Below are 116,495 nucleotides of genomic sequence, written 5' to 3' on the forward strand. Positions count from 1 at the left end.
CTATCTATCTATCTATCTATCTATCTATCTATCATCTATCTATCTATCTATCTATCTATCTATCTATCTATCTCCTATCTATCTATCTATCTATCTATCTCATATCTATCTATCTATCTATCTATCTATCTATCTATCTATCTCATATCTATCTATCTATCTATCTATCTATCTATCTATCTATCTATCTATCTATCCCCTATCTATCTATCTATCTATCTCCTATCTATCTATCTATCTATCTATCTATCTATCTATCTATCTCCTATCTATCTATCTATCTATCTATCTCATATCTATCTATCTATCTATCTATCTATCCCCTATCTATCTATCTATCTATCTATCTCCTATCTATCTATCTATCTATCTATCTCCTATCTATCTATCTATCTATCTATCTATCTATCTATCTATCTCATATCTATCTATCTATCTATCTATCTATCTATCTATCTATCTATCTATCCCCTATCTATCTATCTATCTATCTATCTATCTCCTATCTATCTATCTATCTATCTATCTATCTATCTCCTATCTATCTATCTATCTATCTATCTATCTCATATCTATCTATCTATCTATCTATCTATCTATCTATCTATCTATCTATCTATCTATCTATCATTAGTGCTTAGTGTTAATGGACATCACCGGACGCCCCGGCACATGTATATATCATACACGGTATACTGTCACACCGCTCCTCACTGGACTGTATACATATATACATGGTTCATTAGATTCCATTTCCAGCAGGAACATTCAGTGACAACCCCTGTGGTGGTAATAGTACTGGCGGCCATATTAGTTGTCACTTCCACAATGCCATATAACTAGGACAGGTGTGAGCGCTGCTCTTACTACCTGCGGAGCTCTGGACGCCATCACCTTATCTATTGCTAGGATGTAGCCTGTGCTTGTGTGCTGTATACTTGTCTATATCCCGCTGCCTGCTGGGATATGGCCTCTGTTAGATATTGTTCTGTCTATGGGCTCAGATAAGCCGAGTGTAATACAGGCCGGGGCACAATTATCAGACTGCCCCTCTAAATGTGGATTAGCGGGGTGCCCGGCGGTGCCATTGTCTGTCATCTGTAACACCCTGATAGGAAGAAAGTGAATCCGGTGACTGACAAGTAGTCAATAGGCTTAGGAGGAGCTGTCCGGAGCGCGGTGCTGAAACCTTAAAGGGGAAGTCCTGCCTTAATACTTGTATATATGGACACTGCAGAGTATGGGATCTCAGGTGAAAAGAGATCCCAATGTTCTACACCATGGCCCATAAGCATCTGATATCTGACATCACCAAGCATAGGGCATAATTAGACAGCGTTGCTGTTCAGGAGTGTAGGAAAGCGGTGTGAAAAGAACACAATGAGAAAAGATGGAGATTCACTTTAAGGAGGGATTCACATTGCTACATCATGTAAAATCCCATTCACACAATGGGGTCCGGACATGAGGATACAGCGGTCAGTCAGAAGGGTCACTGCATTGGTGGGCTATAGTATGGGCAGGGACCCAGAGCCTGAGGCTTCCGGGTGAACCACGGACACTCAAATGATTTTGCAAAAAAAAAAGGCAAAACTGCTTTGTGCAGTAATTTGCAGAAAGTGCGAAAGGAGTGGCAGGTATAAGGTCACATGACTATATGTGTGCAGGTTCTATTACTGTTAAAGGACCTGCACTAATAAGACCAATGACTATATGTGCAGGTCCTTTTACTCTTGAATTACCTGCACAGATAAGGTCACATGACTATATGTGTGCAGGTTCTATTACTGTTAAAGCACCCGCACCAATGAGACCAATGACTATATGTGTGCAGGTTCTATTACTGTTAAAGGACCTGCACCAATAAGACCAATGACTATATGTGTGCAGGTTCTATTACTGTTAAAGGACCTGCACCAATAAGACCAATAACTATATGTGTGCAGGTTCTATTACTGTTAAAGGACCTGCACCAATAAGACCAATGACTATATGTGTGCAGGTTCTATTACTGTTAAAGCACCTGCACCAATGAGACCAATGACTATATGTGTGCAGGTCCTTTTACTCTTGAATTACCTGCACAGATAAGGTCACATGACTATATGTGTGTAGGTTTTATTACTGTTAATGGACCTGCACCAATAAGACCAATGACTATATGTGTGCAGGTCCTTTTACTCTTGAATTACCTGCACAGATAAGACCAATGACTATATGTGTGTAGGTTTTATTACTGTTAATGGACCTGCACCAATGAAACCGATGACTATATGTGTGCAGGTTCTATTACTGTTAAAGGACCTGCACTAATAAGACCAATGACTATGTGTGCAGGTCCTTTAACTCTTGAATCACCTGCACAGATAAGGTCACATGACTATATGTGTGCAGGTTCTATTACTGTTAAAGGACCTGCACCAATAAGACCAATGACTATATGTGTGTAGGTTTTATTATTGTTAAAGGACCTGCACCAATGAGACCAATGACTTTGTGTGCAGGTCCTTTTACTCTTGAATTACCTGCACAGATAAGGTCACATAACCATATGTGTGCAGGTCCTAAAATCCTTAGAGTATGAGCCGCTGTGTAAATGTACGGGTCAGTCCTGCAGTCAGTAAAGGAGGGGGAGAGACAAGTTTTGAGAACAGCCCAGGGCCTATAGCCTGCTTAATCCGCCACTCTTCCCCATCCACGCGGCACTGTGCGTCCTAATAACATTGTAATCTGTCTCATCCGTCAGCCGTACATTCTTCTATTGTGCGTCCTTCATTCTGCGCCTTCCCGTGCGGCCTCCTGCTGATCGCTGACCCCGTATGGCCGGAGGTAATTTTAATGACAATCTAGAAAAAACACTTATCAGAATAAGCAAATAACCTTAGCTGGAAAAAGACAGCGGCGCACGCTGATAAGAAATCTTCTGCGCACGGCGGCCATCTGGAATCATCATCTGTTCTAATCACCTCCTCACATGTTACAAATATAGATTGATTTTAGAACGCCGATGGGAAGACGCGCTGATAAAGCAATGACCGCGGGAAGAAACGTATTGACTGTGCAAATACGTCACACAGTGCTGCTGATGGATACGGCTCTGTAATCGCCGTTACGCCAATTATTACCCGGACGCAGGACGCAGAGCTGGGCTTCCAAACCAGTTTGTCCTGGTTTCCACCCTTTAATAATCCCACCCTCTTCCTTCTCCATAGACTTCTATGTAATTCGATCTGTGTGTGAAGCCTATGGAGAGGAAAGCAGCCTGATAAATGGAGAAAGAAGCATTTTTCTTGAATAAGATATATTACAAAGTTTCTTGTATTCACCTGTACTGTTGTCTTATACCTGGTTCAAGGCCCCGATCCATCACGAGCCTGTTGTATGAAGATGAATTTTTCCTGGGGGTGTCAGTCTGTCCTCCGTGCCCAGATAAGTTGCGTGCAGGTAGAAGAATCCGCCAGTTTGACTTTAATATCATCCTTCCCTTCCATCTCTCTCGCCGTCCGTACGCACCGGTCACCGTGTAGCAGCCGCTATTTCATACAGAAAATTGATGTTACAGCACTCTATGGGAAATGTTGTTCCCGGGCCACATGGGAATCCTTCCATTATAGAGCGCGCGCCTGCACGAGATTTATCACATTGTCACGCGGCGGGGAGAACATTACTTGTTAGGTAGGGCTATTCATCAGCGCAATCGCTTTTTATACCAGAGCACAAGCCTTAAAAACCGGGCCCATAGATTTTCCTTCAAGCATCTCGCTCCTGAGAATACTATTCAGCGCCGAGGCTCAGAACACAAATTCCGCAATCTATTTAGGGTTGGGAAATTTACCGTATTGTTGAGCGTGTGAGGAGCAGGGGAACCTGACACAGGGCTCCGAAAATAGAGCTGGCAGGATCTATAGGAGAACAATGGACAGTATATTATAATATACTAGCTGTACCCGTGAACCCCCCATCCTTGCGCGAACTCTGTGCAGCGCGGTCCGTTGGCCCCCACGCCCCTTTTCTTGTGGCCGTGGCGGGTCCCTCCCACATCCTTGTGTGGCGGGAGCCCACAGCCCCGCTGCTGTGGCCCTGGATCCCCCCTAGCACCCACCCACGCCCCCGGCTCTCCCCTTACCTCCCACCTGTGCCCCCCCTTTAGAGCCTACAGTGACCTTCCACATCTCTCCCCTGCCCCCACCACCACCACCCACCCATGACCCCAGTCACCCTCCCACCTCTCCCTTCAACCTGTGTAATCGGCCTCGCTCCTACTCACCCGAGGCCCTCTGGTCCCAACCCCCCCTCCACCAAACAACCCCCCCAGGCCCCCTCGCTAACCCCCAGCACCAGCACCTCCTCCAAACCACCAACCCCCCCATCTGCCCCCTACCCACCACGTCTACCCCCCAGCCCCCTACACACCAACTCTTGTAAACCCCCCCCACTAAGGAAACTGGCGATCACGGAACCCCCCAGCACTCACCTTGTATATGCTGGGGAGGTCTGTGTGTAGTGACCGCGACATGAGTGCTGTCTGTTCCCGGCCACACAGTACGCTGGTACAGGCGGCTGTGCGGTTGCGGCCTGCTTGCGCTGCTGCATGTAATGCCACCATTAGGCAATGTGTGGGCAGCCGCCATGTTCAGGCAAGTGTCCTCCCATGCTGGCCACGCCCACATTTTGGCGATAACCTATGGGTCTGCTGTGCTGTCTTCCTATCCTGCCCCCACACCGCCATGCACCAATCGGAGCTGCGCATCACTACCTGCACTGACGTCATGGCAGGACCGACAGCGGAGCGGGAGCCAACTTTTGAGGGTCGCAGTGTCGATTTGGGGTGAGTGAAACACTTTCAAAGTAGCCTATGTATCCTTCCTGGCCAATATGTAGGTGTGTGCGAAATTTCAAAGGAATCCATTCAGCCGTTCGGGTGTGATTGAGGAACAAACATCCAAACACACAGATTGTGCACAAACTCCTATCACATCTCCTGCTGATGATCAGATCGGCGGCTGCCACACAATTATAATGGAGAGGGCGGTGGCTTGGCCTCCTGACTGTATTCATATGACCTCTAGATTATTTAGGATACCTAGACTGTCCTCCCAGCAGGCAGGGATGGCACTAACCCTAGCTGGTCATGTGAGGCTGTGCTTCTATTTTGGAGATGTTTCACTGTATATAAATGAGGTTCACTGTGTGATATATGTAGTCAGATGGGAGGGGCACAGGGATGACTAGTTATGTTTCAACTGGAGGTCTTCTTTCCAGACTAGGTCATCAATAGAGATGAGCGAACACTGTTCGGAACAGCCGTTCCGAACAGCACGCTCCCATAGAAATGAATGGACGTAGCCGGCATGCGGGGGGTTAAGCGACCGGTCGCCGGTAAAGTGTACGTGCCAGCTGCTTCCATTCATTTCTATGGGAGCGTGCTGTTCGGAACGGCTGATCCGAACAGTGTTCGCTCATCTCTAGTCATCGATATTACGTGGAACCCCCAAAGATCAGCTGATTGAAGTGGCTGCAGCATTTGGACAAGGGCTGTGGCGTCTTTACTATTTACCAAGCACAGCGCTGTACATTGGAGAGTGGCTGTGCCTGGTATTGCAGTTCAGCTCCATTCATTTGGTCAATGGCCTGAGAAGTGGTGTTCACTCTATGTAAACTCCTGAAACAGTTGATCAGCAACGGTCCCGGGTTTCAGACTTTACAGATCTAATATTATGGTCTTTCCTACAAGTAAGTCATCGATACCATAGTCCTGGGAAAGCCCCTTTACGGTTAATGTATATATAGTATGCAGTCAATTCTTGAGCACCCCCTAGTGGTGGCTCCAATCTGAATCATTATCATGTAGTTATATGCCTTCTTACTAATACAGTGTACAGGGCCTGACTGCAAGTGTACCTTCATATAATGCATGAGAGTTGCCATTCAGGAGCCTGGGAGAGCAGGATGCCCCTGGTGGTTGCTCCTCGCTGCAGGATGTTCTTGCCGCTACGTAGCAGATTATCTAAATTGAAAAGTATTTCTCGTAACGCCTCGACTCCTGCGTTACACCAGCTCCTGGCGCTCCCGGCGATCCGGGATAATCCATCATTTGCAACACATAAACCTGTATTTTTAATTGAAAAACAAATTGTTAGGAGTCGCCTCGTCCCATGTGACCGAAAGAGAGCAAGAAAGGAGACGTGCGGAGGAAGAAGAGCGCGCCGACTATAATGAACCGGTAATACCCAACCAAATAAAGCAGCTCCGGGGGGACGGCGATGTCTCCTCAGCAGCTGCCGCACAAACCTGGCAAATCTGATGAAGAAATAATTCTTGTCTGGGACTCGAGGACTAATCTAATGCCAAGTGCCGGGCCGGGGTGAGGAGAGGCGCTGGTAAGAACGTGCTGCTTGGGCTCTGTTCACACTTGGAATCAGACAGAGCCTCCAACGCTCATGTGAACAGAATTAGGGAATGTTGGGCTGTCTGAATATTTTGGGGTCCCAGCTGTCGAACAGTTGTGCCCTATTCTGTGTCTTTCCTTTAAAATAGCGCCCCTCTTGTCCACAGCCTGTTTGTGGTATTGCAGTTCAAATCTATTCAACACCAGACACAACCCATGGACAGGGGAGGACATCAGCCATGTTTTTCTAACCCCCTTCTGGGTTCGGGGGTGTAATGGTGCGCCTTGTAGCGGCTCTTTGTCTCTGTAAGGCTTTGCAGAGGAGAACTCGTGTAAGTCTTGTAAGACATGAGACGTCTTCTAGCTCCTGACTGTAGTATGATGAGGCCTAAAGGACAATCGTCACGTCATGCACATTTAGCACTTGCCATTTGAGCAAACGGCCGGAGGACACAAAGTGCCGGTGCAGTCAGCAGATCTGAGGAGGACTGGAGCTCCGAGCCGCAGCCAGGCAGCCGAGGTGACAGCGGGGACTGTGAGGATGACCCTGGAGCCGGGGACATGCACCGAATAGTCACAGCAGGGTGGAATATAATGGAAGACAGGCCAGGGCTAGACGTAGCACAAGGGACATCTGCACCGGGGCCCAGGAGCTGCAAGTTACCCCTCTGTCTCTGTACACACATGGCAGATTTATTAGCATAGGAAGTGATTGGTAGATAGGTTAGTGTCACCAGAACCAGCATATCACCCCAGCTCTGCAGATAGATAGGTTAGTGTCACCAGACCCAGCACATCACCCCAGCCCTGCAGATAGATAGGTTACTGTCACCAGAACCAGCATATCACCCCAGTCCTGCAGATAGATAGGTTACTGTCACCAGAACCAGCATATCACCCCAGCCCTGCAGATAGATAGGTTACTGTCACCAGAACCAGCATATCACCCCAGTCCTGCAGATAGATAGGTTACTGTCACCAGAACCAGCATATCACCCCAGCCCTGCAGATAGATAGGTTAGTGTCACCAGAACCAGCATATCACCCCAGCCCTGCAGATAGATAGGTTATCACTAGAGATGAGCGAACACTAAAATGTTCGAGGTTCGAAATTCGATTCGAACAGCCGCTCAATGTTCGTGTGTTCGAACGGGTTTCGAACCCCATTATAGTCTATGGGGAACAGATACTCGTTAAGGGGGAAACCCAAATCCGTGTCTGGAGGGTCACCAAGTCCACTATGACACCCCAGGAAATGATGCCAACACCTCTGGAATGACACTGGGACAGCAGGGGAAGCATGTCTGGGGGCATCTAACACACCAAAGACCCTCTATTACCCCAACATCACAGCCTAACAACTACACACTTTACACACTCAATACCACCTCTCTGACAGTAGGAAAACACCTTGAAACATGTGTATTTGGCACTTGCAGTGAGGAGAGCTTGTCACCAGCAGTGAATTTGGCCCTTGTAGTAAGTTGAGGTTGGCACCAACATTTGTTTTGAAAATCAGGGTGGATTGAGCCTCTAACCAGCAGAGTTTGGGCAAATTCATGGTGGAGGGAGCCTCTAAACACCCCAGTTTGGGCAAATTCATGGTGGAGGGAGCCTCTAAAAACCCCAGTTTGGACCAATTCATGGTGGAGGGAGCCTCTAACCAGCCCAGTTTGGGCAAATTCATGGTGGAGGGAGCCTCTAAAAAACCCAGTTTGGACCAATTCATGGTGGAGGGAGCCTCTAACCAGCCCAGTTTGGGCAAATTCATGGTGGAGGGAGCCTCTAACCAGCCCAGTTTGGACCAATTAATGGTGGAGGGAGCCTCTAACCAGCCCAGTTTGGACCAATTAATGGTGGAGGGAGCCTCTAACCAGCCCAGTTTGAACCAATTCATGGTGGAGGGAGCCTCTAAACAGCCCAGTTTGGGCAAATTCATGGTGGAGGGAGCCTCTAAAAAACCCAGTTTGGACCAATTCATGGTGGAGGGAGCCTCTAACCAGCCCAGTTTGGACCAATTAATGGTGGAGGGAGCCTCTAACCAGCCCAGTTTGGACCAATTCATGGTGGAGGGAGCCTCTAAACAGCCAAGTTTTGGGAAATTCATGGTGGAGGGAGCCTCTAACCAGCCCAGTTTGGACCAATTCATGGTGGAGGGAGCCTCTAAACAGCCAAGTTTTGGGAAATTCATGGTGGAGGGAGCCTCTAACCAGCCCAGTTTGGACCAATTCATGGTGGAGGGAGCCTCTAAAAAACCCAGTTTGGACCAATTCATGGTGGAGGGAGCCTCTAAACAGCCCAGTTTGGGCAAATTCATGGTGGAGGGAGCCTCTAACCAGCCCAGTTTGGACCAATTAATGGTGGAGGGAGCCTCTAAACAGCCCAGTTTGGGCAAATTCATGGTGGAGGGAGCCTCTAACCAGCCCAGTTTGGACCAATTCATGGTGGAGGGAGCCTCTAACCAGCCCAGTTTGGGCAAATTCATGGTGGAGGGAGCCTCTAAAAAACCCAGTTTGGACCAATTCATGGTGGAGGGAGCCTCTAACCAGCCCAGTTTGGGCAAATTCATGGTGGAGGGAGCCTCTAACCAGCCCAGTTTGGACCAATTAATGGTGGAGGGAGCCTCTAACCAGCCCAGTTTGGACCAATTCATGGTGGAGGGAGCCTCTAACCAGCCCAGTTTGGACCAATTAATGGTGGAGGGAGCCTCTAAACAGCCAAGTTTTGGGAAATTCATGGTGGAGGGAGCCTCTAACCAGCCCAGTTTGGACCAATTCATGGTGGAGGGAGCCTCTAAACAGCCCAGTTTGGGCAAATTCATGGTGGAGGGAGCCTCTAAAAAACCCAGTTTGGACCAATTCATGGTGGAGGGAGCCTCTAATTAGCCCAGTTTGGACCAATTAATTGTGGAGGGAGCCTCTAACCAGCCCAGTTTGGACCAATTAATGGTGGAGGGAGCCTCTAAACAGCCCAGTTTGGGCAAATTCATGGTGGAGGGAGCCTCTAACCAGCCCAGTTTGGACCAATTAATGGTGGAGGGAGCCTCTAACCAGCCCAGTTTGGACCAATTAATGGTGGAGGGAGCCTCTAACCACCCCAGTTTGGACCAATTCATGGTGGAGGGAGCCTCTAACCAGCCCAGTTTGGACCAATTCATGGTGGAGGGAGCCTCTAAAAAACCCAGTTTGGACCAATTCATGGTGGAGGGAGCCTCTAAACAGCCCAGTTTGGGCAAATTCATGGTGGAGGGAGCCTCTAAAAAACCCAGTTTGGGCAAATTCATGGTGGAGGGAGCCTCTAACCAGCCCAGTTTGGACCAATTAATGGTGGAGGGAGCCTCTAAACAGCCAAGTTTGGACCAATTCATGGTGGAGGGAGCCTCTAAAAACCCCAGTTTGGACCAATTCATGGTGGAGGGAGCCTCTAACCAGCCCAGTTTGGACCAATTAATGGTGGAGGGAGCCTCTAACCAGCCCAGTTTGGACCAATTAATGGTGGAGGGAGCCTCTAACCACCCCAGTTTGGACCAATTCATGGTGGAGGGAGCCTCTAAACAGCCAAGTTTGGACCAATTCATGGTGAAGGGAGCCTCTAAAAACCCGTTTGGACCAATTCATGGTGGAGGGAGCCTCTAACCAGCCCAGTTTGGGCAAATTCATGGTGGAGGGAGCCTCTAAACAGCCCAGTTTGGGCAAATTCATGGTGGAGGGAGCCTCTAACCAGCCCAGTTTGGACCAATTAATGGTGGAGGGAGCCTCTAACCAGCCCAGTTTGGACCAATTAATGGTGGAGGGAGCCTCTAACCACCCCAGTTTGGACCAATTCATGGTGGAGGGAGCCTCTAAACAGCCAAGTTTGGACCAATTCATGGTGGAGGGAGCCTCTAAAAACCCCAGTTTGGACCAATTCATGGTGGAGGGAGCCTCTAACCAGCCCAGTTTGGACCAATTAATGGTGGAGGGAGCCTCTAAACAGCCAAGTTTTGGGAAATTCATGGTGGAGGGAGCCTCTAACCAGCCCAGTTTGGACCAATTCATGGTGGAGGGAGCCTCTAAAAAACCCAGTTTGGACCAATTCATGGTGGAGGGAGCCTCTAACCAGCCCAGTTTGGACCAATTCATGGTGGAGGGAGCCTCTAAACAGCCCAGTTTGGGCAAATTCATGGTGGAGGGAGCCTCTAAAAAACCCAGTTTGGACCAATTCATGGTGGAGGGAGCCTCTAATTAGCCCAGTTTGGACCAATTAATTGTGGAGGGAGCCTCTAACCAGCCCAGTTTGGACCAATTAATGGTGGAGGGAGCCTCTAAACAGCCCAGTTTGGGCAAATTCATGGTGGAGGGAGCCTCTAACCAGCCCAGTTTGGACCAATTAATGGTGGAGGGAGCCTCTAACCAGCCCAGTTTGGACCAATTAATGGTGGAGGGAGCCTCTAACCACCCCAGTTTGGACCAATTCATGGTGGAGGGAGCCTCTAACCAGCCCAGTTTGGACCAATTCATGGTGGAGGGAGCCTCTAAAAAACCCAGTTTGGACCAATTCATGGTGGAGGGAGCCTCTAAACAGCCCAGTTTGGGCAAATTCATGGTGGAGGGAGCCTCTAAAAAACCCAGTTTGGACCAATTCATGGTGGAGGGAGCCTCTAACCAGCCCAGTTTGGACCAATTAATGGTGGAGGGAGCCTCTAAACAGCCAAGTTTGGACCAATTCATGGTGGAGGGAGCCTCTAAAAACCCCAGTTTGGACCAATTCATGGTGGAGGGAGCCTCTAACCAGCCCAGTTTGGACCAATTAATGGTGGAGGGAGCCTCTAACCAGCCCAGTTTGGACCAATTAATGGTGGAGGGAGCCTCTAACCAGCCCAGTTTGGACCAATTCATGGTGGAGGGAGCCTCTAACCAGCCCAGTTTGGACCAATTAATGGTGGAGGGAGCCTATAAACAGCCAAGTTTTGGGAAATTCATGGTGGAGGGAGCCTCTAACCAGCCCAGTTTGGACCAATTCATGGTGGAGGGAGCCTCTAAACAGCCCAGTTTGGGCAAATTCATGGTGGAGGGAGCCTCTAAAAAACCCAGTTTGGACCAATTCATGGTGGAGGGAGCCTCTAATTAGCCCAGTTTGGACCAATTAATTGTGGAGGGAGCCTCTAACCAGCCCAGTTTGGACCAATTAATGGTGGAGGGAGCCTCTAAACAGCCCAGTTTGGGCAAATTCATGGTGGAGGGAGCCTCTAACCAGCCCAGTTTGGACCAATTAATGGTGGAGGGAGCCTCTAACCAGCCCAGTTTGGACCAATTAATGGTGGAGGGAGCCTCTAACCACCCCAGTTTGGACCAATTCATGGTGGAGGGAGCCTCTAACCAGCCCAGTTTGGACCAATTCATGGTGGAGGGAGCCTCTAACCAGCCCAGTTTGGACCAATTAATGGTGGAGGGAGCCTCTAACCACCCCAGTTTGGACCAATTCATGGTGGAGGGAGCCTCTAAAAAACCCAGTTTGGACCAATTCATGGTGGAGGGAGCCTCTAAACAGCCCAGTTTGGGCAAATTCATGGTGGAGGGAGCCTCTAAACAGCCCAGTTTGGGCAAATTCATGGTGGAGGGAGCCTCTAACCAGCCCAGTTTGGACCAATTAATGGTGGAGGGAGCCTCTAACCAGCCCAGTTTGGACCAATTCATGGTGGAGGGAGCCTCTAACCACCCCAGTTTGGACCAATTCATGGTGGAGGGAGCCTCTAAACAGCCAAGTTTGGACCAATTCATGGTGGAGGGAGCCTCTAAAAACCCCAGTTTGGACCAATTCATGGTGGAGGGAGCCTCTAACCAGCCCAGTTTGGACCAATTAATGGTGGAGGGAGCCTCTAAACAGCCAAGTTTTGGGAAATTCATGGTGGAGGGAGCCTCTAACCAGCCCAGTTTGGACCAATTCATGGTGGAGGGAGCCTCTAAAAAACCCAGTTTGGACCAATTCATGGTGGAGGGAGCCTCTAACCAGCCCAGTTTGGACCAATTCATGGTGGAGGGAGCCTCTAAACAGCCCAGTTTGGGCAAATTCATGGTGGAGGGAGCCTCTAAAAAACCCAGTTTGGACCAATTCATGGTGGAGGGAGCCTCTAATTAGCCCAGTTTGGACCAATTAATTGTGGAGGGAGCCTCTAACCAGCCCAGTTTGGACCAATTAATGGTGGAGGGAGCCTCTAAACAGCCCAGTTTGGGCAAATTCATGGTGGAGGGAGCCTCTAACCAGCCCAGTTTGGACCAATTAATGGTGGAGGGAGCCTCTAACCAGCCCAGTTTGGACCAATTAATGGTGGAGGGAGCCTCTAACCACCCCAGTTTGGACCAATTCATGGTGGAGGGAGCCTCTAACCAGCCCAGTTTGGACCAATTCATGGTGGAGGGAGCCTCTAAAAAACCCAGTTTGGACCAATTCATGGTGGAGGGAGCCTCTAAACAGCCCAGTTTGGGCAAATTCATGGTGGAGGGAGCCTCTAAAAAACCCAGTTTGGACCAATTCATGGTGGAGGGAGCCTCTAACCAGCCCAGTTTGGACCAATTAATGGTGGAGGGAGCCTCTAAACAGCCAAGTTTGGACCAATTCATGGTGGAGGGAGCCTCTAAAAACCCCAGTTTGGACCAATTCATGGTGGAGGGAGCCTCTAACCAGCCCAGTTTGGACCAATTAATGGTGGAGGGAGCCTCTAACCAGCCCAGTTTGGACCAATTAATGGTGGAGGGAGCCTCTAACCAGCCCAGTTTGGACCAATTCATGGTGGAGGGAGCCTCTAACCAGCCCAGTTTGGACCAATTAATGGTGGAGGGAGCCTATAAACAGCCAAGTTTTGGGAAATTCATGGTGGAGGGAGCCTCTAACCAGCCCAGTTTGGACCAATTCATGGTGGAGGGAGCCTCTAAACAGCCCAGTTTGGGCAAATTCATGGTGGAGGGAGCCTCTAAAAAACCCAGTTTGGACCAATTCATGGTGGAGGGAGCCTCTAATTAGCCCAGTTTGGACCAATTAATTGTGGAGGGAGCCTCTAACCAGCCCAGTTTGGACCAATTAATGGTGGAGGGAGCCTCTAAACAGCCCAGTTTGGGCAAATTCATGGTGGAGGGAGCCTCTAACCAGCCCAGTTTGGACCAATTAATGGTGGAGGGAGCCTCTAACCAGCCCAGTTTGGACCAATTAATGGTGGAGGGAGCCTCTAACCACCCCAGTTTGGACCAATTCATGGTGGAGGGAGCCTCTAACCAGCCCAGTTTGGACCAATTCATGGTGGAGGGAGCCTCTAACCAGCCCAGTTTGGACCAATTAATGGTGGAGGGAGCCTCTAACCACCCCAGTTTGGACCAATTCATGGTGGAGGGAGCCTCTAAAAAACCCAGTTTGGACCAATTCATGGTGGAGGGAGCCTCTAAACAGCCCAGTTTGGGCAAATTCATGGTGGAGGGAGCCTCTAAACAGCCCAGTTTGGGCAAATTCATGGTGGAGGGAGCCTCTAACCAGCCCAGTTTGGACCAATTAATGGTGGAGGGAGCCTCTAACCAGCCCAGTTTGGACCAATTCATGGTGGAGGGAGCCTCTAAACAGCCCAGTTTGGGCAAATTCATGGTGGAAGGAGCCTCTAACCAGCAGAGTTGTGGGAAAGCAGGGTGGAGGGAGCCTCTAACCAGCAGAGTTGGTGGAAATCAGGGTGGAGGGAGCCTCTAACCAGCAGAGTTGGGGGAAATCATGTTGGAGGGAGCCTAGTATTAGCAGAATTGTGCAACGCTTATGGTGGATGAGTATGAGGATGCGGAGGAATTGGAGAGGTTGAGTACAGACATGGAGTTTCATGTTGGGGTGCTTTACACAGGTGGGCACAAAAATGAAGGCTCTATCCAGTGGTGGTTCATTTTTATCAAAGTGAGCCGGTCGGCACTCTCAGCTGACAGACGGGTGCGCTTGTCAGTGATGATGCCACCGGCTGCACTGAACACCCTCTCAGATAGGACGCTGGCGGCAGGACAGGACAGCACCTCCAAGGCATATAGGGCAAGTTCAAGCCACAGGTCCAACTTCGACACCCAATACGTGTAGGGCGCAGAGGGGTCGGAGAGGACAGGGCTGTGGTCGGAAAGGTATTCCCGCAACATGCGCCTATACTTCTCACGCCTGGTGACACTAGGACCCTCCGTGGCGGCACTTTGGCGAGGGGGTGCCATCAAGGTGTCCCAGACCTTAGACAGTGTGCCCCTCGTTTGTGTGGACCGGTGAGAACTTGGTTGCCTACTGGAGGAACTGCCCTCCCTGCCGCCACTGTCACATGCTGGAAACATCTCCATCATATTCTGCACCAATTGCCTGTGGCAAGCATTGATGCGATTGGCCCTCCCCTCTACCGGAATAAAAGACGAGATGTTGTTTTTATACCGGGGGTCAAGGATAGCAAAGATCCAGTACTGGTTGTCCTCCATGATTTTGACAATACGCTTGTCGGTTGTAAAGCACCCCAACATGAACTCAGCCATGTCTGCCACAGTGTTAGTTGGCATGACTCCTCTGGCCCCACCGGAAAGTTCAATCTCCATTTCCTCCTCATCCTCCATGTCTACCCATCCGCGCTGCAACAATGGGACGATTCGAAGTTGCCCGGAAGCCTCCTGTATCACCATCACATCATCGGACAACTCTTCTTCCTCCTCCTCCTCCTCCTCCTCCTCCTCCATTAAACGCAGTGAAGCGGACAGATGTGTGGACCTACTCTCCAGCTGTGACGGATCGGATGCTATCCCTAACTCCTCTGTGTGATCTGAGTTATCCCTGATGTCAATCAGGGATTCTCTCAGAACACACAAGAGCGGGATTGTAAGGCTCACCATCGCATCCTCAGAGCTCACCCTCCTTGTGGACTCCTCAAAGACCCGTAGGATGTCACAAAGGTCTCTCATCCATGGCCACTCATGGATGTGAAACTGAGGCAGCTGACTTTGTGGCACCCTAGGGTTTTGTAGCTGGTATTCCATCAAAGGTCTCTGCTGCTCAACCACTCTATTCAACATCTGAAACGTTGAGTTCCAGCGTGTGGGGACGTCGCACAAAAGCCGGTGTTGTGGCACATGCAGGCGTTGCTGGAGAGATTTTAAGCTAGCAGCGGCTACTGTCGACTTGCGAAAGTGGGCGCACATGCGCCGCACTTTCACCAGTAGCTCTGGAACATTGGGGTAGCTCTTTAGGAAACGTTGCACCACTAGGTTGAAGACGTGGGCCAGGCATGGAACATGTTGGAGTCCGGCAAGCTCCAGAGCTGCTACCAGGTTCCGGCCGTTATCACAAACGACCATGCCTGGGCCCAGGTGCAGCGGCTCAAACCATATTGCCGTCTCATCGAGGAGGGCATCCCTCACCTCGGAGGCAGTGTGCTGTCTGTCCCCCAAGCTGATCAGCTTCAGCACAGCCTGCTGACGTCTACCAACGCCAGTGCTGCAACGTTTCCAACTCGTAGCTGGGGTCAATCTAACAGCGGAGGAGGAGGCGGTGGCGGAGGAGGAGGCGGAGGAGGAGGCGGTAGAGGAGGAGGAGGAGGGGGGTGTTCTTCTCGTGTCCCTGCCAGGAATGTTAGGCGGGGAGACGAGGTACACCGGGCCAGTTTGGGAAGCAGTCCCAGCCTCAACTACATTTACCCAGTGTGCCGTCAGTGAAATGTAGCGTCCCTGTCCGCATGCACTTGTCCACGCGTCGGTGGTCAAGTGGACCTTTGTGCAAAGCGCGGAACTAAGGGCCCGCCTGATGTTGAGTGACACGTGCTGGTGCAAGGCGGGGACGGCACACCGGGAGAAGTAGTGACGGCTAGGGACGGCATAGCGAGGTGCCGCAGTTGCCATCAGGTCCAGGAAGGCGGGAGTTTCAACAAGCCGGAACGCCAACATCTCCTGGGCCAGCAGTTTAGCGATGTTGGCGTTCAAGGCTTGCGCGTGTGGGTGGTTAGCAGTGTATTTCTGCCGCCGCTCCAATGTCTGAGAGATGGTGGGTTGTTGTAAAGAAACGCCTGATGGTGCCTTTGATGGTGCAGGAGAAGGAGATAAGACAGGACCAGGGGAGGATGAGGTAGAAGTCAACAAAGTGGCGGAGGCAGATGAAGTGGTGTCCTGGCTCGTCCTCTGGAGTGCATCGCCAGCACAGTCAGCAGTGGCAGTGGCAGAGGCAGAGGCAGTGGCAGTGGCGTGAACGGCAGGCGGCCTTTGTCCTGCCGTTGCTGCCTGCCACTGATTCCAGTGCTTGGATTCCAAATGACGGCGCATTGAAGTGGTGGACAGGTTGCTCTTCTCAGAGCCCCTAATCAATTTCGAGAGGCAAATTGTGCAGACAACACTATATCTGTCCTCGGCGCATTCCTTGAAAAAACTCCACACCTTCGAGAAACGTGCCCTCGAGGTGGGAGTTTTTCGGGGCTGGGTACGAACTGGAACATCTTGGGAGATTCCGGGTGTGGCCTGGCTTCGCCTAAGCTGCTGACCTCTGCCTCTGCCTCTAGCTACCCTTTTTGGTGCTGCACCTGCCTCAACATCCACACTACTTTCCCCGCTTGACATCCCCCCTGTCCAGGTCGGGTCAGTGTCCTCATCATCCACCACTTCCTCTTCCAACTCCTGTCTCATCTCCTCCTCCCGCACAATGCGCCGGTCAACTGGATGCCCTGACGGCAACTGCGTCACATCATCGTCGATGAGGGTGGGTTGCTGGTCATCCACCACCAAATCGAACGGAGATGGAGGAGACTCTAGTGTTTGAGCATCTGGACACAGATGCTCCTCTGTTAGGTTCGTGGAATCGTGACGTGGAGAGGCAGGTTGAGGGACAATGAAAGGAGCGGAGAACAGCTCTGGGGAGCAGGGACAGTTTGGGTTATTGTTCTGTAAAGCTTCGGAATTTTGGGAGGAAGGAAGACAAGACTGTTGGGTAATAGGAGGAGAGGAGGCAGAGTCTGACTGGCTGCTGGACAATGTGCTGTAAGCGTTCTCTGACAGCCATTGCAAGACCTGTTCCTGGTTCTCGGGCCTACTAAGGTTTGTACCCTGCAGTTTAGTTAATGTGGCAAGCAACCCTGGCACTGTGGAGTGGCGCAATGCTTGCTGCCCCACAGGAGTAGGCACGGGACGCCCTGTGGCTTCACTGCTACCTTGCTCCCCAGAACCATTCCCCCGACCTCGCCCACGGCCTCGTCCACGTCCCTTTCCGGGAGCCTTGCGCATTTTGAATTCCTAGTTAGAAATTGGCACTGTATACCAGTAGTAAAAATTGTGGGTGCACGTAACCCCAATATATTCTTTGAATTCCCAGTCAGACACTGGCACTATATGGCAGTAGCAAGAAATGAGGGTATTTGTATTCCCAATATACTCTTTGAATTCCCAGTCAGACAATGGCACTGTATACCAGTAGTAAAAATTGTGGGTGCACGTAACCCCAATATATTCTTTGAATTACCAGTCAGAAACTGGCACTATATGGCAGTAGCAAAAAATGAGGGTATTTATAACCCCAATATATTCTTTGAATTCCCAGTCAGACAATGGCACTGTATACCAGTAGTAAAAATTGTGGGTGCACGTAACCCCAATATATTCTTTGAATTCCCAGTCAGAAACTGGCACTATATGGCAGTAGCAAGAAATGAGGGTATTTGTATTCCCAATATACTCTTTGAATTCCCAGTCAGACAATGGCACTGTATACCAGTAGTAAAAATTGTGGGTGCACGTAACCCCAATATATTCTTTGAATTACCAGTCAGAAACTGGCACTATATGGCAGTAGCAAGAAATGAGGGTATTTATAACCCCAATATATTCTTTGAATTCCCAGTCAGACAATGGCACTGTATACCAGTAGTAAAAATTGTGGGTGCACGTAACCCCAATATATTCTTTGAATTCCCAGTCAGACACTGGCACTATATGGCAGTAGCAAGAAATGAGGGTATTTGTATTCCCAATATACTCTTTGAATTCCCAGTCAGACAATGGCACTGTATACCAGTAGTAAAAATTGTGGGTGCACGTAACCCCAATATATTCTTTGAATTACCAGTCAGAAACTGGCACTATATGGCAGTAGCAAGAAATGAGGGTATTTATAACCCCAATATATTCTTTGAATTCCCAGTCAGACAATGGCACTGTATACCAGTAGTAAAAATTGTGGGTGCACGTAACCCCAATATATTCTTTGAATTACCAGTCAGAAACTGGCACTATATGGCAGTAGCAAGAAATGAGGGTATTTGTATTCCCAATATACTCTTTGAATTCCCAGTCAGACAATGGCACTGTATACCAGTAGTAAAAATTGTGGGTGCACGTAACCCCAATATATTCTTTGAATTACCAGTCAGAAACTGGCACTATATGGCAGTAGCAAGAAATGAGGGTATTTATAACCCCAATATATTCTTTGAATTCCCAGTCAGACAATGGCACTGTATACCAGTAGTAAAAATTGTGGGTGCACGTAACCCCAATATATTCTTTGAATTCCCAGTCAGAAACTGGCACTATATGGCAGTAGCAAGAAATGAGGGTATTTGTATTCCCAATATACTCTTTGAATTCCCAGTCAGACAATGGCACTGTATACCAGTAGTAAAAATTGTGGGTGCACGTAACCCCAATATATTCTTTGAATTACCAGTCAGAAACTGGCACTATATGGCAGTAGCAAGAAATGAGGGTATTTGTATTCCCAATATATTCTTTGAATTCCCAGTCAGACAATGGCACTGTATACCAGTAGTAAAAATTGTGGGTGTATATAGCCCCAATTCTATTGCTAGGGGACTTGCAGGGTATTTCTGGGGTGAAGGTGGGGGGGCACACCGTTGGAACGGGTATCGGGGTATATATCGGGTATACGGGAATACACTGACAGTGTATTCCATTCAGGATCCTGGGAAAGCTGGGTTGCGGCGATTGAGCCCGTCAGTGCCACGTTACACTGACAAGCTTCTCCCTGGAATTTAGCTCTTACAAGAGCTGTTGGTTGTCTTCTCCTTCCTATCCTAGCCTGTCCCTGCCTACCCAGAATCTAAGCCCTAGCTAGCTGGACGGAAACCTCCGTCCTCGGTGAATTGCAAGCTCAGAATGACGCGAAGCTGGGCGGCGCTGTTCTTTTAAATTAGAGGTCACATGTTTTCGGCAGCCAATGGGTTTTGCCTACTTTTTTCAACGTCACCGGTGTCGTAGTTCCTGTCCCACCTACCCTGCGCTGTTATTGGAGCAAAAAAGGCGCCAGGGAAGGTGGGAGGGGAATCGAGTAATGGCGCACTTTACCACGCGGTGTTCGATTCGATTCGAACATGCCGAACAGCCTAATATCCGATCGAACATGAGTTCGATAGAACACTGTTCGCTCATCTCTAGTTATCACCAGATCCAGCATATCACCCCAGTCCTGCAGATAGATAGGTTAGTGTCACCAGAACCAGCATATCACCCCAGCCCTGCAGATAGATAGGTTACTGTCACCAGACCCAGCATATCACCCCAGGCCTGTCACTTTTTGGTGAAGTTTTCCCTTGTAAACTTAGAACTGCACCAAAAATGCTGCATTGACGATTGTAGTTCAAACTGCGCCGTGTGAACACAACCTGATACTGTGGTGCCAACTCTGGTGCATTCAGCTTAGTAAATCTGTCCCATAGTCTTCGGTTTCCACCCCCGGGCTCGCAATGGACGTCACTTTGTGGGCTGTGGATTATGATACTTAGCGCAGACTGATGTTGGGGGCGCAGTGTCGCCCCCCGCAGCACTGACTATACATCTATATGTAATAGCAGATTAATTCTTTGCATAGTCGGGAACGTTGCGATGGCGGGTTCACCGGGAAACATAAACACAGCTGTATTGTGGGTTAATGGCGGCGTCTGCTTTATGTTTCCTGCGCTAATCCAGTAATGTTGTCGTAGCAACAATCAGGTAGGTTTTAGGTACGGCACGGGACTTAAACGCTTTATATGCAGATCTTTTTTTTTTTTTTTTGTATCCAGGCAACAAAAATAAATTGCATAGCCATTCACCTCGAGAAAATAGAACGGCGCTATACGAGACGATGCCGCCAAATATCGCCATTTACAGTCCTTTAATTGCAATCTGTTTGTGCGAACACACGAGATATAAAAAAGCAGCAACGAGGCCTTAAAGGGGCATTAACGCTTTATATGCTGGAGGGAACACTGCCAAACCTTGCCACAATGGTGCAGGAAGGATTGCGTTATGACTAGAGGGGTAGAGACCGCGATTTTATCACTCCCATGTGCAAAATTTTTTTAAAAAATGAAGCGACGTTGCAAATAGATTTGATCGATAATCTCCCGTTTTGCGTTCGCAGCTCAGAGGCAGAGCCATGTCTTGTAAAGGAGATGACAATGCGCACAAGATGTGGTGGAAGGTTATGTACCTGCAACACTAACCCACTGCCCCCTTGTAGTGGCCACTGCTGGTGACATGTGGTATTGCATGATGACCACTCAGGTGACCTTGTAACCCAATGATGAATCAGGGTGCTCATGACCGCTGTATACCTGATGGGGCACCCCTCTAATTCCAATGTCCCACCCCTGTTCCTGTCCTTCATTTGCATCATGTAAAGCTGTAGAAATAAATGATGTATACATGAAATACGGCCCCGAATCTCTGCTGCCGAGGATCTTTACTCCTCCGATCTATCCTTCATCTTCTCAGCAATAAAACCCAGATCAGTGTCTTCAGTAAATCAATATCAATTCCTCAGCTCAACTGCAGCCATCTATCCAGGGTGTAAATGACCGAAATTCCCTGAGCAACACAATGCGGCCCCTCCGCGCTGACCGGGGGCCAAAAACCTCAAATATTTATCTGCCGGCATCAGCGTCACAGATATGGCTAAGTACTGAGGGCTGACGGCTTGTTATATAGAAATCTAGATAATATGTAAGCCTAGGTATTGTGTATATTATGTATATACTCTCCATCTATTGTGTGTGTATATATTTACAGTATAACTATAGTATATGGATTGTGTATGTAACATATACAGCTAGTCCTGCTCTCAGCTGATACATTGTATCCAGTCTAGACAATGCTCTGTGAGCTCAGCAGCCTGGACTCCACACTGATACATTGTATCCAGCCTAGACAATGCTCTGTGAGCTCAACAGCCTGGACTCCAGACTAATACATTGTATCCAGTCTAGACAATGCTCTGTGATCTCAACAGCCTGGACTCCACACTGATACATTGTATCCAGTCTAGACAATGCTCTGTGATCTCAACAGCCTGGACTCCACACTGATACATTGTATCTAGTCTAGACAATGCTCTGTGAGCTCAACAGCCTGGACTCCAAACTGATACATTGTATCCAGTCTAGACAATGCTCTGTGAGCTCAGCAGCCTGGACTGCACACTGATACATTGTATCCAGTCTAGACAATGCTCTGTGAGCTCAACAGCCTGGACTCTGGACTGACACATTGTAGCAAACTAGCAGGTAGGTTTCCGTTCGGTTTTCCGCTCTTCAGGTCCCCTTCAGGTGTAACCCCCCTTTATATCAATACAACATACAGCAATATCCTTGAACTAGAGAAACATTTCTTCAGACTCTTCCAAACTTTTCTCCTTTGGCTCTGACAGGGCGGGGGATTCTGCTGGAGATAAGATAATCTCTCTATAAATGGCTTCCTCGCATAATGTGAAATGTTTCTAACTTTTCTTGAGACACGATAAGTGACTGCAAATGGCAAAAATGAATAAGTAATGACAGCGGCATCAATAAATGATTCCCTCATTCACATTCTGGCAACGCACGGAGGTCTATGGATGTCAGGATAATGGGAGGGGGCCATGGCATGTGTCAGGGGGGCATCGCAGACAGGGATAGCTGTGATACTGACACCATGTTCACACAGGGCCACTTTTACCACACAAAACTTCAGTCTTTCGAACAACTCTAAACAATTTGCCACATGGTTGCCATTACCATTTACCATTTTTGACCATTATTGGGCCTGGTCTGTTCTTAGGCCCGGTCTGTTCTTAGGCCTGGTCTGTTCTTAGGCCTGGTCTGTTCTTGAGCCTGGTTGTTGCATCTTGTAGGGATTGTGGATTGGTCTTTGTGTTTCTGGCCTTTGCAGCAGCCATCTCCCTCAGCCTGGTCTGCCGTCATCTAAGGTTTGCGGGGAGGGAGACTCCCTCTCCTCCCATTCTTCTTCAGTTGTTCTGCACCTGTCACAGTTATTGCCGCTCTCCATCTTGTTCCTTGCTCACTCCTGGCCAGGGATTGCTCATCATACTCCCCATAATGCACCAGGCTTAGGCTAATTTCAGGGGGCACCTGCATGTGAACCCCCAGAATCCAGTCCAGTTATGACATCCAGTACGAATATTTCAGTATTGATCGCAGTCTTCGTATAATCCCGTCCATCACCGCACACAGGGTTCTTTGCAGTAATAATTCAGGATCTTATTGACGGATGGTCCGGACGCTCGGTGACTCGCTCTGCGTTTAGTGTCTGCTGGAAATAATCACATGCACAGGACACCGCGATTCATCTAAATCAAGGCAAAATGGATCTATGTGGAAAAATAAATCACCCCGTCCCCTGGAGCATCTGCCGGAGATGGAGGACGTCTGATTATAGGAACATTTACTAGAATGATGATGTACAAGGTGATCTCCAGACAGCAGAGCCATGATGAACGACGCCTCCTGCGCTGTAACTAAGACGTAGACCAAGAACGAACGTCCGTCCTGGCCCCTGTGGTCACACACCGGCCACCATTACTTCTATAACAATGATGTTAGGAATGAGATTCAACTTACCATCTATACAAAACTGGCGTAACTGGAAGCTCCTATAGTATGGCAGCAAGCAGAGATCTTGACAAATGGAGATTAATAGGTACGTTGGTTTTACCGGTACTCGGAGGCGGCACGCCCGCTGTCTTGAGGTCACCTTTGACTCGCACCTTGACATCACCCCCCAATATTCAGTCACCTACAGCTCAAAATCATCTCCAGAATCCAAACTCTTATTGTCACTCTGATTCGTTCTTGTCTTGACTACTGACAGACTATTCTATCGATTCTAGCCTGAGGCCTACAAGACACCGAGGTGTAATCCAGTCATGTGTCTGCTTGTTTCAGGACCAATGCGGGGATAGAACCGCTCTGCTTGATGGGGGAACTGGCGTAGGTGAGTTGTTTTTTTGTTTTGTTTTTCATTGTTGGGACCACAGTGGTATAATATAGTATAATATAGTGTAGTGTAATATAATATCGTGTAATAAAATATAATATAATATAGTGTAATATAATATAGTATGACAGCAAGCAGAGACATCCTGAGAAATGTGCACCAATATATGTGTGGTCCTACTCTGAGGCATCGCACCATTGTTACATTTGACTCTTCATCCCCTGTATTCAGTAACTTGCATGTATGTAAGGTATAGCTATAGGTATGTCACCTATGTCACCTATATCTGAGAAACATTTCCAGAATCCATCACATCACAAACCCTTATTGTCGCCTGATTTATTCTCGTCTTGACTACTATAACTCCTCCTAATCCGTCTTCCCCGCACTAATCTCTTCTAGAGACAATCTACCCAAAATACGGCAGCCAGGCTCATCTATCAGTCTAAACGCTGCACTAATACCTCCGGTCTGTACCAGTCACTACAGCGATTCCTCCGGTCTGTACCAGTCACTACAGCGATACCTCTTCTCTGTGCCAGTCACTACAGCGATACCTCCGGTCTGTGCCAGTCACTACAGCGATACCTCCTGTGTGCCAGTCACTACAGCGATACCTCCCATGTGCCAGTCACTACAGCGATACCTCTGGTCTGTACCAGTCACTACAGTGATATCTCTGGTCTGTGCCAGTCACTACAGCGATACCTCCTGTGTGCCAGTCACTACAGCGATACCTCCCATGTGCCAGTCACTACAGCGATACCTCTTCTCTGTGCCAGTCACTACAGCGATACCTCCGGTCTGTGCCAGTCACTACAGCGATACCTCCTGTGTGCCAGTCACTACAGCGATACCTCCCATGTGCCAGTCACTACAGCGATACCTCCTGTGTGCCAGTCACTACAGCGATACCTCCCATGTACCAGTCACTACAGCGATACCTCTGGTCTGTACCAGTCACTACAGTGATATCTCTGGTCTGTGCCAGTCACTACAGCGATACCTCCTGTGTGCCAGTCACTACAGCGATACCTCCCGTGTGCCAGTCACTACAGCGATACCTCTGGTCTGTGCCAGTCACTACAGCGATCCCTCCAGTCTGTGCCAGTCACTACAGCGATACCTCCCGTGTGCCAGTCACTACAGCGATACCTCTGGTCTGTGCCAGTCACTACAGCGATCCCTCTGCTCTGTGCCAGTCACTACAGCGATACCTCCCGTGTGCCAGTCACTAACAGCGATACCTCCCATGTGCCAGTCACTACAGCGATCCCTCTGCTCTGTGCCAGTCACTACACTTTAGAATACAATATAAACTTCTCTCTCATCTACAAAGTTCTTCTTCCTCTCCTCTCTCACCTCTGTCCACCACCCTACCGGTGCTCTCTGTTCTTCCAGTGATCTAAGACTAACATCCTCCATAATCCAAACTATCTTCAAGGCTTCTCCCTGGCTGCACCAGTTCTCTGGAATATTCTATCCTAGACAATCATATTAATACCCACTTTCCATAATCCCAAACAAACATGCCCTAAATCCTCATCTCTTCAGGCGGGCCTATCATGTGTCCTCATCTGACTCTTTCACCCTTGCTGTACATTATTCCATAGACCCTAATGCCATCATCTCAGTAACCCGCCATGCCTACACACTTTGTAGCAGTACATAGCGGCTGGTGACCGTCTCATGTAGCCATATTTGTGTTACCCAGATGGACAAACCATTGTACAAGCTCTTTTACTTCTTCTGTCCCCTCTTCTTTCTTATAGACTGTAAGCTCTTGTGAACAAGTTCCTCACTCTGATTGTATAAAATAATGCTTAAACCTCGCGACACAATTAGGTTAACCCCGTAGGGGCAAGATTTGGTGTAAGGAGCTACCGTGCCTTTGAATACTAAGGCCTATATCCCATATCAGCGCACTAGAGTGTTCTATGGTACGAATGATCGGAATATATGGCTTAAGTGAGGGCCGTAGCTAAAAGAAGTGGGCGCAGGCCCGGCATGACTAGGATTGCCGAGTCCTGCAGGTGCCCAGCTCTGCAGCACTGCAAGGGTTAACCCCTTGTTAGTGCTGTTTACAGTTCATGGCCCTGTCTACGGGTTGTGACCAGGCCATGACCCTCTCTGGGTGTTATATATATTCCCTAATTTGTTTATCTAGAAGGACGTAGGAATATCCCAGTCATGTGACAAGGGTCCAGCGGGACTGAGACGTTGCACCGTCTCCTGGGCGTGTAAACTTTGATGATTATTTTGTGTATATTAAATATCTCCCCCGGTTGTCGCTGGTGGGTGCCGCTCATCGGCAGGCGATCTACACGCTACAGAATTATTTCAGCAGCTCGGATGGTGTTGCTGTCTGACCCCAGCAGACGTCGGCACTTTCGCACTCACCGCGGGTCTCTTCATCCGATTCCATTAGCTCTTTATGTCAAGGGTTTCATTACCCAGAGGCCTTTGCACTACAATGCCGAGGGAAGAAGAGAAACTTGCTCCTGTCCTTGGGCTCGGCAGGATTTCTTGGGAGGGCTGAGGTTTCTTTGCACAGAGCCCGGGATCCAGCTGTGCCCCTTTTTCCTCTTCCCTTTGCTATTTGCATTACAAAGAGGCATTATTCCCGGAATATCCTGCAGACCGAGCCGGGGAAAGTTTGGCTGCCAAGAAAGCCTTGTGTTAAATCAAGTACCAATTCAGCCGCTCGAAAGGCTTTACTGTGATCACTGCTGCATTGTCACTTCTCCAACCTATCCAGCTTTTCCTGTCCTGAATGGCACCCAGCAACAGGGACTTAGTGACAGAGTAGTTGGTACCGGGCCTTGGACCCCAAGTCGGACATCCCAACAGTCCTGGATTCCGGAGATAGTTGCGTTTCCTCATCAATCTACAAACATGAGGGTAAAGCTGGCCGGTTTTAATGTTGTGGCTTTTCTATAAAATAGAACGCAGGAACAGATAAAGAACTAATTCATTAACTCCGATAATGAGAGGTAGAAGGAAGGACGTCCCGAGGAGAGGAGGAGAGTGATTTTTTTATCTTCTGAAACCAGAGCATTAGGACAACAGGACTTAGAAGTGCGCGGTGCGCGCCATCCGCTTATCTGCTGCAACGTGGAGATATCAATTAATGAGCCGGGTAAAAATAGGAAGAAGGAACACAAAGGAAATGGCATCGGCATGTGACCGGCCCCAGAAATGTGCGGGAACCAAGGAGACGGCGAGGACAGGGCCGGGATCAGGACTTACGTGTGTTCTTAAAGGGAATGTACCATGTGTCCTTAATTAGAGTTCAGTCTGTAGAAGATTAAAATATATTCTGGTTTTTATACTTTCCTGACTGTATTGTCTGTATAGGGGCAGCCATATTGTAGACACGCACTTCCTTCCTGTAAAGTGGGCGGCCATATTGTAGACATGCACTTCCTTCCTGTATAGGGGCGGCCATATTGGATACACACACTTCCTTCCTGTATTGTATGTATAGAGGCGGCCATATTGTAGACACACACTTCCTTCCTGTATTGTCTGTATAGGGGCGGCCATATTGTAGACACACACTTCCTTCTTGTATTGTCTGTATACAGAGGCCATATTGTAGACACGCACTTCCTTCCTGTATTGTATGTATAGAGGCGGCCATATTGTAGACACACACTTTCTTCCTGTATTGTCTGTATAGGGGCGGCCATATTGTAGACACACACTTCCTTCTTGTATTGTCTGTATACAGAGGCCATATTGCAGACACACACTTCCTTCCTGTAATGTCTGTATAGGGGCGGCCATATTGTAGACACACACTTCCTTCCTGTATTGTCTGTATAGGGGCGGCCATATTGTAGACACACACTTCCTTCCTGTATTGTCTGTATAGGGGCGGCCATATTGTAGACACACACTTCCTTCCTGTATTGTCTGTATAGGGGCGGCCATATTGTAGACACACACTTCCTTCCTGTATTGTCTGTATAGGGGCGGCCATATTGTAGACACACACTTCCTTCTTGTATTGTCTGTATACAGAGGCCATATTGCAGACACACACTTCCTTCCTGTAATGTCTGTATAGGGGTGGCCATATTGGAGACACACACTTCCTTCCTGTATTGTCTGTATAGGGGCGGCCATATTGTAGACACACACTTCCTTCCTGTATTATTTGTATAGAGGCGGCCATATTGTAGACACACACTTCCTTCCTGTGTCGTCTGTATAGGGGCGGCCATATTGTAGACATACACTTCCTTCTTGTATTGTCTGTATACAGCGGCCATATTGCAGACACACACTTCCTTCCTGTATCGGGGCAGCCATATTGTAGACACACACTTCCTTTCTGTACTGTCTGTATAGAGGCGGCCATATTGGAGACACACACTTCCTTCCTGTAAAGTGGGCGGCCATATTGTAGACACGCACTTCCTTCCTGTATTGTCTGTATAGAGGCGGCCATATTGTAGACACACACTTCCTTCTTGTATTGTCTGTATAAAGTGGCCATATTGCAGACACACACTTCCTTTCTGTATCGGGGCAGCCATATTGTAGACACACACTTCCTTCCTGTGTCAGCTGTATAGGGGCGGCCATATTGTAGACATACACTTCCTTCCTGTAAAGTGGGCGGCCATATTGTAGACACACACTTCCTTTCTGTACTGTCTGTATAGAGGCGACCATATTGTAGACACACACTTCCTTCCTGTACTGTCTATAGAAGAGTGGCTTTAGTTCCCCAAAAGCCTCCTTGTACATGGAGCCCTGGCATTCTTGCATGACTTCCACTCTATTCCCTATTACGGAGTTGCCAGGACTATAACCGCAGTCCCATAGCAGTAAATGGAGTGTAAGTCATTCTCCTGATTGCTGGGGGACCATGTGGTTGACCCCTAGTGATTTGATAGGATCTTTGGATTGAGGATTAGTGTCCTTTAATGACACAACCCCTTTAATGTTACACAGGTTCTGATCACAGGGGGTTCATCTCCTAGGACCCCCAGCCATCAGCTTTTATCTGGGGAAACCTGGCAGCAACTGTTTAATTTACCTGCAGCGCCTCCGCAGGAGACAATAAGCATTACACAAGTCTCAAATTAAGAGGTAATGATCAGTAGGTGTTGAACCTATTGTGTCACTTTTGGATTTAGGCTAGTCCTTGGTGTGTTGTCTAAGTGGACCCCTGGTATCTGGACATTGCAGACCATTAGACCTCCCTCTCTAGGAATAGTCCTAGCTGAACCAGATGAGTTAGAAGACACCAATACTTAGCATTAAGGGAGAGGCAGGAGTATAGTCTGGGTGCGAGCCAAGGTCTGGTCTGGTGGAGTAAGTTCATTATCTGAGATCCAGGTAACAGGTCGGGACAGGCATTTCTAGTTTATAGATTACCAGAACTGAATTTTTCTAGCCCCCACCAATCCTGAGTATTCAGTACAGAGAAGGTGAAAGGGACCCTTTAAGAAAAAAAAACACTGCAGTCAATGGCATAAACTGGGAGGACGAGGTGATAAATAATGTTGTGTGTTTTCTCGCCAACGAGAATTGACCCTTTGGGCCGTGACGTATTCGATTGGAGCAATTTCCTAATGACGCAAATGTGCAACAATGTAACCATAAACATCAAAGTGTTGAGTAGAATCACGGAAATAAGACGCAGGATGTAACATCTGAGGGATCAGTCACTCCAGAGCGTGATCGGAGTCACGTGCCCACATGGCAGCTGTCTGCAGACACATTGATTTATTCCTGATGGACGCTGCTGAAGGTTGAAGCTTTATGCGGCAGATCAATGACATCCTAAATTAAACCATAAAGTTACCGGCGGCAGCGGCCTCTGATTTGTCACCTATCTCCACATTATTTATCTGTCACACGCAGGCTCCGGCGTAAGTGCTGACAGGCGCAGCTACATTCAATGATAATAACGCTGAGGAGGCAGGACGGAGAAAGTTGGCGACTCCGACTTTAACTGAAACAACCTTTTTTTTCTGCTTGATCTTCTTTGGTGCATTGATTCAGCTCCAGCAATCGTTACTTGTATCAGCAAAACAGGGGTCAAACTTCTAAAGCCCAACTCTGAGAAGTAACACCAAAGACACAGCAAGAAGTAAGTCATGTAGGAAGCTGCGCAAAAAGATGCCCCGCCCATCGATATACTAATACAGACACTGGACCCCCAAAATACACACCTTACCCCGAAACTAATACAGGTACCGGACCTGACCCCCTGAATGAATACAGACCTACAATCAGTAAACTAGAACAGATCTCAGATCTGTATTTGTTTAGAGACCCTCTAAACAAATACAGCCCAGACCACTGAAATAAAGACCCATTGAGGGGTGCAGTACTGTCTGTTCCTTTATATGTGGCTACAAAGACATGGTGGCAGTACTATCTGTACCTTTATTAATTACTTGGAGAGAGGTAGTGCTATCTGTACCTACATTTACCGAAAAAGCAGGAAGACAGTACTATCTGTACCTACATCTTTTACAAAAAGAGACAGGGAGACAGTACTATCTGTACCTACATCATTTACAGAAAAAGACAGGGAGGCAGTACTATCTGTACCTACATTTACCGAAAAAGCAGGAAGACAGTACTATCTGTACCTACATCTTTTACAAAAAGAGACAGGGAGACAGTACTATCTGTACCTACATAATTTACAGAAAAAGACAGGGAGGCAGTACTATCTGTACCTACCTCATTTACAGAAAAAGACAGGGAGACAGTACTATCTGTGCCTACCTCATTTGCAGAAAAAGACAGGGAGGCAGTACTATCTGTACCTACCTCATTTACAGAAAAAGACAGGGAGACAGTACTATCTGTACCTACCTCATTTACAGAAAAAGACAGCGAGACAGTACTGTCTGTACCTACCTCATTTACAGAAAAAGACAGGGAGGCAGTACTATCTGTACCTACCTCATTTACAGAAAAAGACAGGGAGGCAGTACTATCTGTACCTACCTCATTTACAGAAAAAGACAGCGAGACAGTACTGTCTGTACCTACCTCATTTACAGAAAAAGACAGGGAGGCAGTACTATCTGTACCTACCTCATTTACAGAAAAAGACAGGGAGGCAGTACTATCTGTACTTACCTCATTTACAGAAAAAGACAGGGAGGCAGTACTATCTGTACCTACCTCATTTACAGAAAAAGACAGGGAGGCAGTACTATCTGTACCTACATTTTCAGAGAAAGCAGGAAGGCAGTACTATCTGTACCTACATCTTTTACAAAAAGAGACAAGGAGGCAGTACTATCTACAGCTATGTTATTTTCAGAAAGAGACTGAGAGGCAGTACTATATTTATCTACATCATTTAGGGGTCCATATTATCTGTCCCTACGTCATTTATTGGTTAAAAAAAAATGGATAGCAGTATTGCCTTTTCTTAGCCTACATAATTTAAAGGGAGAGACAGGGAGGCAGTAGTATCTGTTCCTACTTATTTTACAGGGAGAGTTAGGAAGGCAGTACTTTCTATATCTATACTTACATCATTTACAAAGAGAGGCATAAAAGCAGTAATATCTGTACCTACATCATTTACATAGAGAGACATGGAGGCAGTACTATCTGTACCTACATCATTTACATAGAGAGACATGGAGGCAGTACTATCTGTACCTACATCATTTACATAGAGAGACATGGAGGCAGTACTATCTGTACCTACATCATTTACATAGAGAGACATGGAGGCAGTACTATCTGTACCTATATCATTTACATAGAGAGACATGGAGGTAGTACTATCTGTACTTATATCATTTACGTAGAGAGACATGGAGGCAGTAATATCTGTACCTACAAAGAAATGGTGGCAGTACTATCTGTATCTACTTCATTTACATAGATAGACATGGAGGTAGTACTATCTGTACCTATATCAATTACTTAGAGAAACATGGAGGCAGTACTATCTGTACCTAGATAATTTACCAAGAAAGACATGAAGGCAGTACTATCTGTACTTATATCATTTACCTAGAGAGACATGGAGACAGTACTATCTGTACCTACAAAGAAATGGTGACAGTACTATCTGTACCTACATCATTTACATAGAGAGACATGGAGGCAGTACTTTCTGTACTAACATTTAACCTCAATAGAGACACAGAGGTAAACCTGGAGCATATATACATACATATGGCCACACCCTACATTACTCCTGACCAGGAAACCTAATCTTTCCTGACATCGCATTGAGATCTAGATATCGGACTATAAACTTTCTGAAGTTGTGAATCCGTCTGGGTGCTGAAGACTCTACAGATGTAATAACCAGTCACCGTACATGATGATTCTGACTCACCCGCGCACACAGCGCGCCATGATGCTTCTAATGGATGTGAAGTTACTGCCTCGTTTTATGGCTGACGCTGAGCGGATTATTGCAGCAATTATACACAGATCCATCTGCAGAGGCGTCTCATCCCCTGATGCTTTTACTCCCAGAAATAATACTATTAGGACACAACACGACTTCAGGAGCAAGAAGGGAGCACCAGGGAGGAAAGTTTCCATGTCACTGCGGCAGGTACCGACTCTCTCTCCCAGTGTGGATCCATCTCGTGTTCTGTGTGCAAACAGTATGGAAGCCTGCACGATTCTGGAGGGAGATGGGAAGTTACAAGCGTCTGTCATCTCCTAGACCGTAATATTGGTGGCCGTCCTTAGGACTGACCGCCATGGATTAGCACAGAGAAGGGGATACACTACTCAGTTGATATGCTATATATCCGATACTGTAACTCTGCATGGAATTTGTGTGATCTACTCTTAAAATCATGGAAGTACAGGAGGCCAGGTGATTATTGGGTTGGGGTCCAACACCCAACGATCTGCACCGGTCTCCTGTTTGGGTTGCCAGAAGACTGCAAGTAGCTCTGCTCCTAATGACGTAAACGAAGGGTATGGAGCAAGAATCTGCATATAGTGTATGGATGTATGGAGACATACACTGACGCGATAGCTCTACCCCATCCACTTCTGGTTGCCGGCCGTATACCTTGTATATGGCTTCCTTGTAGAGTTAAACAGTTGCAAAGTAAACAAGTGGTTAAATGGAACCCGTCAGAGTGATTTGGGACACTAAACCACCCATGTCCATGATAAAAATAAAAAAAAACCTTTATATGTACCCAGCTCCTGTATTCGCAGTTCATCATTGAACCCTTGAATCTTGGCGCATGCGCAGTGACTCCAGGGTGTACATGTACTGAAGAACTGTGTGGGCACCAGAGATGAGTCTGAGGAGTTACATCAGATATAGGTAAGTATAAAGCATTGTCTAATGTGGGCATGGATGGCGTTGCTACAGGTCTGTAAGGGAGTTCAGTCCTTAAGGACCTCTGGGTGGTTCCCAATATTGACCTGACATGGTCTTTTTAAGGTGTACCAGTCAAACTCTAGCTGGGTCTGCTTAGACATTTAGAGTCTTAGATGAAGAATCAATCAGGGCTCTAGTTCTGTATCCAGCCAAGGGCTGAGTCGGGGGCTTCTAACCTGACACTGACATTGTTTGTTGCCTGTGATTGCGTCTTTTATCATGGCTCTATGTGTTCTCTGAAATCAATCCCAGCGCCTTGGCCTGTTCTCTGTGGAGTCCCTGGTTTACTGATTTTGGTTCATTCTACTCTTGCTAATTTGGCTTTATCGGTGACCGCCTGGACTTGACCACAGCCTGATATTCATTTTGGCCATTTCTGTACTCTCCTGGTTTTTGCACTGGCTATTGCCTGCTTTGGTCCTTAGCCTACAAGTGCCCCTGTTTTCGGACTCTGACTCTGCAAAATACCTTGAATAGCCGTAGACTCTTCTGCCCAGTGCGGTATTACATTACAGCTAGCTTATTTGCTTGCAGTCTTTTCAGACAGTTTCCGCCTCCTTATTTGAGGAAATGCCAAAATGGTAATTTCATAACTTATGTAGCAATTCCTGAAATGCCGGATGATCCCATGCATGATCTGCACATTACAGGGTTAAGGTAGCAATCCCTGGCCGACCGATCCTATGATGCGGAGGAGAAGGTAAGATTACGGCGCTTTCCCATCCATCCAGACATCATTTCTATGTTTCCTGAAGTGACGTCTGCAGATTCCTCCCTGTGATGTATTCTCTACTAAGAATAAACAGGAACATTGAGAAGACACAGATCCCATAAAACAGCTAATAAAATATTAATAGAGAATAACATGAAGATCTGAGAAAGAAACCCCACAACGTCTCAGGTTCCTCCTGCGGAGCCATTCTCATTACCCCCCATGGCTGCTCATGATAACATCTGTAACGCCACCATATACAATTTAGAAATGCTAATAGTGCCGCTATATGGCCGCCATAATGGCAGCGCTAATTTCCTCCTGGTATAATTCCTACACGTGCTTATGGGATTATTTGCAGCTGCCGACCCCCCCCCCGGATGCGGGATGTGAATTTGCCATATTATATCAGACCCCATTCATTTATACCCGGGATCCCACGTGGATTTCAGGGGTTTATGTAACAGGATAGGAATGTTACTCGCTGGGGATGAATCTATAGATAAATCCGGCTTCACTCGTCTCCTTGGTGTAAGATGAATTATTACTATAGGTGTACTGTATAGGTAGATCGAACCACCAGCCACTCCCGCCTAGGACCACCATCAGGGGCATACAGGGAGTCCTACGGCTGTCAGGAGTCCAGGAAAGCAAGGAAATCAAGTGGATTTTGGATGACTAACTTTCTCCTGTCACCTTGCTTGTTGTATCCAACCAAGGGCTCAGTTGGGGGCTTTTAACCTGACACTGACATTGTTTGTTGCCTGTGATTGCGTCTTTTATCATGGCTCTATGTGTTCTCTGAAATCAACCCAGCACCTTGGTCTGTTTCTCCTGTCACCTTGCTGTCTACCTGCCATCCATCTTCTGCCCACCTGCTAACCAGTTGCTATCTACCTACTATCAGCTTGTCATCCATATGTTATCAACCTATTGTCCACCTGCTATGTCCTTGCTATCCAGTGTCCACTTTCTATCTATCTTGATATCCACCTGCTTTCCATCTTCTGTCCACCTGCAACCTTCCATTCTCTTGCTATCTACATGCTATCCATCTGCTGTAGACCTGATAACAATATGCCATCTACCTACCATTCACCTGTTATCTGCCTACTGTCTATCTCCTCTTGCTATCTCCCTGCTAACCATCTGCTGTCCATCTATCCACCTGCTCTCCACCTGCTGTCCATCTATCTACCTGCTCTCCACCTACTGTCCATCTATCTACCTGCTCTCCACCTACTGTCCTTCTATCTACCTGCTCTCCACCTGCTGTCCATCTATCTACCTGCTCTCCACCTGCTGTCCATCTATCTACCTGCTCTCCACCTACTGTCCATCTATCTACCTGCTCTCCACCTACTGTCCATCTATCTACCTGCTCTCCACCTGCTGTCCATCTATCTACCTGCTCTCCACCTACTGTCCTTCTATCTACCTGCTCTCCACCTGCTGTCCATCTATCTACCTGCTCTCCATTTGCTGTCCTTCTATCTACCTGCTCTCCACCTACTGTCCATCTATCTACCTGCTCTCCACCTGCTGTCCATCTATCTACCTGCTCTCCACCTGCTGTCCTTCTATCTACCTGCTCTCCACCTACTGTCCATCTACCTGCTCTCCACCTGCTGTCCATCTATCTACCTGCTCTCCACCTGCTGTCCATCTATCTACCTGCTCTCCACCTGCTGTCCTTCTATCTACCTGCTCTCCACCTACTGTCCATCTACCTGCTCTCCACCTGCTGTCCATCTATCTACCTGCTCTCCACCTGCTGTCCATCTATCTACCTGCTCTCCACCTACTGTCCATCTACCTGCTCTCCACTTGCTGTCCATCTATCTACCTGCTCTCCATCTACTGTCCATCTATCTACCTGCTCTACACCTACTGTCCATCTATCTACCTGCTCTACACCTACTGTCCATCTATCTACCTGCTCTCCACCTACTGTCCATCTATCTACCTGCTCTCCACCTACTGTCCATCTATCTACCTGCTCTGCACCTACTGTCCATCTATCTACCTGCTCTCCACCTACTGTCCATCTATCTACCTGCTCTCCATCTGCTGTCCTTCTATCTACCTGCTCTGCACCTGCTGTCCATCTATCTACCTGCTCTGCACCTACTGTCCATCTATCTACCTGCTCTCCATCTACTGTCCATCTATCTACCTGCTCTACACCTACTGTCCATCTATCTACCTGCTCTCCACCTACTGTCCATCTATCTACCTGCTCTGCACCTGCTGTCCATCTATCTACCTGCTCTCCACCTACTGTCCATCTATCTACCTGCTCTGCACCTACTGTCTATCTATCTACCCGCTCTCCACCTACTGTCCATCTATCTACCTGCTCTGCACCTACTGTCCATCTATCTACCTGCTCTGCACCTACTGTCCATCTATCTACCTGCTCTCCATCTATCTACCTGCTCTACACCTACTGTCCATCTATCTACCTGCTCTACACCTACTGTCCATCTATCTACCTGCTCTCCACCTACTGTCCATCTATCTACCTGCTCTCCACCTACTGTCCATCTATCTACCTGCTCTGCACCTACTGTCCATCTATCTACCTGCTCTCCACCTGCTGTCCATCTATCTACCTGCTCTCCACCTGCTGTCCATCTATCTACCTGCTCTCCATCTGCTGTCCTTCTATCTACCTGCTCTCCACCTACTGTCCATCTATCTACCTGCTCTGCACCTACTGTCTATCTATCTACCTGCTCTGCACCTACTGTCCATCTATCTACCTGCTCTCCATCTACTGTCCATCTATCTACCTGCTCTGCACCTACTGTCCATCTATCTACCTGCTCTCCACCTGCTGTCCATCTATCTACCTGCTCTCCACCTACTGTCCATCTATCTACCTGCTCTCCACCTGCTGTCCATCTATCTACCTGCTCTCCATCTGCTGTCCTTCTATCTACCTGCTCTCCACCTACTGTCCATCTATCTACCTGCTCTCCACCTGCTGTCCATCTATCTACCTGCTCTCCACCTACTGTCCATCTATCTACCTGCTCTCCACCTACTGTCCATCTATCTACCTGCTCTCCACCTACTGTCCATCTATCTACCTGCTCTCCACCTACTGTCCTTCTATCTACCTGCTCTCCACCTGCTGTCCATCTATCTACCTGCTCTCCATCTGCTGTCCTTCTATCTACCTGCTCTCCACCTACTGTCCATCTATCTACCTGCTCTCCACCTGCTGTCCATCTATCTACCTGCTCTCCACCTACTGTCCATCTATCTACCTGCTCTCCACCTGCTGTCCATCTATCTACCCGCTCTCCACCTACTGTCCTTCTATCTACCCGCTCTCCACCTGCTGTCCATCTATCTACCTGCTCTCCATCTGCTGTCCTTCTATCTACCTGCTCTCCACCTACTGTCCATCTATCTACCTGCTCTGCACCTACTGTCTATCTATCTACCCGCTCTCCACCTACTGTCCATCTATCTACCTGCTCTGCACCTACTGTCCATCTATCTACCTGCTCTCCATCTACTGTCCATCTATCTACCTGCTCTCCACCTACTGTCCATCTATCTACCTGCTCTGCACCTACTGTCCTTCTATCTACCTGCTCTCCACCTGCTGTCCATCTATCTACCTGCTCTCCATCTGCTGTCCTTCTATCTACCTGCTCTCCACCTACTGTCCATCTATCTACCTGCTCTCCACCTGCTGTCCATCTATCTACCTGCTCTCCACCTACTGTCCATCTATCTACCTGCTCTCCACCTGCTGTCCATCTATCTACCCGCTCTCCACCTACTGTCCTTCTATCTACCTGCTCTGCACCTACTGTCTATCTATCTACCCGCTCTCCACCTACTGTCCTTCTATCTACCTGCTCTGCACCTACTGTCCATCTATCTACCTGCTCTCCATCTACTGTCCATCTATCTACCCGCTCTCCACCTACTGTCCATCTATCTACCTGCTCTGCACCTACTGTCCTTCTGTCTACCTGCTCTCCACCTGCTGTCCATCTATCTACCTGCTCTCCATCTGCTGTCCTTCTATCTACCTGCTCTCCACCTACTGTCCATCTATCTATCTGCTCTCCACCTGCTGTCCATCTATCTACCTGCTCTCCACCTACTGTCCATCTATCTACCTGCTCTCCACCTGCTGTCCATCTATCTACCCGCTCTCCACCTACTGTCCTTCTATCTACCCGCTCTCCACCTGCTGTCCATCTATCTACCTGCTCTCCATCTGCTGTCCTTCTATCTACCTGCTCTCCACCTACTGTCCATCTATCTACCTGCTCTGCACCTACTGTCTATCTATCTACCCGCTCTCCACCTACTGTCCATCTATCTACCTGCTCTGCACCTACTGTCCATCTACCTGCTCTCCATCTACCGTCCATCTATCTACCTGCTCTACACCTACTGTCCATCTATCTACCTGCTCTGCACCTACTGTCCATCTATCTACCTGCTCTACACCTACTGTCCATCTATCTACCTGCTCTCCACCTACTGTCCATCTATCTACCTGCTCTCCACCTACTGTCCATCTATCTACCTGCTCTGCACCTACTGTCCATCTATCTACCTGCTCTCCACCTACTGTCCATCTATCTACCTGCTCTCCACCTATTGTCCATCTATCTACCTGCTCTGCACCTACTGTCCATCTATCTACCTGCTCTCCACCTGCTGTCCATCTATCTACCTGCTCTCCATCTGCTGTCCTTCTATCCACCTGCTCTCCACCTACTGTCCATCTATCTACCTGCTCTGCACCTACTGTCTATCTATCTACCTGCTCTGCACCTACTGTCCATCTATCTACCTGCTCTCCATCTACTGTCCATCTATCTACCTGCTCTGCACCTACTGTCCATCTATCTACCTGCTCTCCACCTACTGTCCATCTATCTACCTGCTCTCCACCTGCTGTCCATCTATCTACCTGCTCTCCACCTACTGTCCATCTATCTACCTGCTCTCCACCTACTGTCCATCTATCTACCTGCTCTCCACCTACTGTCCATCTATCTACCTGCTCTCCACCTACTGTCCATCCCCTGTTCACCTACGGTCCATTTGCTCCCCACCTTCTATATACCTACTGTCCAGCGTCTATTCACCCATTATCCACCTCCTCTTCATAGACAGTCTACTTGCCATCCTCTTGCTGTCTCCCTGCTATTCACCTGTCATCTACCTCCCATACACTTACTATCTACCTTGCTATTGGGGTTGAGTCGATCTTGAGATTTCAGGATCGTTTTTAAAATCCGACTTTCGATCATTTTCCAGCCGATCCCGATCGTGAAATTTGTTTGATCCGATCTTTCCCGAACGCTCAACCCTATTCATGATATATACATGAATAGGGTTGAGCTGATCTTGAGATAACCTCCGACCTCAATCCCACCGGAAAAGATCAGGATCGGAATTCTGATCGCAAAATTTACTCGATCGCCGATTGGAACCTGATCTTTTCCGATCCTGATTGCTCAACCCTACTTGCAATCCATCCATTCATGTCACCGGCTATCCATCTGCTATCTACCATGTGTGTTACAAACCATCACCTATAATATAAAAGGTCATTAATGGACAATAAGGGACAAAGCTTTACCCCAATGTGGTGCCCGTCCTATAGCAGTACACAGGTATAAATGAGTATTCTGCTTGCCCCCATAGACCCCCCTATATAAATACTATTACTCAGTGGTCCCTACACTTGGAAGAAGCACCAACCTCATCCTCACCTGATAAACACCAGGGTACAAGAAGGGGGTGTCCGACATAATAGGGAGTTTAGAGGGGTCATTATCCAAGGGGTCCTACATTCACTTAGTTTTGGGCTGCTCCCCCATTATTACTCCCCCTGCTGACTACAGATGCGCTGATTTCAGTGTCTCTCTTCCACAAGGTCTTCTCGAAGCCTTGACGTGCGGCAGCCATCCCTCGCCCAGGGGATTGCAGCTTTTTGTGGTTTCGTTGGCTCATAACATCCAATTCTCTGAAGCTCGGAGGACGGTTCGGCTAAATGGAGGTAATTGCAGATTTGGTGTCTATTAGTTGCCTTGGTCGTCGTATCCCACACCTGATGCTGCCGTCTCATCATTTCACATGTAATTAGCTAATGTCTCTTCCCCGGCCGCCTGCGCTAGAGGACGATGGAAATATCTCGCCATAAGGACGCACAATGCTCGCCTTTATTTTGGCATATTCTGAACAGGCGTCAGATGTTTCATTCTAACAATATTCTGGATGACAGAGGATTTCACAAAGCCAACACCTCCCGACTGACTGATAAGACCTGCTCAGTCTGCACATGGTCTGAATACTGCAGATGTCTACAAGCCGCTCCAGCGCCCCGTCAAGGTCACTTTACAGAAACAATGATGTGTCTTAAAGGGCACTGCCCCCAAAATCCTACCCCTGTCACAAGTCATGAACAGATCAGGGGAAGGATATGCTGCAAGGAGTTTTTATTATAAAAAAATTCCCGTGCTGTGCAATATTGTCCCAGCTCAGTGATACAGATGAAGATTTGTTTCATTCCGTGTTCGGACAAAGCGATCGTCTGGTTTGGTCCGAACTTGTTCGGATAGAGCAGTAAGTGAAATTATTATACTCTCGGGTCTCTTCAGAGTTATGATGTCATCAGCACGTCCATGTCATTGTTGTGGTCCAATCACAGGCCTCAGTTGTGACCCTGGATTAATGACATCATAAGAGAGCACTGGAGACCATGAGGAGGCAGAGACAAAGCCCCCACTGATGTCAATGGGTACTGTGTAATACCCTCTAGCTCCTGTGGGGGAGCTGCAGGGAAATTCAACACTTACTGCTAGAGGTTGCCACTAGAGATGAGCGAACACCGATTGAATATCAGGCCGTTCGAGGTATTCGATCAGGCTCGGACTGGCCCACCAGTGTACCGGGGAATCCCCTGGTGGGCCCCCGAGCCCTGACTTAAAGTTTTGATTTTTACCAATGCAGATGCATTGGTCGGGGCCCGATCGGGATGGCCAGGGGCCCCAACCGGGCACCTGGCCAATGCATCTGCCTCCACACACAGGGGCCCCCATTAGCTGATGCTGAAGAAGTACACATCGGAGGACAACGTGTCTTTCTTCAGCATCAGCTAATGGCCTCTCCCTTCACTTACCTGCAGCTGCTTTGCTTCTCTCCTGTGAGGTCTCCCCCTGCTGTCCGCACGCACTTCCTCTCTCCCCCTCCCCCCTCCTCCTCACACTGAGTCCTCTTACATCGCAGCGTGTGGGGAGGACAGGAGCCGACTGCTGCTGGAATAGGTGAGTAAACTCTTTTTGTAAAATCTGTATTTTTAATATGTATATATGTGTACATTTGTGTAAAGTATGTGACTTGTATACTGTGTGAGTACTGTATGTTTGTATACAGGTATGTGTGAGTATATACAGTATGCTATAATAATGTGTATGTATATATATGTGTGTGTATATATATAGTATTCATACAAATATATATATGACTTATATGGTATATGAATGTATATAAATGTATATGTGCTATAGTATTGTATGTGTATATTGTATATTGTATTGTATATATGGTATATGTATAAGGCCTGGTTCACATCTGCGTTCGGTGATCTGTTTGGGGAGTCTGCATGGGAACCCCCTCCCCCTTCCCCCCGAAGGGATTACCAAACGCATTAGCAAGCGGTGTGCAGTGAAAGTACGCGGACCCCATAGACTATAATAGGGTCCGTGTGCTTTCCACGCGGTGTCCGCATGAGTCATGTGGACAAGAAAGTAGATTGTAAAGTACTTTTCTGTCCGCATGTTCTATGCGGACACCGCACGGAAAGCACATGGACCCCATTATAGTCTATGTGTGCTTTCACTGCACACCGTCTGCTAATGTGTTCGGTAGTCTGTTTGGGAGGGTCCCCATGCGGACTCCCCGAATACATTACTGAACGCAGTGAGTGCAATCCCATCCACACATTGCAGAAAAACACACACGGCGGACACACTGCAATTTCCAAAACTGTTGCGGTTTTGGAAATTGCAGCATGTCACTTATATCGGTACTATTCCGTTATCGGGCCAGCAGCAGCGCAGTTCAGCAGCAGCTTTCGGGACAGCAGTTCAGCAGCGGGAATTACAATGACATCCGAGGACTGCTGGCCCGATGCTTGTGCCCAGTAACCAGTACATCGATGACCCCCCTCCCCCATCCTTCTCCTCCTGCCAGTGCTGCCCCCCAGCTCTCCTTACATCTTCCCCGTACCCTCTCCCCGCCACACGACTAGGCCTCACCTCAGCGCTAGTACCGAGACCGAAAGGAAAGACACCGGGGCTCAATCCAGGCCCTGACAAGAAACACGCCGACTATAGGAACGGTGAGCTACAGCGAGCCGGAGGGACAAACTTTCTGCAGCGTCCGGCGGCTATCTAGTAGCATTCATTGCTCAAGATTTACGGTGAGGCCTATTACAGGGAGAGGGTACGGGGCAGATGTAAGAAGAGCTGGGGGGCAGCACTGGAAGGAAGAGGAGGATGAGGGCATCGATCGATGTACTGCCTACTACACACAAGCACGGCCTCTATCATCGGGCCAGCATCGGCTTAGTCATGTGGCGGGGAGAGGGTACGGGGTAGATGTAAGGAGAGCTGGGGGGCAGCACTGGAAGGAGGAGGAGATGGAGGGGGGGTCATTGATGTACTGGCTACTGGGCACAAGCATCGGGCCAGCAGTCCTCGGATGTCATTGTAATTCCCGCTGCTGAACTGAACTGCTGTCCCGAAAGCTGGTGCTGAAATGCGCTGCTGCTGGCCCGATAACGGAATAGTACCCTTATATCTACAGAAACACCTGCAGTTTCCCTATAGGTATAAGGCTAAGTTCACACGGGGTTTTTTGGTCCGGAACCTGAGGCGGAGGCCGCCTCAGGTTCCGGACCAAAAATCGGGTAGCCGCGACTGAATGCCGGTGCACTGCACCGGCCTCCAGTCACGCGCTCTGCTCCAGATTAGGCCCAATAAATGGGCCTAGATGGGAGGAGGGAGTGTCTTCAGGCTGAATCGCGAGGCGAAACGACCTGAAGAATGAGCACCTCGCTTCTTTTTCTGGGAGTTGGAACAAACCGGCTCCCGGAAAAAAAAGAACTGACCGGCTCCCGGAAAAAAAAGAACTGACCGGCTCCCATTGATTTCAAAGGGAGCCATCTTTTTGGTCAGGATTTTGAGGCAGGCCTAAAAATCCTGACCAAAAATCCCCGCGTGAACTTACCCTAAAGGAAACAAAGTCCTCAGAGGAAACCTCTGCGGAGTTTCTGTAATAAGCGCTGCAGGAAAAACTGATGTGTTGCCGCCGGGGTTTTTCCCGCAGCGCTTTTTGCTTTGTCTTGCTACATGGGGCTTTAGGCTGACGCTAGGTTCACACTAGCGTTCGGCAGTCCGTTCTCAGCTTTCCGTCTTCTGCATGTAGAAGACAGAAAGCTGTCAGACCGGGTGCGGCGGTGAACGTTTTATGCTCTCCGCCGCAAAACCGTTTTTTTTTTAAATCGGACACAGAGTACTGTGTGTTCGACTCTGTGTCCGATTTTAAAAAATCGGTTTAATGGCGGAGAGCATAAAACGCTCACCACCGCTCACGGCCGGACATCTTTCTCACCCATTCAAATGAAAGAGTCCTGCAGGTTTCCGTCTCCTGCCTCTGTTTTGTGCAGGAAATGGAAACCTGCAGAACGGAGAGCAGGCGCAGATGTGAACGAGCCCTAAGGCTGAGTTCACACGGAGTTGTTTGGTCAGGAATCCACCTCAAAATCAGCCTCCAAAAAAGCCTCCCAATAGAACTCTAACCCAATAGAACCAAATTCCTGACCAGAAAACTCTGTGTGAACTCAGCCTTATAGTATGATGCTCAGTATATTGAGATAATAAGGATGAGGCCCAACAGTGAGACGCAGCTAAAAAAATAGCTGTGGAAAAAAATAGCGGCGAATCTCAATGTATTTTTTCCACAGTGTTTTTTTCCCCGCACTTTCTCCCAATTGCGCAGCTGAAAGTAACCGGCCATGTTTTTAGAAGCGCTCGCGTTTTAGAGTTTGTGGCTGTTCCACATCTTTTTTCCTGCAGTGTGCGGATGAGGTAAATTTGATTATATTTCATTCACTTTGCTGGTTTTTTCTGTAGTAGCCGCAGACGTTGTGTTTCTGCAATGTGAGGTTTGAGGTATTTATGGCCTATCCAGAGTATAGGCCATAAAAAAAGTTTAACCCTGGAAACCCCTTTAATATGCCCCACACATTTTAACATCCCCCTTCTGCACAATATGTTAGCCCCATCACTTCTCCCACACAGTATAATGGCCCCATCACTGTATCCCATACATTATGGGGGACCAGTGAAGTGGCCATAAAATATTTGGCCCAGACAACCCCTTAAAACAGGTTGTCTATAAACTGGAGCGATCACTGTGGTAGCTGCCAGGGAGGTGTATACTCACCTGTCCCCCGCACCCCGCTGTCCCCGCCTGTGTCTGTTTGGTCTCATGGCCTCATTTCTGGTGATCTTGTACCTAATTGGTCTCAGCGATCACATGAGGTGCAGGACTCCCAGCAAGTAGTGCCAGTACGAGACTGAATGGACACTGGCGGCAGACAACGGAGCGCCAAGGACAGATGAGTATTAGTGCGTTAGTAGCATGGCTCCCAACATGTTATTACCTTTAACCGCCCTGTCTCGGTACCGCTGATCTGCAGGGTCCTGGCGGTGGGCCCCTAGAAACAATTCCACTGGTGGGCCCTAGACATCCCAGTCCGACCCTGTATTCGATTACAATCGAATACCACGAGGCAAACGCAGTAAAAATTTGTATCCCCTCCCACCTTCCCTGGCGCGTTTTTTGCACCAATAACTGCAGGGGAGGTGGGACAGGAACTACGACAACTGAGGCATTGAAAAAAAATCGGAAAAAGGAATTGGCACACTCAGCTCTGCTGCATCGGACTGCTACATCGGCCAGCTCTGCTACATCTGCTAGTTCTGCTACATCAGGCCGTGCGCTCAGCTCAACTCTCAGCTCAACTACTCCGGAGATGCAGCCAAGCAGAGTGCACACCCAGCTCTGCTTCATCTCTGATGTACAGTACTGTGTCAGCACTGCTATATCTGAGATCGGACCACAATGGAAACTGCTGTGGACGGATCTTAGACTCCGCCTCCTCCAGCAGAACCAGCGTTGATTGGCCAGATGCTGTACACTGGCCAATCAACGCTGGTCAATGCATTCCTATGGGAAAAAGTCAGCTCACACATATCACAAGCTGACAGGGATCCCGACATAATACAGTGACTTGGGCATGTTAGATGCCCCCAGACATGCTTCCCCTGCTGTCCCAGTTGCTTTCCAGGGTGTTGGCATCATTTCCTGAGGTGTCATAGTGGACTTGGTGACCCTCCTGAGTTGAATGGTGGGATCCGCTGAAACGAAGCATTTTCCCCCCATAGACTATAATGGGGTTCAATATTCGTTCCAATAGTCGAATATTGAGCGGCTATTCGAAACGAATATCGAATATCGAACATTTTACTGTTCGCTCATCTCTAGTTGCCACAGATGACAGCTGAATGATAGAGGTCTTAATGCAATCAATTTATGGTTAATGGTCCCTTTGTTATGAAATCGCCACTTAAGCAATTCCCAAAAAGTAAATAAATTGATATTTAAGCAATTTCTTAACACTCGGCTAGAAACTGACAAGACCAGCAGATAGCAAGTGAATACCGATAATCCTACACAAGTCTAAGCTCTTCCCGAGGTTCTCACCAGAGCCCACAACAAAATGGAATCAGGTGCTCGGGACCCAGGGTGCCTGCACACAACATGGCGCCAGAAAACAAGGGCCAAATACACAAAGCCAACCCAAAGTCAAAAACCAAGAGAGTATGAGAATAAAAATATCAGAAGTCCAGGCTATGGTGGAGTCCAGGAGGTCATAGATAAAATCAAATCAGCCTGAGAAGGGTAAAAGAGGAGAGTAAGCCAAAATCACTAACCAGGGAATCAGCAGAATACAGGGAAAGGTAGTGGGAGTGAAATTTTAGAACATAGAGCTTGTAAACTAAGGCAATCACAGGTATGCAAGCAAGGAAAGTATCTGGTTTCAATGCTCAGCCTCAGCCCTTTATTGGATGTTGCAGTACTTCTCTGATGTCAAGACCCAGCCAAGGTTTGACTGGCAGGAATAGTGACCTTAAAGGGACAGCCATGGGGCAAATGCAGATTTCATACAGAATGACAACTACTGGGCAGAGAAGTAATGGCGTGGATGTAGCGTGGAGTAAGTAGGGACTGTCCGTACTGGGGAATCCTTTAAAGTAATGGGGATAACGGAACTTATCTGGTGGATTTTGCACAGTTGGCACAACACTAGGTTAAGCGATGGATGCATACAGAAAAAGTTTAAGACATCCATATAGAATACTAAAAAGGGAAGGATAAAAGGAAGGCCACAACTTGAATCCCAATGAGGTCCCAACTTCATGCTCAGCTTTGTTACTGACAACTTAAGAACTCATCTTACATCATCCTCCTTTATATGTCCCCCGTAATAGGACTAAACGCGCTCCGTGAGGAATCGCCGTAGTCATAAATCGCCAACGACACTCATAAAAGAGCCTGAACTTTGCTCATTGTTCTCATTGAATCCCCATTGACTTCAGTTTGTGTCATTTGTCATGGTCGGCTTTATCATACACAGATCTGGTGTCAAGTACAAAGCGGGAAGGAGAATCCACAATAAGACCATAAAGAACAATAAAGCCCGAGTGTCGAGACTGCTGGGATTCTCCATTCAGTGCATCAGATACTGCACAAATCAGGAGATCTGGCCCATTGTTTTCAGAGTCGGCCATTGCTATTTCCAGCCATAATTCAATTATTTTGGAGCTTTCGTTGATTTGCATATTTATTTGTATCATAAGTGAATGAAAATCGCCCGGAGATTAAATGGCACTGAAATGAAATTATTTGTATGCTTAGTGATGAAAGAAATGAGAACACAATTGGAAACTCGATAGTCTCACAGTTCTCTATTAAATTAAATAATCACTTTATTTCCTTTTTACCCTTTAGATAAAATACACGAATATCCCAGGAGACGTACGCCTTGTCACCCCCGGAGAAAGCACAAGAAATCATGGAAATGGAGTACGATTCCAGAGCTGCCAAAAGAGATTAAGCAGGGGCGGAGCCAATGGTTTGTCTTCTGTGATACATAACACATAAGAAATAATGTAATTCCAGAACTGCCATAATATGTGACTAAGAGATTAAGCAGGGGCGGAGCCAAAGGTTTCTCATCTGTGATACATAACACAGAAGAATAATGTTATTCCAGAACTGCCATAATATGTAACTAAGAGATTAAGCAGGGGTGGAGCCTAAGGTTTTTCATCTGTGATACATAACACATAAGAAATAATGTAAATCCAGAACTGCCATAATATGTAACTAAGAGATTAAGCAGGGGTGTGGTCTAAGGTTTTTCATCTGTGATACAGAGCACATAGAAATAATGTAATTCTAGTATAATTCTAGAGCGGTTGTAATATGTAACTGTGGGTTTAAGCAGGGGGTGTGGTTTAAGGTTTTTCATCTGTGATACAGAGCACATAAAAAGTAATGTAATTATGGATCCAGGGATGTCATAATATATGACTAACAGTTTAAGCAGGGGTGGAGTCTGAGGTCTTTCATTGATGACACATACAGAGCACATAACAAAATAATTAGATTCCAGTAGGTTACCAGCGGTGTCATAACATGTGACTAAGGGTTTAAGCAGGGGCAGAGTCTAAGGTTTTTCATCTGTGACACACAGAGTGTGATTCCAAGTGGTGCTGCCATGAAATATGACTAAAGATTTAAGCAGGGGTGGAGTCTAATATAGACAAGTATTACTTGTTGCTCATTATAAAGTAACACACACACAAGCCAGATCCTCCAGCACAGACACTCACGGTAGGTGTTTCCTCTTTCAGCTAAGAATCTAAGTAAAGTCCCTCTTATCATCTGCGTTGCGATTCTTCCTTATTGGACTTTTCTCCTTGTACACAGCCTCAGTTGCTTTATTCAATGTTGCTGAACCACAGAAAACTGTAGATGACTGACACCCCTGACAACCCTGACACCTCTGCAATCATCGCTCGCTGCAATCACGCAGAAATGTTTCCCGTAGAACTGGCACAAGGCTGCAATTATTTATAAGAACATTTCTTGGGGATTTTTGCACTTGTGTCAAAATACATCTTGTATTTTCCAAAACATCAGCACTATGTAAATCCTGTACGGGAAGCAAATTATAGCGGAGACTCCACAGGTAAACCCGGGCACTGGGAGCCGGGGATCGTACAGGTAAACCCGGGCACTGGGAGCGGGGGATCGTACAGGTAAACCCGAGTGCTGGGAGCGGGGGATCGTACAGGTAAACCCGAGCACTGGGAGCGGGGGATCGTACAGGTAAACCCGGGCACTGGGAGCGGGGGATCGTACAGGTAAACCTGTGTACTGGGAGCAGGGGATCGTACAGGTAAACCCGGGCACTGGGAGCGGGGGATCGTACAGGTAAACCTGTGCACTGGGAGCGGGGGATCGTACAGGTAAACCTGTGCACTGGGAGCGGGGGATCGTACAGGTAAACCCGAGCGCTGGGAGAAGGGGATCGTACAGGTAAACCCGAGTGCTGGGAGCGGGGGATCGTACAGGTAAACCCGGGCACTGGGAGCGGGGGATCGTACAGGTAAACCCGGGCACTGGGAGCGGGGGATCGTACAGGTAAACCCGGGCACTGGGAGCGGGGGATCGTACAGGTAAACCTGTGCACTGGGAGCGGGGGATCGTACAGGTAAACCTGTGCACTGGGAGCGGGGGATCGTACAGGTAAACCCGAGCGCTGGGAGAAGGGGATCGTACAGGTAAACCCGAGTGCTGGGAGCGGGGGATCGTACAGGTAAACCCGGGCACTGGGAGCGGGGGATCGTACAGGTAAACCCGAGCACTGGGAGCGGGGGATCGTACAGGTAAACCTGTGCACTGGGAGCGGGGGATCGTACAGGTAAACCCGAGCACTGGGAGCGGGGGATCGTACAGGTAAACCTGTGCACTGGGAGCGGGGGATCGTACAGGTAAACCCGGGCACTGGGAGCGGGGGATCGTACAGGTAAACCTGTGCACTGGGAGCGGGGGATCGTACAGGTAAACCCGGGCACTGGGAGCGGGGGATCGTACAGGTAAACCCGGGCACTGGGAGCGGGGGATCGTACAGGTAAACCTGTGCACTGGGAGCGGGGGATCGTACAGGTAAACCTGTGCACTGGGAGCGGGGGAACGTACAGGTAAACCCGAGTGCTGGGAGCGAGGGATCGTACAGGTAAACCCATACCTCCCAACCGTCCCGATTTCCGCGGGACAGTCCCAATTTGGGTGACATGTCCCTTGGTCCCGGTTGGAGGGAGGTATGTCCCGATTTCAACGCAGATCTGAGTTGAACACACATGCGGCTGAAGGAAGGAGCTGACACAGGTCAGCTCCTCGCTTCGCCGCTGCCCGCCTCTCTCCCTGACACACGCGGCTGAAGCTGCTCACGTGCTCGCTTCGCCGCTGCGTCTCTCTCTCGCTGACACATGCGGCTGAAGCGAGGAGCTGACCTGTGTCAGCTCCTCGCTTCGCTGCTGCCGCCGGCTCCTGGCTTGTACATCGCGTCTACAAGCCAGGAGCCGGCGGCGAAGCGAGGAGCTGACATAGGTCAGCTCCTCGCTTCAGCCGCATGTGTCAGCGAGAGAGAGACGCAGCGGCGAAGCGAGCATGCGAGCAGCTTCAGCCGCGTGTGTCAGGGAGAGAGGCGGGCAGCGGCGAAGCGAGGAGCTGACCTGTGTCAGCTCCTTCCTTCAGCCGCATGTGTCAGCGAGAGAGGCGGCGAGGGAGCGGAGGAGAAGGTAAGTTTAATGTGGAGGTGGAACGTGAATCTGGGGGCAGATGAAGGAGAGGACGGCATGACATTGGGGCAGAGATGTGGGGACATGAATCTGGGGGCAGAGATGGAGAGGATATGAATCTGAGGGCAGAGATGGGGGACATGAATCTGGGGACAGAGATGGGGGACATGAATCTGGGGGCAGAGATGGAGAGGACATGAATTTGGGGGCAGAGATGGAGGGACATGAATCTGGGGGCAGAGATGGAGGGACATGAATCTGCCTGCAGAGATGTGGGACATGAATCTTGGGGCAGAGATGTGGGACATGAATCTGGGGGCAGAGATGGGGGGACATGAATCTGGGGGCAGAGATGGAGAGGACATGAATCTGGGGGCAGAGATGGAGGGACATGAATCTGGGGGCAGAGATGGGGGACATGAATCTGGGGGCAGAGATGGAGGGACATAAATCTGGGGGCAGAGATGTGGGACATGAATCTGGAGGCAGAGATGTGGGGACATGAATCTGGGGGCAGAGATGTGGGACATGAATCTGGGGGCAGAGATGGAGGGGACATGAATCTGGGGGCAGAGATGGAGGGACATGAATCTGGGGGCAGAGATGGAGAGGACATGAATCTGAGGGCAGAGATGTGGGGACATGAATCTGGGGGCAGAGATGGAGAGGACATGAATTTGGGGGCAGAGATGGAGGGACATGAATCTGGGGGCAGAGATGGAGGGACATGAATCTGGCTGCAGAGATGTGGGACATGAATCTTGGGGCAGAGATGTGGGACATGAATCTGGGGGCAGAGATGGGGGGACATGAATCTGGGGGCAGAGATGGAGGGACATGAATCTGGGGGCAGAGATGGGGGACATGAATCTGGGGGCAGAGATGGAAGGACATAAATCTGGGGGCAGAGATGTGGGACATGAATCTGGGGGCAGAGATGTGGGACATGAATCTGGGGGCAGAGATGGAGGGGACATGAATCTGGGGGCAGAGATGGAGGGATATGAATCTGGGGGCAGAGATGGAGGGACAGGAATCTGGGGGCAGAGATGTGGGACATGAATCTGGGGGCAGAGATGGAGGGGACATGAATCTGGGGGCAGAGATGTGGGACATGAATCTTGGGGCAGAGATGTGGGAACATGAATCTGGGGGCAGAGATGGAGAGGACATGAATCTGGGGGCAGAGATGGAGGGGACATGAATCTGGGGGCAGAGATGGAGGGACATGAATCTGGGGGCAGAGATGGAGGGACATGAATCTGGGGGCAGAGATGTGGGACATGAATCTGGGGGCAGAGATGTGGGGACATGAATCTGGGGGCAGAGATGTGGGACATGAATCTGGGGGCAGAGATGTGGGGACATGAATCTGGGGGCAGAGATGTGGGGACATGAATCTGGGGGCAGAGATGGAAGAGGGACATGAAACTGGGGGCAGATGAAGGGTGTATATGAAACTGGGGGAGAGACAGAGGGGGGACATATAATTTACGGGTGACTGTAGGAGGATTATACTGTGTGCGGGCACATGAAAAATTAACGAGTGGGCGGAGTCAACACAAAAGCCGCACATTTTGTCCCTCTTTCGGTTCTTCAAAAGTTGGGAGGTATGTAAACCCGAGCGCTGGGAGCGGGGGATCGTACAGGTAAACCCGAGCACTGGGAGCGGGGGATCGTACAGGTAAACCCGAGCACTGGGAGCAGGGGATCGTACAGGTAAAACCCGAGCGCTGGGAGCGGGGGATCGTACAGGTAAAACCCGAGCGCTGGGAGCGGGGGATCGTACAGGTAAACCCGAGCACTGGGAGCGGGGGATCGTACAGGTAAACCCGAGCACTGGGAGCGGGGGATCGTACAGGTAAACCCGAGCACTGGGAGCGGGGGATCGTACAGGTAAACCCGAGCACTGGGAGCAGGGGATCGTACAGGTAAAACCCGAGCGCTGGGAGCGGGGGATCGTACAGGTAAACCCGAGCGCTGGGAGCGGGGGATCGTACAGGTAAACCCGAGCACTGGGAGCGGGGGATCGTACAGGTAAACCCGAGCACTGGGAGGAATCTGCATTAATTTCTTTTCAGGATCTTCATCTCTCCTTCCATTTTTCCACCTGAGACACCAAATAAGTCATTTCAATTCTTTATTCAGATCTTCATTTCTGCTTTATTTGTTAGCTCTGTGGTACGGGCCGAACACTTAGACATATGGTATGTACACACTCCTACCACTGGGGGGCAGTCCTTTATGATGAGAAGACCACAAAATAAAGGTCAATTTTGCCCCACATTTAGTGTATTTAGTGTCCCTTGTTTCTGTATTCCTGGCGACGCAACGTAATGAACCTTTAATTAGTGCGATGACGGCCCCGATCCGTCCCTGTGGTATATTTTCTATGCGGAGGCAGCAGATGCCCATAAATATGTAATTCTGTCGCGAAAGGAAATCAGAAGTTTCATTTGCTTTATCTAAAGTTGTCGAACATCTTGTGTTTGTCAGTTCAGCAGCAAATAAGAACTTACAACATCCAATCTGTCGCCTCTGCTGGCGCGGACAGCGACGCGAAACAAGATGATATCTGCCATCTGCAACTTGTGGGCTGAATATTTTATAATATTTGTGTTACTGTAATGACCATGGAAGTCTAATGCATGTCCTGGGAGTGGGAACGTGAAGGCCCACAGGGGCCCTAGCATGTGCAATATAGGAACATCAGTGTAACTATATTGATCCTAGTGGGGCCCAGAAGTCAGGGGGGCCCACACGTCCTCCTCACCATACCAGGGCTGGATCAACTTCTTTGATCTCCTTCCTGATTTCATTTGATGGCTGGCAGATAGACATTGTAAATTTATTCCCCCTGCCCTCTGGTGGATGGAGAAGATTCAGGATACAGTCTTCCACTGTCAGAAAGGAATGATACAGTCTTCCACTGTCAGAAAGGAATGATACAGTCTTCCACTGTCAGAAAGGAGAACATAAATCCTTTTATGAGTATGTATATAGTGAAGAAGGGATTCCGTTGTGGAGGTTGTGCCCCAAAGGGGGGATGGGAATGATAGGCAGCTTGTGTACACCGTTATGGTGTGAAGAAGTTGTCATGATGGTCTGGGCCGGATAGCGAAGAAAAGGGAATACTGCCATACAGATGGGGCATGACTGATGGTTGTGAGAAGAACTGAGATTTTTGTATCAGGGTTTGTGAGACTTAAAAGGGGTTGTCCATGTAGTGAAGACTGCAGGACCTGTCTCCTGCTCCACCATCAACTTGAGGTCCTGGAGTCTTCACTTCATTGGACAAACCCTTTAGTTATATCCCTGTTCATGGCAGCTTTGGCTTGAGTTATAATAAATTTATCAGGGCAAGGCGCCCTTGCCCCAGCCTCTTGTGCATAAAGTGGTAAGCAGGAATGGGCCACATGCCAAAGATGCCCCACAATTACACCGACACACTCCCTATGCTATCAAATTTTAGGTGTGGACTGGAAGGTATGTGGTGTTTGCTAACTACAAAGTTTTGTGTTTCAAAGCCGGGGCCACAAAGCAGCTCTCTCTCCCTCTCACAGCAGAAAGTCACAGCATCACCACAAACTGTTGTGTTTTACCTCCAGGGCTGAGGTAAGTGCCAAAATAGGTCATTATAATGTACCCTCTAAGGGAAAAGTTCACATATAGACACATTGATCGATACAATGTAGCTCACTGTCCCTTTAAATCCAAAAATCCGAAAGTTTTACGAATCTCCTGTAAATAAATCCATAAACCAAAGACTCCTGGGAGGTATAAATAAATATCGGGCCATCTGCAATAATGAGGACAATCATTGTACATAGATTTCCCAAATGTGTAGCCTTCAGCTGTCATTTCCCGGACGTGGCGCGGGCATACATCGGGCGCCTGTCAGTGTTACCCGTCCAGGAGATTATAATGAGCGGCGCAGAATAAGAAGATTTACAGACAATTTCTGACCCAGTTTAAATGTCAGTTCCTGTCAGTGATGGAAATAGATACGGGGAATGAGAGGCTCAGGACGCGGCGGGACGGTCACCGATACCGTACACTTATAGCGCTGACTGACAATGAGGAAATTTTAGATTCTGTTCTAGTTGGTGAAATGTTATAATTAGAGACACAGGTTACTTAAAGGGGAAGTCCATCTTTTACAATTTGTTAAATTTAGCAATTCATTCCTTTTATTTGGGTGACGACGACCAATATGGCCGCCATAATAGATCAGACACGGCTTTTATAGGGTCTTTGTTGGTTATCCTGGTGCAATATGTGAAGAAATCTGGGAGTTATTGTTCAATGTCCCTGAGAATTGTATATATGATAGGCAGGGGCATAACTAAAGTCTTCTGGGCCCCGGGGGAATCTTTTGTCCGGGACCCCCTACCTCATCCCCATGTGAATTCTTGATAGTGATGGTTATGGGAGTGAAGGAGTTTAATCCACCTTAGTGTGGTTAGGGGTAATCTGGGGGTCTCGTTTTATGGGCCAGATGGAAGCTGCAATCTCAGTACTGATGCCAGTGCTTATGGGCCCCGGTGTGATTGCACCCCTCAAGTTACACCACTAATTAAGACAGTCTATATTAGTTTAGCGGTCTGGTCTGGGGTCTGTATTAGTTTAGAGGTCTGGTCTGGGGTCTGTATTAGTTTAGAGGTCTGGTCTGGGGTCTGTATTAGTTTAGAGGTCAGGTCTGGGGTCTGTATTAGTTTAGGGGTCTGATCTGGGGTCTGTATTAGTTTAGGAGTCTGGTCTGGGGTCTGTATTAGTTTAGGAGTCTGGTCTGGGGTCTGTATTAGTTTAGAGGTCAGGTCTGGGGTCTGTATTAGTTTAGAGGTCTGGTCTGGGGTCTGTATTAGTTTAGGGGTCTGGTCTGGGGTCTATATTAGTTTAGGGCTCTGGGGTCTGTATTAGTTTAGGGCTCTGGGGTCTGTATTAGTTTAGGGGTCTGGTCTGGGGTCTGTATTAGTTTAGGGCTCTGTATTAGTTTAGGGGTCTGGTCTGGGGTCTGTATTAGTTTAGGGGTCTGGTCTGGGGTCTGTATTAGTATAGGGGTTTGATCTGGGGTCTGTATTAGTTTAGAGGTCTGGTCTGGGGTCTGTATTAGTTTAGAGGTCTGGTCTGGGGTCTGTATTAGTTTAGAGGTCTGGTCTGGGGTCTGTATTAGTTTAGGGGTCTGGTCTGGGGTCTGTATTAGTTTAGGGGTCTGGTCTGGGGTCTGTATTAGTTTAGGGGTCTGGTCTGGGGTCTGTATTAGTTTAGGGGTCTGGTCTGGGGTCTGTATTAGTTTAGGGGTCTGGTCTGGGGTCTGTATTAGTTTAGGGGTCTGGTCTGGGGTCTGTATTAGTTTAGGGGTCTGGTCTGGGGTCTGTATTAGTTTAGAGGTCTGGTCTGGGGTCTGTATTAGTTTAGGGGTCTGGTCTGGGGTCTGTATTAGTTTAGGGGTCTGGTCTGGGGTCTGTATTAGTTTAGGGGTCTGGTCTGGGGTCTGTATTAGTTTAGGGGTCTGGTCTGGGGTCTGTATTAGTTTAGGGGTCTGGTCTGGGGTCTGTATTAGTTTAGGGGTCTGGTCTGGGGTCTGTATTAGTTTAGGGGTCTGGTCTGGGGTCTGTATTAGTTTAGGGGTCTGGTCTGGGGTCTGTATTAGTTTAGAGGTCTGGTCTGGGGTCTGTATTAGTTTAGAGGTCTGGTCTGGGGTCTGTATTAGTTTAGAGGTCTGGGGTCTGTATTAGTTTAGGGGTCTGGTCTGGGGTCTGTATTAGTTTAGGGCTCTGGGGTCTGTATTAGTTTAGGGGTCTGGTCTAGGGGGGTCTGTATTAGTTTAGGGGGTATGGTCTGGGGTCTGTATTAGTTTAGGGGTCTGGTCTGGGGTCTGTATTAGTTTAGGGCTCTGGGGTCTGTATTAGTTTAGGGGTCTGGTCTGGGGTCTGTATTAGTTTAGGGGTCTGGTCTGGGGTCTGTATTAGTTTAGAGGTCTGGGGTCTGTATTAGTTTAGGGGTCTGGTCTGGGGTCTGTATTAGTTTAGAGGTCTGGGGTCTGTATTAGTTTAGGGGTCTGGTCTGGGGTCTGTATTAGTTTAGGGGTCTGGTCTGAGGTCTGTATTAGTTTAGGGGTCTGGGGTCTGTATTAGTTTAGAGGTCTGGGGTCTGTATTAGTTTAGGGGTCTGGTCTGGGGTCTGTATTAGTTTAGGGGTCTGGTTTGGGGTCTGTATTAGTTTAGGGGTCTGGTCTGAGGTCTGTATTAGTTTAGGGGGTCTGGTCTGGGGTCTGTATTAGTTTAGGGGTCTGGTCTGGGGTCTGTATTAGTTTAGGGGTCTGGTCTGGGGTCTGTATTAGTTTAGGGGTCTGGTCTGGGGTCTGTATTAGTTTAGGGGTCTGGTCTGGGGTCTGTATTAGTTTAGAGGTCTGGTCTGGGGTCTGTATTAGTTTAGGGGTCTGGTTTGGGGTCTGTATTAGTTTAGGGGTCTGGTCTGAGGTCTGTATTAGTTTAGGGGTCTGGGGTCTGTATTAGTTTAGAGGTCTGGGGTCTGTATTAGTTTAGGGGTCTGGTCTGGGGTCTGTATTAGTTTAGGGGGTCTGGTCTGAGGTCTGTATTAGTTTAGGGGTCTGGTTTGGGGTCTGTATTAGTTTAGAGGTCTGGTCTGGGGTCTGTATTAGTTTAGAGGTCTGGGGTCTGTATTAGTTTAGGGGTCTGGTCTGGGGTCTGTATTAGTTTAGAGGTCTGGTCTGAGGTCTGTATTAGTTTAGGGGTCTGTATTAGTTTAGGGGTCTGTATTAGTTTAGGGGTCTGGTCTGGGGTCTGTATTAGTTTAGGGGTCTGTATTAGTTTATGGGTCTGGGGTCTGTATTAGTTTAGGGGTCTGGTCTGGGGTCTGTATTAGTTTAGGGGTCTGGTCTGGGGTCTGTATTAGTTTAGGGGTCTGTATTAGTTTAGGGGTCTGGTCTGGGATCTGTATTAGTTTAGAGGTCTGGTCTGGGGTCTGTATTAGTTTAGGGGTCTGGTCTGGGGTCTGTATTAGTTTAGGGGTCTGGGGTCTGTATTAGTTTAGGGGTCTGGTCTGGGGTCTGTATTAGTATAGGGGTCTGTATTAGTTTAGAGGTCTGGTCTGAGGTCTGTATTAGTTTAGAGGTCTGGTCTGGGGTCTGTATTAGTTTAGGGGTCTGGTTTGGGGTCTGTATTAGTTTAGGGGTCTGGTCTGGGGTCTGTATTAGTATAGGGGTCTGTATTAGTTTAGAGGTCTGGTCTGAGGTCTGTATTAGTTTAGAGGTCTGGTCTGGGGTCTGTATTAGTTTAGGGGTCTGGTTTGGGGTCTGTATTAGTTTAGGGGTCTGGTCTGGGGTCTGTATTAGTTTAGAGGTCTGGTCTGGGGTCTGTATTAGTTTAGGGGTCTGGTCTGGGGTCTGTATTAGTTTAGGGGTCTGGTCTGGGGTCTGTATTAGTTTAGGGGTCTGGTCTGGGGTCTGTATTAGTTTGGGCGTCTGGTCTGGGGTCTGTATTAGTTTAGGGGTCTGGTCTGGGGTCTGTATTAGTTTAGGGGTCTGGTCTGGGGTCTGTATTAGTTTAGGGGTCTGGTGTCTGTATTAGTTTAGGGGTCTGGTGTCTGTATTAGTTTAGGGGTCTGGGGTCTGTGTATATTCCGCGGTGCTATAATACATATGTACCAGCTGTGCCTGGTATAAGTCGCACGTTGCTTCGCGCACCACTTTCTTCGGTCGCTTGTTGTGTATCTGACCTCTATCATCCCACATCCGTTTCGCTCCTAGAGCAGTATTCAGTGCTGTGGTGTCAGTATATGGCGGTATTATGGCCTCATAGGGTCCCTGTATAGCAGATTCCCATACTGTACCCACAAGGCAGGATCCGTCTGCGACTCCTTCTCCATGCTCTGTAACTCCTGACCTCCGCACATTTCTCCGGATATTTTATAATTCTACATAATTACATTTTTTCCTTCTTTTATCATCAATATTAATAAATCTCACCCACCGTCTCCCAATCGCAGACTCGCATCGCGTTCCCACAACCTTCGGCTGACGTCTGCAGCTTCCGCACGCCTTGCAGAATATAGAACATTATCTGGTCTTAATACAAGAATGACAGCGTCTTCACCCTGCGAAGAGACGGGAGCGTTGCGAGGCGGTTTATTTTAATGTCTCCGCTCCCCATCATGCGGTCACCTGCTGCCTTCTATTTACGGCTCACCTTGTCCTATAGATTACCGCTCTCCACTCAGGAACTAAAGGCGGAGAAGGGGGAAGGTGACCTTACGTGACATTGACGGCTCTGATCTTAAGGATATTTCACTATCCGAGCCTCGCAGCTGCGAGTGTAAACACTGTGGTCTGTGCGACTGAGCGCTCGATGACAGCAGTCTGGTGACGTACACCCGCAATAATAACCAAAGGCAACGTCGCACTAACACAGCAGAGATGACGCAGTCACCAGACACTTTATTCTGTGCAAAAAAAACAGGGTAATACAATGTACTGAGCAAGCGCCGCTCCAATACATCACAACACAAGGGATGCTTACAATGATTTCCCCTAAGGTCTAGTCTACACGTTGCACATTTGATGCAGTTTTTCAACAAATGCAACAAACTGGAAAAACACAATAGGACTGGGGTGTAATACCAAGCACAGCCACTATACAATGTACGGCGCTGTACTTGGTAAGTAGCAATTAAAGGGGTATTTTTGATAGTGATGACCGACCCACGGGATAGAAGATCAGTATCGGACCCCGCACAGAGAGAGCGCCCTACTCCTACACAAGCACAGAGCTGCAGACTCGTCCACTCGGTGGCGCTATAGTACTGCAGCAGCTTCAGATCAGCAGAACTGTGTAGGGTGAGGGTGTTGGACCCCCAAAGATACTGATCACCTATCCTGTGTGGACAGGTCATTAGCATCTAGAGTGCATTTGCAAACCCCTTTAATATCATAGTCCCAAACAACCCGTTTAAAGGTTATCATTAAAAAGCAATTTTTTGTGACTAACACGTAGGAATAGCCTTAAGAAAGGCTATTCTTCTCCTACTGTTAGATGTTTTCTCCGCGCCGCCGTTTGGTATAAATCCTGGTTTCCATCTGTATGCAAATGAGTTCTCTTGCAGCACTGGGGGCGTCCCCAATGCTGCGAGAGAACTCTCCATCTTCTTCAAGAACGGGCTCTTCACACGTCTTCGTCCGGCACTGGGGGTCAAACCTCGCGCTGACTGCACATGCCCACAGGCCACAAGAAAATGGCCACTTACTTACTGTGTAAGTGGCCATTTTTCTTGTGGCCTGTGGGTATGCGCAGTCGGCTGCCCGAGGCCTAGAAATTTGGCCCCAGCACCGGAAGAAGACGCGCAGAGAGGCTGTTCCTGAAGAAGATGGAGGCGCCGCTGGAGATTTCTGGAGACGCCCCCATTGCTGTTTGAGCGCTGGGGCCCGCCCCCAGTGCTGCGAGAGAACTCATTTGCATACCGACGAAAACCAGGCTTTCTACCGAACGGCGGCGCGGAGAAAACATCTAAAGGTAGGAGAAGAATAGCCTTTCTTAAGGCTATTCCTACGTGGTAGTCACAAAAAAATTGCTTTTTTATGATAAGATCCCTTTAACCATGTGATTGACAGATGATGACAATCCATGACCAGTGGACAGGACAGACCATATAGCGAAATTCTTCAAGTTATTCTGTTTTTGGTGAACACCTTTGCTAATGTAGTAGAGCTAAAGGGCGACACTGCATCCAGGACCCTTTATTGGTCCTCTATAGGCTATGGTCATGAGCTGAGGAAGTTTAGATGTACAGCGTCTTAGTCCAGATTCGCTCAGGTTCTGGATCAACTACTGGCAAATTATAACCAAGCAAAAATAATCTACAGTGAACAGAAGCGTCAGAGATGTTCTTTATTCTGATCAGATTTTTCTCGGCTCCGCGTCAGGACAACACAAAGAAAACCCACGAGTAGGGATTCTTCATCAGCCGTCTCCTGGGAGGATATTGGACAGCGAGTATAGAATATTAGTTTTCTGGAAAGGAGGACTAAGATTTATTGTTTTCTTAGTCCATATTGCTAAAGGGTGACACTGCATCCAGGACACGAGCTGAGGGAGATTTAGCAAAACTTGGAAGGTTACCATTCTACACTATGTGATCGAAAGTGGCTGAAAATGACTTACAAGTTCGTGGCGCCCTCCGTCAGTAATGGAGGGGGCTTGCACCCCTTGTTGTTCTGCGTGGCACTATGACAGCACAGGCCTACATTGATGTATTAAACACCTTCTTGCTTCCCACTTTTGAAGAGCAATTCGGGGATGGCGATTGCATCTTACAACACGATGGAGCCCCTGTACATACTGCACGGCCTGTGGCGGAGTGGTTACACCACAATAACATCTCTGGAATGGACTGGCCTGCACACAGTCCTGACTTGAATCCTATAGAACACCTTTGGGATGTTTTGGAACGCCGACTTGGTGCCAGGCCTCACCCACCTACATCGATACCTCTCCTCAGTGAAGCACTCCGTGAAGAATGGGCCGCCATTCCCCAAGAAACCTTCCAGCACCTGATTGAACGTCTGCCTGCAAGAGCGGAAGCGTCATCAAGGCTAAGGGTGGGCCAACACCATATTTTCTCATATCAGGTCTTGGCTGAACGACTCTACACCAATATTTGGCACCAAGGGCACGTCTGATGACCCCTTAGCCTCACCTTCTTTTACAGACACTTCTCACATAATACCTTGCACGTTATTCACCATTATGGTCTCTAAAAGACGTGTAGAATGCAACATTTCTCCAGGCAAATGTCCCAAGCTTGTGAAGGCCCAAGTCCTGCTAGGAGTATACCTGTATACTGTGCCGACGTATTGAGAGCCCCTTGGCTCTGGTGCGGAGGGGCCAAAAGACCCAGCCATCACCAACACTAGTATTAATGATGGCAGATTTGGATTGGATTTAACATAAGGGCCCAAGGACTTTAAAGGGGACCTTTCACCAACACCAAGTCAATAGGCATCACTCTACTGATTCCGGCTCAGTTACAATTTTTTCTCTAGCCCCCACCGTTCCTGAGCAATTGCTGCAATTAGTTTCAGTATCCAACATGCTTATTAGGTTCTTTACTCTCAGGTGGGCGGTCTTGTACCGGAGCAAATAGTCTGGCACACGCCCACCTCAAAGTCGGGAACATGATAGCTCAGGAATGGTGGGGGCTAGAGAAAAAATTCCAGCGAATCGGCGCCTATTCACACAGTCTATAGAATTGGAGTTGTTGCAGGTGGGTCCGCTGCTCCTGTCTGATCGGATTTTTCTGTCGGTTCTGCGATTGACCTACCTGATAAATGTAAATGACCTCGATAAAGAAACTCAAAGCAGAGAGTTCAGGAAAGACACAGCACTACAAGAGTTAATCAAAACTAGTTATTATTAAGTCCCACATCTCCCCCGGCCCCATGTAACAAGTCACCAGCCATGATAGAAAAGAGCTCACTGTCGGTAGAGCGCCATCTCTGGAGGCGTCGCCAAATATACAATATTCACAAAGCTTTAGTTGCTGATCTGCTGCAGAGGCTTCAAGTCGGGTGAAACCTGCGAATAAATAGAGCCAGTGAGATGTCAGCCATGTGTAGCGGCTTCTTCGGATTTGTTCACACATGTGTTAAGAGACGACATTACCCGCTCTAGTTTGCGTTGATTCTCTTGCTACCAAAAATACCAGAATGGACAACAATCCCCAATAAAAGGAGGTCTGGTTTACAGAATTCTTATTATTTTATCTAGAAAATAAGAAATTCTAGAACTTTCCAATAGACTTTGTTTCTTTTCTTCACCATGTACTCTGCAAGCTGTGACCAAGAGATGCCATACTCTGTACATAGCGAGTCCTGTTCTCAGCTGATACATTGTATCCAGTGTAGACAATGCTCTGTGAGCTCAACAGCCCAGACTCCACACTGATACATTGTATCCAGTGTAGACAATGCTCTGTGAGCTCAACAGCCTGGACTACACACTGATACATTGTATCCAATCTAGACAACGCTCTGTGAGCTCAACAGCCTGGACTCCACACTGATACATTGTATCCAGTCTAGACAACGCTCTGTGAGCTCAACAGCCTGGACTCCACACTGATACATTGTATCCAGTCTAGACAACGCTCTGTGAGCTCAACAGCCTGGACTCCACACTGATACATTGTATCCAGTCTAGACAATGCTCTGTGAGCTCAACAGCCCCGGACTCCAGACTGATACATTGTAGCAAACTAGCAGAGAGATTTGTGCAGCTGCTGCTGATTTATCCAATCTAGACAATGCTCTGTGAGCTCAGCACGTCAGCAGCTGCACATGTCTCTAATAACATTCTACAGGTGTTGAGCTCACAGAGCATTGTCTAGATTGGATACATCAGCAAGTTCTCTGCTAGTTTGCTACCATGTATCAGTCTGGAGTCCGGGGCTGTTGAGCTCACAGAGCATTATCTGGACTGTAACAAACTAGCAAGAGAGTTGTGTGCAGCTGCTGCTCATGTATCCAATGTATCAGTGTGGAGTCCAGGCTGTTGAGCTCACAGAGCATTGTCTAGACTGGATACAATGTATCAGCTGAGAGTAGCACTAGCTATGTATCCAGTCTAGACAATGCAAAGGTCCCCATTATCAGGATTAGTGTGGTCCAGTGGTTACAACCCCCCTATAGTCACGCCTGCAGTATCACCTAATATATCTGACAAAGAGGCGTGGCTTAACAGGAAGGGCGTAGTGTAAAGTAACCCCACTAATAGATGAAGCATCTTTACAATGTCTAGTCTTCCCGTATCAGCCAGCACAATAAATCTGGACCATTTCTAGACAACCAAGCCCAGGCTTACACAGTAACTAAGACGGGATTAGTAGATGTGCCCCTTTATTTAGGCGACACACGAGGCGGCCATTGTAACCAAGAACAGATGCAGAGCTCAGGCGGAGCTGGCAGACTACCAGCAGCTGACAGCCATATCAAGTGCAACCCTGGGGAGCAGATGCAGCACTAGACTGAAGGTGTGACCGGGCGAACCACAGATAGAAAGGATGGAGAGCGGACTGTCCGCACACTTACTAATCTGTGTAATACAACACTGTATAATAAAAATGTACTGCAGCTCCCATACAGATCTATGTGTCTTCATGGTAACAGACAACAAACATGCCCGGTGTAGTCTCATCCTGCAGCCAGTTGTTCTCTCCTTTAGTTCTTGCTAGTATAAGAGTATAACACAACTACAGGATCAGACTACACAGTCACACAAATTAAAACACAATAATAAGTTAAGAAACGCTGTCACAATGTCGGACACTCACCGCGAAGTCAGTGCCTGTACATTCCTTGATGTCGTCTACAGAAAGTCCTTCCGCTATCTCGATCAGAGTCAGTCCCGTCTTCTTGTCCACATCAAAGACCGCCTATAATACAGATATAGAAGTTGTTATCGGAATCGCGTATATACTGTATAGACATGTAAAGGAAGGTCAGGAGCGCGAGCGCCATTATACGCCCGCCCAGCCCCCGATCCAACAAGATAATGATCTCCTCATCCTCAACTACCGGGCTGAAGAGCCGAGAAACGAAGCCATTAGCATGCGGCATATGGCCCGTCCTCCGCCACGCGCTCCGAAGCAATATCCACACACTGCGCGCCGCACAACTTCAAAGCGGGAGACTTATTTAGGCTTTTAGCGGGTCCGCTTCCAGGCAATTTAATGCTTAAGAGTCTCAAAATAAATGTAAGGAGGTAAAAACACAACGATGTGCAGAAGACGTCTCCCGCCAAGGCGCAGATTAAACTGTTTGGATTTTTTTTAATAAACGATGCATTAGATCTGGAAATGAGGTGTCCTCCGCCTAATAGACTCGTATCTGGGACTCTGACATCACATTATGAGGGGGGGTCTTAATAAAGTCCCTGAATGGCAAGAGGTACGCCTGAATTATCACGAACTTCAACGTGCAAGAGCGGAGAGCTGCAACACATAGGAATGGGCGCAGATTTAGGGTATAAGGTCGAACTATTGTAAATTTGATGGACTGAGGTGTCCCTGCTCCAAACCTCCCTAGGGCAGTGATTTTCAACCAGTGTGCCGCGACACATGGTCGGGTGTGCCGCGGGGAAAGTTCTCCAATTACACTTACCTTTCTCCTCGTTCCCTTCGTTCTTCTCGCCGCTCTCTCTCTCTCTCCGTAGTCTGGCTACGTCATCACATCGCGTCTCTAACTGTTAGCAAGACCGCGGAGAGAGAGAGCAGCGAGGGAACGAGGAGAAAGGTAAGTGTAATGTGTACACTGTCTGCACAGATGGAGGAGACATGAATCTGGGGACAGACATGGAGAGGACATGAATCTGGGGGCAGAGATGGAGAGGACATGAATCTGGGGGCAAAGATGTGGGACATGAATCTGGGGGCAGAGATGGAGGGGACATGAATCTGGGGGCAGAGATGGAGGGACATGAATCTGGGGGCAGAGATGGAGGGACATGAATCTGGGGGCAGAGATGTGGGGACATGAATCTGGGGGCAGAGATGGAGGGGACATAAATCTGGGGGCAGAGATGTGGGGACATGAATCTGGGGGCAGAGATGTGGGGACATGAATCTGGGGGCAGAGATGGAGGGGACATGAATCTGGGGGCAGAGATGGAGGGACATGAATCTGGGGGCAGAGATGGAGGGACATGAATCTGGGGGCAGAGATGGAGGGACATGAATCTGGGGGCAGAGATGTGGGGACATGAATCTGGGGGCAGAGATGGAGGGGACATGAATCTGGGGGCAGAGATGGAGGGACATGAATCTGGGGGCAGAGATGGAGGGACATGAATCTGGGGGCAGAGATGGAGGGACATGAATCTGGGGGCAGAGATGGAGGGGACATGAATCTGGGGGCAGAGATGGAGGGGACATGAATCTGGGGGCAGAGATGGAGGGGACATGAATCTGGGGGCAGAGATGGAGGGGACATGAATCTGGGGGCAGAGATGGAGGGGACATGAATCTGGGGGCAGAGATGGAGGGGACATGAATCTGGGGGCAGAGATGGAGGGGACATGAATCTGGGGGCAGAGATGGAGGGGACATGAATCTGGGGGCAGAGATGGAGGGGACATGAATCTGGGGGCAGAGATGGAGGGGACATGAATCTGGGGGCAGAGATGGAGGGGACATGAATCTGGGGGCAGAGATGGAGGGATAATGAATGAATGATAATGAAATTTTGTGTTCATCGAAACAGGCCCAGGTTTCACACTGAGTGAGTATAAATACATTTAGAATCTATATTATTAACTATATGTATAATATGTACTGTTTTAGTGTCATTTTGTGCCATTTTGGTTGGAGGTGTGCCCCGGGATTTTTTAAGTGTAAAAAGTGTGCGGCTCAAAAAAGGTTGAAAATCACTGCCCTAGGGTATGTCCCGTCTACTTTTATAAAGAGCGGAGAGCAAACGCAGAAGGAACAACATGGCGCATCCTTGGCGCAATTTACACCCGTCTACGCCAGAAAACTGGGCACGTGGACTAGTAAATTTCCTCCATTGTGTTCATGCTCAGTGTCAAGAGGCAGCCAATAAAGCCGGCCGTAATCTAGCCGCACGCATTACATACAAGTCAATTAAACCCAAAGATTTTGGCAGGGTCAGCCAACCGCCAAATTCAGAGGGGATCTTTAGACTCGGAGGACCGGGCATGTTGGATTTCACCATGTCCCATCCTTTGACAAAGAACAGGCAGACGCTATGTTACCCCGCGCTGCAGGTTCAGGGCGCACGCTCCTTGCAAATACTTTTCCACCCAGTTATTGAATAAATTACAGCACAGCCCCCATAATGCACCGCACCAAATGCAAATCATGTGAAGTTGACCCCTCCCACTTAAAGGAACAGTCACATCTCTAGCACTCGCATGCAGTACATAGCGGGGCGCCCGCCATATTGGTACCGATTACATATCCAGGGGAGATCAGGGTATACATCAGTAGGACGCGACGCGTTTTACCTTCTCGGTGATGATCCGATCCACGCACTGCGTCCCAGTAAGCGGTAAGTTGCATTGCTCCAGAATCTTGTGCTTTCCTCCCTATAATGAAGCACAAGAGCGAACGTTAATATTATATGGCTTCCCGTGTTGGAGAAACCTGTAGGTCTAGCTACCCGAACCTCTTTAAATCAGCTATAGGAGGGGACCCCTGCCCCGAATAAGGGGCTCAGCCATCTGTAATCCTTCTTAAAGGGCCAGAAACCATAAAAACCCCTCATCGGTACGTAGCGGGCTCACACAGGCCGTAAAGATGGGGTTAGAACGGTAGCCATATTTACAATCACCCAGCTTTCCCAGAAGACGATAACTAAGTAATGACTGAACGTTTATGACGTCACCTGTCATGGCGGCTTACTGTGCTTTTAATAAATCTGCCCCAATGGCGGCCATCTTGTGGCCCTGTTACAGTCCATAGCTATAGGTGGATCCTGTACTAAGACGCCGATACGCGCGACCTTCATGACAATGTCACCATTTACTGCGCTCCTGACCGGTCAGTTATTTGCCATATGATATATGTAGATATGGCGGTATCTTGGCCTAAGCAGTAATACACACGAGGGCCATTCCAGGACATTAGCGAGCGGCGTACAGTCACCGATTTACCTCACGTGTAATAGATGGCTGCAATTAGCCATAAAGCGTCAATCAATATCTGTAATCCGCCGTGTCCTGACCAATTACTGGACATCAATCTCAGGACACAGCGTACGCCGTATATCACGTATGTCTATCGGTAATCTATATGAAGAGGACAGGCCAGCTGGAGGGGGCACTAGGTGGCGGATTTACTTTAGGAAATGGGTGGTAACGGCAAAAATGGCGATTCTCATCAGTAAAATCCAAGCTATGGCCCAGTACGTGACACGTGCACCCTCCTGGCCCAGTATGCGACACGTGCACAATCCTGACCCAGTGCACCCTCCTGGCCCAATGTGCGACACGCGCACCCTCCTGAACCCAATGTGCGACAGGTGCACAATCCTGGCCCAGTATACATCACGCGCACCCTCCTGGCCCAGTATGAGAGACGTGCACAGTCTTGGCCCAGTGCACCCTCCTGGCCCAATGCGGGCACGTGCACAATCCTGGCCCAGTATGCGACACGTGCACAATCCTGGCCCAGTATGCGATACGCACACACTCCTAGCCCAGTATGCGACACGTGCACATGCCTGAACCCAATGTGCGACAGGTGCACAATCCTGGCCCAGTATACGTCACGCGCACCCTCCTGGCCCAGTATGAGACACGTGCAAAGTCCTGGCCCAATGTGTGACACGTGCACAATCCTGGCCCAGTGAACACTCCTGGCCCAGTATGTGACACGCGCACCCTCCTTGTCCAATGTGTGACACGTGCACAATCCTGGCCCAATGTGCGACACGTGCACAATCCGGGCCCAGTATGCGACACGTGCACACACCTGGCCCATTATGCGACATGTGCACATGCCTGGGCCGGTATAGGACACGTGCACTGTATAATATATATTTATATTTATACATAATATAATACAAATTCTATTTACACCCCTGTGGTCCAGTATACTATATCATATTATATCTATAATCCTGGCCCAGTATGTTCTAGGTTTATACAAGGCGCAGTATAGAATATGCAGTATATTTATGTATAATAATATCATAATCAATTCAACCTCCGAGTGCAGTATACTGTATAATAGCTATATAATAGCTGGTGTGGTATACACTCACATCATATTATATCTACCCTACTAGTCCAGTACACTATATGCGGTATATGTATACTCCCTGTGCAGTGTATTATATCCACCCTCCTGGTGCAGTATGTAATATACATATACGTACACTACTGGTATAGTATTATTATATGCATACTCTGGAATCATATTCCATGCAGTATATTGAAATGTTTACATCTATTGCAGTATATTGTACGTATACACCTAGTGTACTACATGAGTATTTTATATAATATGCAGTGTACTCCTGGTATAATATTATTATATGTATACTACTGGCACTGTATATGATATGCAGTATATTTTATGTATACCTCTATTGCAGTATGTTATATGTATACACTTTGTGCAGTGATGTGGACTTAAAGGAACAGGAGCAGTCCTGATTTATTCCAGCTGATAATAACCAGTCCTGGTCCTGTGATGGACACACAGATGCCCTGCTCGTCCTACACACTGCCGGGCCCTGTGACTGTGACGAGCCGTGCATCCATCACATGACCAGGCCGGATTATTAACCCCTGGATATACACACTGACGGTGCCTTTCATACGACAACAAGCAGAGATCCTGAAAACACAGAACGCACCCTGGGAAGTTCTACAACTTATCATAGAAGTGACCTGGAATACCGAACGGATCCTCTACCCGGCCGACAACAGCCGAGACACTTTATATTACCGACAACCTTCTCATGTCAGGGGTAATGCTACTCCGTGTCGATTATAAGAAGACGTTCCCGCTTGTCCTGTGCCGGCTCAGTGGCGTCCCTGCTTACCCAGCAGAATGCGAGGCGAGGCGAGGCCGGGCCCCCCCCCCACCCCCGAGCCCTCCAGCGCTTAAGTTAAATATGGAACAGACCAGAAAAGAAGCCGACGAGCACAATGACTCTGCTACACCGGGCTCTTGTCACATATCGCCTTAAACCAGATTATGGCAGGCAGAGAGACAAGACAGGCATCCGCAAAATGAGCCGTCTCCATGGAAACCGCCGCGACTCTGCCGAAATCACAAATCCAGCTCGGTTTAGCTATGTAAGCGTTATCCATTAAAGCCGCACATATGTGCCGAGACCGCGGGTTATAGATATATACTAATCCGGAGCATGGACAGGCAGCCATGATTGCATTCACTGCCAGCAAGCAGATATATGGGGATGAGGAGGGATATTACAGCCCCCCCGGCAGTCTGTGCATTGTAAATGTATTCCCCCTGCCCTCTGGTGCACTGGACGGAGAATATTTAGGATACACAGCCTTCCACTGTCAGAAAGTAACAATGCCAGAGACTAGCAGTGCCAGAAGTATCTATAGTGGAGTTCTGCGGAGGCGGCTGTGGTACAAGAGGGACACTAGTAGTATTTAGGGACACCAACAGGGGATGGGAATGATGGGACGCGTGTCTTCATGGCGGTCTGGATACCGATATTCGCTTTCCCTCACTTCTCTTGCAGTATCCAATGTTCCATCACCGTTATCATCTGGGCCGCATGATGACATCACAGGCCCCGCGGGACTACCGAGACCTGATTGGTCATGTGGGACTCAATGATATCATGCGGCATTACTGTGGCCCAATCACAGGCCTCAACAATCCTCCCAGGTCCTGTGACATCACCCAGAAGAGGCAGACAACCGCCATGATGGCGCACTGGACCCCGCGGGGAGAGGAAGAGTATCAATGTTTATTTTTTGGGGCCTCCGCACCCAAATCGCACGAATAGTCGCGGTGTGACTACAGCGGTGGCAAACAGACAATCCGAGGCGTTGTAGATGGCTGTATAATGAAGGCCAGCTCTGGAGAGCCAAGAGTCCATAATACAACCCCCGACTTGGACATCATGCAGCTTCTTACCTTGGCCGAATGTTCCATCGTCACAACGACTTTTGTTCCGGAGCTAGAAACCAAGTCCATGGCACCGCCCATTCCCTTCACCATCTTGCCCTGAAAAAAATAAAATAAAATTATATATAAAAATAATACCACAACTGCGATGAAAGCTTCATGGCATTCCTTGGCCTTGACACTAATGTGAACATAATCCTATCCCTTCATAGGTCACTGGGGAAATCCAAAGAATATTCTACAAGGCTATAATCAGATTTTCTGATGGTACATCTGAAGAAAACACAGAAAATCAGATCCAGGGAGAGACGACCCCTGTCCTTGACCACAATGCTCTGCAGGGACATCGACCGCAGTAAACAATCTTCCTAATGCAATCCTTCTCCAAGAACAAGGCCCAAGTGCCGCGGCTACGACTACAGGTCAGACATCTCACAAACAATACAACACAATCCAGGAGCCATAAGAGGGCCAGCGAGGATGTCGGCTGCCCCTGCACAATGATAGCTGTCAGCATCAGCCATCAAAGCCGGACAGACTCTACAGAGGAGGATTCAGAAATACCGCCGGCCGCGCACAACAAAGGCAAAGTCATCTCAGTGCCGAGATAATGTGCACATAATACCGGGAAGACAATTCCCTGAGCCCCGGGGTCACGTCCTCCTGCGGGGCCACAGACCAGGAGACAAGCAAAGGATGAAAATAGCCAAGATCACAGAAAGGACACGGCTAATGGAGCCCTATTATACACAATGACCGCCAGATGTGGAGAAGCGATATCACCGCTATACGGTCATTATCATATGACCTCCAGACAATGCATGCTGAGAGTTGTAGTTCTGCCGCAGATTCCAGTAAATTATCAGTGAAAATAAAAGATTGACTATAATTTATATAATTTATAAAATATAGAAATAATCTACATACAATTATGTATCCAAAAAAATGAGTTACATCCTGTATTATACTCCAGAGCTGCGCTCACTATTCTGCTGGTACAGTCACTGTGTACATACATTACATTACTTATCCTGAATTATACTCCAGAGCTGCGCTCACTATTCTGCTGGTACAGTCACTGTGTACATACATTACATTACTTATCCTGTATTATACTCCAGAGCTGCGCTCACTATTCTGCTGGTACAGTCACTGTGTGCATACATTACATTACTTATCCTGTATTATACTCCAGAGCTGCACTCACTATTCTGCTGGTGCAGTCACTGTGTACATACATTACATTACTTATCCTGTATTATACTCCAGAGCTGCGCTCACTATTCTGCTGGTACAGTCACTGTGTGCATACATTACATTACTTATCCTGTATTATACTCCAGAGCTGCGCTCACTATTCTGCTGGTGCAGTCACTGTGTACATACATTACATTACTTATCCTGTATTATACTCCAGAGCTGCGCTCACTATTCTGCTGGTACAGTCACTGTGTGCATACATTACATTACTTATCCTGTATTATACTCCAGAGCTGCACTCACTATTCTGCTGGTGCAGTCACTGTGTACATACATTACATTACTTATCCTGTATTATACTCCAGAGCTGCGCTCACTATTCTGCTGGTACAGTCACTGTGTACATACATTACATTACTTCTCCTGTATTATACTCCAGAGCTGCGCTCACTATTCTGCTGGTACAGTCACTGTGTACATACATTACTTATCCTGTATTATACTCCAGAGCTGCGCTCACTATTCTGCTGGTCCAGTCACTGTGTACATACATTAAATTACTTATCCTGTATTATACTCCAGAGCTGCGCTCACTATTCTGCTGGTCCAGTCACTGTGTACATACATTACATTACTTATCCTGTATTATACTCCAGAGCTGCACTCACTATTCTGCTGGTACAGTCACTGTGTACATACATTACATTACTTATCCTGTATTATACTCCAGAGCTGCACTCACTATTCTGCTGGTACAGTCACTGTGTACATACATTACATTACTTATCCTGTATTATACTCCAGAGCTGCACTCACTATTCTGCTGGTACAGTCACTGTGTACATACATTACTTATCCTGTATTATACTCCAGAGCTGCGCTCACTATTCTGCTGGTCCAGTCACTGTGTACATACATTAAATTACTTATCCTGTATTATACTCCAGAGCTGCACTCACTATTCTGCTGGTACAGTCACTGTGTACATACATTACATTACTTATCCTGTATTATACTCCAGAGCTGCGCTCACTATTCTGCTGGTACAGTCACTGTGTACATACATTACATTACTTATCCTGTATTATACTCCAGAGCTGCGCTCACTATTCTGCTGGTACAATCACTGTGTACATACATTACATTACTTATCCTGTATTATACTCCAGAGCTGCGCTCACTATTCTGCTGGTGCAGTCACTGTGTACATACATTACATTACTTATCCTGTATTATACTCCAGAGCTGCGCTCACTATTCTGCTGGTGCAGTCACTGTGTACATACATTACATTACTTATCCTGTATTATACTCCAGAGCTGCGCTCATTATTCTACTGGTGCAGTCACTGTGTACATACATTACATTACTTATCCTGTATTATACTCCAGAGCTGCGCTCACTATTCTGCTGGTACAGTCACTGTGTACATACATTACATTACTTATCCTGTATTATACTCCAGAGCTGCGCTCACTATTCTGCTGGTACAGGCACTGTGTACATACATTACATTACTTATCCTGTATTATACTCCAGAGCTGCGCTCACTATTCTGCTGGTACAATCACTGTGTACATACATTACATTACTTATCCTGTATTATACTCCAGAGCTGCGCTCACTATTCTGCTGGGGCAGTCACTGTGTACATACATTACATTACTTATCCTGTATTATACTCCAGAGCTGCTCTCACTATTCTGCTGGTACAGTCACTGTGTACATACATTACATTACTTATCCTGTATTATACTCCAGAGCTGCTCTCACTATTCTGCTGGTACAGTCACTGTGTACATACATTACATTACTTATCCTGTATTATACTCCAGAGCTGCGCTCACTATTCTGCTGGTACAATCACTGTGTACATACATTACATTACTTATCCTGTATTATACTCCAGAGCTGCGCTCACTATTCTGCTGGGGCAGTCACTGTGTACATACATTACATTACTTATCCTGTATTATACTCCAGAGCTGCGCTCACTATTCTGCTGGGGCAGTCACTGTGTACATACATTACATTACATATCCTGTATTATACTCCAGAGCTGCGCTCACTATTCTGCTGGGGCAGTCACTGTGTACATACATTACATTACTTATCCTGTATTATACTCCAGAGCTGCGCTCGCTATTCTGCTGGGGCAGTCACTGTGTACATACATTACACCACACTGAATAGTCACTCCATGACACCATAAGTCAGTATCAGGGTCTGGCAATAACCTCCGCTCTTCCCCCCTCCCCCAGTATAGACCGATCAGGCCCTTTACATTGTATATAGATTGGGATTTTCAGCTAACAAGCTTTGAAGGTCACGACATAATATTTCACCCTGGGCTTTCACAGATTTGTCCACTTCTCCCCATACCGGATTTCTCGCCTTTTTCGCACCGTTGCTATGCAACTCTCCCCCCATTAATTTCCCCTATGTGTCTTCCATCAAACACCGTGACATGATGTGACACGGAATGAGAATGATCGGCTTCCCCCGCCCGGCCGATCGTGGATTCTTCACTGCGGCTCCTGGTGAGCACATCAAACATCAGGAAATGACTAAACCACTCATTCTATAGGAAGTCTCCACAGCTGCGCTCACAATTCTGCACATTTCTGAGATCACATCCAGCAATCTTTGTGCGTTCATTGTAAAATCTCCCATTTTCAGCATCACCTCGGCAGTGACCCGTGTCTGTAGGTCTGTAGTGTCATTTAATGGAGGTTGCTCATAGGTCGGCCTCACACGGCCCTGCATTAGTCTCTGCAAATCCTAAAGCGACGTTACTAATGTGAACACTGACCAGCAGTGAACTCTGCAGCCTCATGGGGCGATTTATATTGTGGCCGGAAAATTATTTTTTATGATCATAGTGAAACTGAACTGCAATACAATTCATGTACAGGTGTGGCGCTGTTCCAGAGAAAAAAAAAACCTGCAATGTTTTCTATTCCTGTGCCACCCCTTTAATGAAGCAGCCAGGGGCCCCATAGATGTGGAGGGCGCCATCTTTTCTAATTGCCTCCCCATTATCCGCAGATTATTTGACTCTTGCCAGGCAGATATCTAATGTGCCTTTAATTGCGCCTTTGCCGATGCAGCAGAGCCGGGCGCGAGAAGTGTTTGTAATTAGCGTGTTGTACTAATATTACAGGAATAAATACTACGCACCGGTAAATGTCAGCACCATTATATCCTGTATTCTAGCCGCAGAGGCTTTGTAAATGTCATTGACTAGAACAGAGCGGTGTACGAGGGCGCCCGAGCAGCAGAGGTCACCGGTAAAGGGTATACAGTCTGGAATTACAGCAAGTGGCTTTATTAAGATATGAAAGTGTGCAATAAAGGAGACCCCCACCCAAAATAGACAACTGGTCAGATATCAGGAGGAAATCCTAGGATCAGACCACGGCTACTGGTTTGCTACAAAAGATCTGTCAGCACAGCACTAGTATATAGAGGACCTGTCCTGTGTGGTGTAGTATATAGAGGACCTGTCCTGTGTGGTGTAGTATATAGAGGATCTGTCCTGTGTGGTGTAGTATATAGAGGATCTGTCCTGTGTGGTGTTGTATATAGAGGATCTGTCCTGTGTGGTGTAGTATATAGAGGACCTGTCCTGTGTGGTGTAGTATATAGAGGATCTGTCCTGTGTGGTGTAGTATATAGAGGACCTGTCCTGTGTGGTGTAGTATATAGATGATCTCTCCTGTGTGGTGTAGTATACAGAGGACCTGTCCTGTGTGGTGTAGTATACAGAGGACCTGTCCTGTGTGGTGTAGTATATAGAGGATCTGTCCTGTGTGGTGTAGTATATAGAGGATCTGTCCTGTGTGGTGTAGTATATAGAGGATCTGTCCTGTGTGGTGTTGTATATAGAGGATCTGTCCTGTGTGGTGTAGTATATAGAGGATCTGTCCTGTGTGGTGTAGTATATAGAGGATCTGTCCTGTGCGGTGTAGTATATAGAGGATCTGTCCTGTGCGGTGTAGTATATAGAGGATCTGTCCTGTGCGGTGTAGTATATAGAGGATCTGTCCTGTGTGGTGTAGTATATAGAGGATCTCTCCTGTGTGGTGTAGTATATAGAGGATCTCTCCTGTGTGGTGTAGTATATAGAGGATCTCTCCTGTGTGGTGTAGTATATAGAGGATCTCTCCTGTGTGGTGTAGTATATAGAGGATCTGTCCTGTGTGGTGTAGTATATAGAGGACCTGTCCTGTGTGGTGTAGTATATAGATGATCTCTCCTGTGTGGTGTAGTATACAGAGGACCTTTCCTGTGTGGTGTAGTATATAGAGGATCTGTCCTGTGTGGTGTAGTATATAGATGATCTCTCCTGTGTGGTGTAGTATACAGAGGACCTGTCCTGTGTGGTGTAGTATATAGAGGACCTGTCCTGTGTGGTGTAGTATATAGATGATCTCTCCTGTGTGGTGTAGTATACAGAGGACCTGTCCTGTGTGGTGTAGTATATAGAGGACCTGTCCTGTGTGGTGTAGTATATAGATGATCTCTCCTGTGTGGTGTAGTATACAGAGGACCTGTCCTGTGTGGTGTAGTATATAGAGGACCTGTCCTGTGTGGTGTAGTATATAGAGGATCTGTCCTGTGTGGTGTAGTATATAGAGGACCTGTCCTGTGTGGTGTAGTATATAGAGGATCTGTCCTGTGTGGTGTAGTATATAGAGGATCTGTCCTGTGTGGTGTAGTATATAGAGGACCTGTCCTGTGTGGTGTAGTATATAGAGGACCTGTCCTGTGTGGTGTAGTATATAGAGGATCTGTCCTGTGTGGTGTAGTATATAGAGGACCTGTCCTGTGTGGTGTAGTATATAGAGGATCTCTCCTGTGTGGTGTAGTATATAGAGGACCTGTCCTGTGTGGTGTAGTATATAGAGGATCTCTCCTGTGTGGTGTAGTATACAGAGGACCTGTCCTGTGTGGTGTAGTATATAGAGGACCTGTCCTGTGTGGTGTAGTATATAGAGGATCTGTCCTGTGTGGTGTAGTATATAGAGGATCTGTCCTGTGTGGTGTAGTATATACAGTAGAGGACCTGTCCTGTGTGGTGTAGTATATAGAGGACCTGTCCTGTGTGGTGTAGTATATAGAGGATCTGTCCTGTGTGGTGTAGTATATAGAGGATCTGTCCTGTGTGGTGTAGTATATAGAGGATCTGCCCTGTGTGGTGTAGTATATAGAGGACCTGTCCTGTGTGGTGTAGTATATAGAGGACCTGTCCTCTGTGGTGTAGTATATAGAGGACCTGTCCTGTGTGGTGTAGTATATAGAGGATCTGTCCTGTGTGGTGTAGTATATAGAGGATCTGTCCTGTGTGGTGTAGTATATAGAGGACCTGTCCTCTGTGGTGTAGTATATAGAGGACCTGTCCTGTGTGGTGTAGTATATAGAGGATCTGTCCTGTGTGGTGTAGTATATAGAGGATTTGGTGCACTACAATACCACGCCCCCTGACTATTACCGTCGTGGCCGCGGTCACTTTATAGGTGATTACTTTTATATTACTAGAATAAGACACTCGCCGGCCCCCCCAGCCTCGGGCGACACGTACCGCGTCATCTCGCTCGCAGCATCACTTAGCGGGGAATTAACCTTTTTATCTTTCATGCAGTTTTGAGCTTTGGCTGGTAATGAGGCGTCTCCGAGCGCGTCCTAATGGAGCCTCTTCAACTAAGAAGCAGAACGTAATAGGATTATTAAAGGTTACGGCGCAGGAATTTATACGTTTCTGCTATATTAACCTAAAGACCTGCTGACTACATGTGCTACATGATCTACCACAGTACCACACACGACCTGTGGACAGGGGGGGCGCTGTAGAGCGCAGTCATATTTTTCAAATCATTTACGGTTCAGAAAACTCTCCACTCTGGCCACTAAGCCTAACAGAATTGTGTCACTTACCAGTTCTGTAAGGGGCTCAGAATCCAGTAATGGAAATGGGTTTTACCACTGGACATCCCCTTTAAGGGTTAAGCGTATGAAGCTATTCATCATTATAGATATTATACTGGTGGCGTTATTCACTTCTAGGGCTTTTACCGCCAGCTGGTGACATCCTACGATACGTGATCATCGCCATTTACCCCAGAACGGCGTTTTTTCCACCTCTGGTGATGGCGGTATTTTTTTTAGTTCTCGGATGACTTCTTTGCTTGCAGGGATTCATTCATCACTTATTGCATGAGCAGACCCTTCTTTACAGCAGTGACCTATATCTGACATGCGAGCAGTCGGAGGTTATAAGTGAACTCTGGGACTCCGGGGCGCGTCAGCCTTCCAGGGCGACAAGTCAAATTGTGCAAGAGGATTGGAAAATTTCGTTTAATTGCTCCGATGGATTCGAGTGGAAAAATAAAGCGACTTTACTAAACAGCTGTGGTCATAAAACCTCCCACCAGGAAGGGTCTGCGGCTCCTGCTCAGAAGGAAGGGGGAGATTTAAGGAACAGTGTAAAAAAATACCGTACTGCGGTGTATTATACGTATAAGCAATCCTTATAGGCTCTGCTTCGGCAGGACCTAAGTGGTGTATAGCACATGAGGGCACCCAAGACTACATTGTCCACTTACATGCCATTTATGGGGTCAAATCACCCCGATCTGAGATCTTTTTGGCCCTGATTGTTGTAATACGGGGTACGGTATACATCATGCACATGACAGAGCAGCGTGACTACCTTCTGGGCTTGCCTGCCCTTCCGTTTCGAGATTTTTGACCCAGATGACAGCACGCTTCTACGAGTCAATCATCATAAACCCCTATAAGTTCTATCAATAGAGGATGAGGCCCCGATCCTGCGCCGTCACGACACATCACTGTCAGGTCCGCCAACACAACGCCGCCATATTATGTGAGGAAATGTCAAGCGATTGTGTCTTCTATGAAGCTATTTCAGATTTCTCTCTCATTCGCTTTAGGGCTTCGCTGTCACCGATCCGATGATTTATTCGCTCCGGTATCCTATCAGCGCCGTCGCCCGAGCCATAAATATTAATGACGCCCCGGGAGACATCGTTTATCATATTTATCACTTTTAATCTTTTTAGGCTTTTCTAAGGCTCCAATTAAGGTGCCAGAAACGCGTCCAGCGGCACCCTATGCATCATTAGTCAGAGGAGCGGTATTTATAGGCGATGGATGGATTCCGGCAATTTCCATACGAGCAAAGCAACTAATTATACCGAGTGGAAGAGAATTAGAAGTCAGGCGTACGGGAGAGCTCAGGTGAGCGCAGCACGGGGCCGGTGAGCAGGTAGAAATGCGTGGAGGCGCTCGCTGACATTAACCGTTTTTCTGTCCGAGCACACACGGACCCCTTATAGTGATTGGAGCCACGGACCGAGAAAGCAAAAACGTGGTGTGCACAAATCTTCTCTATTCTCGGGCGTCATCCACGTTTCACATATTCATTGTTAGGTGATGCTGAAGAATAAAGGCCGCAATTTTGTGGGGGGGGGGGGGGGGCATCTTTTTTAGGCCGTATTCACGTTTGTGCTGCTGCTGATACATTGTATCCAGTCTAGACAATGCTCTGTGAGCTCAACAGCCTGGAATCCACACTGATACATTGTATCTAGTCTAGACAATGCTCTGTGAGCTCAACAGCCTGGACTCCAAACTGATACATTGTATCCAGTTTAGACAATGCTCTGTGAGCTCAACAGCCTGGACTCCAGACTGATACATTGTATCCAGTCTAGACAATGCTCTGTGAGCTCAGACTGACTCAGGGCTCCTTTTCATTACCTTGTGCGTCTCTGCCAAATTTGGGCATACATACAATAAAAGGGCAAAGTTCTATATGACGGATAGTAAGTTGGGGCCCCTCCATACACCACGTTATCACTCTGCCTTGTAAATTGGAGGTATCGGATGAGATATTTTGGAGCTTTTCTCTGCGTCTAAACCACAATCTCAGCTTATAGAAAGGCGGCAGCTCCCACGGAGAAATGTTTTACAGGGAAAGTCAGTCCGCGGGGTAAGAGCATTAAGATTTTCAATATGAAATTAAAAAAAAAAAATTCAAAAACAGCAAAGCAAATGATTATAATAGAACAAAATGCAGAAGCTCTGCAAGAGGCGAGAGCCTGGCCCCGCTGATAGCTACAGCCGCTTATCTACACATATGTAAAGAAACGTTATCTCCATATACCAGACAACCAAAGTCACTAAATGTCCTCAAATCCATTATTTACAGAAGTTCTCCCACATTATATCTCTGCATCGTTTTTTTTCTCCATCCATTAATACCAACTGCCATAAAGTGCACATATTCTGCTGTACTTGCTATATGCAAGTATGTGTCTCCAATATGGCCGCTGTACACAGACAATACAGGAAGGAAGTGTGTGTCTACAATATGGCCGCCTCTATACAGACAATACAGGAAGGCAGTGTGTGTCTACAATATGGCCGCCCCTATACAGACAATACAGGAAGGAAGTGTGTGTCTACAACATGGCCGCCCCTATACAGACAATACAGGAAGGAAGTGTGTCTCCAATATGGCCGCCCCTATACAGACAATACAGGAAGGAAGTGTGTGTCTACAACATGGCCGCCCCTATACAGACAATACAGGAAGGAAGTGTGTGTCTACAATATGGCCGACTCTATACAGACAATACAGGAAGGAAGTGTGTGTCTACAATATGGCCGACTCTATACAGACAATACAGGAAGGAAGTGTGTGTCTACAATATGGCCACCCCTATACATACAATACAGGAAGGAAGTGTGTGTCTACAATATGGCCACCCCTATACATACAATACAGGAAGGAAGTGTGTGTCTACAATATGGTCGCCTCTATACAGACAATACAGGAAGGAAGGGTGTGTCTCCAATATGGCCGACCATATACAGACAATACAGGAAGGAAGTGTGTGTCTACAATATGGCCGCCTCTATACAGACAATACAGGAAGGAAGTGTGTGTATCCAATATGGCCGCCCTATATAGACAATACAGGAAGGAAGTGTGTGTCTCCAATATGGCTGCCCTATACAGACAATACAGGAAGGAAGTGTGTGTCTCCAATATGGCCACCCCTATACATACAATACAGGAAGGAAGTGTGTCTCCCCAATATGGCCGCCTCTATACATACAATACAGGAAGGAAGTGTGTGTCTACAATATGGTGCCCGTATACAGACAATACAGGAAGGAAGTGTGTGTCTACAATATGGCCACCCCTATACAGATAATACAGGAAGGAAGTGTGTGTCTACAATATGGCCGCCCCTATACAGACAGTACAGGAAGGAAGTGTGTGTCTACAATATGGCCGCCCCTATACAGACAATACAGGAAGGAAGTGTGTGTCTCCAATATGGCCGCCCCTATACAGACAATACAGGAAGGAAGTGTGTGTCTACAATATGGCCGCCCCTATACAGACAGTACAGGAAGGAAGTGTGTGTCTACAATATGGCCGCCCCTATACAGACAATACAGGAAGGAAGTGTGTGTCTCCAATATGGCCGCCCCTATACAGACAATACAAGAAGGAAGTGTGTGTCTCCAATATGGCCGCCCCTATACAGACAATACAGGAAGGAAGTGTGTGTCTACAATATGGCCGCCCTTATACAGACAATGTGTGTTAAAAATAAATAAAATACTGGCATGCAAAATGAGATCTTGCTTCTCCTAATATAAGGATCAGGGGGGAGGGGGGGATGAGTCGGCCTTACAAGCCTCCCCCGCCCCAGTGTGCCCTGTAGTCCGCAGCCTATGACAGACCCTCTGTAATCTGCCGCAGCTCTGGCGGATCCGTTCCCCTCACTACATGACCTTCTCTGAAGGAGTCACCGATATCTCCCTCGTGGCTCCGGCTAGATGAACGCCGATAACTGCAGCCAACACAAGTACTTAACCACCTGCGCTCCGATATCAGCCTTCACTCCAACCACCAGAGACCGGCTCACACTATCCTACATCACTCTTCACTCCCCAAGCAAGATGAGGGAGAAGATTACAGAACAGACACACTGCTCATAGGCATGATAATCTGAGCGTATCCATCATGGCCGCCATTTTTATATACATAATCCTAGTTTAGGTTGGGGCAGTTTCTTATTGAAGAGACGTTGTGCAGGAAATGCACCAGGGGGCGAACATAAATGTATAGAAAACATAAAAACTTACAGTCAAGATGTCAAAAACTACACAAATATTTAGGAAATTATGAAGGTCTCACATATATAAAACCTAGTACAGACAAGTGGAACAGATGCCCCCTAGAGCCCTCTGAAAATGCCCTACTACAATCCTAAAGTCTCAGTTTTGGGAATTGGTGTGTGGACCGCTCATATAAGAAACATAACAGTCTGCAAAATCTGGTGGAACACTTCATTAACACAAAACAGTGTATGAAGGCCAGAGAGAGAACCCCAAGTAGATTTGGAGAGGACCTGTCACCATCTCCCGTATCCATGAACCCTTAATAGGCAATGCTCCTCTGATTCCTGTGCACTTGGAATTTTTTTTCTAGCCCCCACCATTCCTGAGAAATCAGGGTATTTAGTTTTAGGTGGGCAGTCCTTTGCTGGGGCAGATAGTCTAGGATCCGCCCACCTAACTGTAGGAGGCAGAATTAGATTGGGTGCTGAGATTACTACAAGGATTGCTCAGGAATGGTGGGAGCTAGAGAAAAAATTCCAACTGTGCAGGAATCAGCAGAGCGGTGCCTAATATAAGGGGCAAAGAGTTGGAGTTGATGGAGATGGTGAAAATTCCCCTTTAATATGGTCCATATATAAATGTGTAAGGCAATACTCACAGGAATCATCCAGTTTGCCAGATCTCCATATTTAGACACTTGCATGGCGCCCAACATGGTCAGATCCACATGTCCTCTGCCAGAAACAAGAAGAGAAATTGAGACAGACATCAGTGACAATTGTCGTATACAAGGTATATCACTTCCACAGTCTTATCAGAAGTTTAACCCTTCACCCACACAATATTCTGGCAGCAGAACTTCCATGGGGGTTTTCATCCAGCTTTTCTAGACGCCTGAATAGTAGAAACCTACTGAGTGTTACCTAGTTCCACAAAGGACCTTAACTGAAGTGAACAACTCCAGAATATACATTTAGGTTCAGCCCCACATACCCTTTCTACAATGAGTGGAGTAGGAGATGAGGGGTATGGAGTACTCACCCTCTGATCATGGCGAAGGAGTCGTCACTAGAGAAAAACGCTGCTCCGGGAAGGATTGTGACTGTTTCTTTACCTAACAGAAGAGCCAGAATTTATTATATGAATCATAGAAGTCACCACAATGTACAGATTGGATAGATGTGCAGAGACTGGTGGTACATAGAGATGAGCAAGTAGTATTTGAAACGGCAGTTTCGAATAGCACGCACCCATAGGAATGAATGGAGCCAGCCGGCGTCCTGCCGCTTAACCCCCTGCGTGCCACTTGCGTCCATTCATTCCTATGGGTGCGCGCTATTCAAAACTGCCGTTTCGAATACTACTCGCTCATCTCTAGTGGTACATAGTATCCAAGGGAAGCATATACACATGTACAAGTGTTCTACTAATACCTCTAGCCTGTTATAGCTATTACATCTTGCATTATACTCCAGAGCTGCGCTCACTATTCTGCTGGTACAGTCATTGTGTACATACATTACATTACTTATCCTGTATTATACTCCAGAGCTGCGCTCACTATTCTGCTGGTGCAGTCACTGTGTACATACATTACATTACTTATCCTGTATTATACTCCAGAGCTGCGCTCACTATTCTGCTGTTGCAGTCACTGTGTACATACATTACATTACTTATCCTGTATTATACTCCAGAGCTGCGCTCACTATTCTGCTGGTACAGTCACTGTGTACATACATTACATTACTTATCCTGTATTATACTCCAGAGCTGCGCTCACTATTCTGCTGTTGCAGTCACTGTGTACATACATTACATTTCTTATCCTGTACTGATCCTGAGTTACATCCTGTATTATACTCCAGAGCTGCGCTCACTATTCTGCTGGTACAGTCACTGTGTACATACATTACATAACTTATCCTGTATTATACTCCAGAGCTGCGCTCACTATTCTGCTGGTACAGTCACTGTGTACATACATTACATTACTTATCCTGTATTATACTCCAGAGCTGCGCTCACTATTCTGCTGGTGCAGTCACTGTGTACATACATTACATTACTTATCCTGTATTATACTCCAGAGCTGCGCTCACTATTCTGCTGGTGCAGTCACTGTGTACATACATTACATTACTTATCCTGTATTATACTCCAGAGCTGCGCTCACTATTCTGCTGGTGCAGTCACTGTGTACATACATTACATTACTTATCCTGTATTATACTCCAGAGCTGCGCTCACTATTCTGCTGGTGCAGTCACTGTGTACATACATTACATTACTTATCCTGTATTATACTCCAGAGCTGCGCTCACTTTTTTGCTGGTACAGTCACTGTGTACATACATTACATTACTTATCCTGAGTTACATCCTGTATTATACTCCAGAGCTGCGCTCACTATTCTGCTGGTACAGTAAGGAGCAGCATGACAATAGAATATAGCATAGGCCTCACTCTGGATAAGTTACATGCAGAGTTACAGAGATTTTGCATGTAGGGGCAGATTCCTATACACTGTACCTGCATTGATGAGATCTGGGTCTACTTCACTTTCTGTGGGGTACGGACCCTGGAGAAGACAGAACATGAGCACATTTATACAGCTTGTCCCATTAGTGAGACTTCTCGTGCCCCTGCACAGTATTATATGACAGCCATTCACTTGGTGACCAGGTTGGGTCAGACGTAGTAAATTGAAAGTGATATCAATATTCAGCAGAGTGTGTTTTGTGGGAACACAGCTTGGTATTATTTATAAAGGTGAACTGTGGGGTGGGGGCCATCGGGAGCATTATACTGTGGAGCGGGAGCCCACTGTGGTGTATTATAATGTTGATCGGGAGCCCACTGGGGTGTATTATACTATGGAGGGGGAGCCCACTGGGGCACATTATACTGTTAAGAGGGGACCACTGGGGCGCATTATATTGTGGAGCGGGAACCCACTGGGGTGTATTATAATGTTGAGCGGAAGCCCACTGGGGCGCATTATACTGTTAAGGGGCGACCACTGGGGCGCATTATATTGTGGAGCGGGAGCCCACTGGCTGTATTATACTATGGAGGGGGAGCCGACTGGGGCACATTATACTGTGGAGGGGGGGACCACTGGGCTAAAAATTAGTTTGGGCTCCTACAGTTTTCTGTAGGTTTTTGTTTATTCTGGATACATGTCAGTTCTTCTACACATTATAGTATAGTCAGCAGGACCAGCAGTAGGCTACACATTATAATATCCACGTACCAGGCCGAGGACGCCATTTTCACTCTGTAGGTGCACAGTGATATCTTTCTTTATGAAGTTACTCGCCAGCATAGGAATGCCGATACCCAGATTTGCTGAAATTTAGGCATGTTAAGGTAAAATAGATGAGACTGACATTGACCCACAACGCTACCATGAAATGTCAAGACCTGGCAATGGAATTTTCTCTACTAGGAGCCACCACCAGGGGGAGCTAAGGAGCTCACTGTATACTGTGCTACTATAGAGTACAATGTATAAACAGTATGCTGTAAGATCCTGAGCTCCCCCTAGTGGTGGCTGAAGACTACAGCACTGCAGGGCCAGGTACTTTGATAGGGCTCATGGACTTTTATAACCATGAAGTGAACAAATCTGCGATCGGCCTACCTTGGGATAAACCATTATGGAAAACGGGGGTGGCCTTTAGCACACGAACCCCCACACATGAAGGATACCGTACATCCCATCCTGGAACTCCAGGGCGGCTCGCCGGATGATGCGCTCTCTTACCAGGTCGGACTCTTTCTTCGGTTTCGGCTTGGAGTTTTCATCTTTCCTTATTGTGAGCCTCTAATAAGACACAATGGTGTATGAGGATATTCCCAAAAACTGCGGCACAGAATAGATGGACAGTACACACAACGACTAGAACAAGCGGTCAGTGCACGACGAGGTCACGGAGACGAGAGACTGAAAATAATGAGCCCCGAGACTTCCACAATGATCAAGAGACTGGAAGAGCCAGAAGAAAGTGACGAGACGGACTGCGGGATGGCGGGTGGACCATTAGATATCAGTCCGTCTGGATATAATGAGCCGGGGGTCAGTGGCGTAACTACCGTGGTAGCAGCTGCTACGGGGCCCGGGACATTAGGGGCCAGGGACAATTAGGGGCCGGGGACAGCCGCTACGTTTTTTTTTTTTTCTAATAGGCCGTTACAGGCTGGAGTTACTTCATCCCTATATACTTACCGATCCTGGCAGGGCCCGGGATCGGTAAGTGATGGAGCGGGCCCCACAAGCCCTATTATACTCGGGGGTCTTTTCGGACCCCCGAATATAACGATCGGAGGCCCGGGAGAGGTAAGATAACATAAAAAACTGTGTTACTTACCACTCCAGGCAGGCTTCGGCCTACTTGCGTGATGTCATATGACCCGCGACGCAGGGCCCCGGTCAGTTGGTCGAGGGGGGAGGGCCCCATGTGAAAAGTTTGCCACGGGGCCCCGCCATTCATAGTTATGCCACTGCCGGGGGCACAGGACGGGCAGGGGGTCACACGACAAGATCATACCTCGATCTTCTTCTGATAGCCCTCGCCCTTAATGATCCGATCGACATAGATGCTGGGAATGTGGATGTCTTCTGGGGCAAAGCTTCCCGTGTCCACAAGCTCCTCCACCTGCAAACACACAGATAAAAGTCACAAGAGGTTCCAAACTTGGCTACTATGAAGATCTGTGTCGTCATCGCAACAGACTACAAGCAAAACCTGTGTCGTCAGATCCTGCAGTCAATAGAAATTTGTTTCAAAATGAGGAGTAGCCCGATTTACGAGAACCGAAAAGAAGAAAAACTTTTGTTAAAGGGATTCTACCATTAAAACACAATTTTTTTTATCATTGACACGTAGGAATAGCCTTAAGAAAGGCAATTCGTCTCCTACCTTTAGAAGTCTTCTCCGCGCCGCCGTTCTGTAGAAATCCCGGTTTTCGCCGGTATGCTTAGGAGTTCTCTCGCAGCACTGGGGGTGTCCCCAGTGCTGCGAGAGAACTCTCCAGCGCCGCCTCCATCTTCTTCTTCAAGGGTCTTCTTTCGGCACAGGCGGTCAAACTTTTAGGCCTCGGGCAGAGCCGACTGCACATGCTGGCAGCCACAAGAAAAATGGCCGCTTACACAGTAAGTAAGCGGCCATTTTCTTGTGGCCTGTGGGCATGCACAGTGGGCTCTGCCCGAGGCCTAGAAGTTTGACCGCCTGCGCCAGAAGACGACGGTGAAGAAGAAGATGGAGGCGGCGCTGGAGTTCTCTTGCAGCATTGGGAACGCCCCTAGTGCTGTTTGAGTCTAGGGCCCGCCCCCAGTGCTGCAAGAGAACTCATTTACATACCGACGGAAACTGGGATTTCTACGGAACGGCGGCGCAGAGAAGACATCTAAAGGTAGGAGACAAATAGACTTTCTTAAGGCTATTCCTACGTGTCAATGAGAAAAAAAATGTGTTTTATGGGTAGAATCCCTTTAAGAGAATTTTGTATGAAATATTCGACTTCCTAAATCCCATCGAGTCCAAACCATTTCATAAATGGCAGGAACCGGAATAAAAGACGAGAGGGAATGAGATCTGAGCCGAGAAGATCGGAGCCTCTCCAGGTAAACGTTTCGTGCCAGGAGGGGCCGAGTATTTGCAGCCGCACAGTTCGCCCTCCGGGGGACGCTCCGCTTACACTAAACATTTTTTAATGTATTATCTCCTGCCTGCTCTCAGCAGCGCTCATCTCTAGGACCGAGCCTCGGATCTCAGGCGGGTCTCGCGTTCCGACATCTTCAGCTATAAATAGACCCAGACGGGAACGTTTCTTATCTATCGGACAAGTTGCTAAATTCTGGTAACAGAAACGCAATATCAGAATGGAACGTCATTTTTGGGGAGGATCGTGGGTTGCAGTTAACCCCGTGTAGTCTGATCCCGCAGGCCGATTTGTGCCCTGCATGAGCTGACTATGCTAGTTTGTAGTCTGTTACGATGGCGACACATACGAAACCACAGGTTTCTCGGGTCACCCATGGATTGCAAAGTGCAGCGGCCCCGCACCATAGTGTCTGCCCCCGTATGGCACAGTATTAGGATATGCATGTAACGCGCCTATCTCCATAGTACGGTGCGCAATGTACCGCCTCAATCATCAGACTTTTATAGCATCACATGACAGCTCTGTAACAAGGCCATTGTACGAGGCCTCGGGGTAATTGTCACCTGAACACGTTGCAGGTAGGGGATTCTGTTGCGACAAGTTACAAGAAACCTCTCTGTATCCAGTCATTATAATAGACACGAACAAAAGGGAAAGAAGCCGAACACGATCAGGTTCATTACACGGAGATAATGGAGGCGCCGGAGCAGACTCCGCAGCGTTACCAGGCAACTGGGGCTACCAGCCCTCCATCGATACGAGCCTCAATGCACTGGGTATAGGATACGAGCGGTGACAAGGACGCAACGCAAGACGCTTATCCAAGGAATGGGTTGTGTTATGTTTAACCACTTCAGTACCGGGCCAATTTGTGCTCCAGGACCAGACACATTTTAGGTTTCTTTTGTATGTGCGGTTTTGAGGGCTGTAACATTTTTCTCATGTCTTAGTCAACTAATTTTTGCGTCTTTTTTCGGGGACACATAGGGCTTTATTTTTATGTTATTTTGATTTTCAAAAGTTTTAATTTTTTTTTTATATCCAGGAAAATATAAACAAAATAGGAGGGAAATTGTGTCTGGTTTTCAATTTATAATTTTTTTTTTTTTTTTATTTAATAACACAAAGTGTCACTGAAAAACTTTATAAAATAGTTTTTCCTCTCCGTTACGGTAATTTTTATTTTGTATGGTGTCGTCGGGGGCGGGGCTATAACCTTTAATAACGGCGTTTTATTAGCGTATTATTTATTTATTTTTTATTATTATTTTATTTACATTTTTTTTTTTAAACTTTTTTATTATATTTTTATTTTATTTTTTTTCCAGATTGTGTCCCCATAAGGTGATAAGAGACCTTTGGAGACATCTGATCACTTTTTTTTTTGTACTTGAGGCTGATTTCTCCTATAACTGAGGCTGGTACATTTAACCCCAGTTACAGGAGGAATACAGCCTCCTGCACGCTGTATACACAGTATGCAGAGCTGATCTGGGGTCCTGTAGGACCCAGCACCCAGGATCACGTGTCTGCTGGGTCAGAGGGCAGCTGATTTATGGCTGCGTCCATAGCCGTGTATACAGCGCTCATTGAGCGCTGTATACACAGCGATCGAGAAGGCAGGGGAGGTAATAAATCTGCCCTGTCTTCTCTCTAGGAGCTCCGGCTGAAGTTACAGCCGGCTCCTAGTGAAAGCAGCTACACGATCTCCGTGCAGCTGCTGTGTTCTGACTGGACGTACAGGTACGTCCTGTCAGAACTAGGCAACCACTTCCCGGATGTATATAGTCTATGGGCGGTCCGGAAGTGGTTAAGGTGAGCTTCACTGAGCGGCCGCTTTATTTGAGACCCCCCATCTAGTAGCCCAATGTCCTAGGACCTCCATATGGCCATTCAGGGTCTTCAGGTCTTAGGGGATGTTCTACAATCACACAGGAGCCACACGCCAATATTACACGCAGCAGTCATACATGGCGGCACCCACCTCCACCACCGTCACTTTGGCAGCTTTACACATTGGCTGGTTGAAGTTTCTTGCAGTTTTCCTGATCAAAAAAAAAAAAAAAGTTTGCATTACAAATGAAGCGATATCAGGAGGTGGCGAAACAAAGAAGCAAAAAACTGCACAACAATAACAAATGGTGGACACAGGATGTAGCAGAGCTGAGCAGCGCACACATGGACCATAGCCAGGGGGGTCTTTAGACGGATGCTTAGAATCAGGGGTCTAACTAAAGGCTCATGGGCCCGGGTGCAAAAAAAACAACCTCACAATTATTAGCCATCATTGTCCTTTCCGTCTGTATCTGGCCCAGCCATGACGACTCCTTCACGCCACGCTTCCCGTCATACCCACCCTGTCAGCTCCTCCTTATATAGCAAACCCTCCCCCACAGAATCCCGCCTTTATGCTGCTGACCGTCTGCTATTACTGCCATGAAAGCGTTGATTTCTCCTTTCTGACAGTGGAAGGCTGTGTATCACATCATCTCCTTCAGTGCACCAGAGGGCGGGGGGGGAATACATTTAGCATGCACAGACTGCCAGCCAGAAAACGGAGATCAAATAAGTTTCCCCGGCCCTAGTGTGGTGCGGGCTACCTGCGGGCCCCCCTGGCTTCTGGGCCCTGCCTTTGTGCACCATAAGTGATATTTTTGCTTACAGGATATTGGATTTAGACACGTCACAGGTCATTGATTCTATATTACACGGCAAACTACAACTCTATAGCAGATGAAAAGTCACGGCCTGCATCCATGGGGGGGTCATTCATAATATGTAATTTTGGATAAATCCAGCAATATTCCGCACATTGGAAGAATCAACATTCGGTTTTGCCGACGATCAGTGACCAGACGTCCAAATAGACAGATTAACAGATCAATGCGTGAGCGTGCGCGGAGCCCGATGAGCAGCTTGCGCCGCAGGCGGCTGTCAGAGGCCGAGCCGGGTTGGGTTACCCTGGAAACTACACATGAAGGAGACGAACTTACAGTCCGGGAGAAGTAAGAAAATCTCATCCTGGGTCTGACGGACGTGAAAAAAAAGTGAAAAATGTTCAATGTTACGATCGCAACGGCAGAGACTGGAAGAGGCCGTCGCATCGGGCGACTAAGGAGCCGCTAATATCGGATCACTTCAGACTCCGCGCAGGAAATAGAACATTTACTCGGTGCAGACGGTGCGGCATATAGAAGTATTGGCTCTATTCAGGGTCGGCGCAATTGGTGAATTTTGGGTTATTGTTGCTATAGGGCGAGGGAACGGCAGTAAACACTTAAGTCATCATGGCGGCCTGGGCTAGTGGAGAAGATTAGTCAAGAATCAGAGAAGACATCTTCTTTACGTCAATGGATGTAATAGTTGTGTGTTCTCAGCGCCGCACCTCCCATGAGGCGACATGAAGCGAGCGCTTCAGGCGGCACTATGCCAGGGCCCCAGGGAGGGCGACATTTTTGGTTACCTAAGACAGTCCAGGACAAGCTTAGCACCGAGCGGTGGATTGGGGAGGCCACTGGAGCTGCTCCAGCAGCCTCCCCTCACGCTCAGGCAGAGAGAAGGTCCTCTCCGTGCCTGCTCTCTGCCTGCCGAACGTCAATAAGCCCTGCCCCTTTGCTTAGCCCCACCCCCTCCTCCGGGGGGGGGGGGGGCTTTCTGTCGTTCGGCTCGGGCTGCGAAAGGGGCAGGTTCACCCCTGTGTGTTCTGCCTCTGACCACGTCTGATCAGACTATATTAAGAGTGTACTATGCGGATCGACTGGGATCTGACTACTATATGGCGGTATTACTTGCTTTATTGATCTCGGCATATCACAGGCTACTCCATTCAAGTACCTTACTGATAGTGAGTGTATACCTGTCCCCAATTTCTTAGTGATTGTGTAATGCTGATCAGCCCGTGTTATGCGGAGTTCCCCCATCACCCTGATCTCCATTATTGCTACTGTTCTGCCTCAGCCATAGTCACAGCGTTGAGGTTTGTAGCAGCTAGCCCAGGGGTAGGGAACATACGGCACTCCAGCTGTTGCAAAACTACAACTCCCAGCATGCATACTGGCTCTGCTGTTCTGGGAACTCCCATGGAAGTGAATGGAGCATGCTGGGAGTTGTAGTTTCACAGCAGCTGGAGAGCCGAAGGTTCCCTACCCCTGAGCTAGCCTATGAAACAAAGTTCTGAAGGAGAGCGGATATGGGTCTTCTGCCTTGTACTTGACAAATTCTAAACAATAGGGGGCAACACGGTGGCTCAGTGGTTAGCACTGCAGCCTTGCAGCGCTGGAGTCCTGGGTTCGAATCCCGCCAGGAACAACATCCGCAAGGAGTTTGTATGTTCTCCCAGTGTGTGCGTGGATTTCCTCCCACTCTACAAAGGCATACTGATAGGAAAAAAATGTACATTGTGATCCCTACAGTGCAATTCTAAACAATAGAAGAGAACCTTCATATCAGACTCCGCCCCCTGCAGGTCCTGCACTTGTTCCCCTGGAAATTGGTTTGTATTTATATTCAGCTTCTGTAGTGCAGTGAATGTATCCCAAGATATCTAAGGGATTGTCCTAACCCCAAATGCTATCCAGGGTCCACCTCGTGGCCTCACCTGAATACAACATTCCCCGCACGATCCGCTTTCCAGGCCTTCACCAACGCAAAGTCTCCAGTGATGGAGTTCTCCATAACAAAGTGGCGACCATTAAATTCTTTCACCTAGAAGAGAAGGGTTAGGGGGGGGGGGGTCCATTAAAGGCTGCGCTCATAATACATCGAAAATGTCATCAGGCCTCACAGATCTGACTGTCAAGAAGAGTAATTCTGCATAGTGTATAGAATATTCATGTTTGAGGGTTACGCGCACCCCGACAGTCGCACACAAGCACCTGCCAGAATTACATTTTATACTAAACATCTCCAAATCTGCAGCTATAGCGCCACCTAGTGGAGAAGAGAATACCTGCACGCCACTGACTGCCTGCTCTGCAGAGTCACCCTCAGTATAGAAATACGGATTTATTCATAAAATTGCAATATATAAAAGCAGCTTTAAAGAAGATCTTTCGCCATCTCCACCATTGCAAGCTCCTTTCATTGCCACTCCAGCACAGTTGGAATTTTTCCTCTAGGTCACACCGTTCCTGAGCTATCAGTGCACTTAGTCTTGATCCCTGATATGTTAACCAAACTCCCTAATGTCACTTGGAAGGAGCAGGGAAGGGGGTGTGACCTATAGTACCATCAGTCTCTGATTGGAGCTCTGAGTCACGCCCCCTTCATCGCTCCCTGCCTGACACCACCCACTTGATATTAGGGAGTCTAGTTCGCATATCAGGCATCAAATCTAACTACACTGATTGCTCGGGAACGACGGGGGCTAGAGACGAAATTCCAACTGTGCTGGAAACAGTGCAGGGGCAGCTATTAAATGGTGAAAGTGCTTAAGAGCTCCTTAAAACGTGGCTCATACATTAGACCTGAGCAATGGTCCTAAAACTGCAAAACCATTATGTCGACAGGTGGGCGATAACCAAAATGTCTGCAATTATATATGAAGCCACTTATCTATCCACTGCTACCTTACGTGGTTTGGCCGGGGACATCTGTGCCCCTGTAGATCCCTATGAGGCACCCGTATAAATCCCTAGGATTTGCACCTTCGGAAAACAAACCCTTGTCCCTCCTGAAATATTGTAACCCAACTTTTCCTGACTCAGATTTCAAACACCATGACTGAATAAAATGACCTTGTGGGCTAGCAATTACCCAGGAGTCCACTAGGTGGCAGCACACAGCTGGGTCTCCGGTATCGTCTGCAGCATCGGGAAGAAGTAAACATTCGAGTCCTCGCACATTTTACGACTCCCTTGGAAACTACAGTAATAAAGTTGAGTAACAGCGAGAGCGCACACCGTAAATCCTTCCTACCTCTTTAGGTTTGCTGGCGATCTCTACGGTGCCATCTTTATTGTATTTTATAGGTGCTCCTCCTTGCTGGATTAATGTGCCGTAACCCGTGGGCGTAAAAAACGCTGGAATACCTGCGCCACCGGCTCGAACCTTCTCCGCCAGGGTTCCCTGGGGGGGCGATAAGAAACACAATTTCTTCATGAAACATTTATTTTTCTGCAACAAGAAAATCCTTCTCTATTAGAGGAGATGTAACGTGCGCGTGCGCGGTCATCGGCTGCAAATATCAGGACGTAGGCTGGGGCGCAGGTGGAGAAGCATTTGGCTTCGCACTGAACGTCCTTGTAGAGAAGGTTACAGATCCCATATGCTGCAGTCGATTGCTGGAGAACAGAGCAGGGCACGTCTAGAACATGTGACATCACCAAAATGTGCACTAAGAACAGGGGTCTGCAAGTCTTCCCCAGTGCCCCAAATGAAGTAAAAGAACAAGGGCAGGCCTGCAGGTCATCAGTGTGAATGCAGCAGTAGTGGGCATGCTCTGCCAGCACTCCATTGACTTCTATGAGACTGCTGTGGGTGACTGTTCCAGAAGTCCCATAGAAATCAATGGAATGCTGGCTGAGCATGCCCACTACTGCCCCATTCACACGGAGAACCTGCAGGCTCACCCCTGTTAGATCCAGCAAGAAGTAGTATAAAGTATAACGGACATGCCCAAAAATAAGTGCATGCATGATTCCAACCTACATAGTATTGGACCTCTGACTACAGTGTGCAGGGAGTGTAGTCAGAGGGCGTGGGCAGCCATAGAAATATTGAAACTTCCAGAAATGACAATATTTTCCCAATACAGACACTGAATAAGCAGGGACTGCTGGAGGACACGTGCCAAACACTGGAAGAGAAGTATAGAAGACTATGCTTCTAGCTAGCTGCGGTATTATTTGGTACTATATGGCGGTATTATTTGTGCCCGTTCTATAAATGAGGCCAGGATCACCTGAGGGACGAGCTCCACCTCCAGCTCTCCTTGGAGATACTGTCTTTCGAACTCTGCATTCTCCCCGACATAGGAGGCCACCATGCGCTTGATCTGTTTGGTTTTCAGGAGGAGGCCTAGGCCAAAGTCATCAACTCTGCAAAAACAAAAGCAAACTGAGGATCACATGAGAAGAAAGTGACTAAATCACTACTCAATGTCCGCAGCCACCAGTAGGGGGAGCTCAGGCGCCAGACCAATTTATAGAGTTGAGAAGGTAGAAATCTACACTGTGCTCCCCCTAGTGGTGGCTAAAGGCAGTCATAATGTCAACATAACCCTAAGAGGGCTTGTTTTTTGCAGGATGATTTGCATTTTTCAATGACACCATTTTGGGAACACAATGAATCATTCGAAATATATAAACTTTAACCCTTTCACTGCCAAGGGTCTCTAGAAATTTAAATTTAGTCTCCAGTAGCAGAGCAATTTTCACAGTTTTGAGATCAAAGCTAAATTGCAACATTAAAAAAAGCATCCAACCCTACCCCCCATACCTATATATTTTCTTAAAGTAGACACCTGCAGCGTTGTCAGAAAGCCACTTGGTACTGTATACGACCAGGCACCTTCATGCAATTTTGATTTGAAGTGAATGTTTTGTGAAAAAATGCAAATAAATGTATAAAGCGGAAACCAAACAATAAATTAAATGCACCAAACCTCCTAAAAATAAGAGTTCAACATGTGCAGAGTTCATACATATCACTATGGCCTGAACCCGCATGCACGTGTCTTCACAAAATCACCAGAACTGGAAGGAACAGAAATCTGCTTTGAAGCTGGAAATGTTAAAAAAGTATCATCCTATAAAATGTAGGGATTACACACCATGAAAAGTAAGTGAACCCCTAAACCCTATATATTTTTGAAAGTAGACAACCTGACAATTAGATATGGGTCATCAATAGCCACATCCACCTTCCTGCAACTTTGTGACAAACACAAAACATTTTTTGAAAAAATGCGCTAACACACATATTTGCGCCTAAAACTCATGTTTATTCTCAGATTCATATACAAAATACATTTAAAATAATAGCTTATGGTGTATACAATGTGTATATATACTATATGTACCGCAAACATCAACTACAACAAGAGCTCGGACTCCCAAAAACACGAATACAGAAGACAAGCAGGATTTTGCTGTTATTCACTAATATGTTAAAAAGCTATAGTGCACCTACCAAACGGTGACTGTGATACCAAAATCTAACTTTTCTGAGATTGCACAGCATACCGTATATAAAAACACAATTTACTGTTTCATATATTCAACCACCTTCATTCAACTTTGCGGCAAACACTAAAGTGCGACTAAAGCAATCCCATTCTGCAAACAAAATGTACTTTATAAAAAAACTGCACTATGTGAGGAGTTCATACATACCACACATGTATATATACACAGTACATACCACACTATACATACAGTACATACCACACATGTATATATACACAGTACATACCACACTATACATACAGTACATACCACACATGTATATATTTACAAGGGCGGGTGTTAAAGAAATGCCAAAGTCGCAGAAATGCGCCCATTTTGTGCATGCAAATTAAATGGGACTTTACATAAAAATGTTATTTTCCATCCCCCTATCATAATTTTGGCAATCTATACGTTCATCTCTAGTGATAATCGTTATTACTATTATTTTAGCGTGTAACGGACATCACTAGAGACGTATTTTACTGTAGAAAGCTCAGGTATAGACAGGACAGGGATTGGGTGAAATGTAAACTTTATTCACGACTTTGTATGTGTTGTGTAAGTGTTTGATGCGACTTTTTTTTTGGCGCTGCGACCTGGACAATGGTAAACGTCTGGGTCACAGTGCCAACAAACTTCCTGGTTATGTTCAGGGGGTATAACATAAGAATACCCCACTAGAAAAGCTCAGGGGGGAATTACATTATAACTGTATGTGACAATCAGAGTGCAAATGTACAGTATGCTCTCTGATTGACTATGCTCTCTGATTGACAGGAGGGGGGAAATAGGGACTGAATCCCTTCTCCCCCCTCCTGGGGTCACATACAGGTTAGGTACAGAGACAGAGAAAATGCTTCTCTGTCTCTGTGTCTCTCTGCACGCTGCAGGGCTCCTCCTCCCCCCTTCCTGTTTCACTAATGCTTCCCGAGACAGGAGGGGGGGGGGGGACACTTTAAAGTCCTGTATCTCAGGACTCGTTTGGGCTATGAAGATAACTTTAGACTCATTTTAAAGAAGAGAATCCCATCTTTACAATGATACCAAGATCTTCATAATAGCCCTTACAGATTTTTAGCGAATTGCTGTTAAATACGCTGTCGAGAATTGAGATCTTCAATGAGATCTCAATCCCCAATAGCGTTTTCAAGAGTGAATCGCTTTGGCACAGTAAGGGTTAACGTGGAGAACTTGGTATCATTTTAAAGACGATATTCTCATCTTTAAAATGAACATAAGATGATCTTCATAGTCCAAACGAGTCCTGAAATATGGGCATTAGAAGTTAGGACGTAGCAGCTACGTCCTCGGCTAGACAAGTGATACAAATCATCGTATTTGTATTTGCCACATGCAAGGAGATGTAACTTTCACTATTCATTGGAGGTCTTGTATTTTGCAGGACAAGCTGTAGTTTCTATTGGTAAGATTTTTGGCTACGTATGACTGATCATTTTACCCCTCCTTTAGTGTCCTCCGGACAGGTTATATAACGTGGGTCACAGCTCTGTACTTTTTTTCATAAACTTTATTCCATAATTTTTAGCCCCACTTGAGGACGTCACAATGATCTTTGGATTGCAGCTTCACTATACTCCGTACACCACGGCAGTCAGAAGCCCAGATACCATCTACTAGGCCCGACTACTACCGTTCTGCAATCCATCATGCCCTAAGGTCTGCCCCTTCCTATGTTTAACTGTGGCATATAGGGGGTTAAAGGAGCAATCCTGCTCTAGCCTCTCTCTGACTGCTGGTGCATAGGAACAGCACAGTCTGCAGCGCCCCCTGGTGCTGACAAGCAGATAAGGCGGCCTCGCAGGTAACAGCCTAACGTGAACTCGCCCTTATTCTTTGGAATGTAACCCATGAAGGAATAGCCTGCACCCAGTCCATACCTTGTACCCTCTAGGTGAGGACACACAGGCGTTACTGTATAGTCAGGAGAGGCCGCAGGTGCAGGGGGGGGGGGGGTTTAAGCAAATAGAGAATCCAGAGATTATCTTATCTAAATGAGCTGCCAATGGCAGAACAAGGAGAAGTGTGTCAGGGGGTGATCAGATAATACGTGACAAACCCGGCTGCACACACAGAGCGCGGCTACTGGGGGGCGGCCAGCAGATATCAGCCTGGCTATAGACTTCTGTGTATACATATATACAGGATGGGCACTGGATATAGAGAAAGTGTAAGGATAGATAAAGCATGTATTGCACCATACAACGTATACGTGACCTCCAGGGGTCACATATGGTCCAGTAAGACACGCTACATGGGTATAACCACCATATGTGGCCAGAGGTATACAGGTACTGTATGGTGGTGTAACCAGATTACAACATCCGGGACTGTCCATAAAACCTAATGTCGGATCCTGCGCCAATCCTGTACACCCACCATCTGATCATCTTCAATATCATAAATATGTAAAGAGAGAAAAAAAAAACTAAAAATGATGACTTTTGTCCTAAAGGTTCAAAAAGGACTGCACCTGAAGGGTTAAATGAAGTGTCTTGCAGCTGCCACTAGGGGGAGTCTTATCTCACTGCAGTCTTCTCTGCCCGGGATTAACCTGAACCAAATATAAATGGAAGTCTTTTTGTTTATTGTGCCCCAAAATTCTGTTTTTAATGACATTTTGGGCCACATAGAATTCACTAGTTTACTGTTTTTAGAAGGAAAACAGAAAAAACACAATTCTGACACTTTTTGGATTTTTTTTTCATCATTCTGTGTGAAGTATATATTTGGTATTACTACAACATACGCATGAAAATACCAAATCTGTGTTTTTCAAATGGTCATTTGGAAACCTGAGTGACACCCAATATGGCCACCGTGACCATCACCGGAACAGCAAGTCTGCTACATGGGAATCTAATCCGGATTTCAGGATCATTGCAATGTTCTCGCTGCAGTGGGTACTATAATGGCTGACATTTTCGGTGGTCACCCAGCTTTCCAAGGACCAACAATGAGATACTATGGCACATTAAGAGGCTCCTGGCTGGTAGCTGTTCTTCCTATAAATAGACGATAGCGCGCCTGCTGATAACGCCTCATGCCTCCGGCAGCCATAGCACGTGGGGTGGCCAAATAGTCACAGATACTGAACGCACTGACAAGGTTAGTCCTGGCAATGACACAGATGTGATGGCAGGACACGTACGATACACAGGGGCACTACACACCGCGGGCCCACAACCCTGCAATCTCCTGACAATGGTCCAGCTAATATGTAGCCGCAAGTGTGAGGACAGAACCTTAAAGGGGCTACCTAGGCTTGCTCTTCTATAAACAGCGCCACACCTGTCCACTGGTGATGTCTGGTACTGCAGCTTAAGTGGTGGAGCTGCCATAAGACATTCCAGAAGAGCTCAGGCCCTATTTGTGGCAACGATGTGCAACACGATTGGGTGACTTTCTTCACTAGCAGGCAAATCTTCATGCCGTGCTTAAAGGGATGGTCCATTATTAGGATACAGATTGCTGCGGCAATCTTCACTACTTACCACGCACCGCACTGTAATTGTATAGTAAATGTGCTCAGTGTTGCAGCTCATTGACTTGAATGAGACTGAGAATCAGACCTTCATGGATATTCAGTGGATGAGGTCAAATAATAAGTCCCATATACCCCTATAAGACTGGCGTACGAAACCCCCGTCTTAAGTTTCCCCTACAGTCTGCAGCAGAGCCCAGGAATATGGAGATCTACAGGAGTCAAGAGTCCGGGTCTGGGGTCTGTACTATAGGGTCATGGGTCATATGCCAAATGCCTTGGACAGGAATTGTCCTTTATAAACGGGAAAGGCAGATTTTACAAAATTGCACACTTAGTCCATTCGTTTTTGGACTCTCCCCCTTGTTACTTCTAGACCACCAGCTTAACCTGAAAACTTAGGGAGTTGTCTAGAAATAGAAAGATATGGTTGCTTTCGTCCAGAAACAGCGCCACCTCTGTCCACAGGTTGTTTCTGGTACTACAACATAAACTAATGGAGTCGAATTGTAATACCACGGACCGTGGTCATGCGCACTGGGTTTGCGGAAGACAGCGGCCATGTTATTCTTATCATGGTCAGACCCTTCAGCTATAGGATCCCTCTCTAGTCATATATATCCTATAACCCGCTTCTATCCTCTGTACACTACAGCCACGTATAGATTCTCGCAGTCAGTTCTGCTCGCTCATACGGCCGCTTCGCCACACTCAGCGTATAGGTGAATCAGTGCACGATCTGGCGCCTTATCTCGCGGGGTCCGCCCCATCACCTCATTAAGACTTAATGTACAGGACATGGTAAATTATTAATGAGAAGACGTTATAGCTCCGCTACTGCATGTCGGGGTCACGGCTCATTAGGTCAATGCAAGACCTGGGTGTGGATGAAGCAGAGCCGAGCGCGTCTACCACAGCTCATCAGGAGAACGTGCGAGTTACTGGCGGTTTATGAGCAGCCAGCAGGTATATAATGTAACCCATATGGCGCCATTATAACTCGCAAGCTCTAAAGGGTTAATGACAACATGGGCTCTGCTACATCTGCCTGCCGGGAGTTACATAACCCCGTGCTGCAGCATTAACGCCCAGAGCGGGCACCTTGCCCAACATTCCTGCCTAGATCAGATGATGGAAAACAAGCGACAGACGTTTCCAGAACTTTATACAACAAAGTCAACGCGGCCGTAAGTGAAAGTTTCTGCGACTTCTCACCCAATTCAGTAGTGCGGATTTTTTTTACGCTTTGTTTGCCAGGCCTCTGGCGTAAAAAGTTGCACTTTTTTTGGTGCAAATCGTGGTTTTGCGCAAAACTATTTCTATTTTTGGACCACCTGCAACATCAGATTTATTACCATCAATGCTAAAAATCTGCGCCAATTATAAGCCTGCAGGCGAATGTGCCTCTGTTACTCGCCATATAGGAGGCGCACCCACCGCCAGCCATGACGTTATAAAGCATTGAAGGCCCAAGGACACCCTCCGGTAAATCGGGGGCCTATAGATAGATTTGACGCACGGTGGTAAAGTTAACGCCACGTGTACACCACAAACGCTGCGTCAGATTTAGGAAAAGGTCTCAAGAGACATGACACATGGAGGGCGATTCATGGAGACCGCCATCTACAACGCGTCCACCCCGGCCATATCAGTTTTCGGACATAATGACTGATCCGGCGGGGACCAACGGCCTCACCCTCAGAACGCCCCTTTAATGGAAAACGGCGAGGGTGGCGAAAAAGTCTTAACATCCTTACATTGGCCTAGTATGGCTGATAACAGGAAGCAATAGCAGACATTCCCATAAAGCTCTGGATTACTACAGACACAGGGGCCGGCCAGAGACCGCGACTGATAATACACGGCGGTGGCGTCCGGGGTGGACGATGGGGGTGACGGCCACTTACCCAGCATTGTTGCTCACGGCCGTTATTCCTTTCACACCAGTTTTAAGGAGACCCCCGATAAGATTCTCTGGAATCCCACATAACCCGAAACCTGGAGAAGAACAAGAAGAGCCATGAAGTGGGAACGTCCGATAACTATAAGATGGCGTCCAAGGGATGGGCGGGGGGCGATGGAGAAGGTTTGGTTTACATTATGAATGTCCCCCCATATTCATGCCCACCATGAACTACTAAGCGTTGCCCCCGGGGTACTAGCGGTCTCATGTAATTGCAGCAGTCTCATCATCCCGTAGCGGGCGTCACATACCCCAGCGAGGTCTGACCGCGGGTACCACAGTCTCCATAAACCTCCTCAGTGTTACATTACAGTTTAATAGGCCGACTTTAAAGTGATCGGAACTTTATTAGGTAGTAAAGTCTACTCCACCTGCGCGACATAAAGATAACCGTAATGGCTCCGGATGGCCATAAAAGACTCTGGGCCTGACCTGCTGCCTATATACATGTGCTAAATATATATATATGTATACACATACACATCACACCTCTGCACTAACATACAGTAAGTGTATGGGGGGTGGGTGGGGGGAGAGCAGGACTCACAGGCTTTATATATGAGTGAGGGGAGCAGGACTCACAGGCTTTCTCTATGAGTGGGGGGGAGCAGGACTCACAGGCTTTCTCTATGAGTGGGGGGGGGGGAGCAGGACTCACAGGCTTTCTCTATGAGTGGGGGGGGGGGAGCAGGACTCACAGGCTTTCTCTATGAGTGGGGGGGGGGGGAGCAGGACTCACAGGCTTTCTCTATGAGTGGGGGGGGGGGAGCAGGACTCACAGGCTTTCTCTATGAGTGGGGGGGGGGGAGCAGGACTCACAGGCTTTCTCTATGAGTGGGGGGGGGGGAGCAGGACTCACAGGCTTTCTCTATGAGTGGGGGGGGGGGGAGCAGGACTCACAGGCTTTCTCTATGAGTGGGGGGGGGGGAGCAGGACTCACAGGCTTTCTTTATGAGTGGGGGGGGGGGAGCAGGACTCACAGGCTTTCTCTATGAGTGGGGGGGGGGAGCAGGACTCACAGGCTTTCTCTATGAGTGGGGGGGGGGAGCAGGACTCACAGGCTTTCTCTATGAGTGGGGGGGGAGCAGGACTCACAGGCTTTCTCTATGAGTGGGGGGGGGAGCAGGACTCACAGGCTTTCTCTATGAGTGGGGGGAGCAGGACTCACAGGCTTTCTCTATGAGTGGGGGGAGCAGGACTCAGGCTTTCTCTATGAGTGGGGGGGAGCAGGACTCACAGGCTCTCTCTATGAGTGGGGGAGGGGAGCAGGACTCACAGGCTTTCTCTATGAGTGGGGGGGGGGAGCAGGACTCACAGGCTTTCTCTATGAGTGGGGGGGGAGCAGGACTCACAGGCTTTCTCTATGAGTGGGGGGACAGGACTCACAGGCTTTCTCTATGAGTGGGGGGGGAGCAGGACTCACAGGCTTTCTCTATGAGTGGGGGGGGGGAGCAGGACTCACAGGCTTTCTCTATGAGTGGGGGGGGAGCAGGACTCACAGGCTTTCTCTGTGAGTGGGGGGAGCAGGACTCACAGGCTTTCTCTATGAGTGGGGGGGGAGCAGGACTCACAGGCTTTCTCTATGAGTGGGGGGGAGCAGGACTCACAGGCTTTCTCTATGAGTGGGGGGGAGCAGGACTCACAGGCTTTCTCTATGAGTGGGGGGGAGCAGGACTCACAGGCTTTCTCTATGAGTGGGGGGGGGAGCAGGACTCACAGGCTTTCTCTATGAGTGGGGGGGGGGAGCAGGACTCACAGGCTTTCTCTATGAGTGGGGGGGGGAGCAGGACTCACAGGCTTTCTCTATGAGTGGGGGGGGGGAGCAGGACTCACAGGCTTTCTCAATGATCCACTTTAAACAAAAATAATCAGACGTGGCCATTTACCGCCAACCAGCAGCGTGGAGCCGTCCGGGATGTCTTTCACCGCTTCCACTGGATCACTGTAAAACTTTGCATTGTGTGAACCGGACGTAGAGAAGTAACAAGAGCAGACCTGCAAACAGAGAGGTCAATGAGCGGAATGAAAGGAAGGACATAATATATAATATATATATATATATATATATATATATATATATATATATACACACACACATACACATTTGTTAATTCCAGAGATAAGCAGAGCCCGATGTGTCCAGCAGCCGCTCGTCTCTATCCCGCTATAGCACTGGCTTTTTATTAGTTAATAAAGCAGAACTCCGAGCTTAAGTAATAAAAGCTGCCGCCTAAAACGTTCATACTACTGGAGGTCGTTCTACAAGTTTTACACGTCTCACGGTTTGTCGTGTCTGGTAAGAAGCGGGTAGTGGATTTCTCATGGCAATGACACACGATATCACCGAATCTGTCAGCGTAGTGTGCACAGTGGCCTGCCGTAGGTACAGAGATTGCAGATCGAGTCATTGCTGTATACACGTGACCCCGGCAGCCTATATACATAGTAAGCGCTCTTATTTCAGGGTCAGGACACATGCAACGTCTTAGGATGACCCGGTGGGGTCAGAAACTGCAGCGACAATAGGTTCAACTGCAAAATTCTGCATTTTTGCAAATTTTTAGAATATTTACCTAAAAACCTGCACCACAAACTCTGCAGTGACTGACACTTGGCTGCAGTTTTATGACCTTAGCGGGTACATGCGGTCACACCCCGAGGGTACGGTGGTGAGATTCTGCCAAACTTCTCGCTGCATAAATATACTGGCAGCTTATTCTTAGCATTGTCCGCCCCTCCAGGATTCAGGTGACCGGCCGCTGACGTCGCTGCCTGTACATGACCTTGTTTACAGCGCCCTGAAGCTAGAACAATGGCGGCCATGTGACCCTGGAGACACGTTCACAGACAGAAAGTGACAGCCCGTCAGCTACACGTGTTACCCCCTGCAGAGGACACATGGCCTCCATATGTAAGGGGTTACTCCATCCTCCTTAAAACTCACTGATTCTACAGAGGCAGCCGAGTTCTTAAAGGAACCCTGTATAGAAATACCAGTAACAGGAGAGACGGTCTGCAGGATTTTCTGCACAGAATTGAAATCCTGCATAAAACAAAGGGCTTCGTCTGCCAGTTTACTTTATAATGACATGGGGGGGAGGCTCCTGCTGCAGCCAGTTGTCTTACAGTCTCATGCAGGACAGAGCGGGGGAAGAGGGTGACATGTCTGATCTCTAGAGACACCCAGGGAAGATTTCTTTATATTTTAGCCTTAGTGTAGCTGCTCTTACTTGCCCATTGCCCTAAAAGTGCATTTTCTAGCACTACCTGTGGCCTAGACATCTCGCAATGATGCGCTGACTCTGGATCATGTGACTGACTCCACTTTTCTCCTCCTGCTTGTCCTCGGAGTAGAGCAGGGGTGGTCACATGACATCAGGTCATCAGAGGAGCCAAACTACAAGATTTAGGCACCCCAGGTCCATGGAAAGTGGAACAGATTTCACAAGAATGGCATCTGCGTGCTATCTGTGCTTTTCACGGACCCTGTAGTTAGAAAACAGAAAAAAAACAAAAAAAAAACCACACGCACACATCAAAATATCAAAAAAACTTGGTGAAGTGATGAGCTCAGACAGGGCGGGGGTCCCAGTGCTCACCTGTCCCCTCCCCACCAATCTGATATGGATTGGATTTCTAATCAATATGCCACAAGTAATAGTATAAGACAAGTGCAAAGGCGCCGTATACCCGGGATATATACACAGGGGCGGGATTATTGGGGAAAACCACGTGAGAATTCTCCATGTAGCTGAGCTATGACCGTGCAGCACATAACCACTGCCTATAAGGCTCCGTTCACACTTGTGCCAGTCCTTTTCTGCCTCCCCATCAGTTATATAGCTGGTGCTGTAAATTTTCTACAGATATAAAAATTGCAAACCCAAATGACACCTGGCATCTTTAGATGTAGAGATGTAGCAGAGCTGAGTGTGTTACTGCACTTCAGGATCTTGTAAGTACTGAGCAAATAAATTCAGGATCACCAAGGTCCCCGAAATAACCTGCACATGTCCTGCATCGAGTGACAACCTCTGCCCTACACACCTAGTGCCCACCAGGTCATATAACCCCAGTATGCCAAGTACCGGGGTCACAACTTCTGCCCTACACACCCAGTGCCCGCCAGGTCATATAACCCCCACTATGCCCAATATAGGGTCACAACTTCTGCCATACAGACCCAGTGTCCACCAGCTCATACTGTATAACCCCCACTATGCCCAGTATAGAGGTCACAACTTCTGCCCTACACACCCAGTGCCCACCAGGTCATATAACCCCAGTATGCCAAGCACCAGGGTCACAACTTCTGCCTTACACACCCAGGACCCACCAAGTCATAGAATCCCCACTATGCCCAATATAGGGGTCACAACTTCTGCCATACAGACCCAGTGCCCTCCAGGTCATATAACCCCCACTATGCCCAGTATAAGGGTGACAACCTCTACCCTACACACCCAGTGCCCGCCAGGTCATATAACCCCCACTATGCCCAGTATAAGGGTGACAACCTCTACCCTACACACCCAGTGCCCGTCAGGTCATATAACCCCCACTATGCCCAGTATAAGGGTGACAACCTCTACCCTACACACCCAGTGCCCGCCAGGTCATATAACCTCCACTATGCCCAATATAGGGGTCACAACTTCTGCCATACAGACCCAGTGCCCTCCAGGTCATATAACCCCCACTATGCCCAGTATAAGGGTGACAACCTCTACCCTACACACCCAGTGCCCGCCAGGTCATATAACCTCCACTATGCCCAATATAGGGGTCACAACTTCTGCCATACAGACCCAGTGCCCTCCAGGTCATATAACCCCCACTATGCCCAGTATAAGGGTGACAACCTCTACCCTACACACCCAGTGCCCGCCAGGTCATATAACCCCCACTATGCCCAGTATAAGGGTGACAACCTCTACCCTACACACCCAGTGCCCGCCAGGTCATATAACCTCCACTATGCCCAATATAGGGGTCACAGCTTCTGCCCTACACACCCAGGACCCACCAAGTCATAGAACCCCCACTATGCCCAATATAGGGGTCACATCTTCTGCCATACAGACCCAGTGCCCTCCAGGTCATATAACCACCACTATGCCCAGTACAGGGGTCACAGCTTCTGCCCTACACACCCAGCAAGTCATAGAACCCCCAATATGCCCAGTATAAGGGTGACAACCTCTACCCTACACACCCAGTGCCCGTCAGGTCATATAACCCTAGTATGCCAAGTACCGGGGTCACAACTTCTGCCCTACACACCCAGTGCCCACCAGGTCATATAACCCCCACTATGCCCAGTATAGGGGTCACAACTTCTGCCCTACACACCCAGTGCCCACCAGGTCATATAACCCCACTATGCCCAATATAGGGGTCACAACTTCTGCCCTACACATCCAGTGCCCACCAGGTCATATAACCCCCACTATGCCCAGTATAGGGGTCACAACTTCTGCCCTACACATCCAGTGCCCACCAGGTCATATAACCCTCACTATGCCCAGTATAGGGGTCACAACTTCTGCCCTACACACCCAGTGCCCTCCAGGTCATATAACCCCACTATGCCCAATATAGGGGTCACAACTTCTGCCCTACACGCCCAGTGCCCACCAGGTCATATAATCCCACTATGCCCAGTGCCCACCCTACTATGGGGTAACTTGGTAACTCTTTTAGTTAAAGGGATAGTTTGTGCCACCCTGCTCCCTATAGGGGTGTCTCCAATCATCCCCCCAAAAAATGCCAAAAAGTTGACACTACTATGGTGCAAAGTTAGTGTGTAATGCAGCTCAGGCCCGGACACACACTGGGCACCTGCACCCCCGGCCCGGGCACTTGTGACGTCAAGGTCAGAGCAGCTGTCACACAGGGAGGCAGCCTGCAGAGCGATGATACAAAGTGACACAATGTAACGACACACTACAACGTCACACACATGCACGCAGCGCCCTGCACAGTGGTCGCCCTGTAGTCGGGCACAGGCCATACCTTGCTGGGCACACTCCTCGGCAGGCTCAGGCCTCTCCGGACGGACGGGAGGAATCTGCAGGCGGCCATCATATCAGGAGAGCAGAGCAGCAAGAAGAGAGGAGGCCGGGAGGGAAGGAGAGGAGCCCTGCCAGGAGGAGTGGGGGAGGGACAAGGTGCAGAGGCCGCCCCTGCAAGACGCCACAGCCTGCCCCGACCCAAACATTCTCATGGTCTCCCTGCAGGCGGGTATGCATGGACAGATGTAGCAGAGCCGAGTGTGTTCCTCATATTAGAACAGGCCAGGTGCACTGTATAGTCTCCCGTATGACATCACACTGATATACACAATGTGATGATAACCGTGGGGTTGGAGTGACTATAGATCGCCATGTCATCCTGCGACTCCGTCAGTAACGGGGTCATATTGTGACCTGTGACCCTCGAGGGTGCTGTGACTTCTAGATGCAAAAAGGGCACGGTTGGATTTTTTGGGCACTTAGACGTTGCAGTTGCAGCACCCTCAGGGTTGCAATAGTGAATGCGCCGCAGAGCGCCACGATGATCTTGGGTCGCCCGATATGATTTGCAGCCAAAGTCGTCGCATGGCCCCGGGCAAATCACAGATCTAACAAGTTACATGATACGAAGTCACAGCCAAGTCCCACAACGGTTTTAGTCGTGACACGTCGCCATAGCCTTATATAGACGTGGTCGCTATAAATCCAAGATGGAGGTATAAATGCACTGGAATTCCTTAACACTGAACTATCGCACGTACAGACGTAGCACGGTTTATCTTGACTTTCTGCAGCGTGATAACTTTCTGTGCTGTGACATCTCAGAAGACAACAAAAGCCATTGAGAGTCAGGTTAACACTCGGTGCGGTTACGAGTCAGGTTAACCTTTACACCGGTAAGAGATCGCACCGTAATACATTGCTTGTGCTAGCCGTAGGCCAAGTTCACACAAGGCAGACTTTGGTGCAGTTATTTTTCCAGCCAAGGCCAGAAGAAGCGAAAAGTATAAAGCCATGTTCAGATGTGACTGAAGATTTAGGATCGTAAAAACAACCAAAACATTGCAAAGGGTGAAATTTGCCTGCGTGAATCTCCAGGGATGTCTCAGGAGCCTCATACTACAGAGCAGCATGGCGCCGTGCGTTGTGGCAGGATACCCCGCACCGCTGCATCACTGAAAATATATATTTTTTTTAATAGGCCATTACCTGCTGGAGTAACCCTGGCAGGTACCCGCCCTATTTACTTACCAATCCTCACTCCTGATCACGGCCGCTGTCTCTTCCCCTTCTGCGATGCCGCTGTGAACAGGACCAGGGATCGGTAAACCCCACAAATATAGCTATCATTATACTTGGGGGGTCTTTAAAGACCCTGGAATATAATGATTATTGAGCCAGAGGAGGTGAGACAACATAACAAACACTGTTACTTACCTCTCCTGCACTCCGGAAGGCTTTGGGCCTGTTTGGTGACGCTACAGACATCATGTGATCCAGGCTGGTGTCTATATGCGCAGCGCTGCTGGCCTGGGTCAGGTGATGTCTGGTCCAACATTGAAGATGGCTGATATCAGGGGAGCGCACTGTAACCAGAGAGAAGTAAGTAACAGTGTTTTTTTATGTTTGTATTCTCCCCTTGGTTTTTGATCATTATACTCTGGGGTCTGAAAAGAAAATAAGTGTACATGAGTGGTCCACTAGGGGGCATAATACTGTGTGTAGGGGTCACTATGGGGCATAATACTGTGTGTAGGGGCCACTATGGGGACATAATACTGTGTGCAGGGGCCACTATGGGGCATAATACTGTGTGCAGGGGCCACTATGGGGACATAATACTGTGTGTAGGGGTCACTATGGGGCATAATACTGTATAGTATACCACATAGTAGGCGGTATAGTACTAGAAGGAAGAGTTGTACAGATTATATTTCTCTTTCCAGGAAACTTATTTTTGGAAGGTGACATCCATCTTCCCTGGAGCTCTCAGATGAGAGGAGAAGAAAACGATGGCAGAGAGAGTGACAGAGCATTGTGTAATCTTATATCCAGCCTGTGACCATAGTATAGAGTAAGTGATCTCATGTCATCCGCCATCTTATAATAGATGACATGAGAATGGGGGTATTTTGTCGCCTGTCCTAAATGCAGCGATGAGGGTTAGTGAGTTATAATAAATATACTGGGCCGAGACGTGCTGCCACCAGCCCGCCCGCATCCTGCCCAGCTGTGACCACATTCACAAACCTTTGCAGTGATGGAGGTGTAGATCGGGGGTTGTGGTGCACAACACGTCCCGCCACTCTGTTTCTGCAAAAGTAGTTGTAGCAGGACGGGGAATGGAGCGAGCCCGGGACGCCTCAGACCGACATATTTATTATAGCTCACCCCAGTTTCTCTAGGCCTGATATTACTGATGTCGCTCTACATGCTGGTGCAGGGGCGATTGCCTAATTTAGGAATAGGCCGGAGCCTCTGTATCAACCAGATGTGCCTTGTGTTTGTCGGGGCCTTTATTAAGACTGACGTACCAAATGCCAGTTGTAATAAATCTCGCAACACTGGGCCGTGACACTGCAGGTCAAATGTATTAAGACTGGCATATCGCACACCAGTCTTTAAAAATGGCGCGTAAGGAGCAGAGGTTTATGAATGGAGATCTATGCCACATCAGAACTGCTGTAGTTTTCTATTCCAACTCACGCCCCAATCCCCGCCTTGGCCCGCCCCGATCCCCGCCTTGGCCTGCCCCGATCCCTGCCTTGGCTTGCCCCGATCCCTGCCTTGGCTCGCCCCGATCCCCGCCTTGGCTCGCCCCGATCCCCGCCCATAGTCACTGAGTCTCGGAGCACACATAGGGCGTAGAGGGAATAATAACTCTAATAATACTACAGATTTATCGGATAACGGGGAAGATTGATGAAACTGGCCAAAAGAAATAGCGCCTGTGAATGGCTGCTATGGGTAACTAAGACGGTATTACTTTTAGACAGTTTCACCAATCTGATGTGATATAGTTGTCGCACTTTAGGGCTTATTTATCGCCAGACGGAAAACTCCCGCACGCGACTCTGACACCCGGTGCTTTCAAGTAGAAAACAAGACACCTGACAGGCCCTGTTATAGTCTCCGGAATCTGTCGGTCTTATATATGGCCGCTATTTTAGTTGTCTGAGTGCCGCCTTTTTTTATTCGTCTTCTGTTGAACCAGAACCTCCCCCCAATCCCAAATATAGTGAGACAGTCCCTGATGTTTCCTTCTTGTATTTGATCCATTAGTCTGGGTCCACACAGTGTTTTTTGGTCCGGAATTTGATGCAGAGGCTGCTTCAGATTCCCTGACCAAAAAACGTCTAGCCGCACCTGGACGCCGGTGCAGTACATCGGCATTCCGCTCCGGATTAGGCCCAAATGAATGTCGGATGTCGGAGTAGCTGGAGGGGGAGTTGTGCCAAAACACCCCGAAGCAAATTTTAAGGTAGGCTAAGGGTATGTTCCCACAGAAGAACGTGGCACCGAGTCATCTTCCTGAATTCAGGCTCCATTTATTTCGGTAAGGCTGAGTTCACACAGTTTTTTGGCAACGGCTTTTGATGTGGAATCCGCTCAAAATCTGCTGCCAAAACCGGCTCCCTTTGACTTCAATGGGAGCCGCTCGCTTTTTTTTTCTGCTAGCTAGTAGCGGAAAAAAGAAGCGAGATGACACTTCTTGCTGCAGATTCTGCAGTTAAATAAGCAATGGCGTCTGTGGCACCAGCGCCGCACCTCCCATGAGGCGACCTGAAGCAACCGCTTCAGACGGCGCTATGCCAGGGCCCCAGGGAGGGCGGCATTTTTGCTTACCTACAAACTGTCCTGGACTGGCTTAGCACCGAGCGGTGGATTGGAGAGGCCGCTGGAACAGCGCTGCTCCAGCTGCCTCCCCTCATCCCATACCTCCCAACCGTCCCGATTTCCGCGGGACAGTCACGATTTGGGTGACATGTCCCGCGGTCCCGGTTGGAGGGAGGTATGTCCCGATTTCAACTCAGATCGGCATCCAGAGCCAGAGGACGCCGATCTGAGTTGAACACATACGCGGCTGAAGCAAGGAGCTGACACAGGTCAGCTCCTCGCTTCGCCGCTGCCCGCCTCTCTCCCTGACACATATGCGGCTGAAGCTGCTCGCGTGCTCGCTTCGCTCGCTTCAGCCGCATGTGTCAGCGAGAGAGAGACGCAGCGGCGAAGCAAGCACGCGAGCAGCTTCAGCCGCAGGTGTCAGGGAGAGAGGCGGGCAGCGGCGAAGCGAGGAGCTGACCTGTGTCAGCTCCTTCCTTCAGCCGCATGTGTCAGCGAGAGAGAGACGCAGCGGCGAAGCGAGCACGCGAGCAGCTTCAGCCGCAGGTGTCAGGGAGAGAGGCGGACAGCGGCGAAGCGAGGAGCTGACCTGTGTCAGCTCCTTCCTTCAGCCGCATGTGTCAGCGAGAGAGAGACGCAGCGGCGAAGCGAGCAGCTTCAGCCGCAGGTGTCAGGGAGAGAGGCGGGCAGCGGCGAAGCGAGGAGCTGACCTGTGTCAGCTCCTTCCTTCAGCCGCATGTGTCAGCGAGAGAGGCACGCAGAGAGCGGCGAGGGAGCGGAGGAGAAGGTAAGTTTAATGTGGAGATGGAACGTGAATCTGGGGGCAGATGAAGGAGAGGACGGCATGACACTAGGGGGAGAGATGTGGGGACATGAATCTGGGGGCAGAGATGGAGGGACATGAATCTGGGGGCAGAGATGGGGGGACATGAATCTGGGGGCAGAGATGGAGGGACATGAATCTGGGGGCAGAGATGGAGTGGACATGAAACTGGGGGCAGAGATGGAGGGACATGAATCTGGGGGCAGAGATGTGGGGACATGAATCTGGGGGCAGAGATGGAGGGACATGAATCTGGGGGCAGAGATGGAGGGACATGAATCTGGGGGCAGAGATGTGGGGACATGAATCTGGGGGCAGAGATGGAGAGGTCATGAATCTGGGGGCAGAGATGGAGGGGACATGAATCTGGGGGCAGAGATGGAGGGACATGAATCTGGGGGCAGAGATGTGGGGACATGAATCTGGGGGCAGAGATGGAAGAGGGACATGAAACTGGGGGCAGATGAAGGGTGTATATGAAACTGGGGGAGAGATAGAGGGGGGACATATAATTTACAGGTGACTGTAGGAGGATTATACTGTGTGCGGGCACATGAAAAATTAACGAGTGGGCGGAGTCAACACAAAAGTGGGCGGGGCTAAATTTGCTGCAGCGCTCCGCACATTTTGTCCCTCTTTCAGTTCTTCAAAAGTTGGGAGGTATGTCATCCTCATGCTCCGTGCCTGCGAACGCAGCTAAGCCCCGCCCCCTTTCGCTTATCCCCGCCCCTCCGCTTAGCTCCGCACCCCCCTCCGGGGTGGGGGAGGCTTTCTGTCGTTCGCCTCGGGCGGTGAAAGGGGTAGGTTCACTCCTGCGTGGCACAAGGCTCCCTCCCGATTAGGCCCATTCATTTGGGCCTAATCTGGAGTGGAATGCCCAGACCCCCGAGTATAATGATAGCCCTTATGGGGCCCTCGGTGTCACTTGCCAATCATGGCCCAGCCAGGATCGGCAAGTGAATAGGGCCCGTAACGGCTTATTAAAAAAAAAAAAACGCAGCGGTAGCGGCTGTCACCGGGCCCCCTAATGTCCCGGGCCCTGTGGCAGCCGCCTCTGCTGCCTCTATGGTAGTTACACCACTGGACCCCGCCGAACGGAATACCTAACACAACTACAAGTGCTGTGCAGTAAAAGCACATGGACCCCATAGACTATAATGGGGTCTGCGTGCTTGCCATGCGCTGCCTGCACGAATCATGCGGGCAGGAAAGTAGCTTGTGAACTACTTACCTGTCTGCATGATCCCTGCGGAGATCTGGCGGCAAGCACACGGACCCCATTATAGTCTATGGAGTCCGTGTGCTTTCACTGGCACGCCGCTTGCAGTTGCGTATGCTATTCCATTCCAGGGAATGCAACCTACACAGATGTGAATAAGACCTTACAGATATGGCTCCTGCTTGGAATTGGATCCAGTGTCCCAGTTGTAGCCCCTGTGCCCTGACCCATGTAGGATGTATACACCCACCTCTCACCTTCGTATACGACAGTCTTGGCTGCTCTATGTACAAACAGGGTTCTCTGGTTTCTCAGGTTAGTCCAACCAGAGGTCAATAGATAGAAAACACATCTCCAGTAGTTTTTTGGCTGCTCCTCCTGACCTTTGTTCATCTTCAGCCGTTGCAGCCCAGACCCATGTAATAAACATCTCGAGGTTCACGCCTTAAAGGCATCCTCCTGTTCAGCCAAATTAAACCGTGACATCATCTATTGTCAGTAGTGAATAAAGATGAGCGAGTACGGGAGTTTTGAATAGCATGTGCCGATAGGAATGAATGGACACAGCCAGCACGCAGGGGGTTAAGCGGCAAAGTCTGCGTGCAGGCCGCTTCCATTCATTCCTATGGGTGCGTGCTATTCGAAACTCCCGTACTCGCTCATCTCTAGTAGTGAATGTAAACTTGACTCCATGGTGTTATCTACAGAGGTGTAATCTTATATTGTAATTATGTATGTGATGTAAATGAGCCGACTACTGCAAAGTAAATTAGCAAGTGTCAGGCTATTATTAGTCTTTTTGGTCAGTGTGAAAATTGACAATTGACTTCTTTGAAATCTGTAATGAAATTAGAATATGTTTAACATAAAAATGGTGATTTTCTGGTGACACATTCCCTTTAAGGACTAGGACATAGCACTAGTAAAAATTCAGAAGTCTTGTGATCTATTATTTGCAATACACCAAAATAACGTATTATGTGTCGTGATTATAAACAGGATCACAGCGGTTGTCAGGGATGAGTAAAATATGGCTGCTCTCTTCTACAAACAGCACCACACCTGTTCACAGCTTGTGGCTGGTACTGCAGTTCAGCCTCATTCACTTTAATGGAGTAGAACTGCAATACCAGACTCAACCTCTGAACAAAGGGGGGCGCTGTTTCTTCATGGAAAGTAGCCACGTTTGACCATGCAGTGCTCTCCATTCTGTAAATTGCTGCAGTCTCACACGACCTTCTATAAGGTCACCCGGATGTCACCACTGCTTTCACCTGATTTATATCTAGTATACATCTATATATCTCTCTATATTATAAAAATGAATTCTTGTCTGTCTGTCTGTCTGTCTGTCTGTTCTCTAATGCGAACCAAACGACTGGACCGATCTTCAACAAATTTGGTACAGAGATACTTCAGATATCCGGGAAGGTTTAAGACAAGACTCCAACTCGCTCGGACGTACCATTGCTGAGATACAGCATTCCAAACACAGTGCCCCCCCCCCTTAGCCAATACAAACCTGCAAGACTTTCACTCATATTCCAACTGCAATACACACGGTCACTCCACATGCACAATACAACACTGATATCCAAACTGAGATACACGCATCAGAGGATTAGATACACAGGTCTGCACACAGTTCCACACACTGAAGGATTTGATACGTGCATCTGCACACGGTTCCACTTGCCGAAGGATTAGATACAGGCGTCTACACACAGTTCCACACTCCAGAGGATTAGATACACGCGTCTGCACACATTTGTACATGCCATAGGATTAGATACACACGTCTGCACAGAGTTCCACATGCCGTAAGATTAGATACACACGTCTACACACAGTTCCACACTCCAGAGGATTAGATACGCGCGTCTGCACACAGTTATACAGGCCATAGGATTAGATACACGCGTCTGCACACAGTACCACATGCAGTAGGATTAGATACGCGCATCTACACATAGTTCCACACGACGAAGGATTGGATACGCGCCTCTTCACACAATACCACACAGGGGAGAATTAGATACATGTGTGTGCACACAGTACCACACTTTGGAGAATTAGATACGCCTCTCCGCACACAGTATCACACGGGGGAGGATTAGATACGCGCGTCTGCACACAGTACCACACGGGGGAGGATTAGATACGCGTGTCTACACACAGTACCACATGCCATAGGATTAGATACGCGCATCTGCACACAGTACCACATGCCGGGGGATTGGATACGCGCGTCTACACACAGTTCCACACACCATAGGATTAGATACGCGCCTCTTCACACAATACCACACAGGGGAGAATTAGATATACGTGTCTTCACACAGTTGTACACACCATAGGATTAGATACACGCGTCTGTACACAGTACCACATGCCGTAGGATTAGATACGCGCAACTACACACAGTACCACACGCCGTAGGATTAGATACGCGTGTCTGCACACAGTACCACATGCCGTAGGATTAGATACGCGCGTCTACACACAGTTCCACACTCCAGAGGATTAGATACGTGCGTCTGCACACATTTGTACACGCCATAGGATTAGATACACACGTCAGCACAGAGTACCACATGCCGTAGGATTAGATACACGCGTCTACACACAGTTTCACACTCCAGAGGATTAGATACGTGCATTTGCACACAGTTATACACGCCATAGGATTAGATACACGTGTCTGCACACAGTACCACATGCAGTAGGATTAGATACACACGTCTACACATAGTTCCACACGCCGAAGGATTAGATACGCGCCTCTTCACACAATACCACACAGGGGAGGATTAGATACGCATCTCAGCACACAGTATCACACGGGGGAAGATTAGATACGCGCGTCTGCACACAGTACCACACGGGGAGGATTAGATACGCGCGTCTACACACAGTACCACATGCCGTAGGATTAGATACGCACGTCTGCACACAGTACCACATGCCGGGGGATTGGATACGCGCGTCTACACACAGTTCCACACGCCATAGGATTAGATACGCGCCTCTTCACACAATACCACACAGGGGAGGATTAGATACACGTGTCTTCACACAGTTGTACACACCATAGGATTAGATACACGCGTCTGCACACAGTACCACATGCCGTAGGATTAGAAATGTGCGTCTACACACAGTACCACATGCCGTAGGATTAGATACGTGCGTCTACACACAGTTCAACACGCCGTATGATTAGAAACGCGCCTCTTCACACAATAGCACACAGGGGAGGATTAAATACACGTGTCTGCACACAGTACCACACGCCAGAGGATTAGATAAGCGTGTCTGCACACAGTACCAAATTCCGTAGGATTAGATACGCGCGTCTGCACACAGTACCACATGCCGTAGGATTAGATGACCACGTCTACACACAGTTCCACATGCCATAGGATTAGATACGCACCTCTTCACACAATACCGCACATGGGAGGATTAAATACGTGCATCTGCACACAGTACCACATGACCGAGGGTTAGATGTGCGCGTCTGCACACAGTTACACATGCTGAAGGATTAGATACGTGTGTCTGCTCTAAGTACCACACGGGGGAGGATTAGATACGCACATCTGCACACAGTTCAACACGCTGGAGGATTAGATATGCATGTCTTCACATAGTACCACCACCAGAGTATTAGATACGCGTTTCTACACACAGTATCACACGGGGAAGGATTAGATATACGATATGCACACAGTTCCATACGCCGGAGGATTAGAAACGCACGTCTGCACACTGTACCACATGCCGTAGTATTAGATACATGCGTCTGCACACAGTTTCACACGCCGGAGGATTAGATACGTGCGCCTTCACACAGTACCATATGCCGGGGGATTGTATACATGGGTCTGCACACAATACCACATGCCAGAGGATTGGATACGTGCATCTGCACACAGTTCCACACACCAGAGGATTAGATAAGCAAGTCTGCACACAGTACCACATGCCGTAGGATTAGATACGTGCTGCTTACAAATCCACACGCCAGAGGAATAAATACACGCATCTTCACACAGTTGTACACGCCATAGGATTAGATACACACGTCTGCATACAGTACCACATGCTGTAGGATTAGATACCCACGTCTACACACAATTCCACATGCCGTAGGATTAGATACGCGCCTCTTCACACAATACCACACAGGGGAGGATTACATACGTGTATCTGAACACAGTACCACATGCCAGAGAATTAGATACGCACATCTGCACACAGTACCACACGCCAGAGTCATTAGATACGCGCGTCTGCACACAGTTTCACTTACTGGAGGATTAGTTACGCGCCTCTTCACACAATACCACACGGGGAGGATTAGATATGTGCATCTGCACACAGTACCACACCAACAAGGATTAGATACTTGCATCTAAACACAGTACTACACGGGGAAGGATTAGATACAGCTTTACTCCAGGTATCCATAACAACTGATCACAGGTTTATCACTGACATTCAAAATGAGAAACACATAATGACATGACGCTTATGGACATACACACAAACCACATACAAAATACACCAGTGCAAAATTGGACAATTCTTATGGGGCCACTACACAAACATAAAATGTAATATAC

The 116,495-nt window shown here is 48.0% G+C and overlaps 1 protein-coding gene across 1 annotated transcript; it reads right to left on the reverse strand.

Annotated features, from left to right (window-relative positions):
• Positions 1-61,066: 61,066 nt before the first annotated feature.
• OXCT1 (3-oxoacid CoA-transferase 1) lies at positions 61,067-106,124 on the reverse strand. Its single transcript, XM_075267466.1, has 17 exons — positions 105,987-106,124; positions 101,858-101,966; positions 99,916-100,006; positions 93,240-93,375; positions 92,255-92,404; positions 90,936-91,042; positions 88,323-88,383; positions 85,222-85,329; positions 84,383-84,497; positions 83,925-84,019; positions 83,201-83,249; positions 81,710-81,782; positions 81,327-81,402; positions 69,314-69,403; positions 65,692-65,772; positions 63,002-63,103; positions 61,067-61,248 (listed from the first exon to the last, which is right to left on the reverse strand). Exons 1-17 carry the CDS (start codon positions 106,056-106,058, stop codon positions 61,207-61,209), a joined length of 1,557 nt encoding a protein of 518 aa, XP_075123567.1. The 5' UTR covers positions 106,059-106,124; the 3' UTR covers positions 61,067-61,206.
• Between the last annotated feature and the right edge of the window lie 10,371 nt (positions 106,125-116,495).

This window comes from Leptodactylus fuscus, chromosome 1 (assembly GCF_031893055.1).
Source record: "Leptodactylus fuscus isolate aLepFus1 chromosome 1, aLepFus1.hap2, whole genome shotgun sequence".
In the NCBI taxonomy this organism is placed as follows: domain Eukaryota; kingdom Metazoa; phylum Chordata; class Amphibia; order Anura; family Leptodactylidae; genus Leptodactylus; species Leptodactylus fuscus.

Excerpts from the sequence above, each read along its gene's own strand:
- OXCT1 (XM_075267466.1), bottom strand. The coding sequence starts at position 106,058 with ATGATGGCCGCCTGCAGATTCCTCCCGTCCGTCCGGAGAGGCCTGAGC. Across the intron at positions 100,007-101,857 it reads CTCCACGCTGCTGGTTGGCG|GTTTCGGGTTATGTGGGATT; the intron begins GTAAATGGCCAC and ends GTTCTTCTCCAG. Across the intron at positions 69,404-81,326 it reads TGGCAAACTGGATGATTCCT|GGCAAGATGGTGAAGGGAAT; the intron begins GTGAGTATTGCC and ends TATTTTTTTCAG.